At 36.1% G+C, this 144,179-nt stretch overlaps 11 protein-coding genes, 1 non-coding gene and 2 pseudogenes across 12 annotated transcripts; 8 read left to right on the plus strand and 6 right to left on the minus strand.

The window, feature by feature from the left end:
- The first annotated feature begins 11,744 nt into the window (after positions 1-11,744).
- On the plus strand, positions 11,745-14,230 carry LOC111900264 (pentatricopeptide repeat-containing protein At1g77360, mitochondrial). The gene is made up of 2 exons (XM_023896142.3): positions 11,745-13,396; positions 13,485-14,230. The coding sequence occupies exons 1-2, from the start codon at positions 11,837-11,839 to the stop codon at positions 14,061-14,063; spliced, it is 2,139 nt and encodes a 712-aa protein (XP_023751910.1). The 5' UTR covers positions 11,745-11,836; the 3' UTR covers positions 14,064-14,230.
- A 2,614-nt stretch (positions 14,231-16,844) lies between these two features.
- On the plus strand, positions 16,845-16,918 carry TRNAN-GUU (transfer RNA asparagine (anticodon GUU)). The gene has a single exon. It is a non-coding gene; the product is annotated as a tRNA-Asn (tRNA).
- A 1,518-nt stretch (positions 16,919-18,436) lies between these two features.
- On the minus strand, positions 18,437-19,057 carry LOC111900319 (polcalcin Syr v 3). The gene has a single exon (XM_023896201.3). It carries the CDS (start codon positions 18,815-18,817, stop codon positions 18,569-18,571), a length of 249 nt encoding a protein of 82 aa, XP_023751969.1. The 5' UTR covers positions 18,818-19,057; the 3' UTR covers positions 18,437-18,568.
- A 4,127-nt stretch (positions 19,058-23,184) lies between these two features.
- LOC111900263 (probable fructokinase-6, chloroplastic) lies at positions 23,185-25,412 on the minus strand. The gene is made up of 6 exons (XM_023896141.3): positions 24,930-25,412; positions 24,475-24,686; positions 24,175-24,387; positions 23,886-24,083; positions 23,665-23,802; positions 23,185-23,565 (listed from the first exon to the last, which is right to left on the minus strand). Exons 1-6 carry the CDS (start codon positions 25,120-25,122, stop codon positions 23,314-23,316), a joined length of 1,206 nt encoding a protein of 401 aa, XP_023751909.1. The 5' UTR covers positions 25,123-25,412; the 3' UTR covers positions 23,185-23,313.
- A 237-nt stretch (positions 25,413-25,649) lies between these two features.
- LOC111900262 (protein C2-DOMAIN ABA-RELATED 3) lies at positions 25,650-27,166 on the minus strand. The gene is made up of 3 exons (XM_023896140.3): positions 26,875-27,166; positions 26,228-26,320; positions 25,650-26,124 (listed from the first exon to the last, which is right to left on the minus strand). Exons 1-3 carry the CDS (start codon positions 26,983-26,985, stop codon positions 25,834-25,836), a joined length of 495 nt encoding a protein of 164 aa, XP_023751908.1. The 5' UTR covers positions 26,986-27,166; the 3' UTR covers positions 25,650-25,833.
- A 20,866-nt stretch (positions 27,167-48,032) lies between these two features.
- On the minus strand, positions 48,033-49,313 carry LOC111900261 (protein C2-DOMAIN ABA-RELATED 4). Its single transcript, XM_023896138.3, has 3 exons — positions 49,037-49,313; positions 48,581-48,673; positions 48,033-48,494 (listed from the first exon to the last, which is right to left on the minus strand). The coding sequence occupies exons 1-3, from the start codon at positions 49,151-49,153 to the stop codon at positions 48,195-48,197; spliced, it is 510 nt and encodes a 169-aa protein (XP_023751906.1). The 5' UTR covers positions 49,154-49,313; the 3' UTR covers positions 48,033-48,194.
- Positions 49,314-61,349: 12,036 nt separating this feature from the next.
- On the minus strand, positions 61,350-61,814 carry LOC111900297 (uncharacterized). Its single transcript, XM_023896181.1, has one exon. It carries the CDS (start codon positions 61,812-61,814, stop codon positions 61,350-61,352), a length of 465 nt encoding a protein of 154 aa, XP_023751949.1.
- A 4,404-nt stretch (positions 61,815-66,218) lies between these two features.
- LOC111900260 (uncharacterized) lies at positions 66,219-68,314 on the plus strand. Its single transcript, XM_023896137.3, has 2 exons — positions 66,219-67,053; positions 67,227-68,314. The coding sequence occupies exons 1-2, from the start codon at positions 66,221-66,223 to the stop codon at positions 68,239-68,241; spliced, it is 1,848 nt and encodes a 615-aa protein (XP_023751905.2). The 5' UTR covers positions 66,219-66,220; the 3' UTR covers positions 68,242-68,314.
- A 3,241-nt stretch (positions 68,315-71,555) lies between these two features.
- Positions 71,556-73,841, plus strand: LOC111900259 (L-type lectin-domain containing receptor kinase IX.1). Its single transcript, XM_023896136.3, has one exon. It carries the CDS (start codon positions 71,795-71,797, stop codon positions 73,781-73,783), a length of 1,989 nt encoding a protein of 662 aa, XP_023751904.1. The 5' UTR covers positions 71,556-71,794; the 3' UTR covers positions 73,784-73,841.
- An 11,954-nt stretch (positions 73,842-85,795) lies between these two features.
- On the plus strand, positions 85,796-86,381 carry LOC111900294 (L-type lectin-domain containing receptor kinase IX.1-like; annotated as a pseudogene).
- An 11,474-nt stretch (positions 86,382-97,855) lies between these two features.
- LOC128132428 (uncharacterized) lies at positions 97,856-100,925 on the plus strand. Its single transcript, XM_052768989.1, has 3 exons — positions 97,856-100,333; positions 100,413-100,647; positions 100,752-100,925. The coding sequence occupies exons 1-3, from the start codon at positions 99,498-99,500 to the stop codon at positions 100,923-100,925; spliced, it is 1,245 nt and encodes a 414-aa protein (XP_052624949.1). The 5' UTR covers positions 97,856-99,497.
- Positions 100,926-103,262: 2,337 nt separating this feature from the next.
- On the plus strand, positions 103,263-106,003 carry LOC111900254 (L-type lectin-domain containing receptor kinase IX.1). Its single transcript, XM_023896130.3, has one exon. The coding sequence runs from the start codon at positions 103,282-103,284 to the stop codon at positions 105,232-105,234; it is 1,953 nt and encodes a 650-aa protein (XP_023751898.1). The 5' UTR covers positions 103,263-103,281; the 3' UTR covers positions 105,235-106,003.
- A 2,979-nt stretch (positions 106,004-108,982) lies between these two features.
- LOC111900253 (L-type lectin-domain containing receptor kinase IX.1-like) lies at positions 108,983-111,204 on the minus strand (annotated as a pseudogene).
- Positions 111,205-136,381: 25,177 nt separating this feature from the next.
- Positions 136,382-140,938, plus strand: LOC111900252 (probable cytosolic oligopeptidase A). The gene is made up of 16 exons (XM_023896127.3): positions 136,382-136,819; positions 136,890-137,057; positions 137,248-137,371; positions 137,836-137,912; positions 138,040-138,183; positions 138,282-138,512; positions 138,606-138,696; positions 138,820-138,941; positions 139,023-139,130; positions 139,226-139,471; positions 139,623-139,768; positions 139,850-139,967; positions 140,052-140,243; positions 140,324-140,389; positions 140,476-140,547; positions 140,634-140,938. The coding sequence occupies exons 1-16, from the start codon at positions 136,403-136,405 to the stop codon at positions 140,709-140,711; spliced, it is 2,400 nt and encodes a 799-aa protein (XP_023751895.1). The 5' UTR covers positions 136,382-136,402; the 3' UTR covers positions 140,712-140,938.
- The last annotated feature ends 3,241 nt before the right edge of the window (positions 140,939-144,179 follow it).

The following is a 144,179-nucleotide window of genomic DNA, read 5'->3' on the forward strand; positions in this document are numbered from 1 at the left end:
TAAGGACACAAGGAAAAACATAAGATATTGATCATACTTATACAAAATAAAAAGTTATACCTTATGGAGGATCACCCCCTTACGTTGCCTCAACACCAATTATGGGAACTCCTAAGAAGAAGACGAAATTTGTGATAAACTACAACTAACCCATACAATCCTCAAAAGGACTAATGAATCTGTACATTCTGACCGATCACATAACTTGCACTAATTAATAGCATTTCCTTGGAAGAAGACCACTCTCTAACGTTGCTCCACCAACAACTTAGAAGAAGACAACCATAACACTCCAATGGTTGTTTAATCGCTAAATATTGATAATAATTCATTTCAGTCATCCGAAGAAAATAAAGGTCTTAGGAAACAAGTACCATACCTTAATGCAATTGGGGCTCTTATGTATCTCACCGATATATACTAGATATGTCACTTCTTTTCATATAAATTTGCTAGCAAGGGTTTGTGCATCTGCAACAATGATGTTTATTTGAATGGTTTAGTTCGATCCCATTCAACCAAGTCAATCCAATTTGATTTTCGATTGGAATAGTACAAACTAAATCAAAATCCAATTTGAACAAATTATAATCTAGTTGGATCAGTTTTCACAATTCGGATTTCAAGAGCCTACACATTTTAAAAAATAAATACTTTAATATTAACAAACTTTAGTTATCAAGATTAATGTCCACCTAGTTAACTTAGTCAACTATATGAAAATAAGTAAAAAGAACCATGCTAGTTGTGAACTAGAAATTTAAAAAAAGGTACAAAGTAAATAGCTTCAAAATGTAGTATTATACATATAAAAATTGCTACAATTAAGCTTAGTGTAGAAAGAGTTGTTGGTGATAATAATAATAATAATAATAACCCAACTTTAGAATCAATACAACTCATTTTGACTTCGTTTGGAGTATATAGTGATAAAGCTTGAACTTTAATATATGAAGATAACGCAACATGCAACATGACGATATGATGAAATGTATACCTCCAAAATTTTGTGTACTCTCGTATGCTTATAAAGGACAGACAAATTAAAGTAAAATATGTGCAATCTAGTTGTAATGCAACAAATCTTTTTACGAATACTCATCCTAGTATAATAGTTAGAAAACATGTCAACGGTATCAAAATGCGACATGTACACAACACATAATGAGTAATAGATATGCAAATGAGGGAGTCAACTATAGTACATTCTTTTTTCCTTCACTAAAGTTTTTCATGTTGAGTTTTTGTTAGCATGGTTTCTAATGTGATGGTATATCAAAGACTCAACGTTGAACTCAAATTTATTATTAAAAAAAGTGATTATATGCAGAGCGTTATTTAAATTTGATCTAGTTGATTAGGGATCGACCAACCAAATGGATTATCAATTTTAAACATTTTTAATTATGTACTTTCTATTTTGATGATACGATGAACAATATATAACTCTATTTTGTAATATAAATAGTAATTAATTAAAAAGATTTTTAATTTCAAACACTCTTTATTTTTTTAGAACGGGTCACACACTTTAATCTACTATTAAAACTACCTATTAAAATATAACACTTCACGATACTATTAGACCAAATGTCTTTTAATGAAAAATACTTTATTTGAATACAAAATTCTCTAAAAGTCTTATTTATGCCCATGAAGCTTTAGTTTAATTATGGTAATCTTATTTTAATTTAATGAACTTTTACTGTTGAGAAAATGATCATAATAGCTAATTTTCCAAAGTTTTCCATAAAATAGCCATAAATCAGAAAAATTCCCAAAATGACAACCATTTTTATGGGCCATCATCAACGAAAATCTAGGTGGCGTGTGAGTTTTCTTAAATTCCACGTTTTTAATTTTAGGGCATATACGAAAAATGACGTCATCTGTGAAAACCTGTAAAATATTATATATTCTGAAAAAACATGTATTGTCCTTGTCATGTTGAGTGCGATAATCAAAATCCATATTGCAAAAATCGGTACAATGTAGAGGACTGTTGTCTTATAAGAAATTGTTTTGATAAAAATATATATATATATATATTATCCACTTTCATTTGTCTGTTTGTCTGATTTTTTGAGCCAATTTTTTATATCTTTTTTTTATCTGATTTCATCATCAAATTTGTCCAGGTTACCATTTTTGATCTTGTTAATATAACATGGGTTTGTATCGGGGTTGTTTGTGGCAGTTATAAAATATGGAATTGATATACGTTAGAACAACTTCATTGTTGAAATTCCTTTACATACAAAATTTTGAGATTTATACAATTTGGTCAGACAGAGAGGACAGGTTTGGAAGAGACCTAATATCAATGTCTTTCCAACACACCGCCACCAAAAAATTAGAGAAACCAAGTGGAGGGTTAAATAAGTCAATATACATATCAATCTTCCATACTTTCTTGTTTTCACTTTTCCTGTTGTTGACAGTGATTGGAGCCGATATTGGAAGTGAAGAAGCAACAGTTACAAGTGGGGCTCTGAGTTTATTGGTTGAACAACATTTCTAGAAGCCTGAGTCGAGGAATAAAAGCTGCATCATCTGTTCCAGAAAATGGGGTTTCTTCCAAAACAATTGGAGTGGGTGTTTGTGTTTCACTGATTGTAGTGCCTTGCTGAACTACATTAGAAAAAGTAACTGGAGGAGTCTGTATAGGCACAGGAGTAGTTTGATTTATTGGAATAATTTCTTGTTGGAAATTGCAGTCAAAATGTAAGAATTTGTAGACCAAACTTCCAAAAAAAAAAAAAAAAACAGAAATCGAGGTTCATTGTATACAAAAAAAATTCTCCATATTTATACTTTAAAAAGTTGTATTGTATAATCATACAAAGTCTAAATTGCTGTATATGTTCCCATCAAATATAAGGAACTCATTTACTAGTTACATAATCGTTGTACATGTTGATTGTTCTTTGCATGATGACTGAAAATATAATCAAAGTAAATTAAAACTTATGTAACTAGTAAATGTTAAAATACTCTTAGATAGTCATGCCTTCAACTTGTTTTAGTGAAAAATCACTTCGCATCTCAAGAATAATGAAAAAGTATGAAGAGAAACGTGGTTATTGTACTTGCATTCTCTAAAAACTTCTCACAGATGAAGGAAAGAGAGAGAGGAAGACGAAGAAGAGATGATAAATCTACCGGTGGCTAAAGGCTGAGATGAAGAGTCGACTGTCTCTTGGCCCGGCATCTTTATTTGTCTGGTTTCTCGAGTACTCGACGGCGAGGAGTGGCGAAAGGCGAGACTTCTTCAATTTAGGAACTTTATATTTTCAGGTCGAATGTCAATCAATTCCAGAGGCTTCGCTGAAGATGAACTCTTATTTGAAACTATTCACAAACAGCCCTCCGTTATGTTAGTTTAACAAAAATACGCCCTTCATTGTTTGGATACTTGATCGAATGGGCCCCTATAACTGTTCTAAAGACAAAAGTGCGCTTCTATCGAAATCCATATTCAACGTACTCCAAACATGGAATTTGCATTTTTTTTTTTATTTTTCATATTAATAGTAAAGTTTGATTATTAATGGAAAAGAATATAATGATACCATAATTATTGACGAAAACAGAATAAAAAATTCTTTTTACCATGTACTAAATTTAGTTATAAAAAAACGAGTAAAAGACAAAGATATTATGTGATTAAATAACGATAGATCATTGTATTAAAGGGGTCGATTTGTGGTCATAAAAAACGGAAAAGCTAGAGGGACATTTCACATTTGTAAAACGGATGACAAAAGGGCTTTGGTATTTGATTGAAATAGAATCACAAATGAGTGAAAATAGTCAATGTATAATTAATTGTTATAATTTTATCGTAATGTTTATTAAACAGATTTAATAATTTGATGAACCATTAGTGTGAGATATAACAGATAAATAAAATGAATATAGCTAACAATGAAAAAAATACTTATATAAAACAAAAACATAAATTTTACAACATTATCATATAATAGATTATAGTGATTAAACAAATAACTATAAATAATTATTATATATAAAGATCAATATTTTTTATAATCACACACTTCAAATAATTCATTAAAAATATATCAAGTTGCTTTAGTTCTATTCTTGTCCACTCACTTCATTCATTTCTAGCTAGTAAAGATCGGAGTGTATAGTGAAACATAGCAACATCGTTCAGCTCGAATTAACATTAATTATTATTTATGTTCTTATCTTTAACTTAACTTTCATTTCCATCACAAACTATCTTAAAGTCAACTTTGCTACTTGTTAGTAATATCAACAACTAAATACTTATGTATCATATGACATTTTTTTAATGTATTTCTCTTTTTTGGATTCATTCCCTCTAATAGATAAAAAGATATCAAAAATTGATACGACATGTTAATCTAACACGAACTCGACATCAAATAAACATGTTTAGGTAAAAGGTTTCAATCTATTTAATGGTTGACATAACATGACACAAAAATTAAACATATAAGGTTATGGTTGATAATTTATACTCGAAAATGTCTTGTTTATTTATATGCATTTTTTTTTAATTTATAGATAAATTGAATAGACACAAAATGAAAACCATGTATAAAAGAAAATTTTTGGGTTTAGTTATTTTGTAAGTTTTTCTTTTTTCTTCCATACTCCAATGTCTCATTCAAACAATCCATCTTCCTCATGACCTCTCCCTTCCAACTCCCAACTCCAACTCCAACTCCTAAGCTTTTTATTTTTCATGTTTATTTCTCTTATTCGCAACTCCTACTCTTTCAACTTGTTTAGTGCGTCAACTTGACATGAAACAACATATTTACAAAGCCTAAACCCTAACATGCTAACCCAACACAAACAAGACAAAAAAAAAATAAACAAGTTGATATGACATAACGTGTTAATTAAACATATCAAATTACGGTCCAACTCTCTCAATTTAATGTTTAAGCTTGACATTAACCCGACAAGACTTGGCGTATGTTCCAGTCCTATCTGCAGGCTATGAAAAAACACATCCACTCATAATTTGAACCGAAAAGCAAAACATAGAACAACATCAAAATCTTGTAGCATTTTACCCATTAGTCTACATTATTGATTTGAATCCAGTAGTATTCTCTTTCTTTAACCGGTATATTGGAAGGCGTGGATAGATATGCTATACAATACTACTATTTACACATATGTTATATAGATAATACTATTTGTACATAAAACTTCTCTCATATATATATATATATATATATATATATATATATATATATATATATATATATATATATATGATCATCGTTGTCTATGTTGATGATAAAACATCATTTGGACGAATAAGGAAATCCATAAAATGGCTGAATTTTAAAGAAATAATTTCAAATTTAAAATATTGGAAAAACCAACTATTTGTCTTGTCTTAAAGATTGAGGTGTGTCTAATTGAGTACATTTGCATCAATTAAACTATACAAAAAATGTCTTGAAACGTATCAATATGAAGAATGTCTGATGAGTTAATAATAAACTCGATGATCGATTAGATCTTCGTAACAGGTAAGCGATGAACGTAAAAACAGTAAACAAAACACAAGTATGAATCAAAATGTGTCGAATGATTAGATTACTCGATCCTCAGCAGAGCTCGACTAAGAACTTCCACTATAGAGGATTCTAGGGTTACAAAATAAGAACAATGATATTGCTGAACAATACTTTTCTAATCGATACTAATCATCATCTTGTTCTAAGATGCATGCAAGCATCTATTTATACTAAACCCCACAAAACTCACGGATGGACAGGCCCATACCAGAGATATATATTGGACTAGCTAACGAGCCCAATAGATGCAACACAAAATACGACCCAACAATGTCAAACCTTTTTTAAGCATTCTAATAGTTATTTGTTTAATCATTAAATATTAACAATAAATCAATAGTCTATTTTGGTCATTCGGATAATTGAAGAACATCTTAGTAAAGAAGTAAACATTAACGGAACCGGGGCTCTTATGTATCTAGCCAATTATACTAAACCTACCTGCCACTTATTTTCATATGAATTTGCTAGAAAGGTTTTGCTCATATGTGGTTATGGTGTTTGTTTGAATGCATCGATTTAATCCAATCAAGTGAATCCAAATTGATTGTGATTTTCCAAATATGCATCAGAATAATACAAACTAAATCAAAATCCAATATAGATCAACAAAATTACAATTCGATTGTATATGTTTTCACAATCAGGGTTTCAAGAGCTCATACATTCCAAAAAATACATACTTTAACATTAAACAAACTTTAGTTATCAAGATTAAATTCCACATAGTTAACTTAGTCAACTCTAACAAAAAAATAAAATAAAAAAGAAACATATTACTGTGAACTACAAATTTGAAAAAAAAGGTATCCAGTAAATAACATCATAATCCAATATTATACATGTAAAAACCGCTACAATTAAGCTTGGCGAAACAATAGTTGTGAGTGATAATAATAAAGCTCCAACTTTAGTGTTAATGCAACTCAACTTGGCTTGAACTAGATAATGATAAAACTCCAACTTTAATATACGAAGATAACGCAACATGTGTCACTCAAATAAAAGAATGGTATATCAAAAGTGATAGGATGGAATGTATACCTTCAAGATTCTTTGTATACACTCAAAAGCTGATAAAGGACAAACAATTTGTACTAAAATATATACAAACTAGCAATAATGCATAAAATCTTCTCATGAAGGCACACCGTGCTTCAATATTCTAGAAAAAAGGTTTACGGTATCTAAATGTTACATGCGCACAACAAATAACGGGTAATAGATATCTAAATAAGGGAAGTCAACTATATTTGGCCTTTTTCCTTCACTAAAGTCTTTTCAAATTGAATTTCTCTTAGTGAGATGTATGTCAACGTTAATTTCAAATATCATCATTTAAGAAAATTGTTATGAGTGATAAAGTTGATTAGGGATGGACCAACCAAATGGATTATCAATTACTGCCAAATGGATTATCAATTTTCAGTTTTTTAAAATGTGTGTGTCTTTTTGCATGTGACTATGTATGTGTGCATGCATGACTTTGTTATGTGCATGTATGGATGTGTATGTGTGTGGCAAAACATAAATTACATTGCTATTTTTGTTTTTGTCGAACAAATTTTCCTTCATTATCTCCAACATAGTAAGTATTCACAAAAAATACTGTTTAAACTGGTAACATAGAAGGATCTTAAAACACTCATTTGAATACAAAGTTCTCTCCTAGTTTTATTTATGTTCCCCATAAAGTTTTAGTTTAATTATGGTAGTATTATTTTAACATATCTACATAAATGGTCCATGTGGTTTTTTATAATATCAAGTTTAGTCTTTATTTTTTCGGTCTCATGAAAGTTCTTTATGGTTCAATTTCTATCGTGGTTGACCCCCCACCATAAAAAGTGACCTTTATCCCCTTTTTAATTTATTTTATATATTCGTTAATTAAATTATTTTGAAAAAAAACAAAATAAATAACAACCCATATCCCCAATCCTAAAGGCAATCATATTCACCATAACCCCATCTACCCATACCCTCCTGCCACTCTCTCGTTAATCTCTCTTCTCGACGGTGGAAATCATCGCCACCGCCTATCTATGGAAGAATCAGAACCTTCTGGAGATGCCCTTTTATTGTTAAATGTCTCGACAAATGGTTGATCGATAAAGGAGTTTGTAGCACCACTAGCAATGTTGGAAATATGACAGGTGTCTAGTGACGGAGGTGGGTGTCACCAATGTGGAAGTGGTCCAACAAGGATGAGGTTTTGTAACAACGACCATGATTTTATCACCGCTTCCAAAAGCTTTCCCTTTTCCGGTAATGCTTTCACCAGAAATCCTAATTATTACTCCAGCGACAACGTTGACGGTATTAATCAAATTGGGGTTTTAGTCAGTGATGATGAAACAACACTTTTGTTACAATTTAAGGAAGAGAAGGCACCATTGATGATGGGTTCATATTCCATGGTTGAACGAAAGAGTATGATGGAGGTGTGGTGGTTTGATGGTGGGTCTAGTGGCGATCATTAGGGTGATGCTAAAAGAGTGACTAGTATCTATCGTAAGCTTCATTTCTTTCACTAATGGCGGTGTTTAGAAGTTGCTTGAGTTGCATCAACTGATATTTTTTAGCCGAAGTTCTTCTTAAGCTTTGAACCTTGTTGTTTCAAGCTCCATCGTTGGATAAGAAGAGACTATGCTAATTCCTTTGTACTCCGTTTCAATCAAAACCCACCCACAAAAAGATTCAAAATTCGATATTTTTTACTACAAGAACTAAAGAAAATTAACTTTCCAAGGTAGAAATATAACAATCAAGAAGATAAATTGTTTGATCCTCCATGGTTAGGTGTAACTGCAATGGATGAGAGATGAGTGAAGAAATGAGGAGTGGGTGGAGCTGTTACCGAAAATTGTATTGTTAAAAGTGATTGTAGGAAAAAGTTGTTTGCATAATAATGATAAAGGTTCTTACCGGAGAACACGAAGGGGATATTGATGGTTCGCCAAACGAAGGACCGTAAAAGAAACATAGCGAAATTTGCATATGCAATGTATTGTCACGCGATAAGAAGGTTTGATTTTGGGAAAATCCAAGTTATCGACGATGGAGGGAGAAACCCCTCTAACAATGGAAGTCACCGATGATGTTGGAGGTAGGAGGTAGGCAGCGAGATACCGCCGTTGGTTTAGAATTTAGGAAAATCTAGTATTAAAATTTTTTGTGGCTAGTATTGTATGGGATGATCCGATGAACGCCCAAATGTTTACCTGGGCCAACATATGTTATAGTGTATTTGTGGCTTCCCATTCTGAGTGAAAATTCATGAGATATGAAATATAATTTGGTAGTTTGTATGATGTAATAAGCTTTACAACTTGTAACTGAAGTCCATCGAAGAGAGCTTATGTAGTCATTGCACTTAGACTAATAATTCTAACCAATAAATGTTGAAGTTAAGCTCCTTGCTTAAGCATGTAGGATTTGAGTGATAAAAAATTGAGATGAAAAAAAAAGAAATCACAAAAAGTTGAAGGAATTTTGGAGCTGTCAAAGTATGAAAATCAAAAGATCAAAAATTTTGCAGAATCAAAAATCAAAGATACCAAAAATCAATCAAGAAGATGTTGAATTCAAAGAAATCGAAGAGCAAATATCAAAGAAGATATGAATTCAAAAGAGCTCCATCGCGGTATCAAAGTTGTAATTCTTTCTATAATTTATGTATGCTTGGTAGTTTAACTAAAAATACCTTGAGGTTAAGAAAGATTTTTGGGGATGGATTCGGAGGGTTGCAAAAATGAATTTCGTATAAGCTAAGGGTGAAGGTTCATAAGGATTGTGAGTATTTAGGAATGTGAAGTTTTTAGGAATTATAGACACAAATACATGCATTGTGGTCTTGGATAATGGCTGAGTTTAAAGTGGATTGTTTTATGCAATATTGGTAAGATAAAAATCAGTTTGCTTAGGGGAAAGCAAATATTAAGTGTGGGGTATTTTGATATGTGCATATCTATACATATATTTCACATCATATCTTAATATTACTAGTCATTTTTATGCCCATTATAGAAGAAAAGATACTTAATCTATTGTATGTTATGTTGTAGTGGTAAAAGACATGTTCAGAGCAAAAAGGAAGTTGGAACCTGGAAGCTAGGATCTTTGATCAAGGCTAAATGAAGAAAAAACCCATTCCCACGATGTGGTGACATTACCACGACGTGATGTTTTAAAGTTTCCTGTCAAACCCCAAAGACTTGCGAATTACGTGATAAACTTGAAGACCAAATCGTGGTGGACCGACTTCGAGAAAATTATAAATAGAAGACACATTCCTCCGAAAACAAAACTTCTACCGGAGATATTGTTGACTTCTGAAGGCCAAGAACATACTTTGAAGCTTGGAGTTGCAGAAGATTTATTAGAGCTTAGATTTGAGAGATTTGAGGGAAAACAACTTCCTATTACATTTTTCTTCTTGTGTTTAATCATGAATATTAAGTTGAACTTCGTTTTTATGTGTTTACCTGCTGAAATTAAGGGCTAAAAACCTATGATTTCATTTAGATTAGATTACTTGACTTTTTATGGTTTGATTTATGGTTTGGATTATGATTAGTTGGTTATTTGTTACTTTAGCTTATTAAAAAACCTCTCTATGCTCATGAGAACCACTTTTCTGTTTATTGTTGAGTTTAATTTAGTTTGCATGACCATCATTCCTCATTAAACTTGAATCTTATGATCTTTGTGAATTGCAAAATTATAGGACTAATGTTTTGACCAAAACCTAAGGTTAAATATAAAAGTGGGTAATTAATTGTAGAAACTAATATATGACGAACAATCATATATTGAAATGATTTAATGAACCAAATTGACCGATCCATTATAAGTATAATTTAACTCGAACCAAACACTACTAACTGTTAGTTTATCCGTCTGATCACCTTATGAATTAACTTATTTGCTAAAAGATTAGGTTAGTGAACATTAACCTGGTCATCTTAGGAATCAGTAACTAACGAAACATTAATCCATTGCACTTCCATTAAATCAACCATAATAACAAGTATATCGAAGCTAAACGAAAGTCTCTCAATTATCTTGGTTAAAATCGTCTTTTGTGTTTCTTGCTTTTAATTTTAGTTTTTGTTTCATTAGTTGATAGTTAGTTTAGCTTGTTAATTAAGTTTTTAGTATTGCAAAACTAAAGAAAACCCCATTTCCTTATTTAAATAGTAATTTAGGTAATTAGTAGATAAAATTAGCTAATCATTCGGTTCCCTGTATTCGATACCCGACTATTTGTGCTGTTCTATTTTCAATTAGGTACTGTCTTAGGAGTAATAATTAGTTACATTAGTAGGTTAAACTAGTGCATAACTATTTACGCATCAAATATATATATCTTAAGCTTCATTTCTTTCATTAATGGCGGTGTTCAGAAGATGCTTGAGTTGAATAAATTGATCTTCTTTTAGCTGAAGTTCTTGAGCTTTGAACCTCGCTGCTTCAAGCTCCATTGTTGTGACCAGAAGAGACTCTGTTAACTCCTTGGTATTATGTTTCAATCAAAACCCACCCACAAAAAGATTCAAAATTTGATATTTTTTACTACAAGAACTAAAGAAATTTAACCTTTCTAAGGTAGAAATATTGCAATCAAGAGATAAATGGTTTGATCCTCCATGCCTACATATAATTGCAATGGAAGAGAGATGAGTGAAGAAATGGGGAGTGTGGAGTTATTGCCGGAAATTTTAGTGTTAAAAGTGTTTGTAGGAAAAATAGTTCTTACCGGAGAACATGAAGGAGATATTGGTGATTTGCTTGATAACAAGGATCGTAAAAAAAAACATAGCGAAATTTATAGATGTGATGTATTGTCACGCGACAAGGAGGTTTGATTTTGGGGAAATCCAAATCATCGAGGATGGAGGGGGCAACCACTTTAACGACGAAAGTCACAAATGATGTTAGAGATAGGAAGTAGGCGGCGAGATACCACCGTTGGTTTAAAAATGGTTTAATTAATGTAAAATAAATTAAAAATGATATAAATGTCATTTTATATAAAAACACGATAGAATTTAAAACCACAAAACTATTTGATTTTGCCAAAAACTACAAAGACAAAACTATTTTTGCAGATTTGTCTATTCAATTAATTGAATGGAGTTTTATATTTTTCTTTTTTTACCCTATTATTATTTTTGTTCCATTACGGTCTCCACCTTTCTTCTTTGGTTAGGGTTTTCTGTAAACGACGATCAACCGGAAAGATTATGACGAGAACCAAAGAAACCAGAAGAAAGCGGAAACGTCATGATTCTCCACCACGCCCCTCGCGTTATCGGAGCAGCCAAAAGGCCGATCATTCACCATATTCAGCCTCACACCGTCCCCCGATAAGTTCGGAGCCGAAGCACCATCGGATCAACCAACAAGAACCAACGGGTAAGCGTCCCACTTTCGCTTCATATATCGACACCCCTAATTTACCCGTTAAAGTGAAGTTGCTATGTGAAATCATCGTACAGACGCCACCACTAGAAGTAGATAGGGTTTTAGAAGATGCTGGAATTAGGGTTTCTACAGACATTGTTGAAGATGTCCTCAAGTTATCATATGCACACCCATCCGCCGCCGGTAAGTTTTTCCGGTGGTCGGGATATCAATTGCACGATAGACATAGTCCTTACGCTTGGAATTTAATCGTCGATATGTTAGGAAAGAATGGGTCATTCGACGCCATGTGGAAAGCAATCGAGTCTATGCATAAAGAAGGGTTACTTTCTCTCGCCACATTCGCTTCTGTTTTTGGTAGTTATGTCATTGCTGATAAGGTGAAAGGAGCCTTCAAGACATTCTATGAAATGGAACGCTATGGCTGTGTACGCGATATTGTAGCTTTGAACTCGCTTCTCAGTGCCATTTGTAGAGATGGAAAAACCATAGACGCCAAGGAGTTTTTGCAGGTTGCCAAGTCTGACATTAGACCAGATGCTGATACATATGCGATCTTGTTAGAGGGATGGGAGAATGAACAAGATGCAGTTAACGCTAGACAAACTTTTGAAGAAATGGTTGATGAAATCGGGTGGGACCCCAACAATTTCCCTGCGTATGATTCTCTTTTAAACACTTTACTCAAGGGTTCTGATGGGTTAAAAGAGGCTATGAAGTTCTTTGAATCTTTAAAGGATAGAAGGTGTTATCCAGGTATGAGATTTTTCAAAACTGCATTAAATGAGTGTGTGAAAAAGGGCGATATGAAGTCTGCTATTGTGCTATGGGGTGTAGTGAAGTTGCAAGAAGGTTGCAAACCAGACACTGAAATGTACAATTTGATGATTTCTGTATATTTGAATCTTGAAGACGATGAGCTAGCTGGAAGAATGTTAGATGACATGGTTTTGAATGGGGTATTCCCTGATTCCCAAAGTTATAATCTTTTATTTCAGTTCTTGATTAACACAAATAAAGTTCAAGAATCTGAATTGGTGTTTACTGAGATGATTAAAAACGAATTTGTCCCAACTCATGACAATTGTTGTATGGCAGTTAGGGTTTTTGTAGAGGGTGGAGACCCTTATACTGCTATAAAAGTTTGGAAATGTACAGTTGAAAATTACAAAACTGACCTTGAGGAAACGGGGAATATTTTGATTAGTGGTTTACGTGATCATAATTGGCTTCCTGAAGCAGCAAAGTATGCAGAAGATATTATTGACCGAGGGATTAAGTTGACTTCTGATACATTGTCAAAGATAAGACAAGGTCTTGCAAAAGCTGGAAAAGGACCTGTTTATGATGCTCTTTGGAAGAAGTGGAGTCTTCATCAGGTTAGTTTTTAGACAAGTTTTATTGCTACAAATACAATTGCTAGTATCTGCTTTCTGCTTTATTGACATTTTGTTGAAACGTGTGCAGATTGAGAATCCAAGTACATCCCAAAAGGCGTGTAGTGAACAGGTGAATAATCACCAGGGTGAGGACGTAAATTTGGGGAATAGTGAGGGTGAGAAGATAAATTTGGAGAAGAGAAAGTTGGAAGAGGTGAAGAATGAGAAACCAAAAAGGAGCAAAAATGCATGTCAACAATGTAACAATTTCCACAAGGGAGAATGCAAATTAGGGCAAAAAACATGTTACAAGTGTGGGAAGCATGGTCATAAAAGTAGTGATTGCGTGGAAGAAGCGAGATTATGTTTTGTGTGCAATTCACCTAACCATGTGAAAGCCAATTGTCCGCAAGATAAAAAAAATGGGAAAAAGACTGAGACTGTGACTGTGACTGCGACTGCGACTGCGACTGAGTCAAAGTGGTGTGTGAAATGCAAGCGGGCCCACAAGGGAGAATGCTTGGTAGGACAGAGGATGTGTTTCAAGTGTGGGGAGAAGGATCATATTAGTAGGGATTGCAAAGCAAAATTATGTTTTGTTTGTAAATCCCCTGACCATGTAAAAGCGGATTGTCCCCAAGATGGTAACAAGAACATGGGTAAATAAATGAGTGTAACATGGTTGCAAATCCGACACAAAAAAAAAAAAAATGTATACATGTATGATTTCTTTGTAATTTTTATGTTAGCTATTAATTATAATGTTGATGTAGTGGTAAATATGTTACATACATGAAATGTTTTTTTTTTAAACCAGAAAGATGATGTTCAAGATGTTCACCCTTTTAACGTTAGAATACTTGTGTATGATGGCAGATGTATTTAACTTAAAATCCTACTTTGGGTGCTATTGCATGTTTATGTTATACGAAAATCTTAAATTTGGTGGTCAAAATATTCAAAATAACTGTGGGAAGTATGGTGATAGCGTTTTTTTTTTTTTTTTTTTATTTTTATTTTTATTTTTTTTTATTTTAAAAAAAAAACCCCAGGGATTGTATGCTCCTTTTGATCACTTTTAATTCATTTTGATCTTCGTCATTGGTAATTTCTTTTTCTTTTGTACATTCTAGGTTTTTAAACTGGTAAATGACCTACTAAATAGATGGGTATATATTCTTTATTTCATGGTTTCACTGGACAAATGCTTTTTATGTTGTTGGAGTGAGAAGATCCACATGGAGTGCTATTTTAGACATGACAAAATTGCAAAAAAGGTCCCTGTGGTTGTCAAAATTTTGTAGTTTTGGTCCAAAGCGAAATGTTGTTGCACCACTGGTCCAATTTTGGATACCTTGTGTGGTTTTGGTCCCTATGGTTGTATTTTCTTGTGTTTTCGTCTACATCCCACCTAAAATGACTAATATGCCCCTTAAATAATTATATTTTAATTTCTTCTATTTGTCTTCTTATTCTTATAATAAAATGAAAAACAAAAACAAAATAAACCCACCACTCACTCACTCACTTACTCCCTCTCTCTCTCTCTCTCTATCTATCTATCTATATATCTATCTATCTATCTATCTCTCTGTCTCTCTCTCTCTAAATCTACATATGCCATGAACCATGGGCTGTGGTGGTACGTTGGTGATCCACCAAGAAAACAACGTCATCTCTCGTACTTCTCTTCTCCACCCGTCAAGCAAACTCCATCGAAACCTCACCTGCTTGCCTTGTTCCACCGGACCATTCTTCTGTCCACCTTCCCTTCGAGTTTCATCGTTGGATGCCACCTCCGTTCTTTTTTCTTCGAGCGACCCAAGGTTAACGATTCTGCTGCCTTGTGTCTCTCAGATCGCTGCCGAAGGCGACGAAGAAAAACACATGAATGGTCACCGGAGTCAAAGAAATGCTTCATCCCTCTCAACATAAGGATCTCTGCCTTGTTTCCCTTTCTTCCTCACAATAAACACAACGAGCCCTCATCTTCTTTTCAAATCACCTCGTTCGACTGCGTTGTTTGTCCCCTCTTTATCCCGATTAAAACAAGAGACATGGACTTATGATCCCTAATTTCATTAAGCTCCAGGTGTTGACTTCACTCATATGATATGTTTTTGACCAGAAACCATCAATTTCTTCTCAATCAATTTTATGCGAGATTTCCAAAATTCAGTCTTACTTTCATTAAAGATCGATATTCTTTTCAGTGGAATTGATAATCTGAACTTCCTTGATTTAGGATAAACAGCTAATGATGGAGTCGATATCTTCATTTTTCAGATATCAACGCTGCCACCGCCACCGTGTAAATAACCTAAACCCATGAGCATGTCTGGAAAAATCCTCTGGTTTAAAACCCTATCACTAGGTAGCGTCCGATGATTTCTAGGTGGAAAAGGAGGTGCTTGCAGGTGGTGATGGCGGACAGTGGTGGCACTTGGAAAAACTAGGAAAACTCCTAATGCAGATATATAAGACTCCTCCTTAATGTGTTTTATTCTTTAGTATGTGTCTTCATTATTTCGTGTGTGTGTGTGTGTTTAAGAAGACGAAGTTAAAGAACTCAGATGAACATTAAGTTATATATATATATATATATATATATATATATATATATATATATATATATATATATATATATATATATATATATATATATATATATATATATATATATATATATAGAGAGAGAGAGAGAGAGAGAGATGCGTGTCTGTGTGTAAGAGAGAGTGAACGGATGGTGGTGGGTGTTTTTTATTTTGAATAAAAATAGATAATAAAAATTTGAAAAACAAATTATAAGGGAATATGGTCTTTTTAAATAGATAGGGACTGAAAACAATAGAAGTATTCAAATTTGGGCCAGTGGTGCACCAACATTTTATTTTGGACCAAAAGCACATAAAATTGTCAACCATAGGGATCATGTTTGCAATTTTGTCTTTAGACATTCCAAATACTTTGTCATTATAAATAATGTTTTTATATTATAGGATAACATTTTTTTCCCATTGGTTTAGTTATTTCATTTACTTATGGAAAAAGATTTGATATAGATGATGGTGTGTTAGCTTTTTATTTTATTATGGCAAAAGTCGTGAAAGCACTGACTTAATTTTCTTGAATAATAGTGATTGTCTATATCAACAAAATAATTTTGTAATATTTAGAGGTAGGAAATAGGAATAGAATATACATACTTGACATTTGACAACTATTTCACGTGTTAAGTTTCTAACCGACTTAACACATTTTTCCCATCATATTAAAACAATATCCTTATTAAAACCTTAAAACAAAGTTTAAAAATTTTAAGTATTTTTTGTTGTTGGTTGCTGAAAATAAATAAAACATAAATTTAGTTTTCTTTTTGTATGGTGTTCATGGAATTCTGCAAATTCATTAACATTCTTATCTATAAATGAGTGCGTGATAAACAAAAGCTGGAATAGCTCAGTTGGTTAGAGCGTGTGGCTGTTAACCACAAGGTCGGAGGTTCGACCCCTCCTTCTAGCGATATTTTTTGCCGGTTTTCGCTGATGATTTTTTTTTTTTTTTTTTTTTTTTTGTATAAAATTATATTTTTACCCAGTTTAAAACTTTAAATGTAGTAAACTCGTATCAGATAATCACCAAACGTCCCCTCATAAAATTAATAGTATATAATTAACATAAATAAATCTAATATTTATTTGAAGTTTCTTTCATAAATCATCATAGAAAGTTTTATCCTAATAACTGCCCGTTTTAGACATTTAGTAGTCAGAATAATACAATTTATATAAACTTAGAGTTAATCAATTAAAAAGGCAACACTATCTCATTATGTGTTTGTCTAAAAGAAATTTGAGAGTAAGATGATAAACTATTTTTATTTTAGAGGTAAAAAGTCAATTCAAGATAAATGTGTAAGAAGTTAAAACAACTCACTTTGCCTGTTTTGTTTGTACGATGAGGAAGAAGTTGATTGTCTCTTGTATAATTGGCAGTATGTTAAAACCATTTGGGGGTGGTTTTTGGCCTTGTCTTACTTTGTTCTGTAGATGATTTGAATTGAAATGATCTGATGTTAGTTTCAAAAACTTGAGGTGCAATCTTGTTAAGACGGTGGATGATATTAAATATATAACTTTTTCTAACGCCTCATTAGTTTTTTAATGATCATTTGTTCTAAAGAAAAGTAAATCAATCAAAAAAGAAAAATAGAACATATTTTTTATGTCATAATTTAATTTGAGAATTATAATAGCAAGATTTAAATTTGAAGATTTATTTATGAAAAATAATCTTTTTATATGATAAAAAAATAATCAACAATAAGATGATAAAACATAATTTGTGTAAATTTCTATAAGAATGACATATTTAAATTTATAAATGTATAAAGCCTTTAAGTTTAAAAAACACATTTTGGGTCTTAGCTTTTTGAAATCTAATATATTTTTGTTTAAAATAAAAATTAAAAGTTTATGCTGGAAACTGATAGCTTGTTAGTTTGCAGTTAGTAACCAAAAGCTGTAATTTTTATTTATGTAAAAACGTTTGACAAAAATAATTGTTACCTTTTGTATGTATAAAATTTGTTACAAACTAAAAGTAATTAAAAAGCTCTAAAAAACCTTAAGTTTTTTTTTCTTAAAAGCTAATAGCTAAAATCTTTTAAAAGCTGTGTCTCAAACACATTCTAAAACATTTGGTTGTAACTTGTAAGATATATATTAGTATGGAATAAAAGTGGCACTTTTAACAATTCAAATATTTTACATTCACTTTGTTTCAAAAAAATATGTAATTTTTAGAGCAAGTCTCATGAATAATTTGTATTAAACTATATTGGACAATGTATAAGAGAAACAACATATACACCTCTATACATTAAGTAAACAACTAATAATGATGGTCCATTGTTGAAAGTAAAATACATCAATCACATTGATCAAATCATTGAGAATACAAATTATACGACTCAAGTGTCAAAATTCTAAAATCACAATGACCAAGACACCTTTTCCTTCTTCATAAACGACACAACTTCACCTTCACATTTACGTTTTTGTTTCTTAAAATATGAATGAAATATTCAACATCTCTTTTGACGATCAATAGGAGTAAATTACATGCAAAAAAACATGAACTATATATATGGTGAAACCACATCAAAAAGACTCATAAGATTTTAGCAACGTCTCTCATTAATCCCTTGTTAGCATTACAAAAATCCATGTACTCTTGATACGAAATAAACCCATCTCCATCTGTATCAATTTCACCCATCATACGTAGTACTTCATCTCCTGACACAGAGCCGAGTGCCTTCAAAGCTTCTCCAAGCTCGGTTGAAGAGATCTGACCATCTCCATTTGTATCAAACCGCTTGAAGATTCGATCAAGGTGAGCCTGGTCATCCTCAGCCATTTTATCTGGTTAATTTATTTGTGGTTGTTTGGTTCTTTTTTCTTTGTTAAAAGATTAAGGAAAATATGGCTTTATAAATTGGTTGTATAGAACAAAGATTGTGGTTGGCCTTAGAGTTCGGAGTGTAAACAAAGAATGCATCATTAAACTGTCCGAGAGAAAAGGGTTAAAGATGGTTTCTTGGGTTCTCCACCTTTGATGCATGTTTTCAAGCATAATCTAAAATTGTTTTCTAATTTTTGTACTTCATTTCTTTTGAGGAAATACGAAATAGTTTATTCTTATACTCTGTCCTAAATAGAAAAAAAAAGGATTGTCTTAACACATGATATTATGATAACATTATCTTTGTCATTATTTTTCTATATAAATTTATAAATGCTTAGTCAACCTTATAATAACTGTAACTACAATATACTAACCGACTTTTAGTCCGCAAGGTTTTTATTTTTGCTTTTATTAAGGTTATATATATAGATATTTAAATAATACTCAAACTTCGATTTTTTGTCTCTACATTGTGATTTACCTCATTAACATGCTACATGAGAAAGAATAATATAAGACTAAACAAAACCAACATGACATGTCATGACAAGACAAAATGTCAAATGTATGTATAACGTTTGTCAATAATAAAACATACCATTCTTCATATATAGTTTGATGATCGTTAACAAGGTTGTTTCTTGGGCAAAGAAAAAAAGAGAGCAGTTGATGCTTTTTAAATTTGATTTCGAAAAGACACGTGGTATAGGTATTTGAAAATATCTAATTAATACTATGGAAGGTATAAGTTTTGGCACAAGATGGAAAAGATGTATCAATGGCTTCCATTTTAGTAAACGGACCACCTTCAAAACAATTCCCTCTTGAATGAGGCCTTGTCGAGGTGATCCACTTTCACCGTTTTTTTAGTTGTGATGGAAGGTCTTAACATGGCGATCAACCAAAGAGACGTACATTAAGATGTTTTATAAACTTTTCATGGCGCGTTCCAAGGGGGTGGAGTTCTCTAGTCTATTTTATGTCCATGATGCTCTTAATGATGGAGTTTGGTTGTTAAAATTCAGTATATCATTGTTCATATTTTGCACCTTTTTTATTTGGTTTCACGTCTATACATAAATCTAACAATAAGTAGGCAGTTTCACATTAGCATCTCTACGGAGGAAAGTAACGATTTTGTGAGTATTTTGGGTTGTAAGGTGGATATCCTTCCTTTTAAGTATTTGGGAATTCTACGACAAAAAATTTGACATAACTTCCAATTCTTCAAAAAATTAATCGTAAGCTTTTGAGGTGGAAAGTACAAATTTTTTCTATGGGGTAAGGTGGGTATCCTACCTCCTCACAAAGTAGTTTTGAGAAGTCTTGGGGGTTTACTTCTTTTTTGTTTTTATATACTATCGGCAATTTTGGAGGTTCTCAAAAGTGCTTATGGTAATTTTCGTTTGGGGGTGGGGGACTTGGACGAAATGAAATTGGCATGGATCATATGATGCGTGCGACATAAAAATAGTGACCAAATTGGGGTCATTAAGCATACAGAACAATATTGTGGTTTCGAAGTCGGAAATAGTGAAGGTGGTTTGAGTTCACAAGTTGGTAGTGAAACTCATTTCTCTTATAACTCAAGATAGGTCAAGCAGCCAAATAGTTTAGCTGGTTCAATATGGTTTCGAGGACATGATAACTTATGCATTACAAGAGGTAGATGAGATTTGTAACACCCGCAGTTTGGGGCCAGATGATTTAACCTTTAAGTGTAAATCTTAGCATGTAGATTTTTAAAATACTACAAATTAAACACTTGTAATTAGTTAAACATGTTTATTTGAAGGATTATAATTTAAGTTTTAATAAACTGAAGAAAAGGTTTGAGTCTGAGCATAGAAACTGAGTTTGTTGATAAAAATTCCACCAAGGGGTTAATTTGCAAAAAATGGGAAATAAGGGACTACTCTTGCAAAATGTTGAAATTGCATATCTCTTAAGCGCTAAATTCTCTTGTTTCCTTCATTTGAATGATTGACACTTAAATATGAGCAGGAGGGGATGAAACATTAAGGAGATTTCAAATTTATGGAGCATTTAGTGATCCAAATCAAGAGCTAGCAACAAATACTAATAGTGACGACTTTGAGGTAGCTTTTTTCTCCATTGTTGTTGCTTAGTTGTAGAATTGGAGCTTCCATCAATGACAACCCACAAATTTAGTTTACTAATCTCGAATTGATGTTGACACTCCATGATTCTATATGTTTAGGATTTAATTTTAATGTTATATTGTTAATCTGTTGGAGTTAATCCGTTTCTATGGTTGAATTGAATTATTGGGCCTTAGTGGATCCAATATCCATAACTTGATGAGTCATTCCTTGGGAGTTGTATAACCTTTTGTCTGGAAAGGAACATATTTAAATGTATGTATAACGTTTGTCAATAATAAAACATACCATTCTTCATATATAGTTTGATGATCGTTAACAAGGTTGTTTCTTGGGCAAAGAAAAAAAGAGAGCAGTTGATGCTTTTTAAATTTGATTTCGAAAAGACATGTCGTACAATTACTTGAAAGTATCTAATTAATACTATGGAAGATATTATTTTTGGCACAAGATGGAAAAGATGTATCAATGGCTTCCATTTTAGTAAACGGGCCACCTTCAAAACAATTCCCTCTTGAATGAGGCCTTGTCGAGGTGATCCACTTTCCCCGTTTTTTTTTTTAGTTGTGATGGAAGGTCTTAACATGGCGATCAACCAAAGAGACGTACATTAAGATGTTTTATAAACTTTTCATGGTGCGTTCGAAGGGGATGGAGTTGTCTAGTCTATTTTATGCCCATGATGCTCTTAATGATGGAGTTTGGTTGTTAAAATTCAGTATATCATTGTTCATATTTTGCACCTTTTTTATCTGGTTTCGCACCTATGCATAAATCTAGCAAAAAGTAGGTAGTTTCACATTAGCATCCCTACGGAGGAAAGTAACGATTTTGTGAGTATTTTGGGTTGTAAGGTGGATATCCTTCCTTTTAACTATTTGGGAATTCTACGACAAAAAATTTGACATAACTTCCAATTCTTCAAAAAATTAATCGTAAGCTCTCGAGGTGGAAAGTACAAAATTTTTCTATGGGGTAAGGTGGATATCCTACCTCCTCTCAAAGTAGTTTTGAGAAGTCTTGGGGGTTTACTTCTTTTTTTGTTTTTATATACTATTGGCAATTTTGGAGGTTCTCGAAAGTGCTTATGGTGATTTTCGTTGGGGAGGAAACTTGGACGAAATGAAATTGGCATGGATCATATGATGCGTGTGACATAAAAATAGTGACCAAATTGGGGTCATTAAGCATACCGAACAATATCGTGGTTTCGAAGTCTGAAATAGTGAAGGTGGTTTGAGTTCACAAGCTGGTAGTGAAACTCATTTTCTCTTATAACTCAAGATAGGTCAAGGAGTCAAATAATTTAGCTGGTTCAATATGGTTTCGAGGACATGATGACTTATGCATTACAAGTGGTAGATGAGATTTGTAACACTCGTAATTTGGGGCCAGAGGATTTAACCTTTAAGTGTAAATCTTAGCATGTAGATTTTTTAAAATATAAGTTAAACACTTGTAATTAGTTAAACATGTTAATTTGAAGGATTATAATTTAAGTTTTAATAAACTGAAGAAAAGGTTTGAGTCTGAGCATAGAAACTGAGATATGTAATTTGACTTAACCTTTTTGAATGAGATTGGGATTTCATCTGTAAAAATATTGGATTTTGGGAAAACTTGAAACAAAGGGACTTAGTTTGTTGATAAAAATCCCCCAAGGGGTTAAATTGCAAAAAATGGGAAATAAGGGACTACTCTTGCAAAATGTTGAAATTGCATATCTCTTAAGCGCTAAATTCTCTTCTTTCCCTCGTTTGAATGATTGACACTTAAATATGAGAAGGAGGGCATGAAACATTAAGGAGATTTCAAATTTATGGAGCATTTAGTGATCCAAATCAAGAGCTAGCAACAAATACTTATAGTGACGACTTTGAGGTAGCTTTTTTCTCCATTGTTGTTGCTTAGTTGTAGAATTGGAGCTTCCATCAATGACAACCCACAAATTTAGTTCACTAATCTCGAATTGATGTTGACACTCCATGATTCTATATGTTTATGATTTAATTTTAGTGTTATATTGTTAATCTGTTGGAGTTAATCCGTTTCTATGGTTGAATTGAATTATTGGGCCTTAGTGGATCCAATATCCATAACTTGATGAGTCATTCCTTGGGAGTTGTATAACCTTTTGTCTGGAAAGGAACATATTTATGGGTTAGAGGCTTAGAGCTCTGAGTGAAGAAATTGGGATAGTGGGTGCCAAGTATAAATTTTATTAATTTAGCCACGTCATACATTTTATTAAAAATTACTTAGTTTGAAAAAAATAGAAGGTGGTTTTAAAAGCAACTAATATACAACCTCAATTAGCAAGCAAAGTTACGCAACAGCCTTGAGCAAAGCATCCATAACAGCTTCTCTAGTGGGTAATGCCGGAATTGCCCCTCTCTCTGTCACAGTAATTGCACCACAAGCATTTGCAAAACTCAAAGCCTCTCTCAGCCTCTTCTCATCCTGCAACAGTGACAAATCTTCAGCAAGTTTTGATAAAACTCCAGCCACAAAAGCATCCCCTGCACCCGTTGTGTCCACAGGATCCACCTTCATACCCTTCACTCTCCCACTAAACTCCTATAAAAATTTTAATCAAAAAAATCACAATTAGTTAAATAACTTTAATCTTTATAACATGATTACACAAAAAAAAAAAAAAGAATGAAAAGTTATTACCTTGGTGTAATATCTGCATCCATCTGGTCCTTCTGTCACAAGTAGCAATTTGAGGTTTTTATGGTATAATTTTCGTACAACATTGTCATCATATGGATCTTCTCCATTTGTCAAAAAGCCAATCTCCTCTTCACTTATCTAATCATCAACAATATTATCAATAGTTCAATACCATAGGACAAAAGGGTAAAAGCGTCCAAGATAAAGAAAATAGTTTTTACCTTGATGATGTCGGCAGTATCCCAAATGCTCAAGATTCCTTCTCTTGCACTCTCTGCAGATGGCCATAAAGGAAGCCGAAGATTGGGATCATAAGACAAAAGAACACCAGCATCTTTTGCAACTTTTGTTGCAGCAATATGAGCCGATTTGCATGGTTCTGTAATCAAACTTATGGATCCATAATGAAATATTTTTGCCTGAAAGAGTCATGAAGTGTATGTTGAGCATTTGATGTTTGGTTTTAGTTGAGTGTATGTAAGGAGATTGATGTAATTTGAATTTGAATACCTTTTTTATTAAGTCAAGATCAAGTTCAGATTCTTGTAAAAGCATATCAGCACTAGGGTTTCTGTAAAACATGAATTCACGTTCACCATTTTTCTTTAGTGTCACAAAAGCCAAAGCAGTTCGAGCACCAGGATCAAACCGCATTCCTTCATTGTTTACATTGTTTTCTTTTAGAATATCAGCAAGCATGTAACCAAACTCATCTTCTCCAACCTGAAAACCAGATGATATATGAAATTAATCAAGATAAACACTTTCATTTATAACTTGATGAAGATTGAAATGAATATGGTGGATTACCTTTCCAATGAAAGCAGATGAACCACCAAGGCGAGCAATACCTACAGCAACATTTGCAGGTGCACCACCAGGTGCTTTTTTAAAGGCAGGGGCTTCAGCTAATGCCAGCCCATTTATTGTAGGGACGAAATCTATCAGCATTTCCCCAAAGCAGACCACAAGTGAGGATTCATCGGTTTCAGCTGATCCTTTAATACTTGCAAAAACTTTTCCTGAAAGGAATTAGGCAAAAAGTTACCAGTCAAAGCATGGAAATGAACTATGATTAGAAAGGATGATGTAAAGCGTAAAAAACTCTGCTGTCTCTTGTTTACTCCTTTCAACATAGAGATCAATGTTATGTTTAATTTACATCGGGTATCATACCAGATTCAATAATATGAAGAAAGCAATCGGCTTAGTAGTTTAATTAGCAAATAGCATGGGTAAAGGAAAAATCAAGTGATCAGCAGTACCTGGTTGTGAGCAAGATGAAGAAGAAAACCGGAAGGATGGAGGAGTCGATGGCGTTGAAGTTAAGCCGGAGGCTTTAACAGTACTACACGATCTCGAATCTAATGAACTCGACAACCGATTCGACCAAGAAGACGGTCGAAAATTTGAAGGAATAGCACTAAAGCAGAGAGCAGAGGACTGAACTAAAGCCATAAATCACAGAGTTGATCGATGATTGTGGATCAAACAAATTACCAGAGATCCCAATTCTCAGCAACTAATCAAGTTTCGTTACAAATTAAAAACAGCTTGGTAGTAAGGAATAAGGATATCGAATGGAATCTGGTTATTGGAGTTACATTCGCATTGAAATAACCGTATAAAATTCAAGAAAAAAACAGAAACCCTAGTTCTTATGAGGCCAAGAGATGCGGAGAATGCCAAGGTAGGGAGGAGGATAGTAGTAGTAGTGTCGAGTCAAGTGTGTCCAAACTCCAAACCAACGGCCTTCGGTCTTAACGGCAATTTAACGTCCCTTCATTATTTAAATTCTTTTCTTTTTTGTATCCATGAACCATTATTTATTTATTTTTAAAAGATTTTATAAAACATGATAAATGGAATAAAACTATTGTCATCCATAATTTTTTTTTTCTTATAAGTTATTAGAAATAATACACATAAATACAATGTCATAGCCAAATATTATGCAGATCATATGGCGAAATTAACAAAAAAAAAAGATAAAAATCATTTATTTCATTATTTAACTTGATTCCTAAACATATACTCGTTACAACCCGTTTATGAAATTATATCCGAACCAAAATATAAGATACATGTAACACACAAACTTAATGAATATACTAATACATGTTTTTATTAGACAAATAGGTATTTATAATACATGTTCAAATGAAATCATCAGAGACCTCTAGAACCAGGAACATTAGCCCATTCTAGTTGAATCTCAATTTCACCTGATACGACATTTTGTAATCGGAGAACCAATTTTTGGATAACTTTTCCGTTTGTCCATTTTATGTGACTCTCTTCAGCTATACAATTGTTCCTGGCTGGCTTTACAGTTGCAATGATTGTCTCATCTGGAAGATCATTGAAATGCATTTTTAATGCTTCGAGGAACGGGTTAATATCAAATTCTGCATCCCCCAACTCATCATCTTGTGAAAATGTATCTTTATCATAGACTTCCTTTAATATTAAATTCATCAAAACATATAATCAATATAGAAAAGCTATAAAAGAAATTGAAATCTGAGAAATAAATATAAAACTATAAAACTAAGAAAATTACCATTTTGATTGGAAGAGGTTCAAACATGGCAAGAGTTAAAACTTCATCCCACACAGGATTGTTATTATTCTTCACCACTTTAGTCTTCACTTTCTGCATCATATAAATATATGATAAATTTCAATTATCTAAAATCTAATAGATAAATATAAAATCACCTTTAAAAAAATTATTTTATTATTTAATATTAGATATAAAATATATATCTTCTTAGTTCTTTTATTTGCAATAATACTTTTATCGTATTATTTAACAATAGATTAAAAAAATTGTGATATGCTCTTTTCTTGTTAAAAAAGTCTCGCACTTATAATTAGAAAGACAAGTAAAATAGTAAAAGAAAAAGAGAATTAGATATTCTGTTTATAATGCCTGTATAGTGTATCCTGATATAAATATCTAAAAAGATAGAAACAAAATCATATTAAAATGAAAAGCACCCCTTTACTCGATCAACAGCCACCGGAGACAGAGTAATGAATAAACAGAAACTGCAACCACCACCATCGATGTATTCAAGAATTTCACATAGGTGGTGGTGGTGGTGGGAGGGCGTATCTTAGCAGTATAATATTTGATCGTATCAAAGATGAAGAAGAAGAAGAACACAAGTAGTTTGACAGAGTTAAGATGAACAAAAGCTTGACCTGATCACCCAATTTGAAAATGATGTAAGGGTCACTGCCTCCGATATCTCGAGATGCAAGGTTTACTCCTTTGTGTACATGAATGCTTAATAATCCCAATAAGGAATCCATTGAAGATCGATGTCTGTGTGAGTGTTTTCTGAAAGTTTTAACCTGCAAATTTGTGAGGATCAGAACAATTGGGAAGGGAGATATGGTGGAAGATGTCCTTTAGACCAAACAAAAAGAAGGATCCAATTATTTTGTTTTAGTGAAAGTAATAGATTCCGATAATCACTTGTAATAAAAGCGACTTTAATGAGAAATTATTTTAGATGTGTTTACATTGTTTGAAGTTATATTAATTAGTTGTTTGAATGTGGTGATTTTTTTTATTGAATTGAAGTTTAATAGACACGGCTTAAAAGATTAAATTGCAAAGTTGGCTAACACTAAAGTTATCATGATATTTGTAAAAATAACCCCACGATTATTGAATATTATTTGTAAAAAGTTCTCTTTAAACTGAAGGACTTCGTAGATTGTTTTGAAAAGATTTGGAATTTCTTAAAAAATTGAAGTTCAAAGGTTTTGAAATTCATAAGAATTCAATTTTAATCATACGTTTGGTTGGCAGAACTAAAATTGATTTGAATTCTATTATTTCTAATATTTCTCCTTGGGTTTTACTTTTGTGAATGGATTTAGAATTTAAATAGCAACAAATGATAAAACCGCATTTTGTTCAATTTCTTTTAGAAAACATTTTTAAATATTTATAAAACTATTTTATACTCTTTAATAAGTCTCCATTCACAAACATTTTTTTTTTAAATTATACCGATCCCAAATATTAAAAAAAATATACTATTATTTTTTTTTTTGAAAAAATCCTTTTTTCCATAGAGAAACCCTTAAGAACCAATTTTTTTTTAGTAATTATGATTATCTATGATAAAAAATAAAATTTTAAAAAGCTTTTTGTTTGTTTATACTCTTTTTCTACGAGATGCCAGGAATTCTTTGTACCACATTCCTAGCCACGGTATCTAGATTGTGAAGAAGACTATTTGACTTGACCCATTATTTCTTTGTTTTTGTTTTTGTTTTTTAATAAAATTTTGAGGTGATATTATTATGTTGCTATTGGCAGATTAAAATGTCATAAAATGCATACCATAGGTCTCTTAACAATATTTATAGAGCGAAAAAAAAACAAGATTATTTTTTCCTTAGTTTATTTGATCAAATAAAAAAGCAACTTTGGGATTGCTTAACCACAGACAAATCACACAAATCACAGACAAAAAAAAAATATAATGAAATAAATATATAACGCAACGGAGCCATCATAGTATTTTTGAATTCCTCCGAAAGGAAGGGTGGTAAGTTGATCATTTACCGATTGGGGTCTGATCGATCATATTTTTTTCTTTATTTGATGTAAGGTAAGGGTCTGTTTTATTGTAGAGCGATATGCAATGCATAATGCCCGCACGGTTGTTCGATTCTATCTTTTTTCTTGTTATTATTTCATCTTTGTTTTATCTTCCCTTTATCATGCGAAATAAAGAAACCTTTTATTTTCTTATATCATCAGGGTAATGATCCATCAACCTGCTGGTTCTTTGGGATTTTTTTAGAAATCGGATGCAGTTACTAATTCATGATCTGGCATGTACAGAATGAAAACTTCATTCTCGATTCTACAAGAATTTTTATGAAATCCTTTCATTTGCTTCTCTTTGATGGAAGTTTGATTTTCCCAGAATGTATCCTAATTTTTGGCCTAATTCTTCTTCTGATGATCGATTCAACCTCTGATCAAAAAGATATACCTTGGTTATATTTCATCTCTTCAACAAGTTTAGTAATGAGCATAACGTCCCTATTGTTCCGATGGAGAGAGGAACCTATTTTTTTTATTTAATCACACATTGTACAAGATTTCTTTGTCAAATTACGACTCCGAATAGTTCATATTCGGATTCGATGACCAATCTAAATTCAATATTCATTGAGGGGAAAGTATGATTATGATATAAATGCACCAAACGAGAATTTTAGGAAAAAGATCTTTGAGATCAATCTTTTAGGAAAAAAAAACTACAAAATGGTCAAATCAAAAATAAAAATAAAAATAAAAGGTTTTTTTTAGAAAATAAAATAAAATTGAGATTTAATAAGAAAAAACATTAATATATAAAACATTTTATAATATTAACCTTTATTAAAAGAATGAAAATGACAATACATTGATTTCTTTTCGATTGTACCTTGTAGAAAAAAAACATAACGTATAGTCTCTCCTCATGAAAATAATGTAACATCCGGTGATCCGGATCCCGAAGTACTTTACATTTTGCAAAATTTGGCATTTTATAGGGTCGCCACGACGTGGTGGAGAGGCACCACGACGTGGCATGTTAAGATTTGCCTGCGTGTTTCCTTTAAGTCGCCACAACGTGGCAGTTGGGAAGTGAGAAACCATATTTTTCGGGTTTTGCTCCCTATTTAAAGGAATGAGGGGGGCTAGGGTTTGCTCACCACCAGCCTCTATTAGACCTATGAAACACTAATGTAGCACCTGGTTCTTGGTACATATTCTTTTATTAATATTTTGCATTTTGGCCTTGGACTCAGCGAGTTGAAGGACCAACTCGCCGAGTAGAAGCGGGATGAGACGCGGGGTTTAAGCAGTGGACTCGACGACTCGGGTCCCGGACTCGGCGAGTAGGCCCTGTCTGGACAAAAACCCTAATCCGAGGGTTTGCACCCTATTTAAACACCTTAAATCGGCCTCCTTCGTCCCATTTGCTCCCAGAAGACCCCCATAGCAAACCCTAGCCGTTATTGAAGCAATGTAAGGCATTTGGAGTGATTTTGGTGCTTTTGTGACCCAAGGAAGGAAGGAAAGGCTTGAAGGATCAAGAGGAGGCTAGAGGGATCCGATTTTGAGCATCATTTGCAGTCCACAGAAGGTATAAAGTCTATACCTTGTTTGTTCTTTTGATAAATCCCATTTTGTGGAGTTTTAGGGCTTTTATAAGCCATTTTGGTCACCAACCATGATTGCAAGCATGGTTAGGGGTTGATGTTTCAGATCTAGGTCCTTGGAGGGGTTGCAAGTCAGAAAGGAGTGGCTTTTGCACTCAAAGAAGGCCCCATGCATTGTAAGAGCTTGTTTAAGGACCTTTTGAGCTCAAAGTCCCATGAAAGCACGTAAAGGTTGTAACTTTACATGCTAGATCGATTGTAGAAGCATAGATCTATCTTTTGATCAAGGTTTGTACTTCAGAAATCGAAGATTTAGTGAGAAGATGTGGCCGACTCGACGATTCCATCCTTGGACTCGGCGAGTCCAAGGTTTCTGTCCCATATCAGTTGAGGGTCAAAAGGACCCAGTTGAGTGTGGAAAGGTTTGAGGGAGTCCCGGGGAGTGACCCAACATTCTGGGTCAAGCCATTGTTCTGGAAATTCATGGGACTCGGCGAGTGCATGACTCGGCGAGTCCAAGGCAATCTTCTTAAGGATGAAGATGAACTCGACGAGTTGTTCATCAACTCGGCGAGTTGACGACCCAACTCAGCAAGTCGGGTCAACTTGAAGTTGACTTTGGCTTGGACTTAAATGGGGGGGGGGGGGGTAGAATAGTCATTTTACCCTGAGAGTAGATGTCAGTTTCTGACTAAGTGTTTGTGGGGGATTGTAGCCGAAGGATTTCCGGAGCAGCAACAGACAGAGACTTCCCGCACATATTATCAACAGCTACTTGTTCGAGGTGAGTTACCTTCCAGTAGCGGTGGGTCTACGGCCACAATGCCAGCCCACCAGTAGGAGTCGTATGTTAGATGATTGTCTTTGTGATATTTATCTAGGTTTGCTACTACCTGATATGTTATATGCTGGCATGATATGTTATATGTGATAATAGTAGAGTTCCCGTTGTTAGGACCGAAGGGTAGGTCAGACACCCCAGATATGTCTGACAGTACGTGATGATATGATTATATGCTGGCATGATATGTTATATATGATAGTGGTAGTAGGAGGGGAATAGTCCCCAAGTTCGGTTGTTAGGACCGAAGGGTAGTTTGGACACCCCAAATATGTCTGATAATATGTTTATGTTATGATATATGTGATAGTAGCAGTAAGGGGTGGAATAGTCCTCGAGGGTCGGTTGTTAGGACCGACGGGTAGGTCAACACCCCAGAATGGCTTGACACGGGTAGGACGGCACCCCAGAATGGCCGCATGGGTAGGACGACACCCCAGAATGGCCGCATGGGTAGGTCGGCACCCCATAATGGCTGTACGGGTAGGTCGGCGCCCCAGAATGGCCATACCGGGTAGGCCGGGCACCCCAGAATTGTCTGGCAATATGTATGCTATGTGATTGTATGGTATGTGGTACGATGGGGGAACTCACTAAGCTTCATGCTTACAATTTACAGTTTTGGTTTCAGGTACCTCTTCAGCGAAGGAGAAGGAGCTGGCGCGGTAGCAGCACATCATACACACGCTCTTTGTTTTCCGCACTATAAGATATTCTGGGATTTGTACTCTGACATTATTATGTTTTTATGATTCGGTTTTCAGATACGAGACATATTTTTATTAAATGATATGATCAGATGATATTTTATTACAAATGTTTTGCAAATCACTTAATCAAAAATGAAATTTTTGGACGTGAAAATTGGGTCGTTACAACTAAATCCCCCTTTATATATATTTATATATATATATATATATATATATATATATATATATATATATATATATATATCTTTTTATCTCTCTCTCTCTCTCTCTCTCCCTCTCTCTCTCCCTCTCTCTCTCTCCCTCTCTCACATTTTGAGCCTTTGTTGGTGTTCTTGAAGCCTTGGAAAGAAGAAATAAGAATAAGTGAGCTAAGACTCAGAAACTAGTCCTCATCCTTGGTGTTAGCAATCTTCTGGACATTTGTAAGTGTCTAACACTCAATTTTTATCATGTTATGTTGCTAGATCTTATTTGTTGTCCCTAAATCTTCATGTTCTTGTGGGTTAGAGTGTTCGGATCTGTAACGTCCCGAATTTTTATTTTTAAAACAATAATTTATATAACAAATTGGTCTCAAAACCATTCAAGATAAAAATAACATTTCAACATCAGAGTAAAAGTTATCAATGCAGAATAAACTCTGGGTGATGTTGTGCAGTCACGTCGGTCCCTTCCATTTCGAACCGGAAGTACCTGAAACCATAAACATAAGCACAAAACTTAGTGAGTTCCCCAAAATACCACATACCATACATATCCTTGAGCATAACCTTAACAATGGGCCTAACCTACAATAATGGGCTTAACGCTTCCTAACCAATAGGCCTAGCCCCAACTTACAATACAAGAGTTACAGAGACAGCTAGCATCCTACATAACATACATTGGGCCTAGCTCTTCCTAATCCATGAATTCAACCCATCATACAAATGGGCCTAGCCCGTCATACAATGCGCCTATCCTGTCATACAATGAGCCTCGCCCAACATATCATACAAGAGTCACAAAGACAGCTGGCATATAACATATCCTAGTAAGCCGACAGTGGTGCCTTCAACCCATGGGTACAGTGAGGAGACTCACCTCAATCCAAGATAATCGAAACTCACACGCAGCTGCTACCGGGCTCCTCACACTAAACACAACCAAATTATTCCTAATCAATAATTAAGGTAATTTCCCATAATCCAAAGTCCAATTCATGTCTCCTCATAACAATAGGTAAAAGACTATTTTACCCCTCTTATACTTGGCCCAACAAAGCAAGGCCCAAACCCAAAATGACTCAAGGCCCAAAATCCATTCAGGTACGTAAGTACAACGTACCAACCTGGTATGCCCAACTTATAATGATGATTCCTAAAAAAACCATTCCAGACCTCTTAATGCCTTAAGACAACATGCATAACTTCCAAATCTTATTCTTATGGGACGTCCTAAGTCATAAAGTTCCTGACTTTATGACTTTGCATGGCTTAATGGTGTCCAAACCAAAGCCCTAAATCTCTAACTTCAACAAAAGACCACCAAATCATGCATGGAAGGAATAGAAGGACTAAGATCACATTTTTATGGTTCCTAATAACTCCGTAATGGATAAAGTTTCCAACTTTATCCATTAGAATGGTCCAAACAACCAAGATTTGGTCTTTAAGTCTCAAGGGGACCAAAAATGCATCTTTACAAACTTAATCCATTAAATCCAAGTCTCCAACCTTTAGATCTGAATCAATATGATGTTTAGATGGATAAAGTTTCCAACTTTATTGTAACATCCCAAAAATACAACCCAAAAATTTCGTTTTTAAAACATCATTAAAACCATCATTTCATCACCAAAGTATAAAATCATAAACTATGTGTTTCAAAATCTCACAATATCTATCACATATCAAATGTCATATCAAAATATCAGAGTAAAACTCCCAGGCTGAAGATTGTGGTGTGTGCCATTCAATCATCCCGAGCCCTTCCCTTTGCTAGTGAAATTACCTGAAACCAAAACTGAAAATTGCAAGCACGAATCTCAGTGAGCTCCCCCAAACTACCACATACCATACAATAATATATAAAGAAAATATTGGGCCTTGCCCACTGCATCCGACCGAAGTTCGGACTAACTAGGGCCTCGCCCACTGCATCGGACCGAAGTCCGGACTAACTAGGGCCTCACCCGCTGCATCGGACCGAATTCCGGAATAACTAGGGCCTTGCCCGCTGCATTGAACCGAAGTCCGGGCTAACTAGGGCCTCGCCCCATGCATCAGACCGAAGTCCGGAATAACTAGGGCCTTGCCCGCTGCATCGGACTGAAGTCCAGACTAACTAGGGCCTCGCCCACTGCATCGGACCGAGGTCCGAACTAACTAGGGCCTCGCCCACTGCATCGGACCGAAGTCCAGAATAACTAGGGCCTCTCCCGCTACATCGGACCGAAGTCCGAAACTTGATCTAAAATACTTAGGATTTAAAAGTACCCAAACCATCACATGAAAGCTAAACTTGAATAAAACACTAGAAATATCACCATTAGTCATGGATTAACAAAAGGATTATGGATTTGAAAGAACATAAGCAATCTAGTCACAATCTAAGCTTATATCATTGCTTCAAATTAATAATTTGAATCAATGAACCCTAGAATTGAAAATACCCAAATTATTACCATTTGTACTAGAACTTGATTCAAACATCATGGAATCTTGCCATAAGTCAAGGGTTGACAAATGGATCATCGATTGAAGTGAAATGTAGCATCTAATGATAAGCTCAAGCTCATATCATTTCTTGGAGCATCAAATTTGAATTTTAAGAGCAAGGGTTTGAAAATCCATCAAACAACCTCTAATCTCACAAATATCACAACCATTTGTTGGTTAGAGCTTGGAGATGGATCAAGGAGTATAACCACATCAATTATTTCACAACAAAAACCCAATTTAATCATGAATTTGGATTTCACCATTGATGGTTAAGGAAACTCATCAAAACAACTCCAACCTCACAAATCTCTCAACCATTTATTGGTTGGAGCTTGGAGATGGATTAAGGAAAAGGAAATACATCATTAAAATCATGTAAACATCACAATTATAGTATGAAATTCATATTTACCATTTCATCCAAACCCTAATTCAAATTTGGGGAAAAAGAGGAAGAAGAATACCTTTGATGCAATATTTTGGAAGGATTTGAGTAGAGATTCATCAAACAATTCCAATCAACAAAAAAAACCATGGATTTAAGGTGGCAAATTGTTCAAATGGGAGGAAAATGGTTGAAAACGTGATTGAGGGGAAAATGTAGAAGAAGAAGACTTCAAATAGACCCATCTTTGGTTACTTAAGCAACTTTGGTCCTTCCTTGAAAAAACCTTTTCAAAATTACTCCAAACTAACTAAGGAACAACCAACAACTTTCCAAAATTGCCCCTTTCCATCCTAACCTCACATTTCCATTATTTAATTTATTTCACTCCGATTTATTTTATTTCAAATTAAAGAAAGATTATTATTTTACCAGAAAGCCTAAAACTTTTAGCCCCAAAAACAGGATCTTACAGGTGGCAAAGATGGGTATTGATCGGACCGAAGATTGACTATTTTGTTGAAGCGGGTGGCGATGGTGTGACAGAGTTGACGACTCCGACAACAATTCCGATGGTGGTTCAGGCGGCAACTCCAGTGGTAAAGAGGAAGAAGGGCTGACCGATGGAGGAGAGTAAGAAGGAAGTAGTTGATTAGGTTTGTGTTTGTGGTATGGGTGGGCCCACGACATTTAATAGTAATATAAAAAGCAACATTAATAATTAAAAGAGTTTAAGAAAATATAGAAATGGTAAAATAATCTTTTAGGAAATCTTCGATAAATTTCTAATATTTTGGGTCAGTTTACGGTTTAACCGAACATTTTAAAAAAAAAATCCTGATTATCTAAACTTATACGATAATATGTTATTTTCTGTTGAAAAAAAAAAGAATTGTTATGTTAATTTGGACAAAATATAAAATAATCGAGATTTTTTTGTTCAAAAAATAAAAGATGAGATTAAACCATAACTAACACAAAATATTGGGATTTTATTGGAGATTTTCCATAGTCTTTTTACGTAGTACATGGACGAGAAACGTAACAAAATCATATCATAGGAATGGTTCGAATGCAAAAAAAAAAAAAAAAAAAAAAAAAAAAAAAAAAAAAAAAACCGTTAGGGACTAGATACACGATTTACTCTTTTTCAATACCCTTAAATTCAATATGTAAAAATGTATCCTCTTTCAATATATATATATATATATATATATATATATATATATATATATATATATATATATATATATATATATATATATATATATATATATATATATATATATACTGAAAATAGTCCCTGTGGTTTGGCTAAAGTTGTGGGTTTGGTCTCTATCTTTTGTTTTACACTCGGACCATCCTCAGGTTTTCTTTTTTTTTACCCGCCTGGTCCCTGGGTACGTTAGTCGTCAATTCCAAACGTTAAGTCCCCCCACGTGCTTTGCACATGAGGGGTATTTTCGTAATTTTATATAAAAATCTATTAGAACACCCCTAAACCCTGATTCTCTCTATTTTCAAATGCACCATTTCTTCGTCTCTTTCATTTCCTCTTTTGTGAAGTGTCAATCGACCCTAATAGAAAAAACCTGCAAGTGTGGTCAAGTTGGTGTGATACGAAGATCAACTACTAAGAAAAACCCTGGAAGACTTTTCTATTGTTGTACTGGGAAGGTAAGGGCAATTTCTTCTTAAGTATATCTATATATCACATACCTTTAACATACAACAAATTACTCAAAATGCAAGAAGCAACATGTGGTTTCATAGATTGGGTTGATGAGGACAACTTTAATGATGAAAAAACTGAAAAAAGTATCTCCCCTGATTTGCAAAAGTCATTGGACGAGCTTCAACATGAGTATAGGGCCTTGAGGCTGTTATTAGTGTCCAGTTGGGTTTTTTGTGTCAATTTTAATTTACAAGCTTTAATTTATGCTATCAATGTATTTATCTTTTGTTTCATCAAGGCAGTAATGTAATAGAATGACAAGTAATGTAATAGAATGACAATGTATGAATGATATTGACTATTGGAATAGAATTGTCTGTTGGAATGTAATTTTCTTTTGGAATGTAATTGATTGTTTTATAATGGAATGGAATTTAGTGGTTTGTAATGGAATGGAATTGAGTGGTTTTTACTGGAACGCAGTTGACTGTTTTATAATCGAATGGAATTGACTTGACTGTTTTATAATGGAACGGAAGTGAGTGGTTTGTAATGGAATGCAATTGATTGGTTTTCTATTGGAATGAAATTGAATTGAATTGAATGATTGAATAGAACTGAATATTATTGAATTATAATGGAATTGAATTGAATGATTGGATAGAATTGAATTAGATGGAATGGAATTAAAACAAAAACATAGCAACATATTAATAGCACCAATTGTTCATACCATAATTGAAAATAGAGATACATTAAAAGTCATACCATACATAGACAGCAGGTCCCAAAAGTCATACCATAATTGTTCATAACACAGACACAAAACATAATGACAAATATAACAAACACAAAAGATCATAACACCATAATTGGTTCATAACACAGACAAAACATATGAAAACACAGTCATAACTTATGCAATACTCTTCCCTTTCTTCCCAACCTTCCTTATCCTGCTTGAAATTCCATCACATGCACTTTGAGTTCAACTTTGCCTACCACCACCTGTACTTTGAGCTTTCTTCCTAACATTTCCTTTCTTGCTTGAACTACCATGTGACAACCCGAAATTTCCATTTTGTACGAACACTAACTATTCAATAGAAGCTAGTCCAGTTTCAATGAACTTCAAACTTTTCCGAATAAGTTTGTGTACATTAGGGTTTACAATTAAGGAGATATCAGGAGAGTGGATGCTCATGGGTTTGTGAAACTTGAGCATTTCAACACTTCATCATGTTAGAGTCCAATTCCAGAATAAAATATTTTCTGCCAAAATATTTCAGGACTATAAATAGATTTTTGAACTAAATTATTCATTATTCACATTTCCAACTAGAGAAAAACCAATTTCTCTCTCACGGATCTTCGGGTTTTCATCCCAAATCGTGAGTCTACTTTCCTAGTTGTGTTTTAATGCATGTTATATGCTTAATAACATAGTTTACATGTCAAATTTGTAAGACCCGGGAGTTTACCGCCCAAGAACGTTCTTGGGGAGTAAACTCCAAAACGAAGCCTAAAAGCTACCTAGTCCCATTTCCTTGTTAGGTAACTAGTTAAGGACATTATGTATGATATTTTAAGGCTAGAACACAATCAAGAACACTTAGCTTTTGGATTTTACGGCCCAACAACTTCTTGGACCGTAAACACCATTTTTCAAGGGCTTAAAGTGCCCTAAACACCCCTTAAGGCTTTAGACAATAACCCTCTATTACTTGTAGCTTGAATGGGGAGTAAATCACATCAAAATCATCCCTAAAAGGGAGTTTACGACCAAGAAATACTCTTGGGCCGTAAACTCCAAGTGAAGGCACCAAAGTGTGCCTAAAGTCCCCTTTAGCCTTAAACAAAAGTCTAGAATTTATCCTTTGTGTGCAAGAGGCTTAAAAGAATTAAAACACCCACCCCATAGGAGTTTACGGCCGTAAACTCTAGGGGATATGGTCTTTAGGTCGTAAACTCCTCAAAGGAGCATTCTAAGGCCCTAAACTACCTAAAGGATTAAACCACAAATGCTAGGCTTATTCTAGAATTCATTTAACACTTTAAAACACCCAAAACCACCAAGTCAAGAGTTCACGGACGTAAACTCAAGGGTTTACGACCGTAAACTCCAAAGGTGGGGTTTGTTGGGTGGTAAACTCATATACAAGGTCATTTGGTACATTAAACCCCCTTTAGCCTTGTCCCATAGCAACTTAGATGCAACCATTAGGACCTATAACACTTATACAAAGTGTTTACATGTTCCTAAGTGTCCCAACTTATTTCATTAAGTTATTATTTGGCTAATTAGTTATATATATGCTTATTATATGATAACTAGGCTCGTGCGTGTGAACAAGTCTCCATTTGCCACCTAGCACGGTATCCGACACTACAATCCAAACCACTCACCGCATGTGAGTTCATACCCCTTTAAATTAACCTTTGAAATACTTTAAATGTTTTAAATACTTTATGGGGGGGGGGGATACAAGTTCAATTCTTATAGTTATTGAAACCAATCACATGTGATTGCATTAATCACATGTGATTAATAACTAGAAAACCAATGATTTTTATCACTGTTCAAACTGTTTATCAAACTGCTTTACTTTGAAATGTTTTACAAACTCTTTTACTTACCAAATACTTTTATTTAAACTTTGTTATACTTCTTATAAATTGCATGCCCATACATGTATAGATATATAAGCAATGTTTAAAGGGCTTAGGAAGGCCATTCGCCCTATTTCCTTTTTCTTGATTTGGATGTGGTCTGGTGGGATTTCGGGTGACCATCCGAAGGTCGTTTCAATATTAGTTATATATCAATTATACATATATAGACATAAAAGTACTTCCATATTCATGCGTACTATACACATTACTAGTAAGTTACCATCGGGGTAACACAGGATCATACTACTACAACTGTTAGATCAATGAGTCAGTTCATTCATGAGTCTATACATTACATTACTATGAGAACATATACAACTATACTAGGAGGAGAACATATACAACTATACTAGAAAGAGAACATATACAACTATACTAGGAGGAGAACATATACAACTATACTAGAACGAGAAACATTACATATACAAGAATACGATAACAATTGTGATCCACTGAATCGGAGCATGCCTTAAATGTCATGGCCCGAGTTGTAGCCAGAATTCTCTTGGAGGGAGAGCGTGAGTTTGCGTATAGATCTATACTGGATTGACTATCCTACACCTTGCTGCTAGCTACAGCCGGACCTGCAGGTCTGCGAGTGCCAAACGTCATTTCGTTATTACGACCATTCGTATGTCGTTGTTACCAGTCGATAGTATGGTGCAATTATCACATTATACCTTAATATAAATCCGGTTTAAGGTAGTTAGTACAGCAGTAGTTCCTATAATACAAAACTACAGTACTACAATGATTTACCCATTACATATTTTTAGTGATAACCTCACTTAAACATTAATGTACAAACTATATTTTGTTAAATGATAGTTACACTTGGGAAATTACACACTTTTACAACAAACGAACATACAAAACAGTTAAGCCTTGGTAGAAGGCTACTTTAATAGAAAATATAGGTTTTTCTGAGAGATTCAAACTTTTACAAACACTTACATACATTTTACAAACTTATACTTGAGACACGTTCAAACGTTTTGATAACAAACATCGACACTAAAATACTTATGAACTCACCAGCTTAATGCTGATAAACTCTTTCAAAATAACTTGTATTCTCAGGTCATCAGTAGACAGGTACCGATGCCAACTTTTGAGAAGATGGAGCGCCTTCAAGACTCATCATATTATTTTGATTTACATTATATTTTGGTGTCTAAAACTGTACAGAACACGCTTGTATTAAAATTATATATTTAATGCAATGGATGATGTTGTTTGCTTATTTACATTTACTGGGTTGTGATACTGTACATGACGTCCTCCGCCCCAGAACGTTTCCGCCGTTCTTGGTTTTGGGGTGTGACATACCATCACCTGCACTTTGATCTTTCTTCCCATCCTCCCCTTTCTTGATTGAACTACCATCACCTACACTTTTAGCTTTTTGCCCAGCCTTCCCTTTCTTGCTCGAACTATCATCACATGCACTTTGACCTTTGCAGCTTCTTTTATTATGACCAAGCTTTTTGCATTTTGAACATGTCACACTCTTGTCCTTCCTTGATGCCTTACCACCCTTCACCATATCTTTTAATTCAACAACTGACTTCCTTCTTTTCTTCCTTGGTCTTCCAATAGGGACATGATGATTGGGAGGAAGCAAAGTGGTTGGACGTGGAAAGTTTTCCCACATAGAATAATCTGATGGAGAAGATAAGGGGTTCCCGTAATATTTTTCAACGTCTATTTCTTCCATGTTTGCTCTAATCCTCCAACCCACCATTGTTGCTTCGATGATTCTTGCAGAATTTTGAGGAGTTAGATGTATAATTCGATACACATAATCACATGTGACTCGATACATACAATCACATGTGATTATATACAAGAGAAAACCTAATGAATCAAAAACACAATAACAAATCTTTGTAAGTGGGGGTGGGGGTGGTGGCGACGGGTGGTGGAGGCGGGGTGGTGGTGATTGGTGGTGGTGGTTGCAAGTTGTGGTGATAGTGACGGCCTGAAGGGTGATGGTTTTGCTGGGTGGTGGAGGTGGGTGGTGGTGGCAAGTGGTGCTCGTTAGGTGGTGATGATGGTAGTGGCGGTTGGTGGTGGTGGTGTTTGTGGTGGGTGGTGATGGTGGTGGGTGGTGATGGTGGTGGGTAGTAGTAGGTGATGGATAAGATGGGTGGCAGGTGGTGGTGGGTAGTGATGGGTGGTGGTGGTTGTGGTGGGGATGACGGGTGGTGGTAGGTGGTGATGGGTGGTGGTGGTTAGGTGGTGATGGTGGTGGTTAGTGATGGGTGGTGGTGGGTAGTGGGTGGTGGTTGTTGGTGGTGGTTAGTGATGGGTGGTGGTGGCGGGTGGTGGTTGGTGGTGGTGGTGATGGGTGGTAAGTAGTGGTTGTGGGTAGTAGTGGCAGGCGGTGGTGATGGGTAGTGGATGTGGGTGGTGGGTGATGGTGGTGGCGAGTGGTGGTTAGTGGTTATGGTGGGTGGTGATGAGTGGTGGGTGGTGGTGGGTGGTTGGTGGTGATGGTGGTGGGTTATGGGTAGTGATAGGTGGTGGTGGTTGGTGATGGTGGGTAGTGATGGGTGGTGGTGGCAGGTGGTGGTGATGGGTGGTAGGTAGGAGTTGTTGGTGGTGGTGGTGGGGGTGGTGGTGGGTGGTGGTGGTTGGGTGGTGGGTGGTGATGGTGGTGGTGGTGGTGGGTGGGTAGTGATGGGTGGTGAGTGGTGGTTGGTGGTGGTGGCTGGTGGTGGTGGGTAGTGATGGATGGTGGCGGCCGGTGGTGGTGATGGGTGGTAGGTAGGGGTTGTGGGTGGTAGTGGCATGCGGTGGAGGTGGGTAGTGGTGGTTGGGTGGTGATGGTGGTGGCGGGTGGTGGTTGGTGGTGGTGGGTGGTGTTGGTTGGGTGATGAGTGGTGTTACTTAGTGAGTTTTTTAATTGTTTGTAACTAATTTTTCGATTTATATGAATAGCATTTTATAATTTTAATTAAAAAATCGTGTTGTCCAATTTTGTTCTCAAATGTTCTTGCGATAAGAAATGTTTTCGATTGAACGTTCCCATATATATATATATATATATATATATATATATATATATATATATATAATGTTTTTTCACAAATTATTTACTTCAGTGTTTTTTAGTAGAGAAAATTCGGATAATAACAAAAAACAATAGATGGTTTGAAGAAAATAATCAAGGAAAAACACATTTCAAAAAATGACCAAAGGATCCGCAGAGCACCCTCTACGGATCTATTAAGCCCTCTGCATAATGGCTACACCTCTGAGGAATGTTGTTTTTTTAATTTTTTTTTTTAAATTTTTGTTTCATGTTTTTGCGTTAATTTTAGTTTATTAATATTAATTTTTTTTAAATACACTAATACATTGTGTGATTATTATGTAAAAAATTTGACAAAAAAAGTTTTTTTTTCATTTTTTTTTCCGTTAATTTTAGTTTATTAATATTAATTTCTTTTTAAAACACACTAATACAAACCAACTACATATAAATAACGTAATACAAATCGGTGCATATAAATAACCTAATTAAAATTATACAAATATTCCATGTTTTTTATAGGTTACAAAACATACCTTAAAAAACATAAACATACAACCCTCATAATAAACATACTTTGAAATAAATTTCATTCATTCAAATCGAACCACATAAACTTTGATCTGTTTTCGTATTCTGTCCATGGGTTATCTGTTGCTTGTGTCCCTAGGTTTACTATCTTTTGCGTCCATTGGTTATCTGGCTCTTGCTGCAATTGGTACTCGGTGCAACCCTGCCATTGGTTCTGTAGCTCTTCCTGTGGTTAGTATTCGGTCTCTTGCGCCCATTGGTTATGTAGCTCCTGCTGGCATTGATGTTCGGTCTTTTGTGTCCATTGGTTGTCTGGATGCTGCTGCCATTGATGTTCGGTTTGTTGTGTCCATTGGTTGTCTGGCTGCTGCTGCCATTGTTGTTCGGTAAGTTGTGTCCATTGGTTCTCTGGCTCATGTTGCCATTGGTTTTCGGTCGCTTGCGTTTGTTCCTCTTCTGTCGCTTTTGTCCCACTCCCTGAAGCCCCAATACGTTTTTTAGTTTTACTTTGGTTCTTTGGAACGATTTCCTTACACGTCCTTGCATTATGAGTTGTGCTATGGCATCTAGTACACCTTTTTATTTTTGGTTCCTCACCTTGATATGGAATACGATTGGTGTTTTTTGGCCTACCGACTTGATGTATTTCCATCACAGGAGGGTTAACAACCATAAGGTCATTCGGAACCTCCTAATCACTAAGTTCTGAAAGAGGGTATACGGCCTGCTTGTACGTTCTTCGATATGTTTCAATTTTATAAGCATCTATAGCTATATGGCCACAATGATCATTTTTCAAGTGCATTAAAACCATTATCACATGACCACATGGAAAACCAGTTAGTTGCTAATATCTGCAAGAACAAGTCTTTTCCCTTAAATTCACTATGCCACCGCTTTTGAAGTCATGCACTTGATATGTTGTATTGTCAACACTGGATACCAACCATCCTTGAATCCCCTCTTTATTTTTTTTAACCATATCTTCAGCCCACTTCATTAGTTTTGTTGTACCTTTTTCTGTTAAAACAAACATATATTATTATATATGACATTTATCATATAATTTAAAAGTAAACATAATCATACCTGCAACCATCCGCCGTTTGTAAAACCATTTCTGCATAAGTGCGCAAAAGAACTCAAGAAGTGGTAATATAGGCAACTTCCTTGCTTTGTTTGATACAACATTCATGGACTCCGCACTATTTGAGGTCATAGAATCATACCTCGTGGTAAGGTAATACGCTCCGGTCCATTTCTCACGTGGAATTTGACTGAGATATGTCGCTACGCCATCTCTTATATTACGAAGTCTCCCCCAATAGAATTCAAACTCAGTGGTTTTGTAAGCTATTACCAGCTTCCAAAACAAATTGCTATTTTTTTTGTTTTTTCCAAAGGTGTGGACTATGTTTCCTATTAGATGAAAACAACACAATCCATGTTGAGCATTTGGAAAAACATTTTGAATACTTACAGCACTTGGGGGTGCTCTATTTGTGACCATTGTCAGACCTTCCACATCATCAATGCATTCATGTCGTTTTTCAAGAAACCATGTCCAAGAATCTGTAGTCTCTTTTGGGAAAATTCCATACCCAATAAGCAAGATCTGATTGTTGCCATCCATGGCTACTGCATGCAAGATGGTGCCTTTGTACTTTCCCTTCAAATGAGCACCATCCATAAATCGTAATAATAACTTTTGTACAACACTCTCTGAAAGCACGTATCAACAACAACACTATAAAAACCATTAATATATCAACAATATAAATTGTATATAAACATTTAAGATAATAACAAATATATTTAAGAATATATTACCGCGCATCCAATAGCGAAAAGCAATACTCAAAACGATCATCTAAATCAGTTTTTATGTACGTCACAGTACCAAGATTATGTTTCTTCAGATTGTGAAAATAAATTGGATGTTTGGAGAAACTTTCTTCGGGGTCCCCATCATTAATCCTAAAGCAAGTTCTCTAGCATGCCACACTTGTGAATAACTCATATTTATTTGTAACAAAGCATTCATATCTCTAATTATATCATTAGGCTTCCAAACTCTCAAACTTCCTTGACCCATAATGTTATGTATTATGGTTCCCACAACTTCGCTATTTGCTTGCCTATGATTTGGGTGTATAAGCAATGAAGAACATGTATGCTCGTCATTAAACGTCTTAATTTCAAACATTTCTGTTCCTTTAATGACACATGCGTATAAACGCCAATGACATTTTTCTTGCATACAAACAACCTGGTACCGAGATTTTGAAGATTTTTCAACCTTTATCTAAAACTTTCCTCTAACGGCTTTGAATTTAACATCAAATGCAAGCACTTTTTTGGTGTTATAGATTTGATTGACAATTAATTTACCATGGATTAAAAACAGTTTTTCGTTGCGTGTACTCGTCATCCGACCACCCTTCATTTGATTTTTCCGCACATCTTCGATCATCAATTTCAGGAACTTCTCTAAATTCGAACAAATTTTCACGTTGTAATTCAGTCATGCCTACTTTTGGTTCTTTATCATTATCTGATACAAAAGTGTCATTTATTCTTCCCCTTGAACGGTTTCCATCACATTGGCTTTCTCTACGACCTCTATTAGTTTTTGTTGGATTAAACTGGTTGTTAACCACTGCTTGTTTTTCATCTTTTTCACCTACCACCGTTAAATACAAATGCACCGTCTTCTTTGATTCAGACATTACATGTCTCAGTTGAAATACATCAGTTTCATCTCCAAGTTCCATGACATACCCTAACTCCGGGTGTTTAAAAGACAAACATATATGACTATTTAACACACCCGCCTTACTTCTAACCATTTGTAATAACATTTCATGGTCAATGTTAGGAGGAAGATTTAAACCATAGTTTTTCACATTATTTCTAATGTAAACCTCAACTCCATTAACTATCTGCCACGAACCTCCCGTACACAAAATAATAAAACTCATTTTACAAATCACTCTCTACAAACATAACGAAAAAACAACTTCTACTAGTAATTGAAACTCACAAACTCACAAATAACTACTTAAATACGTCTATAACTTCTGTAACCGATCCTTAAAGGTGTGCACTGATCCGCAGAGGTGTACACTGATCCTTAGAGGTGTGCATTGATCCGCATAGGTGTACACTGGTCCTTAGAGGTATGCACTGATCCGCAGAGGTGTACACTGATCCTTAGAGATGTGTACAGATCCGCAGAGCTGTACACTGATCCTTAGAGGTGTGTACTGCTCCGCAGAGGTGTACACTGATTCTTATATATATATATATATATATATATATATGTATATATATGACATTTCATTATTAGGTTATTTACAAAACCAGTTGAGTTAACTTTTACTTTCTTCCATAAAACATAAAATACAAACAGTACAAATACATGAAAAACATATATCAGTAGCAAACATATTACATAAAACATTTCATTATTTTTAACCTTTTTTGTCAAATTTTTTACATAATAATCACATAAAGTATTAAGTATATTTAAAAAAAATAATATTAATAAACGAAAATGAACGCAAAAAAAAACGAAAAAAAATTAAAAAACCAACATTCTGCAGAGCTGTAGCTGGATCCGCTGAGGCTTTAATAGATCCGCAGAGGGTGGATTCCCAAAGAGTTCTGTGGACTGATATCAAACATAAGTTTATTATTTTTAACCTTTTTTAGTCAAATTATTTACATAATCACATATGGTATTAGTGTTTTTTTTAAAAAAATAGTATTAATAAATGAAAATGAACGCAAAAAAAAACGAAAAAAATGTAATTTAAAAAAAAAAATCAATAAACAGCAATTCCACAGAGCTGTAGAGGATCCGCAGAGCATTTAATGGTTCTGCAGAGGGTGCTCTGTGAATCATGTGGTCATCTTCCAAAATTTGATTTTCCTTGGTTATTTTCTTCAAACCAATCTCCTTTTTTGGTTATTATCCGAATTTTCTCTATTTAGTATCAATAAGTTTTTAGAAAGGTAGTTCACTTTAATGGCAATATATTGGGAAAATGACTCTTGAGGGTAATTAACTTTTGCGTTTGTACTCATTTGGTCCTTTTTTTTTTTGTATTCAATATACCATCGAACTTGTTGTTGGTGTTTACCACAGCCCTTTTGACCGGCTTTTGACCTGTGATAGCCGGTCAAAGGGTTATGGTGAACACAAACAACAAGTTCGATGGTATATTGAGTACAAAAAAAAGGAAAGGGACCAAATGAGAACAAACGCAACAGTTGGTTACCCTCCTGATTCATTTTCCCTTTACTCATTTACAACAAATCCCACATCATCTCCTACTGATATTAATGACTTTATGAGATTCATTCTTGCTTCTCTTCAAAACATAACTCACGAAAGGACGTTATTCATGCATGTACAACTTTGTAATGCACTTGAATATTTATTAGGGGAATCTTGACTAAGTAGGCGCATTTCATGACTACATTTACATTTGCAATCAAATGATTTATCGTATCATGGATTCTAGACAAGTCTACAAACGAGTGGAATCACAAGTGCTGTGATTTTTGAGTTTACTTAGCTTTAAGATCGAACTCATGGGATAAGATACAACATCAATATGTATAATATCATGCTACTTTTGTAGACACATCACCATAATATTGTACATATTGATGTTGTATCTTATCCCATGAGTTCGATCTTAAAGCTAAGTAAACTCAAAAATCACAACACTTGTGATTCCATTCGTTTGTAGACTTGTCTAGAATCCATGATACGATAAATCATTTGATTGCAAATGTAAATGTAATCATGAAATGCGCCTACTTAGTCAAGATTCCCCTAATAAATATTCAAGTGCATTACAAAGTTGTACATGCATGAATAACGTCCTTTCGTGAGTTATGCTTTGAAGAGAAGCAAGAATGAATCTCATAAAGTCATTAATATCAGTAGGAGATGATGTGAGATTTGTTGTAAATGAATAAAAGGAAAATGAATCAGGAGGGTAACCAACTGTTGCGTTTGTTCTCATTTGGTCCTTTTCCTTTTTTTTTGTACTCAATATACCATCGAACTTGTTGTTTGTGTTCACCATAACCCTTTGACCGGCTATCACAGGTCAAAAGCCGGTCAAAAGGGCTGTGGTAAACACCAACAACAAGTTCGATGGTATATTGAATACAAAAAAAAAGAAAAGGGACCAAATGAGTACAAACGCAAAAGTTAATTTACCTTCAAAAGTCATTTTCCCCAATATATTATGTGAAATTATTTTAAAAAGTACTGAAGAGGTTTTTTTAGTGTGAAGAAAGAACAAAATAGCCGGCCTACTAATATGTTCCTCCCACCCCACCTTTTTAACTAAAAACTCAGCAAAAAACAAACAAGAAACTTGCTTTGAATTTCCTCTTCAAATCATCATTTTTTCCAACCAAGCACATGAAACTACATCCACACATTAAAGACAATTAGTAAACAGACAACGAACATTTTGAGATGTAGTCCAAAACTGAAATATAAACAGACATACACAAAAATCACCAAATCCAGATGTTCTTGAATCTCATATTTTAGATTTAGCAAGTTTACAAAGAAATGGAACAAACGATCATCAATGCACATAAAAACAAGTGTTTTGACTTCGATCAAAACCCTAAAATACCATTCCATTGTTAACATAAAATCAGAGATATTGTTTGAATCTACTACTACAACATAGACCTCTGGAAACGAATGAAATAACTACACAAGCATATATCAATGGAGTAAGGGCTAATTAGTAATTACATACGTTTATTACCACCACCAGGAACATCGATCCAACTCAATTTAATTTCAATTTCACCACATTCAACATTTCGTAATCTAAGAACCATGTTTTGCACAACTCTTCCATCTGTCCATGTTATGTAGCTTTCTTCAGCCAAGCAATTCGTCCTCGTTGGTTTCACAGTTGTGATGATCGTGTTGTTTAAGATATCAGAATTCAAACGCATCCTTACAGCTTCCAGGAATGGAGTGAAGTCGAATTCAGCATCCCCCATTCTATCATCTGCTGAAAATAGATCCCTATCGTATACTTCCTGTATCAACATTAATGTTTCAAAATCTGAAATCAATTTGATGATAATTTAGGGGAAGAGAATCAAGAAATTGAAGAACAGCTTACGAGTTTAACGGGAAGAGGCTCTACAATCGAGAGAGTTAAATCTTCATCCCACACAGGATTTAGGTTTTTCTTCACCACTCGAGTCTTCAATTTCTGTACAAAAATTAGGAAAAAGTTATTTAATTATCAGAATTCTTTTTATTGTTTTTCGTCGGCGTCACACCGGGATTATTTTCCGGCCGTTGTTTCGTACTACATTGGGCGGAAATAACAAAGTATACGATCGTAATCAACTCTACACCAACACCGGCTTCCACCATCAGCCACCGCACAACCACCACCATTTTCTTAGTAGATTCAACAACTCGGCGGAAGAAGTCGATGTAAATTTCGACAACGCAACAAACTTCCGAAGTTTCCGGAAGTTTCATTGATCACCCAGCAATTAATACTAGAAAGTAGAATCTCTCCACGAGGAAAAGGAATGAAGAAAAAAATTAATAAAAGTTCACTCACCTGTTTTCCCATTCGGATGATAACGTAAGGATCGCTGCTACGTAGATCTCGAATTGCAAGGTTTACACCTTTGTGGATATGAACTCTGAGCAAACCCAACAAGGAATCCGACGACATATGATAATGATGTGCTTGAAATCAGTAAACCAGGTGCGAATGCAAGCTTGAACTTCTGTATTTGACAAAAGAGAGACAAAGGGGTTGAGTATTTCAACGCGGAGTTGAGGTTTATATATATTGGTTTCCTGGTCTGAAGTCTCGGCTACCAAACTTAAGCCTCTAGTTGGAACCCATATATAGAAGGAGACACGGTGCTAATTGATGGGTTCAAATTAATTATTGATTATTTAATTATAAAAAATAATAATAAATCGTATCATCTCAACCGTTCATTTTGAACCTGTCACACTGGTTTACCATCTCAGCCGTTCATTCTGAACATCTGAAATGAAGGACACTTGCATAACATTGAACATTTATTTTGAATGTATCAGCCTATTCTATAACACCTGTTCAGATTTTGAATGTCTTAGGATTTAAACTTTATATATTATTTTAATCACCGAACTCTTGTTAAGAAATTTTATTTAACTAACAAACGGGTAAATGCTTATTGTGTGGGCCACACAATAAACTCAGACCAGATGTTGTGGTACTATTTTCATCAAAATATTGTGAAATTCTTTCTTTTTCTTAATCTTATTTTATTTGAAATATTGTGAAATTCTCTCTTTTATATGAACCTTCTATCTCAAAAATAGAAAACAACCCATGATATCATGATACCACTAGTCTAGAAACCATTTTGTATTAAATAAACATATATATATATATATATATATATATATATATATATATATATATATATAAATTAAATTTATATCTGAAAAGTATTATTTTTACATTTAACTGTGGTACTTGTTAGCTACTTAGCGAGCAATAGAATAATGTAAAATTGGAAATTTATCATAAAATATTAATTTCTTCAACAACTTCAAAATAATTTATTTTAAGGATAAAGTGAATATCTTTTGTAAGAGGAAGATATGGTTTATGCAAAATGATTATTAATCGTATCTTATAGAATTTTTTTATTGTTGGTTGCTGCCCTCCCTCCCAACCTTTCAACAGGAAAAACATTAAAGAACATAAGAAAAGAGATTCCTATTACTTTATATATATACTTTTCAGTTCGAACCAAAGTATTATAGTTCTTCATTATGAGGGGATGGAATTATTTATTTATTTATAATTTTCTATTAAAATATTTAAGCACCTAATTAAAAAAATATACAATTCGAAGAAGAGATAATTGCATCAATTAACTTTTATATTAGCTCCATTATTGGTTTGAACACAATTCCTTCCTTCTCTCAAATATTCCATCAATTTGAATAAATACCATTTGTTTTATTTTTAATGTATAATGATTATTAAATGTCAAAACTAGCTTTTGATAATAAATTTAAAATAACTTATGTATGCTAGTTAATTTATAAAACGTTTTTATGAAAAAATAGAAATCCATAGGAGGATCTTTGTAACAAAAGAAAATATTACACTTTTTAACAACTCAAAAAAAGTAAGAATATTTTCTAGTTCAAGTTGACAATTACTATATAGCCACTATTACACTCGTTTAGAGAGGTACACAATATAATTGGGGGTACATATAGAATTTTCTTTTTTTTAGAACAATTTTCTAAATTTTAATATTTTTTGGTAACGATTATTATTAGATATCTTTTTGAGATTTGATTAATAAACAACTTTGTTTTTTTCTTTAACTTAATATTTTTTCCGAAGCACATCAACCGTATACCATCCAATACCCATCACCGATTCACGAGGGAAAGAGCACCTCCATCTTTCACGCTGTTGACTGTTGTCTCTGTTTGAAGGGCCCAACATTAGGCAAATTATGGGCCATAATATTATGGTTAGGCTCTTTTATCCAGACCCAAATACACCCATCTGGTGCAAGTGTAATTCAGTTAGCCATCAAACATTATTTATAGTCTCCTAAGTAACATCTGATAATATTTAATCCATGAAGTTTCGACTTTTTGTCATTGTTTTGGTTATTTTATTATTATTATTATTATTATTATTATTATTTAATAGAATCAGGCAAAAGTCAGTCGTTCCCTCTTATTCACGTGAATATAAATAGGTCACAATATTTACAATTGACAACCTCTAAAACACAAATAATACAATCTATCACAATATATATTATATAATCGGCTAGTCTAATATATCTCCTTTGTCTATGGAGGAGGTTGACGAATGCTTAGACTGGAACGAAAATCATCGAATAAGACACGAGGTAGGCCTTTTGTAAAAATGCCAGCAAACTGATATCTTATGGGTACATGTAACACTCGAGCCTACCCTCTTTGAACTTTCTCCCTAACGAAATGAATGTCGATCTCAATGTGCTTGGTACGTTGATGTTGAATGGATTTTGAGATAAATATATGGCACTTACATTATCACAATAGACCAAAGACGTGTGTCGAGGTGGTAAACCAAGCTCTAAAAGTAGATTCTGTATCTAACAAATTTCGGCGACTACATTAGCGACCCATTTGTATTCCGCCTCAGTGCTAGATCGAGAAATAGTTGTTTGACGTTTGGATGACCAGGAAATCAAGTTGTCCCCCAGGTAAACACAGTAGATTGAGGTAGAACGACGGGTGTCCGGGCAACCCACCCAGTCTGCATCAGTGTAGGACACAAGGTTGGTTGGTGAACTGAAATTCATGTATAATCCCATATACATTGTGCCCTTAACATATCGAATTATGCACTTTAGAGAGTTCCAGTGGGCAGATCGAGGTGCATGCAAACTTGTTGAACAACGTAAGATATGTCGGGTCTGCTGAATGTCAAGTACTGTAGAGCCCCAACAAGGCTTCGATAGGTAGTGGGATTGTCAATTAAGTATGGAGGTGATGGGATGTTCTGTTGAGTATTGGTCTGCCAGAGACAAGAATAAGTATGGATGAGAGGTGGTGTGTCGGCGGTAGTAGTGGAATTTATAGGTGGCGGAGTCTCTGGGGATGTGGGTGTGGGTCTACTTGACTCGATATTCTGAGAAGAGTTAGGAGATGTTGGATTGGAGACACGAGATTTTTGGTCAGTGGGATAGTTAACCGAATCCCAGACGGTTGGATGTGGTTCGGTTGTGACTGAATGTTGAAGGAAGTCATAAACGGGAGGGGATGCGTGAAGTTTAGCAAAGGGGAAAAGATGTTCATCGATTACAACATGTCGTGATATGATGATCTTGTGAGAGGAAAGTTCGTAGCATTTATTGATGGGTTTTGGTCATAAGACATCCTATGTGCTCATACAAACCCTAATGCTTGGATCTAGGTTTCTCTATTGTACATGCTTTGAATCCAAGACTATAAACCCTAATTCTAGCATTCAAGTAATCATATGAATATGTAATTAGGTTTAAGATCATACCTTGATTGTTATGTAGCAACAACAATCCCAATTCCTCCTTGTATTGACTTTGGAAGGCTTAGAGTCACAAGTGTCACTCCTCTAATGGTTCACAAACACCATAAGCAAGAGGATGAAGAGGAGAGAGGTTGGAGGCTGCCAAAAATGTGTAGAAACCCTAGAAAGATCATTAGCCACGTTTTTGAGCCTTAAGGGGTCTTTATATAGTTGGGCTATTAGGGTTATCTAACAAGGAAACCCTAATTTGGATGCTTAAGCCCTAAGAAACCCATAGACTCCTTTTATCAAGCCCATGGACGATTTCCTTATGGGTTTCCCATTAAAATTCGTCCATCCCTTAATATAAGGCAATCCATGGCCCAAATTATAATTATCTTATAACTACAATTCCAGTCCCTTACGTTTAATTAATCTCTTTTAGTCACAAAACTAATTACCAATTAATTATTGACTAATATTAATTAAACAATATGATTTCTCCTTTAATATATTATTTCCATAATATATTAATAAATCACATTTAATCCTTTCTCTCCATAATTCATCCTATCAAGTTGCTTTGGTGAAGGCAACCCAAAAGGACCATGCACCATCGGGTCAAGTACATACCAAAATAGTTATGGACTTAGACACTAATCCAACAGTCTCCCACTTGGATAAGTCTAACAACTATTATGCGTATGACTTCAGATCCCGATCTGCAATCGTAGCTTTCCAAAGCCGCTGTCAACTCTGATCATATCAGATACGCGTGTCCTTAGATAAGGGATCATATATTCCTCCATTCTGGATATCGTATGAGATATGATTTCTAATCATTCTCTTTGTACTACATCTCGATTTCTGATTTATGACGACAGACTAATTGAACAAATCAAATTAGCCCTAGCCCGGCTGAGCATTTACGTTTGTCATCACTAAACCATCGAGGGGCCCAAAGATATCGCTTTTATCCTACCTTGGATAAAAGGAACGGATAAACTTTGATACAATGCTTGCTTGCACTCACTAACCAAATCACACACAACAATATGTTTTATAACACCAAGTTACTAGTGCGTTTACATATTATCAATGTGCAACCGATTAGTAAGATACAATTCACACATCTCGGTTTCAAGAATATAAGATATTATCGTCTCACTAATCACTCGATATAGTGATTCAAGTGAGCGTGGGTTTAATCCAATGCTCAAATCATATTCATAAGCACTCATGAACGTTGCAGCAAACATTTGCTTAGGTCTAATACTTTTCTAGACAATCCACACACCAATTCATGACAATCTTCATTCATATCTACTTCCCACATATGAACGACTGTGGCCCGTTTGACTAATTCGATTATTCTTAATAAACTCAGTTATTCTGGAAGTCAAAACATGCAAGGTGAAACACAAGAATAATACTAATCCCATATGGCCTCAAACCTTTGAGTATAAACAAAACACGTTTTATTTATCACCATATCGATTACTCATTATTTGTCGTTTCGGGTAATCAACTTCTTACTTGAATTATTACACTTGTCCCATGCTCCTAGCATGCACACAATGTTTACCTATGGTTCTTACTTTTGTGAAATAGACAAATTGAACACATTTCCAATCATTCTCATTTTACAACTCCAAATCCATTTTCTTAAGTGTGAGAATATCAAATTCTTGTTACTTATAGAATATACTAGATTCTAACACTTTATGCAACGATCCTTTTGTAATGTCACTGCACCAAAGTCTTAAAGACTATTGCCAATGATATTACAAAGTCCTCTATCGGAGATTGTTACAAGACAATTCTTTAGATACGATGTCTCTCACTCAAAGTACATTCATTTGAACATCCTTTTGCATAAAGGTTTCTAATCTAGTCATAGATTTTCAATATTTACTTCCCAATATGGACACGCTTCCATATTTTCCATATGACAACTCATTTCTTAATAGAATCTTTTCTATTCATCATAATGTCAATATGGTCCATTAATACCATGCTTCCAACTACTCACAAGCGACCAATCCTCGTCGAACTTTGGATTGTCCTTTGATAGTTGTTTAATTATTTTAGTCAAAACCGATTCTAGTCCCTTTTCCCTCTAAATGCGCTAGACATTTGGAAAATTTTAGAATGGTCAAATATTAAAGCATTTGCAATCGATCCTATACCCGAAGCGTATGGGACACGATGCACAACGTTTTATTTGCTATGTTCTCAAAATCCGAATTGTGAAAAGGAATTCCGTAATCATAATCGAAATTTTAAGAACACATTATGTACCCTTGACTAAGTTTATTAACATTTCTCAACCTAATCCTTTAGATTTGAAATGAAGCATAATATTCTCTCCCTTAATTATAGCAAAACAACCATTCAACTCTTACAACTTTGCAAAGTATGACTCTTGTTTTCTATAATTAATATTGCCAACTATGCGATACGTGCCTTAATAATCATACAATCATAACATTTATGCTCCCACTATCATGATGATTATTATAAAACATAACACTTATGCTCCCACTAGCTTCGACATGTATTCATAAACATCTTAACTTTCAGAAAAACAATACTTATTGAATTTCTTAAGTTCATGTTTCTAATACTTAGTGCTTTGATAATCTTTTATCAAGGCTTCTTGAACTTATACACTTTTGCCTTTAGATAGTTCATAAGTGTGTCTTAACAATTAAGACTAATTGCCAAACCTCACAATTCAAATTATGGAAAGGGATGCCGTAACCATGATCGAATTCGAGAATGCAATTTTACAATCACTATCTTTTAAAATCTTTCTTAGTGAAAGCATTTTCTCACAATCATTTTCATGAAGGAGGAAATCTTATGACACTTAGATTTAAACGGTGTATGTGTTCCTATCCATGTGAATTTGTTAAAAACCAAAGTTTACGACAAATTCAAACTCATATGGATCGAACTTCCTTAATCTTGATTTCTTGCCTTATGGTAGCACAGCTGCCCACCACGTCTTCCAAGTAGTTAAGCAGCTCACCTTTTCCTATCAATGTACTTTCCATTGATCAAGGTCCTTGCCTTTTATGCATTCAAATGAGAACTCATAGGACTCATATGCATAATTAACTCGATTGAATTGGCACAGAAACAAAATAATGTCTTCACGATAGGTTGTAAACCTCAACTCGTGTGCTAGTGATGATCGATAAGGCTTATTTGATTTGTTCTTGAAACTTTTCAAGACTATTAAGACTCCCACTGACTCCTTGACATATACGATTCTCTTATCAAAACATTTCTTGACAAACAAATATTCAAGAGTTAGTGTAGCTTTTCTCAAAACAAAACACTTCATAATTTTGGTCTTAGTTGGTCTTTGTCTTATCCAAGACATCACAACTTTCCACAATTGATGAATGTTATAAACCTTCTTAATACTATTCACTCAATGTCACAATCTTAACTTTAAGACTTGTTATTGGAACGAAGTATGATAGGATTTCTTGATTTGACCATTTCTTCAATCTTTGATTCCTCTTCTTGGACATACAATTATACCAAGACTTACTTAGAGGATCAATTGAGATATGGTTCTTAATCATTAAGACCTATCATAAAGCATAAAAGCTACTCTCCCTTCTTCTTAGAATGGAGAAACTCTTATCTTTCTGCCTATTTGATTCTTCTTATTCGTTTTGCTATTGATCTAAACCCTTTAATCAATTCAAAATTACACTTAATCTTGTAAGTGTAATCATATTTACTAAGCCTTTAGTAAATCATGACGAATATCTTTGTTACTCTTATGGTGAACTTGATCAACACACAACTTTGTGTATTCGATCTCCTAGTCCTTCACTTGACACTTTGTCAATGAGTTAGTCTAATTTCCAAATACGTAATTTCTCATTCATCGTGCATCCACGTTGCATGATTCCAAGTTTCTGTCCAATTGAAACTTGGGCGATGATAAACTCTCCCTATTTGGTAAATTCTCGACATTTCCATAAATAACATAACTAAGAATCATATCCATTTGTTGTAGAAATATGCAAACATCAATTTTCACATAACGATTTCATTGCAAGAAAGTAAACAAATAAATAAATAAGTCAAACAATATTTATTTTATTTATAAAAGCAGCGGAAAAACATTTGTCCTTACAATGCAAAATCTATTGAAAACTATGTAAAAAGAAAATTTCTAACAACTCTATCATAACTATCTAAGCTCAAAATCCAATCTTCAAGTCCATGAGATCGAGATCCATCTCTTGTGATTAAATTCATCTTGCTCTCTTATCAAGCTTCCTTTCTTTTCACCGATCCTTCAAAACATTCAAATGCAATCTTATCACATCATGTATTAAGAATCAATGAATAGGAACTTAATGGAGTTAGATAGTGGATTCTTACCTAAAGCGTAGTCATACTTTTGACTCTCCCATCTCTTAGATCTCTTAGGTAAATAGGGCAACTTCGTCTCCAATGCCCCTTCTCTTGGCAATAAAAGCAAACTGACTCCTTTGGAACAACACATGGAACTACCTCAGACATCGCCTTTCTCTTATGATCAAACTTTTCGATCATTGCATGTCTTTCATTGCCATTGTCTATATCCATAGAGGTCTTGAAGGCAGATTCACCAATCAACTTTACTTTTCTATTGCGCCAAACCATTGCTGATTCAGCAGCAACAAGCATATAGGTGAGATCTATAAGGGTCACGTCGCGGTTCATCATATAGTACTCTCTTACGAACTCACTATATGAGTTAGGAAGTGATTGAAGAACCCAATCAACAACCATTTCCTCACAGACAACGGATCCCAACAGTGTGACTTCATCCCTAAGACGTGTGCACACATCGACTTTCCTTCTTTATGTTTACTTGCCAAAAGGGCTTGAGTGATATTGAACCTTTCAATTTTACAATCTGGTGGGTTAGGGAGAATAATTGGAGGAGGAGGAGGAAGTGAAGCATGATTTCTTGTTCCTCGATCGAATCGTGGAATATCATCTTCATGTGGAATACTTGTTCCACGGGATTTGAGAAGACCATAGTTGTCGAACTTTGACATCGGGAGAAAAACGAATTCAAGTTAGTTGATTGATTGAGTCCTTGGTAAATCACCCAAATGAAATTCCAAGGCTAGGACCCAACACAATATTCTACAACTCGGGAGAGGGATGCCGTAACCCAAATTGAAGAACATTTGAAGGTAAGTGAATGACGATTCACTAATTTCCACCATGAAAAACAAAAAAGAAATTTAAGTTTTAAAATCTATGAAAACTCCTAGACCCTTTGAGATTCATTGAACTTTCAATGGCATGTTTAAATCTCGATATGCCCCTCTTGTTTGTGACTGGGATGCCGAGGATCACAAAGCGGGTGTGAATAACCATGCAAACTACATGGTGCCCTCACATGTTACAATCACCTATTCTATGTGCCGGTAAACCACACACGCTCCACCGAACTATGAAAAACATTGAGTCACCCTTTGCTACCTTTTCTTAGAACCATTTAGTGTGCCGGTAAACCACACACGCTCCACTAACGTCTTCGCATGGGCACAAAGTGTAATTTCATGGAATTGCATCAATTCACTTTTGCCTAAGTAACTAAGATTGGGAATTTGAAAAACATTTAGTTACTTTGTATTTCATTATACTTATAATGGAAGGTTTCGTCCTATCCTACCCGTTCGGCTAACGACCCTCCACTAGTCAAGAGTGCGGTGGGTAAGAGTGGATACCCATTCAATCGCCATTTTATAGGCAATTTCCTTAAACACCCCTTATAGACCAGCTTCGTGAATGAGGCCTACTAACGGTAAGACTGACTTTTACTCATACATATATATAATATTAGACTTTTAATGTTATATATAGTATAGGGTGTATTTTATACTTTTAAAATACTATATGGTTAACTTTAACAATTACACTTTTAATTCAATTAAAAGGTTAACCTAAACCTTTATGGATTTATTAAATCTCTTTTAATTATACTCCTTAATTAATTAATAAAACCATAAGGGTGTGATTTGAACTTTTCAAAACTTTACTAGGGTTTTAGAATTTAACATTCTTAATTAAACTTTTAATCAACTTTTAAATTCCAAAACTTGATGGCAAATTTTGAAACCTTTTTCAAAACATTAGGGTTTTAACTATTTAAATTTCAAAACTTCAAAACTTTTGGGTTCAAATTTAAACTACAAAACCTAAAGGGGAAAATATGAAACTTTTCATAACTACAAGGATCAAATAACAAATAATCTAAACTAACATTTAGTTACATAATTATCCATATTTGATTTGTTTAATGATTTCTTGCAAAACAATTTATCAATTTACTCAAAATAATTAATCAATTATCTTATAAGGAAACAATTATCTTGTTAATTGATAATTATCTTTAATTAGATCAGGAATATAGTCATATATATCATAAAAATCGGATTTATATTGATCTAACATGATAAGGTAACTATCCATATGCAAAAACAGCAAGAAATCCCGAGATAAGCATTATCTGACGAGTTGACTCGTCGAGTCAGGCATGGACTCGTCGAGTCTGCATGGACTCGGCGAGTCCAGCCTCCACAATCCAAAAAATCGAATTTTCCAGTTATACAAAGCATCAATACAATTGAAACCAAGCTAGGCTCTGATACCACTGATGGGTTTTGGTCATAAGACATCCTATGTGCTCATACAAACCCTAATGCTTGGATCTAGGTTTCTCTATTGTACATGCTTTGAATCCAAGACTATAAACCCTAATTCTAGCATTCAAGTAATCATATGAATATGTAATTAGGTTTAAGATCATACCTTGATTGTTATGTAGCAACAACAATCCCAATTCCTCCTTGTATTGACTTTGGAAGGCTTAGAGTCACAAGTGTCACTCCTCTAATGGTTCACAAACACCATAAGCAAGAGGATGAAGAGGAGAGAGGTTGGAGGCTGCCAAAAACGTGTAGAAACCCTAGAAATATCATTAGCCACGTTTTTGAGCCTTAAGGGGTCTTTATATAGTTGGGCTATTAGGGTTATCTAACAAGGAAACCCTAATTTGGATGCTTAAGCCCTAAGCAACCCATAGACTCCTTTTATCAAGCCCATGGACGATTTCCTTATGGGTTTCCCATTAGAATTCGTCCATCCCTTAATATAAGGCAATCCATGGCCCAAATTATAATTATCTTATAACTACAATTCCAGTCCCTTAAGTTTAATTAATCTCTTTTAGTCACAAAACTAATTACCAATTAATTATTGACTACTACTAATTAAACAATATGATTTCTCATTTAATATATTATTCCCATAATATATTAATAAATCACATTTAATCCTTTCTCTCCATAATTCATCCTATCAATTTGCTTTGGTGAAGGCAACCCAAAAGGACCATGCACCATCGGGTCAAGTACATACCAAAATAGTTATGGACTTAGACACTAATCCAACATTTATACCCCCTGTAATTGGAGGGTATCCAAGAAAGACACAAGGAGAGGATCGGTTTGCAAGTTTATGACTGGAGGTGGAAGGTGTGAGAGGATAGCATAGGAAACTGAAAACTTTAAGGTGATCATAGGTGGGATATTTGTGAAAAAGAAGGAAAGTAGGAGTAGAATAGTGTTTTGTTTTGTGGGGAAGAATATTGAGAATGTAAGTTGCCATTTGAAGGGCATGGTGCCAAAAGGTGGTAGGGAGAGACCCGTGAGCAAGGAGAGTGCGAGCTATGTTATTGATGGTGCGGATGGTTCCCTCCACTTTCCCATTCTGAGGCAATGTGTGGGGACAAGAAAAACGAAATTGCATGCCATTAGTAGTGCAGAAGTTATGAAAAGATTTGTTGTTTTATTCGATTGCCATTGTCACATTGGAAACTTTTGATGGGATGTTCAAATTGAGTGGTTATGTGTTTATGGAAGTTGAGAAAAACATAGAAGACTATTGATTTGTTGGATAGTGGGTAGGTCCATAAATAATCAGTGTAATCATCAATAAACAACAAATAATAACGGTGACCTCCCGAGATAAGAACGGGTGGGGTCCATAGATCACTATGAACAATATCAAAAGGTAAAGATGTAAAGGACGTAGAAGCATAAAATGGTAACTTGATATGTTTGACGAATACACAAGACTGACTGATATGTTTATTGGAAAAAGAATGAACAGAAATAAACTTGTTTATATTTAAAACACGTAAAGAAGAAGATACGGGATGTCCCAACCGATGATGCCAAAGATCTTGTGACAAAGCAGCAAATGTGGAAGGACTTGTGACTTGTGTATTTGGCAGTGAAAGAGGGTAGAGATCTCTGGTGCTATCACATCGGAGGATAGGAATCCGCGTCTGGTAATCCTTCACAACACAACCAAAAGGGTCAAATTCAATAGTAACAGAATTATCAATGGTAAGGCGACGGACAGACAAAAGGTTTTTAATGAGGTTTGGAGCATGCAAAATATTGAGAGGTGGGAAGGGAGGATGAAGTGTAGTGTGTCCGAAACCATGAATCGGTATATGTGAACCATTACCAACGACAATACAGTTCAGTTTGCTATTATTGACATAAGTTGAGATGTTACATGTGGTATTTGTCATGTGATTGGTAGCGCATGTGTCAAGATACCAGTTGGGGTCCGGATTCAATGTCATGGTGTGCATGGCCTGTTCGATTTTAGTGGGAGTGTATGAAGCTTTAGCGGCAGCATAAGCATGTGCAGGAGAAGGACCCAGAATACCGGCTGTTGGTGGGCGAAACTGATAACGAGGAGCTGTAGGGTATGGAACCGGTGGAGAATTCCAAGTAGGGCCATTCCAGTTCATTCATGGCGGCTGCTGTTGTTGAGTGTATGATATGCGCGCATGACCGCGTCCCCGACCCCTTCCATGCATACCCCTGCCCTTGCCACGATAAAGACCTTCAGATGTGCCTCTAACTGAAGACCAAGGATGGTAAGATTGGGGCGTTTCTGAGATATCACCCTGACCGTGAGTGCCAGAAGTCACGACATTGGCTGATGGCGATGCGACTGTGGTGATGGATGAAGCTGTAAGGGCATTACCAGTGGGTGTTTGTAGAGATTTCCTAGTTTCTTCAAGACATAACTTTGATCGGGTAGTGTAGCAGTTGGGAAGCGGTGTGGATTGTTGGAGAAGGGTAGCAATGCTATCGCATTGATCTGTAAGGCCAATGATAAGTTGCAGTACCAAACGTTGATTATCAACATGAGCATCCACATCAATGAGTTGGTCTGAAAGGTTCTTGACTTCTTGACAGTAGGCAACCATATTGGCAAAGTTTTCAAGTTTGGTGTTGATGAATTTTTGTTGAAGGTATAGAGCTCTGGCAGGTTTACTATCAATGAAGATATGTTCTACTGCTTTCCAGACATCAGCTGTGGTGGCTCCTGGAGTGAGGATGGTGATAAGTAGATCTCTAGATATTGTCCCATATATCCATTGCAAAACAATGGCATCTAGGTGGGAGCATTGTTCATTGGTCTTGACAACAACATCTTTATCTTTTTCACTGGTAGAAGAGGGAGTGACTTTAGCAGGAGGCAAGTTGTGATCGAGTACCTGGAAAGCACGAGAATGGATTCTGAATAGTTCAGCCCAAGATGTATATTGCCCGTTTTCAATTTCAAGAGTAATAGGAATGTAATTTCGGATGTTTGATGCAGTAACAAGGAGTTGACATTGTATTAGATGAGATCAAATGAGTAGAAAAGGAAGAAGAGATGAGAGGGACGATGATCTGCAACTAGGGTTGAAGAATATCGGCTGCTAGGTTTCACAGAGAAGATGTCGCACTGATACATTAATAGAATCAGACAAAAGTCGTCCATTCCCTCATATTCACGTGAATATAAATAGGTCACAATATTTACACTTGACAACTTCTAAAACACAAATAATACAATATATCACAATATATATTATATAATCGGCTAGTCTAATCCCTATTCTAATAAAAGAATAGTTTTATTCTCCTTTTGATATGTGTCATCCTATTAGGTCTCCTAATTAATGCATATTTTATTCTCCTTTTGTCATGTGTCACCTTATTATGTCTCCTAATTAATGTATGCCACTTGTCAACTCCATTTCAAATTTTAAAATTTCCACTTTAATTACATTAAATTAATAATATTAGAATAAAAATTAAATAAAAATTAAATAAAAATAATAAAAATGATATAATTTCACATATTTATTTAAATCATTGATTAAAATTTATATAACTAAAAAACTCTTAATTAATAATTTATTTAAAATAATTAATTAATAATTTTGAATTTTTACTATAAAAATTTAATTAATTTTGTAACCGTAGTTCCCACGGATTATAAACTAATATTATTAATAAATTTGATGTCAAACCAAAATGAAATAGTTGATAGGTTGGGGAACAAAATGGAATGATGAACAAACAATTACAAATTTTTGGTGATTTTTGAGTTTTTTAGATATGAGAAAATTACAAATATACTACTTAATAATATGAAATTTAAGAAAATGATCCAACTTTTGAACATTAACAATTTGACCAACATTTTTAAGATGGGACAAAATTATTTCGGATTAACTTTATGTTACATCAAAACTAAATGTAGACAAAAAGTACATCTTAGCTTTAGATTTCGGATTTTGGACTAAACCTTAACAAAACCTGACTTCAAGTTTTGTTCCCACAAGCTTAAGCTCTTTGGTAGCACACATGCCTCCCTTTTTCTTGCACCAAGAAAGTTGCTTGCATTACTGCATGAGGTTTACACCCATTATCCAAAAAAACTAGCATTTTCTTTCTAGCTAATTGAAACTATCCAAGATTCATTTATCACTCACATTAAAAGTTATATTTCTCCACTTCAGACTTTCATTGTATACCTAGGGATGTCAACGGGGGTAAACGGGACAGGGAGTGCATCCCCCGCCCGCCCCCAAAATTTCCTTGTTCCCTCATCCCCGCCCCCACCCCCGAAATGTTCAGCCTTCCTACCACCGCTCCCGCCCCCGAATCCCCTTTATTACCCCCGTTCCCGATTGATTTTGGGCTGTCTTTTTTTTTTGGCTAAAAGAAGTGGTTATTTACGCTAAAAGAAACCATTTTTTAGGTATCAAATAATTATTTATAGTAGAATTTTACATGTTAAAATTAAAAAAGTTATGGCATTAAAAAACATAATACTAACAATTTAAAAACATGTTTTTTTTTTTTTTTTTTTTTTTATGAATTTTGGAAGTTTAAAATCATGTTATAGTTTATTATATTTCTATAATTAATATATGTAAATATATGTGTAATTTATTAGCAGGGTCCTCATGGGGGTTTCAGGACGGGATTGCCTACCCCCACCCCCGCCTCCGAAATTAAAACGCGGGTGAACCTTGCCCCCCCATCCACACCCTTGATTTTTTTTAAAAAAATTCTCCCAAACGGGACGGAGCTCCCACTGGAACGGGGTCCCACGGGACTTTTTGACATCCCTGTGTATACCATTGGTTGAAGACTTAAGCGATTCCATCAAAGATTATATATGGTTATTTTAGAGTAACTAAGCCATAGTGTTAAACAAAGCTATCTTATACTGCGGTTTGCATTCTATAGGAAAAGTATCGTTACACATTCTATGAGAATGACGAGAAATAATGTTGACTAATACAGTTGTTCTTTGAAAAATAAGATTGATTGAACAAATATTGGGACTTTCCAAAGATTCATGAGTTATAGAACTAATTTTTTATGCATAGTCATATTAGCTACTAAAAATGTTGTCAAACGCGATATACTTATCCAACTTTACAAAGAAAAATGTGAGATGATGTAACTAACACCAATAACTTTTGAGTCCGAAAGCAAAATGACGATAAAAATCATTATATTTTATAAAGAATAACACATTACATTAACCAATTATAGTAGCTCTTGTTTTGTTTCTTTATTAGGTCAATTATTGCATAATCGGAAAGCTGCGCATTGAAGTGTAATGCTTTGTTTTCAAGTTATTTAAAGAGACATGAGAGGAATAATACCATTGTAATCTCAAACCATTTTAGACAAGAGTAATGAAAGGTTTTTATCAAGTCTAATTAATAATTTTTCAGTTTGAAGATTTTCAACAAAGCTAGTGCAATGCTACATTTGTATACCCACGAAATGTTCAAGGATGACATATCCAGGTAAAAATACTTATAGGTTGTTTCTTTTTTATTTAAGAGTCAAGCAGTTTACCTAGATAGTTATACTGATACACAACTCAAGCACGCAGAGGGAAACCCTGTTTTATCACAAATCTTAGTTACTTATGATAACATAGGTTTTAACGATTCAGTTGAGAATTGATATATTCCTTAAAGAGAAATAATGAAGAAATTATTTGTAGATTGTGAAGTCAGCTATAAGAAAGGCTATTGTTTGTTATTTGAATTCATGAGAGGTTATGGAAAGCGTTACTTGGTTGTAATATTAGATTTTGCACCGAGTTGAGAGGCCATCCTTAAAATAAGGTATTCTTGATCCATTTACTAAATTTAAGAAAAAATGCTAAAATAAGTGAAGATACTGATTAGACTAATGGTAGATAAAAGGTATAATTTGCATATTTGGGTTTGATTTAAGCAACATATTGCTAATATTTTGTAATAGTTACACCAGGAAATAAGTATGATCATTGATTTAAAAGTTTTCTGCAAAAATATGGAATTATAATTCTTTTGGACATAAAAATATACATAAAACATTGATCAGTTAGATTTTTTTGGGGGAAAAGAAAGATTTTGGAGGGAGATCGATGTCAAAGAGGGCTTTTAGTTTTATATTCTCATCCATGACTATTTTCAAATTAAGATGTATGTTTTAAAGTCAGTTAATGTGAACGTTTACTATATAAGTTTAAAGTTCACTATATATGCATTTGGTGACTCATATATATATAGCACATGTCTATTTAATTTTCTTTTCCAGAATGTTGACTCAGACATATTTGAGCAATCACCTTATATGCCTACCGCTACCAAACCAGTTGACAATGCCTATTCCTAATTCTGATCACTTTTAATGTGACTAGTCAAGATGGGGACCCCAAGATCATATTTACAGAATAAGTTTTACTAATCTTAAACGACATCACCTATAAACCTTTAATTTCTATATAAAAAGAAAAAATGAGGGCATATTGCAAGAAATAGCAACGTACTTTAGAATTTCTTTTACCAATATAGGCAATATAATTCACTTCTTTCCATAAAAATTATATAGTTCAATTTTTTATCCATTATAGAAATGTATGTACACTTTAATTGGTTATATGGCTGAAATGTTATCGATCGACGATATAATCATATACAGAAACAACGGAAATGTAACCCTGGGAGCTAAGATGCATGTCAATTTTGAATGTACATCTATGGAACTAGGGAAGCATGATGTTAACTTGGTATATAAGAAATAAATTAGTTCTAATCGGAAGAAGAGAAGTATTCCAATTTTGAATGTGGGAAGTATCATGTTAATTTGGTATATAAGGAAAGAAAAGAATGTTCTTATTAAACAATATCTTAAAAAGACTACTACTTGGAAGCAAAGCAATTACTTGATTCCTGGAGTGTGCACAAGTTAATGTTGCATCTCTCTCATTTCCTTTAAAGTTAAGGGTAAAAAATCTTTCATTTGTCATTAATGTTCAACTTCTATGGATATCACAAAAGAGAGAGAAGATATAGCAGAAATTAATCATTTTAGTCATGAAAACCATCCATTAAAGCTTGTAAACTCAGAGATGATTGTAAATGCTGCTTTGGACAATCGTGGTGGTGGTGTAATAGGTTGCTATGCATGTCATAAACCTATATCATCACGTGGTTTTGCATATGGTTGCATCCAATGTGGTCACTTTATGCATAAGGCATGCGCACAACTTCCGCTCACCATCAATCTGCCTTCATTATATGAGCATCCTCTAACACTATTCAATTTCGGACCTACAACATTCAAATCTTGGTTTTGTGATGTTTGCTGTAGTCTAAACCAATTTAAGGGGTTTTGTTATAACTATGGAAAACCTGAGGACAACATTAACTTTAATGCTTGCATCGACTGTTGCGTTGTTGAGATTGCTCGCAAAGAGGAAGCTGATGCTATGAAGAAGGAGACAAGGATGAAGGTCAAACATGAAGGCCATCCACAACACACTTTAACCCTACAGTTAAAACCAGCTGCATTCCTTTGTGATGCTTGCAATTCTAAGGATGAAGGCTTGTTTTATATTTGCGACAATTGTGGGTTTTGGATCCACAAGACTTGTGCTTCCTTAGCCCCTACCATCCATCTACCCCATCACCCTGATCACCCACTCATACTGGTCTATTCTCTTCCAGAAAAATTCTATAAATTCGCTTACTATTGCGAATTTTGCAAGATTTACATCCGAAGATACGATTGGTTGTACCATTGTGAAAACTGTAGATATTTTTCCCACATCAAATGTGCCTTAAATGCAAATGCAGGGACACCTTCTACTCCAGGGTAAATATTCTTTTCCTTAATTTCCTTTTCTATGTTTGTGAAAATTGCTCCTTGAAATTAATTAAGAACTATATATATATATATATATATATATATATATATATATATATATATATATATATATATATATATATATATATATATATATATATATATATATGGTTTGGTTTCAGAGATGGTCCAAGTACTTCCATTGCGGATGAAGAGGTAGATAATCTGTTGCAATTTCCCATGTCAAATGCGTTTACAGATCCACTGAAACTGCTACATTCTGGAATGATAGCACCAGATGATGATGATGATCAGAAAACTATGGTTAACCATTGGAGTCATTGTCATCCATTAATCCTTCAAGCTAACATGTCTGGCTGTAGTAGTGATCGATTAGAGGTATGTCGCGGGTGTGTACGACCCCTCTCCCTTCCCTACTACAGTTGCAAATCAGATGGATGCTCATTCACTCTCCACAAATATTGTGCCGAGTTACCCCTCAAATTAGAACATCAGCTTCATCCAGCTCATTCACTTTACTTGGAGTTTCGACAAGGGTCGTACTATGCATGTCATGGTTGTCTTAGCTATGGAAACAATTTTTTTTACAACTGCCAAACTTGCAAGTTCTACCTCTGTGTCAACTGTGCATTTCTACCCAAAAGTATCAAACATAAATCCCACAAGCATCCTCTTATCCAAGTTATTGATCCCGAACCTCTTTGTAAAGCGTGCAACAAATGGTCTGATGGGATGAGTTATGATTGTAAGGCTTGTAACTTCATATTAGGAATGGAATGTGCAACGAGGTTACCGAATTCCATTTCTCATAGGTATTGCAAAGGACATAAAATCCCATTGATGTATCCTCCAATCATGGATCATCCTGAAGATTTCTTTTGCGATATATGTGAGACGGAAATGCATCCCAAGTTCCCCATGTATTATTGTCAAAAATGCAAAAATTCTTTTCACCCTGGATGCATTAGTGGGTTCGACTATTATGAAAACATGGTGTTCGAGGTCAGCAGAAATGTTTCCTATCACAAACATCCATTAACATATGTTCGAAGAAAAAGAACCCCCAAGTATGTGTGTTCTAATTGTAATTGTGATATTAACAGTTGTTTGGTTCTTGAATGTCGGGCAAAAGTTTGTAATTTCAATATATGTTATAAATGTCATCTTAATAAGTAGTGATACACTGTTAATCATGTAATATGATTTGGAAGTAACTAAGGGGTATGGTCATTGTTTCTATAAGTTATTTATATGTGTTGGCTTTTTCTCTTTCTTATCTTATCTTCAACGGATTCATGCTTAAAGTAAAAAAAAAAAAAAAAAAAAAAAAAAAAAAAAAAAAAATTGTCTTCTTTGAGTACACTTGATTTATAAAAAATGTTGTTTAAAAAAAATTCATATTTGAAGAGGATATAAAGCAAATGAATATTATCCCACCCTGCCCTTTTGTTTACTTGTTCCTATTTCACAACTTCATTCTTTACGTACAACTTTTCCCATGCTCTCTGTGGAAGGACTGCATTCATCAATTCTCAATTCAAATGACGACATTTCATTCCAAAATTCCATGTGTATTGTACAACTTGCATGCATGTACTTTCTCATTATGTTTATCTCCTCAATGCTGCTACCTTTCTCTACTTTCTCAAGTGTATAATGCACTGCTTCTTGTAGTTTATAGTAATCACAACTCTCTCTACCGCCATTAGTGAACACAAGTGCACGTGTGCAACAATAAAAACAAGGATAAGAAGATGGCACCTTTAAGATTCCAATCAGGGGGATTTTTTGAGTTTTCGACAGCAAGATCAAGATGACAATTGTAATGATTTTGTAATATGACGCTATTAATTAGAGGTTTATGAAAACTAGGTGGGTAAATGGAGCGATTTAGCTAGATGGAAGAAATTGATTTAGAAAAATGGTTCTTGTCTTGGTAGTGACGATGATTTACACCACCGAATCTGGAGAAGATGGTCTCCTTCAAAGTAAACAATAGATCACCTGCAAAAACGACAACGACTAAGGTTGGTTCTTGAACAGGTGTGGGGTGGAATATTGGATACCAAAGCAAGCACTTCTGAAGATCCATTCTTAACTTCTTCAAGTATCCATATTGTTTCAAGTTGAGGATTTTCGTTTCTATATATTTCATCTAAACTAGATATGTATTACTTCATCTTTCAGACTGAAAATTAAACACATAGGGAAAAAAAATTAATATATAAAACTTATTTGCATATTTTATCACAGTTTAAAGTAATGATTTATCTCGTCCAACTGTTACTTGTTTATCATGGGAGATGAATAAGAAGGGTGGAATAATGCCGCCTGTTTCAGGTCAATGAAGATCTAGAAGAAGGTACGCGCGAGGTCTAACATCATCATACATATATTTGATGGAGCTCTTGATAGGAGCAGAATTAGATTTATTAATTGCAGGTAACCTTAAACTCTTTTACATAACAGCATGGGTGAATTGGTCACAATCCCAGAAAAATCTAGGAAAAAGAGTCTTCGACTTTGAAAATTAATCAAGAAAAAGACATGATCGCATTATCCTAATCTTTTCTGTATAATCATCGACTTTATTCTTTAACATAAATTATCTCCTCTGTTGACTTTTAGCGCTTAGTTGTTGGTTGCTTAGTTAATTCACACTCTATCTTCACGAACCTATGAATCTTTATATAAAATTAAGGCATTAGATGAAACTTGTAGATCAAGGTTTGTAGGGATATACATTGGCATCCATATTACTCCGTATATAAGAAACTTGTAGATCAAGGTTTGTAGGGATATACATTGGCATCCATATTACTCCGTATATAATAAGCATCCTTCATCGTATTTATTAAAACACATTCAGGTGCCATTGACACATAGACTCTGTGCTAAGTTTTTTGCTTAACCATGGCTACCTCTTTCTTTAGTTCATCATCTCCAGGACTTCAATTAGTTTCTTATCTGTTTTTCTTATTTTTGTTACCTTTATCTGAATCAGTATATTTCGAGATCAATCGTTTTGATATTGATGCAACAAATATACTTAACTCGTTTGGGTCAAGCCAACCGTTTTGATACGGAGATACATGCTAATTTGGTGAAACACATTTAGGGGCTGTTTGATTTCTGTCTGACGCGGTCCGGTCAGACATTTTAACTGACCCGGTCCGGTCAGTGTGTTTGATACATACTCTCCATCTCCTTACTCAGTCCACAGTTAGTCCATAGGGCTCTTACTTAGTCCGCTGAAAAAAAGAGGCTGACTGAAAAATTGATGTCTTTTGCCCTTGCCCTGGATGCAACTCTCCATCTCCTTTAATCGATCCAAGCAACGTTTCCTTCCTTCAACCACCGGTCTTCTCCCAACTGGACCTTCTCCTACTCCTTGAACGGACATCACTCATCCTCTCTATCGCTTCTATCTATCATCTTCAGCCTCGTTGGAAACTTCCTTCGCCGCCGTCCTCTTCAGAAGTTAACTCATTCAGAATTTCTAACCCAGTCAGCTTCTAACACGGTGAGCTCTAACTCAGTCATCAACTATCAAACGACCCCTTACAAAACTCAACTAAGTATTGTCGACGTGGATTCGGAATGATAATTTCTTTTATTATATTATTATGTAATTTAATTTTTAGTTAAGATTAATAAAAAAACTTAATTTTTATTAATCTTGTGTTTATTAATTTTATTTTTAATATGTAAGTTAATCGTACATTTATTTTAAATTAATCTTGTATTTAGTTTCATTTTAAAAAAAATTAATAAATAAGTGAGATGTGGTAATTTCCAAGATAAAAGGGAGGTGAAGAGATGAATATGGGGAATGACATGAGATGAACTTAGGTGAAGAAGACCAAAAGTGAGATTGTGAGAGGTGTGATGAGCACCTCTCATCGGCTGAGTAAAATGGAAATATTAATATTTTATAAATACTCAAAACTATATATGTTGTGCATATACATAACTTTTACTCATTGATTTTCAGTTTATCAATCATAAACTTTTATAAAATATATATATATATATATATATATATATATATATATATATATATATATATATATATATATATATATATATATATATATATATATATATATATATATATATATATATATATATATATATATATATATATATTAATGTGTTCTTCCACATGACTGGCAACTAAGCACGTTTTGTGATTTATCACACCATTTATTTTAGTGTGTCAAACATCAGATTGTTTTTGTTTTGTCAAAATGTTACGTTTGGAACATTAATTACTACTCATTCTGGGTGAGGCATTGAATTTTCTACGTAGTGGACCCGGCCCTGCCTTGATGCATTTCATCCTAATATATATATTGCTTGTCAAAGTTGTCTTCATGAACTTTTCCGATGTATTTGCTGATGATTCGGTAGGATTACATGATAACCAGCATAATTTGTTACAGCTCAGCTAGATTATATTGTTTAAAAATCATCTTTATTTCTATTAGTCCACAACATGGCTTTTTTGACAATTTAAAAACTCACTGTGACATTTATATATCTTTATTCGTAGGACCCATAAAAGGAAAATATGCAAAGCAAGCGTAATACTCCGGCTGTCTTTGGTTAAAAAATTTCATGTAATCATGTTGGTTAGCTTCATATATAGATCTTATAAAATCAAAATTTAAATTTCAAGATTGCGTCTTAACATATGCTAATTTCATGTTGAGACTATCCGAGGCAGATGTGCATAATCATGGCTTCCTTTTGCTCATGTGGAACGATGTATGCTGATATTACATCTTGTATCTATTTTCTTATGTTGATTTTCCCCATATCTAACTCGGTTTATTTCCAAGTAGCTCGTTTTGATTCCGATGCAAAAGAAGTGGTCTATATAGGCGATGCAGTGCCTTCTTTTGGAGCTGTGGAATTCAACAGTGTTGTCTACTGTTGTCGTGTTGGCCAAGTCCTTTATAAACAGAGAGTTCCCTTATGGGATTCAAATTCAGGAAAGCTTTCAGATTTTGTTACTCATTTCTCTTTTGTAATCGACACCCAAAAGTTTGTCCCCTATGGCCATGGCCTTGCTTTCTTTCTTGCTCCAGTTGGTTTCACAACTCCTCTTAACTCAGCTGCTGGCTTTCTAGGCCTCTTTAACTCAACAACTAGTGATAATCCATCTCAAGGCCCAATTGTTTCTGTAGAGTTTGACTCCTACTCCAACCAGGAATGGGATCCTCCTATGGAACACGTAGGAATCAACAGGAATTCACTTTCTTCGGTTGCATACGCTCCTTGGAATGCTAGTTTGCACAATAAAGCTACTGCGAATGCTTGGGTTTCTTATAATTCCACTACTAAGAATCTAAGTGTGTTTTGGACCTATGAAAGGAACCCCAGTTTTCAAGGAAACTCAAATCTTTCTTATCAAATTGATCTCAAAGAGGTTCTTCCTTCATGGGTCACTATCGGCATCACAGCTTCCACTGGTCAGTATATGGAGAGACATACCCTTCAGTACTGGGAGTTCAACTCAAGCTTGGATATAAAAGATGACAATAAAACGACATCACAAAAGGTGAAGCTGGGTGTCGGGTTAGCAGTGCCATTAGGTGTTCTACTAGCAGGAGGCATAATAGCATATAGTATTATCTATTTGAGGAATCACATGAGTCCTTCAGATGAAACATTAGAGACAATCAACCTGTCTTCAATCAATGATGATCTTGAAAGAGGAGCAGGGCCCAAAAGATTTTCTTACAGAGATCTTGCTTTGGCTACTAATAACTTCGCTGATGACCTCAAGTTGGGTGAAGGAGGATTTGGTTGTGTTTACAGGGGATACCTCAGCCGTGAAAGAAAAGTAGTTGCAGTTAAAAAGATTTCAAGTGGATCTAAACAGGGAAAGAAGGAATATATAACAGAAGTGAAGGTCATAAGCAGTCTAAGGCATAGAAACTTGGTGCAACTCATAGGTTGGTGCCATGATGATAATCAGTTTCTACTAGTTTATGAGTTTATGCCAAATGGTAGTCTTGACACTCATCTTTTTGGGAAAATGGATCCCCTTTCTTGGAGTGTGAGGTACAAGATATCATTAGGTTTGGCTTCTGCCTTGTTTTATCTTCATGAGGAATGGGAACAATGCGTGATACATCGTGATATTAAATCAAGCAATGTGATGCTAGATTCGGGATTTAATGTGAAGCTTGGAGATTTTGGGTTAGCTCGACTTATGGACCATGAGTTAGGTCCACAGACAACTGGTAATTTAGCAGGAACATTAGGATACATGGCACCTGAGTATGTAAGAACCGGTAAAGCTAGCAAGGAATCGGATGTTTATAGTTTTGGGGTGGTTGCAATGGAAATCTGTTGTGGAAGGAAAGCTAGGGATTGTATTGATGGGGATTCTGAAATGGGATTGGTGGATTGGGTTTGGTGTTTGCATGGAAAAGGGGAGATTCTTTCGGGAGTTGATGAGAGGTTGAATGGAGATTTTGATGAAGAACAAGGTAAGTGCTTGATGATGGTTGGATTATGGTGTGTGCTCCCTGATCGAAGTCTGAGGCCATCTATAAGACAAGCGATTCAAGTTCTTAATTTTGAGGCCCCTATTCCCAATATTTCAGTGAATATGCGTGTTCTTGGATACCATGCATCAGCTACTCCTACAAGCACTTCTGGAGATCCTTTCTTAACTTCTTCAAGTATCAATATAGGTCGTTAAACTACATGTTGTTTCAAGTTGAGGATTTCCGTTTCTATATATTTCCTTTAAATAAGTATATCTTACTTCTTCTTTTAGATAAGATTCTTTAAGACTGAAAATCAGACACATAGGGAAAAGACTAATATATAAAACTTACTTGTGTATTCGATCCATCTCTGTATAAACTAATTTAATTGTTGTTTTATTATGGGAGATGAATAAGAAGGCTGGAATAATGCCGCGTGTTTCAGGTCAATGAAGATCTAGAAGGTACGAGATCTATCATCGTCATCAACATGCATTTGATAGAGCTCTTGATAGTTGATAGGAGTAGAATTACATTTATTAATTGCCGACAAACTTAGGCTATGTGGTATCCTCACGGGTGGATTGTGTGTGAAAAAAATGACACGTAGATTTTTGACTATTTCAAAACCAACCCACCAGGCTATGGAAATGGTGTTCACCGGTGGGTTGGTGGTGAAGAGGGAAAAAGAAGAGAGAGAAAGAGAATGACCGATGTGAGGGAAAAATGAATGCACCAATCAAAAGGCCCGTCTTCCCATCCACCAGACATCACTCCACACCCAAACCACCGATACACGGGGCGGTGTTCACCGGTGAGTTGGTGTGCCACATAGGAAACTCACGCGTGGATTTACATCCACTCCGGATAGTCTTATATTCTTCCACGTGACAACATGGTTGAATTGGTTACGATCGATTGGTCACAATCCCAGAAAGACAAAGGAAAAACAATCTTTAACTTTGAAAATTTACAAGACACGTAGGCATTATAACTTTTTTTTTGGTCTATTCATGCAGTTTATTCATTAGACAAAATTGCAAAAATGGTTCTTACGTTAGCAAATTTATGTGTTTTTGGTCCAAAACGAAATGTCGGTGCACCCGTGGTCCAAAATTGGATCTTTTTATTATTTTTGGTCCCTATACACTTAAAATGACTTTTATGCCCTTATGATTTATATTTTTTATTTTTTTTTAACTGTTGAAATACATAAACTAATTTAATTTATATCTTTTTAACTTAAAACAAAAAAAATACAAACAAATAACCCATTCCCCACTCTTATCTTAACGAACCCCTTCATCATCGACTTCACCCTCATCACGGATATTTGGAACCACCATCATCAGCCACTATTCTTGTCGGAGTTCACCTAGATCGCAACCACCATCACCTTTTCTAGAGACCTGGTTGCTAGACTCCCCACCCCACTATCACCACCATTCGCCAGCATCGATACCGCAGGAAACCTTCACACCCCACCGATCTATTCGTACATTGGGGAAGGAATGATGAACTGGGTCAACAGAGACAGCGGGGGAATTTAAACCCAAATCGAATCACCCACCAAACATGGAGTCTTCGGTTATGGGAGGTCAATTGTAGAAGATGATAAAAAAAAAATTAGGTCAAGACCTTTTCTTTAACCACCACCAGCCGATTGCCACAACCAAACAACCTCCACCAAGCTTCATTAGACCGCCATCACTGCCAAGCTTGGTTTCACCTTGTCCAACTTGCTCCACATTTGCTTCCTTCCGTCTACCACCACCATTAAATCGAAGACCATCACAGCTTCCCCACTTCCATCTCCAACGACAAGCGATCGATTCAAGTCTTACTCTCAGTCATTCTCTACCCCACTACGTACTAGAGGTGTCGAACGGGTAAAATTTTCGGGTTTCGAGTAGAGCGGGTCGGGTTGTAGCACCCGGTTCCTGGTACGTAAATGTTATTTGAGTATTTCCTTTCTTTTAGCCTTGGACTCGGCGAGTCATAGGTCCGATTCGCCGAGTGGATGCGGGACCCGGGACACGTTTAAGTTGCTGACTCGGCGAGTCCATATCCTGGACTCGGCGAGTCACAGCTGTTGGATGAAACCCTAAGTTTCAGGGGTTTGCACCCTATTTAAGCAGCTTATCTGCCCCAGGCCAGCCCCCATTCTCTCCCCAGAGCTCCCCAACCCTCGTTTGTGCTTGTTCTTTGAAGATTGAAGTTTTGTTGTGTACTTTTGAAGGCTTTGAAGGAAGGAAGGAAGTAGATCCAGAAGATAGGAAGCCATCCAAGCATTATTTGTGTCCTTCCAGCAGTTCCTTTGAGGTATAACCCGTTTTCCCCTTGATTCTATGCTTAAAACTTCATTTGGGTCCTTCTTGGTCATTTCCCCAAGTTTGTATGTGCATTATATGTCGTAATAAGGCGTTTGGCCTTTGGATCTATGCAAGATTGAGCTCCAGGAGCTCAGATCTGTTAGCTTTTTGGCCCCATGTGGCTTGTTAGCCCTAGATCTACCCTTTTGAGACATTTTGAGCCCTAAAATCCATATTGGTGAATATCCACACGTAAAGTTGGAAACTTTACGTGTGATTCGTGTCCTAGAAGTCCAGATCTATGAATGGCATGGACTGGAATCGAGCAAATCGGTATATTTAAGGAGTGCATGGCAACGACTCGGCGAGTCGTTCATGTGACTCGGCGAGTCTACTCGCGAGTCTTCGAGTTTGTCCCCTTTTTGTAGTGTCGAGTGAGCAGTGAGTCACAGGGTGTGACTCAGTGAGTCAGAAGCTTAACCCATCCATGGAGGTACTCGGCGAGTCAATGCCCTGACTCGGCGAGTTCAAGGCAATCTCCTTAGATCAAGATCAGACTCGACGAGTTGTTCATACAACTCGGCGAGTCTTAGCATGGGTGTTCTTCGGATGAAGATGAACTCGACGAGTTGTTCATACAACTCGGCGAGTAGGATGAAGGACTTGAGTATTGGTCATGAAGGCGAACCCGTCGAGTCGTCGCCTAACTCGACGGGTAGGATCGGGATTCAGGGCAGTCGTTTACGTAGGGACTCGGCGAGTCGGAAAGCCAACTCGGCGAGTCGAGGTCAACTGAAAGTTGACTCTGACTTTGACTTAGGGCAAGGTCAGGGGTAAAATGGTCATTTTACCCAAAGGTCAGTGAGCAGTGTTTGATTGAGTATATTGTGGGAATTGCAGCCGGAGGGTTTCCGGAGCAGCAGCAGCAGCAGTAGTAGGTGATCAGTTCCCACACAGACCAGCAGCTATTTCGAGGTGAGTTTCCTTCCCAGTAGGAACGGGTCTAAGGCACCAAGGCCGACCCGTGTAGACGATATGCTAGTGCTAGAGTGTGGGCCGAGCCCGTATCTCTGTTGTAGTTAAGTACGGTATATGTGTTAATATGATAGAATTGCTTATACTTGTTGTCTGCGTGATACTTGTATGTTATGGGTTAGTGGTTGAGTGTGGGCAGGGCCCGTATCTCGCCAAGGTCGGAGTGTGGGCTAGGCCCGTATCTCCCAGATAGCGAAGTGTGGGCAGGGCCCGTATCTTCACGAGTGTGGGCGAGGCCCGTATCTCCCGGCTAGCGAAGTGTGGGCAGGGCCCGTATCTTCCCGAGTGTGGGCAAGGCCCGTAACTCCTAGCTGAATAATGGTTGTTATTTGTTGCATGGTATGCGGTATTATGGGGGAACTCACTAAGCTTTGTGCTTACAGTTTTCAGTTTTGGTTTCAGGTATCTCCTCAGCTAGGGGAAAGGAGCCGGCGCGGTAGCGGCACGTCACGCACACACTCTCCGATTTCCGCATTTACGAGCTTCACTGGGATTTGTACTCTGATATTTTAATTAAATGTATGACTTGGTTTTTAGACACGGTTCTGGTGTGATATTTTGATCAGACAATGTTTTAGTCCTTTTATATCCTCTAAAAGTGATGTTTTTAAAACGAAATTTTTGGTCATGAAAATTGGGTTGTTACAAGTTGGTATCAGAGCCCTGGTTTGAGGGATTCGGACACACCTTCGGGGGTGTCTGAACTCAAATCGAGGGATTAAAAGATTTTCTAAAAGAAAATGTTTTTGAAAATTGAGAAAAGAATTTTGATAAAGAACGAAGTGTGTGATGTGCGCGACCGGCCGAGCTCGAGTAAGTATTCCCCAAAGTACCCATACAAGTTTATGTTATGTTTATCAGCTTTCGTAGAACAGCATGCTAGAATAGGACTAAGGATCTAGGAGTGATACCTTATGTGCCTGCTATTTGTGTTTTAGTTGTATGAAAAAAAAATTTGCATGCTAGTTATCGGGTAGACAGTAAGTAGGATAGCCTGATTGGGTTATGCCTGGTAGTATGAGCTTAGCACTTTATGCTAGCTCAGTTCCTGAAGGTGATAGAGTTAGTTGAGATTGTTACCCTTATCTGAATGCTGCTTGCTTCGTGCTTCGTGGGACTCTGAATAATGGGAGTTAGCCATTAGGCGAATGCGTCACGTCACGTGTGACTAGGGTTGAATAACCTTAGAGTGCCGGATTTGATCCTACTGCGCAGCTCTTGTTTGAGTCCAACCGTTGTAGGGACGAGTCGGATACTCGAAGGATTATTTGGGCCTCGTCACATGTGATGGTATTCGGGTAATGGCTAACTGGCATTACAAAGAGGCCTGTAGCAGCTGAGGACTGGTTAGAGTGGAACTAGAGATTTCCCTAGGGCAAGCCTAGGATGAGTATAGCAGTGATCAGCAATAGTGAAAGGGATCTGGTGGAGTCGAGGCAATCCTTGAAGAAGGTACGGATAGATGTGGAAGGTAGTATGGGCCCGTACTACTGAAAGCAGAGGATCTGTACCCGAACCAAGGATGGCCAAGATAAGACCAGGGAACTTGTAAGTAGATGTGATCCCTCAGGGAGTATCAGTATCACTAATGATTGTTGTGATGTATTGCAGAATGGTGGTACTCCGATCGAGGCCGGTAGATGGCGGCTCAGGAGAGGGGTCAGGTTCCGAGCCAATTGATGAGGGGCTACGCGAGTTCATCGCGTCAGAGATCACCAGGGGTATCCTTGAGTCGACTCCCATTATCTTTGGGTTGATCAAGGAAGGGATCATGGAGTTGATGGAGGATCGCCTTCGGGCATTCAGGAGAGATATGGCATCTAGCCAGGCAGGATCTCGCACGCTGTCCTTCAAGGACTTCAGGGGCAGCGGTGCGCCGGATTTCCATGGGGTGAAAGACCCCATTGTTGCCAGGCGATGGATTGCAGACATCGAGTCTGCCCAGTTGACTAGCTTCTGCCCCGAGGGGTCGAAGGTGAGGTATGCAGCGGGATGTCTACGGGACCGAGCCCGGGATTGGTGGGAGTCAGTGGGTGACTCGTTGGGAGCCTCAGCTATCGAGGCTATGACCTGGTCGGACTTTGTGACCAGGTTCAGGGCAGAGTTCGCGCCGGCGGTCGAGCTTCAGCAGCTGGCCAGGGAGTTTCTTGACATGAGGCAGACGACGGAGACTGTGGCGGAGATCATCGCCAAGTTCAGGGAGAGGGCTTTGTTGGTGCCCCAGTATGCCGGTGACGAGGACATGAGGAGGACTCGTTACCATGATATGCTACGAGCTGACATCGGGGAGCATGTTAGCTTTTCGGCTTGCCCTACCCTGGACTCCATGATTGCCAGGGCAAGGGAGAGGGAGATAGATTTGGAGCACATCCGGAAATGGAAACTAGAGGAGGGTCAGACAGGAGGGGCTTCGGGGAAGAAGCCCAAAGGATCAGATGGTAGGCCGAAAGGTCAGTCAGGACCGAGCCGCTGCGGGAAATGCGGCAGGTCGCATGTGGGGGCATGTAGGATGGGTTCAGTAGGCTGCTACAAGTGCGGCAAGGCAGGGCACTTTAGCAGGGATTGTACTGCTCCAGTTTCAGCTATTCAGACATCGGAGTTGCTGTGTTTTCACTACAATCAGAGGGGCCACAAGAAGGCCCATTGCCCCCAGTTGACAGTTTCAGCGCCAGTGAAGGCGCCAGCTCCAGCGACCCTGCGGATCACGGATGGTCGGCAGGGCAAGGCAGAGGCTCCAGTGGTGAGGAGCCGGGCATTTCAGCTGACTACCGAGGAGGCACGCGCCGCACCCGATGTGGTGACGGGTATGATTCTTTCCCTCTATCTTATTTTTATGATGATATTGATATTGATATGTGCTCTGTATGCTTTAGGATCGTTCCATGTGAACGGCATCCCAGTTCAGGTATTGTTTGATTCGGGTGCATCCCGATCGTTTGTTTCTCTTGTGCTTAGCAAGAGGTTTCATGAGACTTCAGGAGAGTTAGATTGTCCTTTAGAGGTAGAGATTGCTGATGATCGTTCGGTGCGAGCATCGATGGTGTTCCGAGATTGTGTTCTGCGGTTGTTCGAGGAGCGTGTAGTAGGTCAGGTTTCCTCCTTCGATTATGATAGCCGAGGGTTATTGACACTACTGTTGGATTAGTGTCTAAGTCCATAACTATTTTGGTATGAACTTGACCCGATGGTGCATGGTCCTTTTGGGTTGCCTTCACCAAAGCAACTTGATTGGAGAAATAAATAGAAAGAGAGGATAATATGATTTATTAATATGTTATAAGGATAATATATTAAAGGATAAATCATATTTGTTTAATTAATATTGGTCAATAATTAATTAAGAATTAATTTTGTGATCAAGTGTAATTAATTAAACTAGAGGGACTGATTTGTAATTATGTGATAGTTACAAAATAAGGTAAGGATTATCTTATAAGTGTGGTGAACGAATTTAAGGTTGGAAAGCCTTAGAATTCGAGTATGATAAGGATTCAAGGATTATCTTATTGGTTGCTTAATGGATAATCAACTAGATAAGGATAATGACTGAAACCCTATCTCTACACCTATATAAACACCCCTAGGGTTATGAATTCGTGTATCCCTTCCCAAGAGGTCCTAAATACGAATTCTAACCTCCCTCCTCTCTCCTTATACCTTCTCCACTTGCTTATGGTGTTTGTAAGCCATTAGAGGAGTGACACTTGTGACTCTCTGCTTTCCAAGGTCAATTCAAGGAGGAATTGGATTGTTATTGCTACATAACAATCAAGGTATGTTCTTAAACCTATTTACATGTGAATTCTGATTTCCATATGCTAGAATTAGGGTTCAAGTCTTGGATTCAAAGTATGTACAATAGAGAAACCTAGATCCGAGCTTTAGGGTTTGTATGAGCACATAGTATGTCTTATGACCAAAACCCATCAACTACACCATAGGGTGTGGGTGTCGTATCGCGGAGGCGTGCGCCAGATTTTGATGGAGGAGGCGCACAAGTCCCGATTCTCTATTCATCCTGGGGCGACGAAGATGTATAGGGATCTTCGTCTAGACTATTGGTGGCCCTGCATGAAGCGGGATGTGGCATGGTATGTCGAGCGATGTTTGACCTGCAGGAAGGTCAAGGCCGAACATCAGAGACCGCATGGCAAGATGCAGCCATTGGATATTCCACTGTGGAAATGGGAAGATATCATGATGGATTTTATCACGAAGCTTCCCAGGACCGCACGTGGAGTGGATTCGATTTGGGTCATCGTGGATAGATTGACCAAGAGTGCTCACTTTATTCCGATTCAGGAGAGCATATCAGCCGAGAAATTGGCCGACATCTATATCAGGGAGATTGTGGCACGGCATGGGGTGCCGGTATCGGTGATCTCGGACAGGGATGTGCGTTTTACTTCCAGGTTTTGGAAGAGATTCCATGACGAGTTAGGCACTCGTCTGCATTTTAGCACTGCCTTTCACTCGCAGACGGATGGGCAGAGCGAGCGGACCATCCAGACTCTAGAGGATATGCTGCGGGCGTGCGTGCTAGATTTCGGTGGTAGTTGGGATACCTATCTTCCCCTGGCCGAGTTCTCCTACAACAACAGCTATCACGCGAGTATCAACCGCCCTCCCTTCGAGATGTTGTACGGACGGAGGTGTAGGACCCCGATATGCTGGGGTGAGGTTGGCCAGAGAGTCATGGGGAGCACCGAGGTGGTGCTCAAGACGACTGAGAGGATCCAGCAGGTCCGGAGCAGGCTTCAGACTGCTCAGAGTCGGCAGAAAAGTTATGCCGACAAGCGTCGATCCGACTTAGAGTTTCAGGTCGGGGATATGGTTCTCCTGAAGGTGTCGCCGTGGAAAGGCGTCATCCGATTCAGGAAGCGGGGCAAGTTGGGCCCGCGATTCATCGGACCGTTCAGGGTCGTAGCCCGGGTGGGCAAGGTAGCATATAGGCTGGATCTGCCAGCCGAGCTCAGCCAGATCCACAGCACTTTCCATGTTTCGCAGTTGCGAAAGTGTCTAGTGGACGATTCTGTAGTAGTACCTTTGGAGGATATTCAGGTTGATGACAGCCTGAACTACATTGAGCGCCCAGTCGCAATCCTCGACAGGAAGTCGAAGGATTTGAGGAACAAGAGGGTGGAGCTAGTGAAGGTGCAATGGCAGCACCGCAAGGGTTCGGAGTGGACTTGGGAGCCGGTTGATGAGATGATGGAGCATTATCCCGAGCTGTTTCAAGATCGAGCAGCAGACTTCGAGGACGAAGTCTAAAATAAGTGGGGGAGATTTGTAGCACCCGGTTCCTGGTACGTAAATGTTATTTGAGTATTTCCTTTCTTTTAGCCTTGGACTCGGCGAGTCATAGGTCCGACTCGCCGAGTGGATGCGGGACCCGGGACACGTTTAAGTTGCTGACTCGGCGAGTCCATATCCTGGACTCGGCGAGTCACAGCTGTTGGATGAAACCCTAAGTTTCAGGGGTTTGCACCCTATTTAAGCAGCTTATCTGCCCCAGGCCAGCCCCCATTCTCTCCCCAGAGCTCCCCAACCCTCGTTTGTGCTTGTTCTTTGAAGATTGAAGTTTTGTTGTGTACTTTTGAAGGCTTTGAAGGAAGGAAGGAAGTAGATCCAGAAGATAGGAAGCCATCCAAGCATTATTTGTGTCCTTCCAGCAGTTCCTTTGAGGTATAACCCGTTTTCCCCTTGATTCTATGCTTAAAACTTCATTTGGGTCCTTCTTGGTCATTTCCCCAAGTTTGTATGTGCATTATATGTCGTAATAAGGCGTTTGGCCTTTGGATCTATGCAAGATTGAGCTCCAGGAGCTCAGATCTGTTAGCTTTTTGGCCCCATGTGGCTTGTTAGCCCTAGATCTACCCTTTTGAGACATTTTGAGCCCTAAAATCCATATTGGTGAATATCCACACGTAAAGTTGGAAACTTTACGTGTGATTCGTGTCCTAGAAGTCCAGATCTATGAATGGCATGGACTGGAATCGAGCAAATCGGTATATTTAAGGAGTGCATGGCAACGACTCGGCGAGTCGTTCATGTGACTCGGCGAGTCTGCTCGCGAGTCTTCGAGTTTGTCCCCTTTTTGTAGTGTCGAGTGAGCAGTGAGTCACAGGGTGTGACTCAGTGAGTCGGAAGCTTAACCCATCCATGGAGGTACTCGGCGAGTCAATGCCCTGACTCGGCGAGTTCAAGGCAATCTCCTTAGATCAAGATCAGACTCGACGAGTTGTTCATACAACTCGGCGAGTCTTAGCATGGGTGTTCTTCGGATGAAGATGAACTCGACGAGTTGTTCATACAACTCGGCGAGTAGGATGAAGGACTTGAGTATTGGTCATGAAGGCGAACCCGTCGAGTCGTCGCCTAACTCGACGGGTAGGATCGGGATTCAGGGCAGTCGTTTGTGTAAGGACTCGGCGAGTCGGAAAGCCAACTTGGCGAGTCGAGGTCAACTGAAAGTTGACTCTGACTTTGACTTAGGGAAAGGTCAGGGGTAAAATGGTCATTTTACCCAAAGGTCAGTGAGCAGTGTTTGATTGAGTATATTGTGGGAATTGCAGCCGGAGGGTTTCCGGAGCAGCAGCAGCAGCAGTAGTAGGTGATCAGTTCCCACACAGACTAGCAGCTATTTCGAGGTGAGTTTCCTTCTCAGTAGGAACGGGTCTAAGGCACCAAGGCCGACCCGTGTAGACGATATGCTAGTGCTAGAGTGTGGGCCGAGCCCGTATCTCTGTTGTAGTTAAGTACGGTATATGTGTTAATATGATAGAATTGCTTATACTTGTTGTCTGCGTGATACTTGTATGTTATGGGTTAGTGGTTGAGTGTGGGCAGGGCCCGTATCTCGCCAAGGTCGAAGTGTGGGCTAGGCTCGTATCTCCCAGATAGCGAAGTGTGGGCAGGGCCCGTATCTTCATGAGTGTGGGCGAGGCCCGTATCTCCCGGCTAGCAAAGTGTGGGCAGGGCCCGTATCTTCCCGAGTATGGGCAAGGCCCGTAACTCCTAGCTGAATAATGGTTGTTATTTGTTGCATGGTATGCGGTATTATGGGGGAACTCACTAAGCTTTGTGCTTACAGTTTTCAGTTTTGGTTTCAGGTATCTCCTCAGCTAGGGGAAAGGAGCCGGCGCGGTAGCGGCACGTCACGCACACACTCTCCGATTTCCGCATTTACGAGCTTCACTGGGATTTGTACTCTGATATTTTAATTAAATGTATGACTTGGTTTTTAGACACGGTTCTGGTGTGATATTTTGATCAGACAATGTTTTAGTCCTTTTATATCCTCTAAAAGTGATGTTTTTAAAACGAAATTTTTGGTCATGAAAATTGGGTTGTTACACGGGTAGAACGGGTATTTCCTTAAGAAAATAATACCCGATACCCGACCTATATTGTAATTCGGGTTTTCGGGTTTCAGGTATTCGGGTTTGAGGTCGGGTCGGGTAATTATCGGGTATACCCGAAACTTTCTTAAATGACACTTATTGATAATTTATTTATTTATTTTTTTTTATTTTTACAGGTTGGTTGGTTTAATAAAGAATCGGGTAGGAAAATACTTCATGCAATTAACAAGTACATATATAATAACAATACAAATCATTATAATATGTTATGTACTTTTTTAATTCCATTCCGTGCGATAGTGAGAAACTGAGAATTGTGATGACAGTCCAGGACTTCAGCTTTAGCGTCGTATTCCCTTTGCAAATTTGCATCAACTGTCGATTCGTCGTTCATAAGAAGGAAACGAATGGTTTTGTTTTATTTGAAGTGTGCGTACGTGACTGCATTGTATATTTGATATTATTTAAAAAACGAATTAGGGTATACCCGAAAATAAATATTCATACCTAAAACTCGACCTATATTATTATCGGGTTAACCTATTACCCGAATGTTCATACCCGTTACCCGTTCTACCTGACCCATTCTACCCAAATTCGGAACAGGTCGGGTGGGTAGAACGGGTTTCAGGTTTTTTTTGACAGGCCTACTACGTACCCTACCACTGCAAGCTCATTCTTCTAAAATCTATTGAACCCCCCCCCCCCCCCCCCCCCGCTCTCTACACCACTACCGACTTTTAATTTTGGTTCTTGAAACAAGATTGGAAACGATTTTCGGATTCGATTTTAGAGGAGAATTTGAAATGGGGACTTCCGTTTTTGGATTTGATTTAGGGATTTAAGTTCGTTTAGGGCAACACTATCTTGAAGGCATATGAGATGGAGGTCTCAGAGATGTAGGAACCGGAAAATGTCCTCCATCATAAAAGGGTGGTCCGATGAAGTCATGTCGATGAAGTTAGTGTTCCAGAAGGTATGGTGGTGGTGTTGTGGGTTATATTTGAGTTTGGTGGTGGAGGTTCCGGTTGGGAGGATGACATACAGAAAAAATAAAAGAGAGAGAGAGAGAGAGAGAGAGAGAGAGAGAGTACGTATGTGTGGTGGCTTTATTTTGTTTTTGTTTTTCATTTTTTATAAGAATAATAAAATAAACAAAAGAAGTTAAAATTTAATTATTTAAGGGGCATATTAGTCATTTTAGTTTGGATGTGGACCAAAACCACTCAAGGTAACTAAAATTGGACAAGTGGTGCACCAACATTTCGTTTTGGACCAAAAGCACATAAACTTGCCAACCACAGGGATCATTTTTGCAGTTTTGTCTATTCGTTATTATAAAGTTATCTCCTATGTTGGCTTTAAGCCCTTAGGTTTTCATTGATTAGTGAAACAGGGGAAGAAAAAGTATATATCCGAAGTAAATATTATTAGCAGTTTAAGGCATCAAAACCTGATGCAACTCATCGGTTGGTGCCATGATCAAACTCAATTCTTGCTGGTGTACGAGTTTATGCCAAACGGTAGCCTTGATTCAAATCTTTTTGGCAAAAAGAGTTGTCTCGCGTGGGATTTTAGATGCAAGATCGTTACTGGTTTAGCTTTTGTGTTGCTTTATCTCCATGAAGAATGGAACAATACGTGGTTCATCGAGATATCAAAACAAGCAACATCATGCTTGATTCGGGATTCCATGTGAAGCTCGGAGTCAGAGACTTCAGATTGGCTCGACTCATGGACCATGAGTTCGGTCGGTCCGCGGACAACTAGGTTAGTCGGAACTCTAGGGCACTTGGCTCCTGAGTATGTAACGACAGGGAAGACCAGCAAAGAGTCGGATGTGTATAGCTTCAGGGTGGTAGCATTAGAGATTGCTTGTGGGAGAAAGGCAATGGACAACATTGACCCAAATTCTGATCTAGGGTTAGTGCAGTGGGTTTGGGATTTTCTAGAAAAAAGGGAGCTACTTTCGGGTGTCATTGACCCAGAACCTGAACAAGGAATTCGATGGGAAACAAGTGGAGTGTTTGATGATGGTGGGGTTATGGTGCGCTCACTTTGACCGGAGTCGGATACCGTTGATCTGGCAAGTGATTTAGGTGCTTTAGGCCTTCCGGTATGGGTGGTATATCACGCAATGAGGAGCTGATGTGGCGGAGGTCCGCACGTAAACACCACGCCCAAGGGGTAGCTGTCTTGTGGGAGTGGAATTAGGGATGAGCATAGGCGGGTACCCGCCTCATTTGTCGAGAGCCGAAACTGGAACCGGAACCAACGGTTCCTAGAGAGCTAGAACCGGAACCGGAACCGCTTTAGGCAGTTCTTAAATGTTTGGAACCAGTCCCGGAACCAGCGGTTCCGGTTCCGGGAGCTGGTAACCCGGTTACATTAATTTTGTTAACTTTTTTCGATAAAACCGCAATTTAGTTCGATCCAAATCAAATCAATTCGGACCAAAGACGGTCAAAATCAGAACAATATATTCTAAACCGCTTAAGACGGTTCCGGTTCCAAAACCGGCAGTTCTGAGGCGGTTTCGGTTCCAAAAGCGGGTACCCAGTTCCGATGCTCATCCCTAAGTGGAATAGTGGACACGGAACGTTTAAAAATGCAACCTTTTGAAAAAAAAAACTTAACTCGTTTACCTATAAATATAAACACTTATACATATTTTATGATGATTTTTTTGTGCACACATTGTTGTCAATGATTTGCATTTGCTTGAAGTCTGTGTTATTTAACGATATTTTTCAAGGTAAAACACCAAACATGTCATATGTTGTGAATGGACATGAATATAATTATGGAGATTACCTTAGTGATGAGATATATCTGGAGCATGCTACATTTGTCAAGCCATACTCATATCTATACTCATATCTGACCGATGAAAACGAAAATTGTTCAAGTTAACACTAGAATCGAGAAGGAATGATGTGGAACAGGCGTTTGGAGTCCACAAACAAAAGTGACACATAATCAAACATCTGACACGAGCATGAGATATGACAAAATTGACGAAGATGTTGACTGCTTGTGTTATTTACATAACATGATAATAGAAGAAGATAGTATGGCTATTTGTACGTATAGTCTGAATCCACCTGCAGTAATACAAGTCGGCAGCCCAACATAACTCATAAAACTTTTGGAAATACAAAACATTGAAACACATCACACTTTACATCACGATTTGACTGAGCACACATGACAAAGGTAATTCGAATAACACAATAACAATGGCAAGGATGAGGAAGTAGACGTTGACAATAATAACAATACCGATGACAACAAGGATGATGACTATGAAGAAAAGTATATTTTTATTTGCTAGTTTAATTTCAATGTTTTCTATTAGTAATGTAACCTGTAATTTTTATGCATTTTTGATTTCTAATGTAGATTTCAATTTCTAAGATTTAATATTTCATGTATTTTTTTTATTAGTAAAGTGTTTATTGAAGTTTAAAATTATGTTTTTTTATTTAATTTAATGTACTTTTTTTTATTAGTAAAATATTTATTTATGTTTAATAATTGTGTTTTTTATTTAATGCCACAAAAAAAAAGATAAATAATATGGAGTGGTAACACTTTTCTAATGGAGATGTAATGGCCATACCCTTTAGCTAGGGTCCGACCCCAAATCTTTCATAGAAGATGTTGGTGGTCATGTACTACGCAACACCAGATGGGCCTGAGGTCAGAGGTCAATTTTGTTTCTGGAGGTGTTTCATTGACTTACACTAGCATTGATCTCGTGCGATGAATACTTGAATATGGACCGCCTCAAGTGACCTGTATCGTAGTATAATGTGTGTGGTTCAACAATTTGCTTGAAATGTATTTTTATTTTTCCCATATACAACTTTGCTACGTTTTTTTTAATAACAATATAACTTTAGTTTTACTATGTAATTTATTTTTTATCCATGACAATCATTTTAAAATTTTCAAGGATAAGGACACTAGGCTCTCATTTTTCTGTCATTTCTAGTTTATATAGTTTTGTGATAAAATGTTGCTTTCAATTGCAAGAAATAGAAATTCACATTCATTTTTTTTTTTTGTTAAATTGAGTAGCATCTCTTTGTACTCTATCAAAACTGGTGAATCAAACATGTACATCATATAGACACACACACAAACCAAACGTATATTTCTATTTTTCTCAATAAAGGGTTGTACTTTGAAAGTATAACATTATAATTAGGTATACCATAAAGACAACCACCTAGCTTTAGCAATGTACTTACAAAGTACAATTCTCTAATAATCCATGAAAGTAAGTTTCGAGTTACCATTAATGAATCTAACTGAAATTTCGTATTTTATAATTGGAAAATTATATCATTTTTGGTAATTTGACATGTTGAGGGAATGTCGTTGTAAACCAATGTCGAAGACGATGAAGGTGAATAATTATAGGAGGAAGTGAATGATGGTAGATGCAATGCGGATTCCAGATGAGTTGGAGCCTCCCGAAACAAACCATACATATATGTCACGGTATAACACTGTAGCTTAAGAATTTATTCTATAATTGAAAAAAATATGTCATTAGCTTTTTAAATCAAAAAAATGTGCATGTTATTCTATTAATATTAATTGTTATATCATTGGTCTTCTTTTACCATAAAACCATAAACAATTGTAATTTTTACATGTTTTCTATCAACATCAACTATTATGATATTGTTTATTTTAAGTTTTGAAGTTCACCTAAAACATAATTATGCAACTCCAAATTTTCACCAAAATTATCGTAAGGCTCTTGAAGTTTCTAAACAAAAATTTACATGTGAGAACTCACAAATGAAAACCCCGGAATTAGGGTTTGTGCTTTGGGCCACTATGCGATGTGTAGCTTGAGCTACGCAGAGCGTAATTCATTAAAGCCCCTGAATCCAATGTTCCTCCCACACGATACGTAGGATGCTACATTACGCCATGCGTAATGGCCAAAACCCAACTAATTACATTTTTCTTAAGAAAAGAAGTTTACCTGAAGGACCGGATGTTACAAATGTTTATTATGGTTAGCTAGATCCTATTGAAATCTTTAATACTTGTTTCTTGTTAAATAGTTTTTTTAATCTCAACAAACTAACATTGAAAAAAATAGAGATAATTAAGAAAGAAAGAAAGAACTAGGGTTGTGTTAGCTTTTTGCAGTCCTAAAAATGGAGAACTAAAAGACCAGAAAAAACGAAACTGCCCTTCTTACCCCTTCTCCACATTCATACCCTTTTGACGAGGCGTGTGTTGTTTGTGTTTGTACAATTTGTCCCCTCTTTTCAGTTCAAGATTTGGCGGCGAACCAAGAAGAAAGTTTTACAAGTCTTCTTACCCTCTCTCGTTCTCTCTCTTTTGAATATGTTTCCTCTAATCGTGATTGTATCAGGGTAAAGATGATGATAGTAAGAAAAATAATGGTGTTACGACGAAAATCACAATTAAAAGTTTTTGGGCTACGAAAATACACTAAAGTCATAATATTTTCAACGATTTAACAAGAAAGTCTAAACTTTATTTTTTGACAGTAAAATCCTAATTCACAATTTGACCAAAAAGTCCTAAATTTTTTTGTTTTTTTACGGTAAAGTCTTAGTTACCGGCTAACCGGAAAAAATGGTAAATGTGTTAAAAATTGATGGTAGTTAGGGCTTTACTTAGAGATGGCAACGAGACAGGTTTGGGACGGGTTTTGATAATCCCGTTCCCATCCCCGAATATGAAAATCGATCTCATCACCGACCCGATTCCAATGGGTACCCGTTTACCAAACATTATTGGGTCTGCGGGTATCCCAACGGGATAATGGGGATTCCCATTTAACATTCAAATTAAGAATAATTTTGATGCAATGAGAATACAAACCATTAGACTTAGTGATGCAAGCATAAATTCATATCCAAAATAATTTTGATAATTTACAAAACCATTAAGAGCAGACGTATTTGTTCTGGTACATAAGCCGTTACTAGTAGCAAAAAAAATAAATAAACACATTAGCATTCATAAATCATAATATCACTATTACTCTAAGTACTATGAATAAAAAAAATGTCAAAACACTAGCACTACAAATACAAATAAACAGGAAGTTATTTCAAGAAATTATCTTTAAATCTTTCACAACAAAGAAGATAACTCAAGGAAATACACCTATTTTATCTATGTTTTTTTTTATAAAATACGTTTATCTACGATTTTATAAACGTATTTTTTATAAAATAGTGTAATTTTTATAAAATACGATTTGTATACTATTTTATCTATGTTTTCTAAAACATAGATAAAATGTATAAAAAATGTATACAAAAACGTATTTTAGAAAACATAGATAAAATAGTGTATACAAAAACGTATTTTAGAAAACATAGATAAAATAAATTATCTACGTTTTTGTATACATTTTTTATAAAAACCGATTTGTATATATTTATATACTTAATAAATATTTATTTTATAACTAGATATTTCATATACAAAAAACTTTTTAAAAAAAGTTTTTATATAGAAAATATAACATTTTTAAGTGAAAATACGTTTTTTTTGTATAAATATGATTTCATAAAGAAAAAACATATTAGAAACAATTCTTTGAGAAAAAAAAGTTGTAAGGAAAACTAAAGTTATGATGAATTCATAATAAAATTCTAAAATTTGGGGAAAAATGGTAAATTTTGGATCAAAATTGTAACAAAATTTAAATATGGGCCAAAAGTGTAAATTTCGGACAAAATTTGTAATACATTTTGAAATCTGGGCAAAAAGTGTAATTTTTGAAAGTTGGATGACCTGTTGAACAGGTCAAATGGTTAAATTGAATACAATTACCAGTATTTGAGACTTAATTGAATAAATAAATATATATATATATATATATATATATATATATATATATATATATAGAGAGAGAGAGAGAGAGAGACTAAATTGATTATGAGGCCAATATATAGGGACTTTATTGTAGTTTTTCATATATATATATATATATATATATATATATATATATATATATATATATATATATATAGAGAGAGAGAGAGAGAGAGAGACTAAATCAATTATGAGGCCAATATGTAGGGACTTTATTGTAGTTTTTCATATATATATATATATATATATATATATATATATATATATATATATATATATATATATATATTGTTTACCATCCCCGTAACCAAACCTGTGAAAATTTTCTAAAAGCATACCAAACCTGATTCCGGCCCCGATTAACCGATCCCAAACCCGACCCTAAGATGTCGGTTTTCGGTTTTCACCATCGGGTTCGGTTTCTTTTGCCATCCCTAGCTTTACTGTAAAAAAAAATAATAATAATAAAAAATAAAGTTTAAGACTTTTTTATCAAATGACCAAAAGGGATAATGGCTTAAAAGAGTAATATATTTTTCGATTTGTACACATATGGTCACTGAGTTTTTTTTTCGTCCACATTTACCCCTTCAACTTGTTAAACTGTACACATTCAGTCCTTATGACCGGTTACTCTAGGTTAGCTGGGAAAAATGACTTAATAGGGTAATATATTTTTCATTTTGTACACATTTAGTCCTTCATATTTTTGTAGTCCTTAATATTTTTTTTGTTTCAAAATAAGTCATTTTTCTTTTTGTACTTATTCAGTACTTATGAATTTATGAATGTGGGACAATCATTGATGAAGTGTGTAGGGTTGTTGATATGTATGTGTAACGTCTCATTTTCACAACAAAAAAAAAATTATTTTTAAATAAGGCAAAAGTCTCTAATTATAAATCTATTATTAAGAAAAAACGTTTATTCCAAAATACATTTATTGAAAATCAGAGTAATAAGAAACACGGAATCTTGAACACTATTGATGAGTGTGTACAGTTATATCTTCGCCTTCCCACGATCAACGATAGAACCTGAAAACATAAACCACTGGGTAAGCATAGAGATTAGTGAGTTTCCCCCAAAATACTCGATACAACAAACGTATTATCATGCATAACGGACCCACACTCATCAGATTAAAATACATTGGCCTAATCAATCATCGGACTGGAATGTCAACATGCAACAAGTCCAATCAGGCATCGGACTGGAATCACTAGGGTTTGTCGGCATGCCACCTTAACCCAACTACTTCTCGAGCCTCTGTGGCTATGACTTACAACCGACCCACACCAGGTATCTTGTCCTACAGCATATAGCAGGACTACCTCAACCTATCCTACCACCATATGACTATCCCACGTAAGATGTCGCGAGAAAAACCTACATAAATCATTCATAAGTACTTAATGAGTACAAAAACAAAAATGACTTATTTTGTAACAAAAAAAATATTAAGGACTAAATGTGTACGAAAATATTAAGGACCAAATGTGTACAAAGTGAGAAATATATTACCCTATTAAGTCCTTTTTACCGGCTAACCTGGAGTAGCCGGTCATAATGACTAAATGTGTACAGTTTAACAAGTTGAATGGATAAATATAGACGAAAAAAAATTAATGACTAAATATGTATAAATCAAATAATATATTAGCTTTTAAGTCATTTCCTAACCAAAATGTTAGACTTTTGTATATATATATCTCATTTTCCTAAACTAAAATGTGATTAGATTACTCACTTTCCCGTTATTATTATCTAAATTATTTTAAATCACTGAAAGCCTCACAGCAACCGGTTATTTCTTCCTTGAGTAAATTACGCGAATGGTCCCTGTGGTTTAGTGTAAATTACACGCTTGGTCCCTAACTTATTTTTCTAACTCGGACTGTCCTCAACTTTTAATTATGTAACCCGCCTAGTCCCTATTCTCACATTCCGTCAATTGTTTCCGTTAGACACCCCACGTGCCTTGCACGTTGGGGGTATAAAAGTCTTTTCACATATCCAATGTTATAGCGCCAAGAAAAAAAAGGACGTATCGTTGATCAACGTGATCGGACACAAGCTTCACAGACAAAACCTTTGAAAACCCTTTGAAAACCCTTGAAAACCCTTGATCGAAAGAACCCTACATTTGAAAACGACGATGGCGCCTTGGAGGATACGTGCTACCATGGACGAGATTGACGTTGCTCGTAGATATGGTAAGTGTTTACTCCCTCAATCAGTTAGTAACTTAAAAAGAAAAATGTGACTAACCAATCTTTCCGTGAATATACAGCCGGACATCCGACGATATTCTCTGTCCGATTACACCATGGTGGACAGTTTACAAAGTTCCCTGGAAGAAAGTACATCAAAGGCAAGCAAAATTATGTTGATTTACTAGACATTGACACCTTTTCCATTCACGACATTGACGAGATTATGGAGGAACTTGGGCATATTGATTCAGACGAAACACTACTCTATTATCATTTCCTGAGACCATTTGGCGATTTGGATTTTGGGTTATTTGCTTTGGGTTCAGATCAGGATGTTCATCATCTGGGTACGTATGTTGCTAACCATAAGCTAATAGATGTATATATTGAGCATGGGAAAACAAATTTACATACTTATTCTATGTCCCCCAACCCTAGTAAGGTTAAAATTGTTGAAATTAAAGAGCCACCAGCTTGCTCCAAACAGTTGTTTTTGGAGTGGAATGACTCTCCAATTGAGCATGAGAGTGTTCCAGACCTAACAGAAGTTGAGAATGATAGTCATTTGGACAAAGAACCATCTTTGGTCGACCATATTGAATTTGAAATGAATGTAGAGAATGAGGATGATTATGATGGTAGTGGACACAACAATGGCAGTGGAAATGATGAGTTTGATGATGATAGTGAGAGTGAAGATAGTGATTTTTTTATTGATGAGGACAATCTCATACATGATGTTGATGTGGATATGAAAGATTTCCATATGAACATTGACAAGGATGTAGAATGGGTTGGAGGTTCTTCTGAAAGTAATGTACCTGAAGATACACAACAAGGTGACTTAGAAGTGATCAACACAGAGGTTTTGTTGTCTGGGTCTTCATCAGATGAGGCAAATGATGGTAAGCGAAGGAAAACTATTAGGGCCATACAGAGGGCTTATGAAAATGATGCAGCTTTGGTTAGTGAGCCCTTCTACATTTTTCAAACTTTCAGTTCATCTAAGGACTTTAAGACACAAGTGAAACTACATTCCATAAGGACAAGAAGGGAAATACAATTAGAGAAAAATGATAAGAATAGGGTTAGGTTTGTGTGTAAGGGCACTATACCAAATCTTGCTACTAATGAAGAAGAGAAATGCCCATGGGTTATATATTGTAGTAAGTGGAAGCGTGACATAGATTGGATGGTTAAGACATACACGAAGGAGCATCGATGTCTACAAACAAGGAAAGTCAAAGCGTGTGACTATAAGTTCCTTTCAGAGCATATAGTACAAGTTATTGAGACAAACCCAAAGATTCCTATTAGGGCTTTACGAGAGCAACTCCAACGTGAGTACCAGATGGACATTTCGCATATGAAAACTTTTAGGGCAAAGCAGCAAGCTTTAAAGCATGTTCAAGGAGATTATGCCAGCCAATACAGGCTGTTAAGGGACTATGTTTTAGAGGTACAAGCACGTAACCCAGATACTACGGTTAAAATTGATGTTGAAAGTGAAGCGAATCCAACTGTTGAGACAAGAACATTCAGGCGTATCTATGTTTGCATTGGAGCTTTGAAGCGAGGTTTTGCAGCGGGAAGAAGGGACTTTCTTGGACTTGATGGAGCCTTCGTGAAAGGTCCATATCCAGGCCAAGTTTTGTCTGCTGTGGTAAGATCTTCTTATTTCTTCTTGTATTGTATGTTCTTTATTTTAAGTAGTGTTAATTGACCAATGTTTTCTGGTAATTTATGTTTCTTATCAAAGGCATTGGATGGTAATAATGGGATATATCCTTTAGCCTATGCTGTGGTTGAATCAGAAACATTGAATTCTTGGACTTGGTTTTTAAGTAATTTGGGTGATGACTTAGGTTTGGGAACAAATTCCAATTTCACGTTTATGAGTGACAGACAAAAGGTATTGGAACCTATCCAAACTAGGTTTTATAGTTTTATACTATTGATGCAGTTATACTAACATACAAACATGTTACTATTGCTAGGGTTTGTTGCCTGCGATTGCAACACTATTTCCATGTGCAGAGCATCGCTATTGTCTTCGTCACATACACGACAACATGAAAAAGAACTGGAGGGGAAAGGTGTTCAAGGATCTTCTTTGGGAATGTGCCACGACCTCTAATGTACAACACTTTCATCAAGCAATGGAAAAACTAAAGAAGCTTAACAATGATGCTTATGAGTGGCTGAAACAAATACCTCCTCAAAGTTGGGCTCGCTCCCACTTTACTGGTATAATGACTTTCGATCTCTACTTAATAATTTTAAAAGAAGGTAAATTGAATACTGACATAGAAGTTGTTTATGTTCAGGGAGAGCACATTGTGATGCTCTAACTAATAACCTGTGTGAAGCATTCAACAGCAAGATAGAAGATGGTCGTGATGCACCAATTATTAACTGCATTGAGTTCATCAGAGAGTACATTATGAAGAAGATAGTCAAAGTTGACAAGGAAATTCAGAAAGTTGTAGGTCCTTTGACTCCTACAGCTACAACAATATTGGATAAGATAAAGAGTAAGGCAGAACAGTATGTTGCAACATTTTGTGGTGCTGGAAAATATCAAGTTGCTGGACCATGGCAAGATCAGTGTATTGTGGATGTAGGTCAACAAAGTTGCACGTGCAAAAGGTGGGAATTAACAGGAATTCCGTGCAAACATGGTGTGGCTGCTATTTGGGACATGGGGAGGAATGACAAAGATGTGGGAATCCCAGAATCATTTGTGCATCCATGTTACTGGTTATCAACCTGGAAAGAGATGTATTCTTTTAAGGTTAGTCCAATCAATGGAAGGTCCATGTGGGAGAAGTCAGCTATACCAACAACTCTGTTGCCTCCAAAACATCGTGTTCCCATAGGAAGACCAAAGAAGAAGAGAACAATATCAATTGTGGAAAAGGAGGACTTTGTTAGAGGAAACACAGCATCGAGGGCCCATAGATCAGTAACATGTACGAAGTGTAACAATGTTGGTCACAATGCAAGAACCTGCAAAGGGCAAAGACCAATTGTTGGTGGGGGTGGTGGACAATCACAAGTCAAAGGAAAAGGGAAAGGGAAGGCAACCACTTGATGGTTTGTAATAGGGCTAGTCTTTTGTTACTTTAAATATGAATGGATTGTGTTATGTTACTGCTTGTAATAGGGCTAATATTTTGGTACATTATTTATGAATAGTTTGTAATAGGGGCAGTATTTTGATACTTGTTTTAGCCAATATGTTGGCACTTTTGGATGAACTAGTTTGTCACCCTCATTGCCCTGTAATAGTTTGGTACTAATTAATGGAATGTTTTCTTCTTATGATACACCATTGGGTAGATAATAATTTGGTTTATATTGATTTTTACATTTATATTTTCCATAATAGTTTGGTACTAAATTAGATTGTTATATTCTTCTTATGATGTCACCCTCATTGCCCTGTTATAGTTTGGTACTAATTAATGGTCAATATGCTGCTTATACATCACTTTAAAACATAATCAATACAACACTGCTACAACCATTACAGTACATTTGCATTACAATACATAGATAACCTAACCAATACATAAACACCATTTTCATTGATCTTAAAAATCTTAACCATCTGCATTACAATACATACACAACTTAACCATTACAGAAAAGGATACCTTCACATTCACTGCTACAACCTAACCATTACAGATAATGATACCATCACATACATTGCTACAACCTAACCATTACAGAAGACTTTACCATTACAATAACAAATCATCCCCACCTTACAACTTGTAAACAAGTATCACCAAGAACAATACCCAACTAATAAATAAACATATTTTCAAGAAAAGATTTTCATTTTTCAGCTTCTTGTTCAACCTCACAAGCCAGGAGATTGTCAATCTGTCACCATGATCCTTTTCATCATCATCTACCCAAGCAATAAATCCTTTACGTGGTTCCTGTCAATTTCAAAAGCCACGGTTACAATACCTATAATCGCATACAGTGATATCCCCATCTAGGGTTACGATTACAAAATTCTCAACTACAACATACCTTAATTGGACATGCGTAAAAGGGTCTTCCTGGATTATTGTTAGTAGTTGAAGTCCGAATTACAGCAGCACGCCCACAATCGCATTGAACCATCCTTGATTTGAACATCCGTAGGTGTAACCGCTTCAAACGATGGAGGATTGAAAGAAACTCTAAATTAGGTTCGATCCTGATGAAAAATTAGTATTTGAAGATCGTTGGAAATGTGAAAAGACTTTTATACCCCCAACGTGCAAGGCACGTGGGGTGTCTAACGGAAACAATTGACGGAATGTGAGAATAGGGACTAGGCGGGTTACATAATTAAAAGTTGAGGACAGTCCGAGTTAGAAAAATAAGTTAGGGACCAAGCGTGTAATTTACACTAAACCACAGGGACCATTCGCGTAATTTACTCTTCTTCCTTTCATCAACAAGTGAACTCTCGTTTCCCCCAACTCGCTCCCACTGCCGTCGGCGTGCCAGACTCCTTCTGCACCTCCGATGAAAGAGAACAAAAGCAAACGACGTTGCAACCATCATTTTTGTGTCCTCTATTTCTCATTCCCACTGGTTTCGCAGGAATCAATCGATCCCACAAATGGATTGGGGGCTTTCTGGGATCAATCGATCCCCACTGACCTCCTTGGAAGAAATGAAAGTCAGAGATGATTTCCTCTCCCCCACTGATTAGCTGCCTTTCTTTTCTTCCCCTAATTTTCTTTTGCTCTTTATCTTTTTCGAAACTGGTATAATAGATGGATTTGGGTGGGTTGGAGGTTAAAGACGGTGAATTTGTCTTTCAATTCTCTTTTTTTCGAATCGGATTTAGGTTTTTTATTTGTATATATATGCTATTAACCATTTTATGTTGTTCATACTTCTTTGAGTTTGATTTACGATTTGCAAAAATCAATAAGCAGACTAACAAAACCATTGACGCTCTTGCCGCCTCCGAATCCATAAATTGTCTGTCTTCAACCCAACAATCGATATGTCTGTGATTTAGTGCTTTTAGGCCTTTTTGCGATTTGTCTTTCTCACTTGTAGATGTGATTCTCTGTTGAGTGACATATTAAAAAGAAGGTAACAGCAATTTACTTTCATTTATCCATGTTTAATTAATTAATGGAAAAAATAGAAAACAGAAACAATGTAAATATAATTCGAAGTAAAATGTTATTAATTGAGAAAAAAAAATTAAAAAGAAGGTAATAGCAATGTACTTTCATGTCTTCGTATGTCTTAGTATTCTACTTCCAGTTTTATAGCAGTGTTATCCAAAAAACAATTTTCATTGATATAAATGGATAGACTTTTTGAAGGATATTCCATCTATTTTCAAAAATGACCATTCTGCCCCTACAGGAATAAAGTATATTACATAAATGGTCACTGCATATACAATTGCAGGAAAATGGTCCCAAGTTGTACAATTTTTTCAAAGTATAATCGTTTAATAGGAAAAACTTATATTTAGGTTTAATTAATTAATGAAAAAAAATAGAAAACAGAAACAATGTAAATGTGATTGAAAGTAAAAAGTTATTAATGGAGAATAAATTAAAAAGAAAATAATAGCAATGTAGTTTCATGTATTCGGTTGTTTTAGCATTCTACTTCAATGTATTTACCTTAAAGCTGTGAAGGAGAGAGTGATACAAACAAAAAACGTGGTCCTGAGTTGTTGATCCATTTGCTAAATCTAAGAAAAAGTGCTGAAATGTTATTTGATATAATCATATTAATAAACAAAGAAAATGAAACCCCGAGGCGTATGTCAATTTTGAATGTGCAGGGAAAGCATAATGCATGTTAACCTGGTATGCAAGAAAGAAATTAATTCCAATCGGAAGAAGAGATGTATGACAGTTTTGAAGGAGATGCATCATATGCTAACTTGGTATATAAGAAAAGCAAAGAATGTTGTTATTAATCAGCATCTTAATTAAAAAGACTACTTGGAAGCAAAGCAATTTAATTAGAAGAAGTAATTAAGTTGATTCCTCGAGTGATGCATCTGCCACATTTTAATTTAAAGTTCAGGGTAACAAATCTTTCAATTGCCATTGATGTTCAGCTCGTATGGATATCACAAAAGAGAGAGAAGATATGGAAGAGATTAATCATTTTAGTCATAAAAATCATCCATTAAAGCTTGTCAACTCAGAGACGATTGATAATGCTGGTTTGGAGAATCGTGGTGGTGGTGGTGTAATAGGTTGCTATGCATGTCAAAAACCTATATCATCAAGTGGCTTTGCATATGCTTGCATGCCATGTCGTCACTTTATGCATAAAGCATGCGCACAGCTTCCGCTCACTATCAATCTGCCTTCCTTGTATGAGCATCCTCTAACGCTACGGGATCGCGGACCTGTAAAAGATTTCAGATCTTGGACTTGTGATGTTTGTTGTAATGTAAACCTAGGTAGGGGGTTTTATTATAATTTTAGAAAACCAGAGGACAACTTTAAGTTTAATGCTTGCATAGATTGTTGTGTTGTTGAGATTGGTCGCAAGGTGGAAGCTGATGTTATCAAGGAGGGGACAAGGATCAAGATTGAACATGAAGGTCATCCACAACACACTTTATCCCTTCAGTTAAGACCCGCTGCATTCCTGTGTGATGCTTGTAACACTGAGGATAAAGGTTTGTTCTATCTTTGCGACAGTTGTGGCTTTTGGATCCACAAGACTTGTGCTTCCTTAGCCCCTACCATCCATCGACCGCATCATCACCCTAATCACCCACTCACTCTGGTCTATTCTCTTCCAGAAAAATTCTATAAATTCTCTTTTTATTGCGAATTTTGCAACATTTACATCCGACGGAATGATTGGTTGTACCATTGTGAAAACTGTAGATATTTTTGCCATATCAAATGCGCCTTAAATGCAGAGCTACCTTCTACTCCAAGGTAAATCTTCTTTAATTTCCTTTTCTATGTTTAAGAAAATTGCTCCTTGAAATTAACTAAGAATTATATGTGGTTTCAGAGATGGTCCAAGTACTTCCATTGCTGATGAAGAGGTAGATAATTTGCTGCAATTTCCCATGTCAAATGCATTTACAAATCCATTGAAACTACTACACTCTGGAATGATAGCACCAGATGATGACGATGATGCTGATCGAAAAACTATGATTAACCATTGGAGTCATCGTCATCCATTATTTCTTAATGTCAAACATCAAGCTGACATGTCTGGTTGTAGTAGTGATCGATTAGAGGTATGTCATGGATGTGTACGACACATATCACTTCCGTACTATAGTTGCAAATTAGATGGATGCTCATTCACTCTCCACAAATATTGTGCCGATTTACCCCTCAGATTAGAACATCTACTTCATCCACCTCATTTGCTTCACTTGACGTTGCAACATGCGTCTATCTATCAATGCAATGGTTGTTTCAGCGGTGGCAACAATTTTTTTTACCAGTGTCAAACTTGCAAGTTCTACCTCTGTGTCAACTGTGCATTTCTACCCAAAAGCATCAAACATAAATCCCACAAGCATCATCTTATCCAGGTTATTGATCGCGAACCTCTTTGTAGCATGTGCAACTCATGGTCCGAAAGGATGAGCTATGCTTGTAAGGCTTGTAACTTCATATTGGGCAAGCGTTGTGCAATGAGGATGCCGAATTCCATTGCTCATAGGTATTGCAAAGGACATGAAATCCCATTGATGTATCCCCCAATCATGGATCATCCCGAAGATTTCTTTTGCGATGTATGTGAGACGGAAATGCATCCCAAGTTCCCCATGTATTATTGTCAAAAATGCAAAAATTCTTTTCACCCTTGGTGCATTAGTGGGGATGATTATTATGAAAACATGGTGCACGAGGGTAGTAGAAACGTTTCCTATCACAAACATGTATTAACATATGTTCGAAGAAAGAGAACACCCAAATATGTGTGTTCTAATTGTAATTGTGATATTAATGGTCGTTTGGTTCTTGAATGTCGGGCAAAAGTTTGTAATTTCAATATATGTTATCTATGTCATCTTTTAATGAGGTAATATGATTCGAAAGTAACTAAGGAGTATGTCATTGTTTCTATAAGTTATTTCTATGGGTTGGCTTTCTCTTTTTCTTATCTTATATTCAAGAGATTCATGCTTAAAAAAATAAATAAATAAAATTGTCTTCTTCAAGTATATTTTTTAAATGTGATTTTATAAAAATGCCATTTAAAAAAAAAATTATACTTGAAGACCACATAAAGCAAATGAATGTTATCACAACTTCATTCTTTACAACTTTTCCCGTGCTCTCTTTCGAAGAATTGCATTCATCAATTCTCAATTCATACAACGACATTTCATTCATAAATTCTATCCTCTTTCTTGAACTGATATTCTTTATTTCATTTGCTTACTTTATTCACCCAAGTGTTAACATACAAAGAGAATTAAATCTTGAATTCCATGTTGTATTGTACAACTTGCATGCATGTACTTTCTCATTAAGTTTATCTCCTCAATGCTGCCTTTCTCTACTTTCTCAAGTGTATAATGCACTGCTTCTTTTGGTTTATAGTAATCCTAGCTCTCTCAACCGCCATTAGTGAACACAAGTGCAACAATAAAATCAGGGATAAGAAGATTGTACCTTTAAGATTCCAATCATGGGGATTTTTTGAGTTTTCAACAGCAAGATCAGGATGACAATTGTGATGATTTTGTAATTTGACGATCTTATATATTAGAGGTTTTTGAAAACCAGGTGGGGTTTGGAATTGGGGGATGAACTATCATCTAGTTGGACCAACATTGAATCAATCCCTCATTCACACACTCATTAATTTTGTTGTCAAAAGATCGGAGAGCATAACAAATGAAGGGTGTAGGGAATGAGGTTCACCAAATCTGGAGAAGAAGGTCTCCTTCAAAGTAAACAATAGATAACCTGCAAAAATGATTGGGGTTGGTTCTTGAACAGGTGTGGGATGGAGTATTGGATACCAAGCAAGCACTTCTGAAGATCCATTCTTAACTTCTTCAAGTATATATATATATATATATATATATATATATATATATATATATATATATATATATATATATATATATATATATATATATATATATATAGGTCGTTAAACTACATATTGTTTCAAGTTGAGGATATCCGTTTCAACATATTTCATCTAAACTAATTATGTATTACTTCATCTTTCAGACTGAAAATTAAACACATAGGGAAAAAAAACTAATATATAAAACTTATTTGCATATTTTATCTCTGTTTAAAGTAATTATTTATCTCCTCCAACTCATGTTACTTGTTTATCATGGGAGATGAATAAGAAGGCTGGAATAATGCCGCCTGTTTCAGGTCAATGAAGATCTAGAAGAAGGTACGCGCGAGGTCTAACATCATCATACATATATTTGATGGAGCTCTTGATAGGAGCAGAATTAGATTTATTAATTGCAGGCAACCTTATATTCTTTTACATGACAGCATGGTTGAATTGGTCACAATCCCAGAAAAACCTTGGAAAAAGAGTCTTTAACATTGAAAATTAATCAAGAAAGAGACATGATCGCATTATCATAATCTTTTTTGTATAATCATTGACTTTATTCTTTAACATAAATTATCTACTATATATGTTGACTTTAAGCGCTTAGTTGTTGATTGCTTAGTTAATTCCCACTCTATCTTCACGAACTTATGAATATTTATATAAAATCAAGGCATTAGGTGAAACTTGTAGATCAAGGTTTGTAGGGATATGCATTGGCATCCATATTAGTATATAATAAGCATCGATCCTTCATGGTATTTATCAAAACATATTCAGGTGCCATTGACACATACACTATGTGTTAAGTTCTTGCTTAACCATGGCAACCTCTTTCTTTAGTTCATCATCTCCAGGACTTCAATTAGTTTCTTATATTATTTTCTTATTCTTGTTACCTTTATCTGAATCAGTATATTTCGAGATCAACCGTTTTGATGTTGATGCAACAAATATACTCTATTCAGGCGATGCCATGCCTTCTGTTGGAACCATAGAGTTCAACAAAGTCAACTACTTAACTCGTGTGGGTCAAGCCATATATGCAGATACGATCCCAATATGGGACGAAAAATCCGGTAAAGTTTCCGATTTCACCACTCACTTCACCTTCATCATTGACACACAATCTCAATCCACCTATGGCCATGGCCTCACTTTCTTTCTAGCCCCAGTTGGCTTCCAAATCCCACCCAACTCAGCTGGTGGCTTTTTAGGTTTATTCAACACAACTTACACCGATTCATCCCAAAACCAAATGATTGTCATCGAGTTTGACTCTTTCGTGAATTCAGAATGGGATCCTCCATATGAACATGTGGGTATCAATAAGAACTCGATTCATTCGGTTAATCACACTTCTTGGAATGCTAGTTTACACAGTGGAGACCCTGCGGATGTTTGGGTTTCTTACAATGCTACCACTCAGATTCTAAACCTGTCATGGAGCTACGGGGCTAGAAATGTTTCTAGAGAGAATACCAGTCTTTCCTATCAAGTTGACCTCCGGGAAGTTCTTCCTGAGTGGGTAACAGTTGGGTTTTCGGCTGCCACTGGTGCCAATGTGGAGAGACATATCCTTCAATACTGGGAGTTCATTTCAAGCTTGAATATTGTAAAAAAAAGTGAAGACAAGTCAAAGGAATGGAAACTAGCAGTTGGATTAATAGTCCCTCTTGGTGTTCTAGTTTTAGGAGGCATGGTTGCATTTGGTGTATTTTTTAGGAGAAAAAGAAAACCTAAACAGAAATCATCGGAAACAGTCACCTTAACATCGATGAACGATGATTTGGAAAGAGGAGCAGGACCAAAAAGATTTTCTTATGGGGATCTTGTTTCAGCTACCAACAATTTCTCCGGTGACCGGAAGTTGGGTGAGGGAGGATTCGGGTGTGTCTACAAGGGCTACTTAGCACGCGAAGGCATAGCGGTTGCTGTTAAGAAAATTTCACAGGGTTCTAAACAGGGGAAGAAAGAGTATATAACCGAAGTAAAGATTATTAGCAGTTTAAGGCATCGAAACCTGGTGCAACTCATCGGTTGGTGCCATGATCAAACTCAATTCTTGCTGGTGTACGAGTTTATGCCAAATGGCAGCCTTGATTCCCACCTTTTTGGCAAAAAGAGCTGTCTCGAGTGGGGTTTGAGGTACAAGATCGTTACTGGTTTAGCTTCTGCGTTGCTTTATCTCCATGAAGAATGGGAACAATGCGTGGTTCACCGAGATATCAAAACAAGCAACATCATGCTTGATTCGGGATTCAACGTGAAGCTCGGAGACTTTGGATTGGCTCGACTCATGGACCATGAATTGGGTCCACAGACAACTGGATTAGCCGGAACTTTGGGGTACTTGGCTCCTGAGTATGTAACGACAGGGAAGGCCAGCAGAGAGTCGGATGTTTACAGCTTCGGGGTGGTAGCATTAGAGATTGCTTGTGGGAGAAAGGCGATGGATAGTGTTGACCCAAATTCTGATCTAGGGTTAGTGCAGTGGGTTTGGGACTTGCTAGAAAAAGGGGAGCTGCTTTCGGGGGTGGACCAGAAGCTGAACAAGGAATTCGATGGGAAACAAGTGGAGCGTTTGATGACGGTGGGGTTATGGTGCGCTCACCCCGACCGGAGTCTGAGACCGTCGATCCTGCAAGCCATTCAGGTGCTTAAGTTCGAGGGTGCGGCCCCAAATCTTCCAAAGAAGATGCCGGTGGCGATGTACTACGCAGCACCAGATGGGCGTGAGCTCAGTTCTGGTTCTGGAGGTGCTTCGTTGACTTAGGTGTTGTTTGTTTTTTCGAAGTGAAAATTCATAAAGTCTGCGGACCACCTCTGCAATCCTCTGTAGCAGAAGAGGTGGAACAAACGGCTGCAGCCTATAATAAGAAGCATGTTTGTTTTTTAACATCTGCAGACTGCTGCAGTAAACTGAAATTTAAATAAACTAATTTTATAAATTGAAAATAGTTATCAACATCGAAATTTAATAATTCTAGTTTTAACACATTGAAATAATAATAAAAAGAACATATAAAAAACAAAAATATAAAACTTTTTTTTAAAAAAAAAACTTAAAAAAATGTAAAAGAAGCTAATAGTTTTATTCTAGAAAAAAAAACTAATTTTAAAAAAAAATTAAAAAAGAAAATAATAAAAAAATTAAGAAAATATTGCAAACGATGTCTACAAAGTTCGTAAAAAATTACACACCTTAAAAAGATGCAACTGAAATTGAAAATATTATTAACAAAACGGTAAAAAAAAATTAAAAAAATCAAGTTAAAAAAAAATCATTGAAATTATAAAAATAAATTGTATCACATCCGTAAATAAAAATTTAAGAAAATCAAAGTTTAAAAAAAAAAGTTATACAAAAATTCTTAAAAAAACACTTAAAAAAATGAAAGTTGAAGAGGTTAGAAGAGGCAAGTCAAGTGCTGCGCCACACAGCACACGCGCAGAGGTTTTGTAGTCTGAAGTCTTCCAAAAAACAAACTGCTGCGAGAGTTAAAGTGCTGCGCGTGTGCTGCGCCGCGCAGCAATAAGTGGTTTGAAGAGGTTTTTATAGAAAAACAAACAGCACCTTACACTAGCATCGATCTCGTGCGTTGAATGTGGATCGCTTCAGTTTAGCTATTCGTTAAAAGTTAAAACCAAAAGCATCCTTCGTAGTTTGTACTATATATCGTTAAACAATTTCCTTGTAATGTATTTTTATTTTTCACATATACAACTTTACTATGTTTTTCTTTATTTATAATAGCAATATAACTTTAGTTTTAGACAAAATTGCAAGTTTGGTCCCTGTGGTATGTCAAAAATTGGATGTTTGGTCCAAAAAGTTTTGGGGTTGCGCCGGTGGTCCAAAAGGTTTGATTTGTTGTGAAATTGGTCCAAAGGCTTAACAGCCGTTTGTGCCCTCCGTTTGTGTGAGGGTATTTATGTCTAACTTCCAATTCTCCACTCAAACTTCAAGACTCAACAACACCTATGGCTAGTAAAATCAGCACAGTCTCACCACCGGAAACCACCTAATCTCAGTCCCTCCAACAACAGGACCGGGTTGCAATAGTCACCGGTGGCTCTTGCGGTATCAGCAAAGCCATCTCCCTCCACCTAGCATCCCTTGGAATAAAACTCGTCGTCAATTACACTTCCAATTCCTCTAAAGCGGATCTAGTCGTTTCAGAAATTAATTCCAAATCTCAATCTGAATCCCCACAAGTTGTTTCTTTCAAAGCCGACGAATCAGATCTGATTCAAGTAAAAGCCTTATTTGATGCAGCTAAATCGATTGGGAGGAAAAGGATATTGGAACGGGAATGAACCGAAGGCAGTCAAGAAGAAAGAAAACGAAGTCAGCGAAGGTTCGATCGTTCTTCTAGCTGAAGGAAGGGGGTTCGATGGCTTCTGATTTTTCATCGATTGATTCGCAATCAGTGATGGCCTTTGGGATTTGATTTAGGTCGAAGAAGAGGAAGGGAAAGGAGGAGGTAGCGAGGGATGTTAGGAGGTGGTAGTCGACGACTCATTCTTCTTCTACTCCAGTCATGAGGTGCGATGGGGAAAAACGAAGGGCACGGTAGTAGCGACTGGAGCCAGTGAAGGTTGTGTTTGGTGGTCAGGCAGCCACGAGGAGGGGAGGTGGAGGCGATCGGTCGTTGGCTGGGAGAAGCACCTCCGGTGCTTCACTATTTTGCAGAGGAGAATACGAAAGCAGCAATGGCGGCTTAAGGGCGCCTCTTCTGTCTCGACTGGAAGGTACAACGATGACGGATCAAAAGGGGGCTTATCGCCTCCCGTGTTTGCTCTGGGGAACTGCACAAATGATTTATCGGTAGGTATCAATTAATTAGGGTTTAATTTGATAAGATATTAAAAGAAGGGGTGTGAATTGACAAAAATACCCTCACACAAACAGAGGGCACAAACGGCTGTTAAGCCTTTGGACCAATTCCACAACAAATCAAACCTTTTGGACCACCGGTGCAACCCCTAAACTTTTTGGACCAAACATCCAATTTTTGACATACCATAGGGACCAAACTTGCAATTTTGTCTTAGTTTTACTAAGTAATATTTTTATTTATAATGGCATTTAGAGGGTGTTGTACGAAAGGTGGTCTTGTCCTTTCCTTTACAACTAGTAGCTAGTAGCTCCGTCGTTGATCCCTCCTCTTCCCGGCCGGTTGTGACTCGGATGTCCAGCCAACGACTATCGATTCCTAACGAATCCATAGATTCTTCTACCATTCGACCAGATCTTCTAGATTGTATAAGCCCTTTGTGTCTGTATTAATTTCTGACCGCACGGAATCTCCATAGCCAATTTTCCATTTTTTTATTGAAATTTCATTTTTGAACATGAAATGACTTTAAGACAAAAAGACTTATTGACTTATGATGATTAAAAAAAAAAAAAAAAAAAAAAAAAAAAAAAATTCTTTTTACAAAATGTTTTTTTTTTACTTATTGACATTTCAAAAAATCAATAAGTTATTTTGAGATGAAATTTCAAACACTGTCATTTAAAATTTTCACTGATGAGGATAGTAGACACGGTTTTGGGAAATGCTCAAGAAGGGAGGTGGGTGAGCTGTGTAGCGCATCCGTATCTGCAGGAATACCACCACACGCACTCAGCATCGCATAAAAAGAAGCTACAACATAATTGTTGTCTTGTTTTGTAGTGGACCAAAGAAGGAAAAGGGGAAAAGCAATATAGATGGAAGGCGGGAGATGCCGGAACACCGCCCTACCCACTTGGTACTAGAGGTAACATGGTGGGGAAGTGGGACAAAATTGTCAATCCTACTAGCAATTTACTTTTCTTTTTACTCATAATAGTAATGTACTTAAAGCTGTTATATGTAAGAACGGTGTATATAACTAAATATATATAATGTGTAAGGAATTCTAAATATATTAAAGGAATGTAAGCCCCATCCCTCTTTATTGCCCTCTCTTTGGCCTTCCCCTCCTAGGCTTCCCTCCACCATTTCGAGGGACCCCAAATTTTGATCTTGCTCTTTTTCTTCTCTTGCTTATTATTCTCTTATAGATATAGATGGCTCACTCTAGGCTACAAGAAGTCATATTCATTGTTTCACCCAATCTAATTTGATAGTCGGAGGTTGCTTTTCCTAGGACAATTCTAACAATCTTTTTCTTTATGGTTGTGATTAGGTTTTTGTTGATCTTGAATGAGCAAAAGAAAACCCTTATTTTGTTAAATGATGATGTGCGTGATTATATTTCATTCGATTTTATCTTATTATAATTAGGTTTGATTTTAAAAGATTTTGGTAACATTTGTTTTGTAATTATGTTGGATTTAAATAATCTTGAGAATGTACACTAAAAAATGAAGATACTAAAAATGCATATGATAAAGACAAAATGGTCATTCTTGATTTTTATGATAAGAACAAAATGGTCATGTATGATTTTAAAGTTTTATCTGTTAAGTCAAATAGCTCCAGGACCAAAGTCAAGTGACATAAAATGTCTCCATGGATGATTAAGAATTAAAAATTAAAAAACTGAAATTAATTCAGAAACCCACAAAAGCATGTAGACAAAAGAATGTAATTTTGTCTAAAATAAGTAAATATTCTAGCACCAAACTTTGAATTACTAACTTGACTTATTCTTCAATAATACAAAGTCCGTTTAGATAATTTACCATATTACGTCCATCGACCACATCAACAAAGACTAGTTGAACTCTGTTCAACGTGGGAGATGAATGCTAGTGTAAGTCATCGTAGCGCCTCCAGAATTGACTTCAAGAGCATCTGGTGCTGTGTAGTACATGGGCACCGGCATCTTCATTGGAAGATTTGGGGCCGCAGCCTCCAACTTAAGCACCTGAATTGCTTGTCGGATCGACGGCCTCAAACTCTGGTCAGGGTGAGCACACCATAACCCCACCATCATCAAACACTCAACCTGTTTGGTGTCAAACTCCTTGTTCAGCTTCTGATCCACTCCTGAAAGCAGCTCGCCTTTTCCTCGCAAACCCCAACCCACTGCACCAACCCTAGATCAAATGTTTCATCAATGCGATCCGTCGCCTTTCTCCCACACGCAATCTCTAATGCAACTATCCCAAAGCTATACACGTCTGACTCTTTACTGGCCCTTCCTGTGGTTACGTATTCCGGAGCCAAGTATCCCAGAGTTCCCGCTAAACCAGTGGTTTGTGGACCCAACTCATGGTCCCTGAGTCGAGCCAATCCAAAGTCTCCGAGCTTCGCGTTGAATCCTGAATCAATCATGATGTTGCTTGTTTTGATATCTCGGTGCACCACACATTGTTCCCATTCTTCGTGCAGATAGAGCAGCGCAGAAGCTAAACCCATAGCAATCTTGTACCTCACACCCCACTCAAGGGGACTCTTTTTGCCAAAGAGGTGGGAATCAAGGCTTCCGTTTGGCATAAACTCGTAAACTAGCAAGAATTGAGTCTGATCGTGGCACCAACCAATGAGTTGTACTAAGTTTCGGTGCCTTAAACGACTAAAGATATTTACTTCGGTTATGTACTCGTTTTTTCCCTGTTTAGAACCCTGTGAATTTTTCTTGACAGCAACCGCCATGGCTTCACTGGATAAATAGCCTTTGTAGACACACCCGAATCCTCCCACGCCCAATTTCTTGTCATCAGAAAAGTTGTTGGTAGCTGAAGCGAGATCTCTGTAAGAAAATCTTTTCGGTCCTGCTCCTCTTTCAAAATGATTCATCATTGATGTCAAGGTGACTGTCTCTAATGAATTCTGTGTAGCTTTTCTTTGTCTCCTCCTTAATATATTGCATGCTACTATGCCTCCTAAAACCAGAACGCCAATAGGGATTGTTAATCCCTCTGCTAGTTTCCTCTCAATGGAATCATCTTCGGTTTTTATATTCAAGCTTGAATTGAACTCCCAGTATTGAAGGATATGTCTCTCCACATTGGTACCAGTGGAAGCCGAAAATCCAACTGTTGCCTGCTCAGGAAGAACTTCCCGGAGGTCAACTTGATACGAAAGACTGGTATTCTCTCTAGAATCATTTCTAGCCCCATAGCTCCATGACAAGTTTAGAATCTGAGTGGTAGCATTATAAGAAACCCAAACATCCGCAGGGTCTCCACTGTGTAAACTAGCATTCCAAGAAGTGTAATTAGCCGAACTAATTGAGTTCTTATTGATACCCACATGTTCGTATGAAGGATCCCATTCTTCGTTGCTGAAAGAGTCAAACTCAATGACAATCATTTGGTTTCGGGGTGAATCCGTGTAAGTTGTGTTAAACAGGCCTAGAAACCCACCAGCTGAGTTGCGTGGGGTTTGAAAGCCAACTGGGGCAAGAAAGAAAGCGAACCCATGGCCATAGGAGTATTGAGCCTGTGTATCGATGATGAAGGTGAAGCGAGTGGTGAAATCTGAAACCTTACCAGATTTTCTATCCCAAATCGGGATTGTATCTGCGTATACAGCCTGGCCAACACGATTGAGGTAATTCACTCTGTTAAACTCTATGTCTCCAAGAGATGGCACCGCATCGCCTGAATAGAGTATGTTTGTTGCATCAGCCTCAAACTGAGTGATATTGAAATATACCGATTCAGACAAAGGTAACACGATTAAAAATGAATTGACAAAGAAAAAGATACAAGAAATTTGAAATACTGGAGATGATGAACGACTGAAAGAGGTAGCCATGACTAATTAATTAAGCAAAAACACACACCTGAATACATCGATAAATAAAAACCATGTACCTATAGTTAATGTGGATGATAATGCCGTAATTTTATATAAATATTCAAAGTTTCGTGAAAATTACAGTAGGAATTAACTAATGAATAAGACGACCAAGCGATTTAACATCAACCTAGAAGATAATTTTATACCTAGGAACAAACAAAAAAATATTATGATAATGCAATCCTGTCTCTGTCTGTTTGGTTTTCAAAGTTTTGATTGTTATGTCCAGATGGGGTTTGTAGTTTCAAGATGTGCTTCAACTACTAATGTGGAAATTCATTTTGCAACAAGCACCTGAATATGTTGATAAATTAATACCATAGAAGAAATGTAAAAACAAATAATTCATATATATAGGACTAAATCTGATCTTCAAGATTATTAAACTACTCTCATATTTTTATATGAATATAAGAAGGTTCTTGGACATTATGTAGAATAAAATTAATATACAATGGGCAATAAATCATCAAGACACACGAGTCAACTTAGCAGAAAGATAATTGCCATTTTGGAGCTTCAAACCCGCCAAGCTACAAGCAACCAAAAAAAAAAAATTCATTGACTTCTTCGTTTGTGTCATTATCTGGCTCATATTTCCTTGATCACCGCCAAAGACAGGTAAGAATATTTCAAAACAATGGCAATAGAAAACATATAATTACTCATGTTCAAATCAAATGATAACGGAAAGGTTGAATTGTTGTGATACAAGTAAACAATCAACAAGGAGTAAAGAATCAAGAATTATTATATATAAAAAATTAGAGTAACCTGTGTAGGAATAGTGAAGTTTTTGGTTTTATACTTTGGCCATCAAATATTTTTATATTAAATTTGGTACATGTATATAAAATAAATTATAAAAATTGTCCTTATAATACAGACAGGTCTATGTACAGTTTTGTTTTTACAAAAAGGTCCATGTGCCACAAGAATTTCGTGTCTTGACAAATTTGATCCAAAACTATCCTTATAATTTACGGAAAACATTGTTTACATAATATATTCAAAAAATTACGAAAATGATTTTTATTTAATAGAAAATGTGTACTTCCTTTTTGTGTGATACAACATAGTAAGCAAAATCTTTATCAACAATGATCGAACATGTTTGAGTCCCCCACAAAGCAAGAAGAGAGCAATTTCTAGTTCTTAAATAAAATAAAAAAGCAAATGAAAGTGATATCACTAAATTAAATTGAACAATATCTTATACAAAACAAAACAACATTTATTGACGATTACAAACTCAAATTATTATTATTATTATTATTATTATTATTATTATTATTATTGTAACACCCAAAAATACAAAGTAAAAATTTTTTGTTTCTAAGTCCTTCAAAACCACCCATCATTCATTTCAAACCTTATCAAAGTGTAAAAATGTATAAAATAATTATCATAGTACAAATCATATCATAAATGCGGAATAATGGCAAATATGATGCAATCTAGTCAAGCTCTTCCCCTTGGATTCAAAAGTACCTGAAACAATAAACATAAAACCGTAAGTACAAAGTTTAATGAGCTCCCCAAAATATTGCATACCATACATAATTTAGGCCATGCCCGACATTCATCAGACGCCGCTTGGTATTCATCAAGTCACACCTGAAGTACCATCAAGTCTTGCCCTTGCCCTTAGGCTCCAAAGTACCTAAAACAAATCAACAAACTGTAAGTTAATGCTTACTGAGTTCCCCATAGCATACTCCATACACAATCCACATAATCACATATCATATTAGCTACAAAGTTACATATATCACATAAGCCATGCATATAACATATAGGGATATTGTGGGCTCGTCCCCAAGGTCTTACTCCATGATGCCATGGGCTCCCCATATGGTCTTACACCTAGGTGTCATGGGCTCTCCCATGGTCTTTAATAGGAAAGCTATGGGCTCTCCACATGGTCTTACATCCTGTTGTCATGGGCTCTCCACATGGTCTTTAGTAGGAAAGTCATGGGATCTCCACATGGTCTTACATCCAGGTGTCATGGGCTCTCCTATGGTCTTCCATACAAGCATACAACTAACATACAATCCTAGCACATAACCAACTATCATGTTTCATAATATAACTTCAGCTAGAGTATCCCATATCATAATTGGGTCGGCTTTGGTGCCTTCGACCCATTGGTATGGTGAGGAGACTCACCTCTCAAATGCTAAATTGATAAGCTAAGATTAGATATTTCCCACGCACTGCTCCTCCTCAACTGCCTATAATCAACGTGTGATTAACTTGTCATAATCCCAATAAATACCCACAAAGTCAATCATGGTCAAAGTCAAGGTCAACAGTTCATGTTTACCTCAACTCGCCGAGTGTATCCAACAACTCGTCGAGTTCCTCCCGAGATCATTCCACTGAATCTCGAGCCAACTCGTGGAGTCACCTTAGTGACTCGTCGAGTTCATCAAATGTCCAGAAAACATAAAGTCCACTCAGACCAAAACCCTAATCCTTCACCACAGTCAATCAGAAACTCAAAAATAGGCAAACCCCACCCCGACTCGTCGAGTCAACTAAGGGACTCGATGAGTTCCTTCGGTCCCTTTTATGTTCAGCCCTTTTCAGTGGGATCTAAGGTCCTAAACTTCATATCCAACCTCCCCTAGTGCAGATACCACGTAAAGTTGCAAACTTTATGTAATGACGTAAATTTTCAAAACAATTTTTCACAGTTAAAACACACTTTCATTCATAATAGTTGTAAAATATCATTTGTATCACATATCAATCCATAACATTACATCCCAAGATCAAAACATATCCAAATCCATCGGTGTGTGTACGAGTCAAGTCGGAGCCTGATGTGTGTGAAATAAACTAGTTTTAATCCTACTAACTTAAACACAAAGACAAACACACGAAAGGCAGTGTACCTATCGATTAGCAGTTTAGTTCAGGTAAGTAGGGTATCGAACACAGGGAATGATAAACAATTAAAATAAATGCTAATATTATCTAAATAAAACAAGTAAAAAAAAAGTTTTCTCTAGAGTTGCAAGACTATAAACTTAAATACTTTACTAACACACAAACTAAGCAACTAATAGCTAAGAAAACAAAGATCAACTAAATTCAATGATTAAAAAGGCCTTCTGTTTAGGTTCGAATCATTTGTTCCCATGGATGATTTTATGGTAAGTATATCGGATTAATTCTTCATTGGTTACCGACTAAAGTGATTAGATTCACATTCGTTATAGCTAATCCTTAGAAAACAGATTAATTCAAGCAATGGACAGTTGTCTAAATTAATGAATTTCCTAGTTTCTTGATTCGGGTTTAGAAAGACTTGTAACTAGCTAATCAAATTGGTGATTTAATTAACCTCTTGTTGATGGTGTATCACACAAGCTCACACATTAACTTAGCTATCTTCAAGTTAATTCTAGTTTCACATTCGTTATTCCTAGACATACAACTATGTGGTCACGTAAATCATATGAAATTAGCAACTAAGAGATGTTCATACAACTTAATTACTGATTTATTAACAGAAGAATAGTTATTGTTAACACATAAGGTTCTTTAACAAGCTTAATAAAACATAATCACCAATTAAATTAATCCTAATCAAATAATTAATCCATGTTCACAAATTCATCTACCTAAACAGAAGTTATGAGTTTTTAGCTCATGATTACAGTAGAAACAAGCACAAAAACAAAATCAATTGGTGAAAACATAGTTCAAACAAGAGATTAGGTAAGAGTAAACTTGATTTTGACTTGATTCTCCTTAAAATTGAATGTAGGGTTGATTCCCTTGCTTCCCACGCTCTAGCAGCACCTTTAGTCGACAATTGGCCTCCAAGGGTTCATCTATATGCTAGGGTATCGATCTAAAAGTCCCTTTATATAGATTTTCACAAAAAATAGGCTACTCGGCGAGTCCAGTGACCTACTCGGTGAGTCCGTCACTTAAAACCCGTGTGCGGCAAGTCAGCGCGTCCAGAATTGCGAAACTTCTGACCAACTCGGCGAGTTGATGGCCTACTCGCCGAGTACGTTTGGAATCAGCATTTTCTCAAAACACGAAAGTCTCTTGAAATTGTGTCTAGTTTTCAGAACAATTTGAATCTCATCAATCGGAGTTACGGTTCATGAGATATGGCCAAAACACTAACGAGGGGTCAAGCTGTCCAGCAACGTCCTTCTTTCTTCAAAATCCAAGATCCATGCATCCAATCGCTAGTTCTGCTTCCTTTTCCATTCGAGCATGTCTTTGTTGCTGAAAATGAAATATTTAGTCTAATTAAGCACCTTTTTTTCATTAAATGTGTGACATCCCCAAAATCTCGGCCAGAAAAGACCGATTTTCATTTATGCTTTTAAAATAAATTCAGAGTAAATCCTTTTGATTTCAAAGAGTTGCGGAATTTGTTCCCAAAAACAAAACATGATAAAACAATGTTTACCAAAGCATTTCATAAAAGAAATGTATTTTTCATTATATAATCAAAACTCGGGGTGTCATGTTCCGATATAGACCAATAAGCATAAACGATAACGTTACAAGTCATTCAACAAATATATACATATACAGACTTGTAAACAAAACAACTTGATGGTTCATCCATCTTACGCCCTTGCGCCACTTCCTGTAATACAAATAAAACTGAGTGGGTCAGGCTTGGGAGCCTGGTGAGCATATAAGGTTTTCAACCCACAATAAATAATTAAATTAATTATTATCAACCAACAATAACCCAGTTACCCATTCCCATTATTCTCACTTTATGTCCCTAAAATAACGAACACAAGGGACCTAATCTAAGAATATTTTCATCGGGGTGACAACACATGCTGCGGGGGTTCCTCAGCAATATAAGTCAAATAAGGCAACCATGATGGGGATGGAATACAGCGAATGAACACCCAAGTTCATTAACACCTACAGGTTATGAGCCTGCTAGCGTTCCACTGGACTGTCTAGAAAAGTCTGTGGTCGTCATCTAAATTCCGCTAGATGACTGGATCAAAACAACAACGAGGCCTCTCATCTGTTTATTACACACCAACTATCTACCCATGTTCTACCCAACATATTAGTAGATAAAAACATACATTTTTATACATATTTTCAAAACCTGTATAGCATGCTTGATCAATACATTTTCCATATAACAGATGAGGCACAAACACATAACACGTATTTCATATAGAAATAATCAGATTTGTAAGATAGAAGAAAGTGAATATACATTCACACACATAACAATAAAATATACACATAACACGTATCCCGTATAAAATACTTCATAATTATACGTTAGGAGAAAGTAACAACGCATTCACACGTATAAACAACAATACACTTAATACACTCAAACCATACTTGTATTATTATTGCGTTTATGAAAGGTAGTATACACTCACTTGATCAGAAGATGATCGGACAGCACTACGACTTGCAAAAGTAGTAATCCTCAGCAGATCTGGAAGATCTCTCCCAAAAATCGATTTTCTCGCGGGCAGAGCTTCGGCTCGGAAACCGCACTTCTCGGGATCTTCGGGATCTCGGGACTTGCTTCGGGACTCGGGAATATTACCGGGGCTTCGGGGTATTTCTGGCACACAAAACGATGCAAAACAGGAGAGAGAATGGAGAAAAATAGCAAAGAAGTCAGTTGCCCTCGCATCCTATTTATAGGAGGCTGGAGCCTCGGAGTACGCGGGGCGTACTGGTCCAAAATCGTCACTGCGTTCGTCATCCGAAGTCCTCGAGTGCGAGTGTCGACATCTTCGCTGTACGCGGGGCGTACTCCGGATGAGTCCGGTGACTTGCCTTCGGATAAGGCCGGATTTAATAATTAAATTTAATTATTAATTCTTTAATAAACTTTGGAAATTCATATCTTCTTCATACGAACTCCGTTTTCGACTTTCTTTATATTCACGCGAAGGTGAGACTACGCTCTACAACTTTCGTTTAGACACCGTCGGCTAATTTTGACTTTATTTTTATTATTTATTTTTAATAGGTCGGGACATAAATTTTCGTTATAAATTCATAACTTCTTCGTTTGACGTCCGTTCTTGCCTAACTTTTTATCGCTTTGATACTAACAACGAGATCTTCGATTCTCGTTTAGATCACTAAGGCTAAATATCGCTCTAACGTAAATTTCACTTTTTACGTTAATCAGCGTTGCCGGTTCTGTCGCGAAACTTCGACAGTTCATAACTTCCTCGTTATAACTCGGATTTTTGCATTCTTTATATCTTCGGAAACCTTGTTTCAACTACTACAACATTATCTAAAGATATCAAGTTTATTTTACACTTAAATTTTGACGCTTATTTTTATTCTTAATTAATCAAACCACATAATTAAGCAATTAAGCACAAAACACATAACACTCAAATAATACACTTCTATTATTCCAAAACGGGTTACAAAGGTTAACCTAGACTATCACATTGCTAAAAATGGTAAGCCCAAAAACACAGGCATTACAAAATGAGACAAAATCAACATAAAGTATTAAGATCATGCATGAATTTTATAACTAAATATGCCCACATCAGCGCCTTCCCGCGATCGTCACTAGTACCTGAAACACATAACACAACACTGTAAGCATAAATGCTTAGTGAGTTCCCCAAAATACCACATACCGCACATACACCTTTCCAGTCCATACTCTATGGGATCTTCTGATCCAGATGTCTCAGGGGACTTCCGTCCCGAACTCCGGTAGACCTTCCGGTCCTACACGTATCGACCTTCCGGGCCGTACCCTCTTGACCTTCCGGTCCTTAGCATACATAACATACATAGCACATAAATATCACATAACCACATATAGCACATACATCATATCATACAATACCTTCCGGTCACACATAGGTACCCTTCCGGGTACAGTATCGTGAGAAGACTCACCTCGGTATCTCGGATAATCTCGAACTCTGTGAATCGGGTCTAGCCTCCGCCTAATCATAACAAACACTTCACATTAATACATTTCCCCAAGGCTAGACTCCTTCCTTTCCTATCATTCTCAGGAGGGTAAAAGACCATTTTACCCCTCTCATGGCTTAAATACCCGAAAGTTGACCAAACCCTAAAAGTCAACAAAATTCAACCCTCCTGGTTACGCTGTGCGTACCAAACACCCGGTGCCTTCACAGAATCGGGGTGCGCGACCCCTTACACTGCGCGTACTGGGATTACACCCAGCGTAAGTCCCAGTTCAGCTATTGTATGGATTTTGGTCTTAAACGGTTAAGCCACTTCTCCAACTTCCAGATCTGACTCCCTCAAAACCTCTTATTCCATAAAGTCGAAACCTTTAAGCCTTTGCATGGTTGTAAAGGCCCTTACACCCCCAAAACACCTTTCCTCTTTCCATATTAAGTCCATATCTCATGCATGAGTCAATATTAAGTCCATATCTCATGCATGACTCAATATCCACGACAAAGATTGGATTTTTATGAACTTTCATCACATAATACACTAGGAAAGGCCAAATCTAAGCTTATGGAGACCCTTTGCACAAAAAGTCTCCACCTTTGAACCAAAAACCATAAAAACGTGTCCATAAAACAAAACTCATGAAATGCAAGGAAAGCTTTGAGCTTTTTACCTCAAAAAGGAGCTCTAACCTCTACAAAACTCGGATCTACTCTTGCTCTCCAACTTCTAGCTCCAACAATGGCTTCCTCTTCTCCTTCTTCACCTTAAGAAGGCACCTTCAAGCTTAAGAACACACACACAAGCTCAAAATGGGTTTTCTGCTCTCTTAGGGCTCACTCAATGAAGTATGGTGGCTGGGGGTCATGGACTTAACGTTCCTTTTATAGCGCACAAGCCATAATTAGGGTTTGCATATGGGCACATTACGCCCAGCGTACCCAAGCGAGTCTGCATCCAAAATAAGCGCGTGAGTACGCGCGGCGTACACCTCATTACGCCCAGCGTACTCATATGTCCAATGTTCAACTTAAGGGACTTATCTTGACAACTTGCAAAAGTAGAAGGGTTATAAAGCTTACCTGAGTTTCGGGATGTTACACTTTACGTGCATGCAAGGTCCTCCAAGGTCATAACATCAAAACTAAGCTTCCTACAAGTTTTTTGTGCATGGGAAAGGCCTAAACTGGATAAAGTAAGCAAATTTATGTCATTGGGGACCTAAAGAGGTCCAAATCTGGAACCATATCCTTGTGATAGGTCTAGATCCGAGTATGACTCCATTTTGCACCAAAAATGGCCATTTACTTCTAAGGAAAGGGATCTAAGAAACTAGAGCTCAAGGTAACGACTTTATACATCAAGATGGTAATCAATACAATGTAGATGTCAGATCTACTGCTTCTCTCCTTTCTCCTTCTTCTTCAAGCTCTAATATACTTCACAAACACACCAAAATTGCTCACAGAAACTCTTTCTCTCACTCAAGAAGGTGCAAGGTCCAACTAGGGTTCTCTCTGGCTAACAAGGTGGTAAGGGAGGCCATAAGAGGCATATTAAGTTCTTTAAATAGGATGCAAACCCTAAAAATTACGGTTTTCCTTAACAACGCCTACTTGGCGAGTCGTGGTCTTCCGACTCGTGGAGTAGGATTAAAAACCCATGTCCTCATAATAACTTCTACTCGTCGAGTTGGAGCTCCCCAACTCGTCGATTCCATGCACAAAACCCTAAAATTTTGATAATTTAAATAATACCTGGAACAGGTGTTACAATATTTTTCACGAATCTCTTACTACCGTTTTATACACATTGTTAAATTGCAAGGTTTCAATTCATTACAAAGCATACATTTAAACTATAAATTGTATAGTTTGTGAACCACTACGCTATTTTGATAAGTTCAATAAACGAAACAAGAACGTACATTTAAACTATAATAGGTATAGGTTGGGGAAAACACTATACTATTTTACAAGCTCAAGAATACTATACAGAAACATGTATATAAACTATAATAGGTATAGTTTATGGAACACTACTTTATTTCACTAATTCAAGGATACATGACTAAATAGTTATTTAAGTATAATTATTTTGCATTACAAGGTACACTACAATAAGGTAATACATATAATTTCAAGTACAAAAGAACACTATAACACTACACGTAAACTAGATAATACAGGGTTGTGAGGCACTATTTCATTGTACCCATCAGGGTACAGGTTAAAGTCCTATAAATTATAGTTAGAGTCTCCTGGAGGTAGAGCATGAATCTGTGTATAGATCTATATGGGACTGACAATCCCTCAGTTGAGCTACTTGCAACAGCTAGGCCAGCAAGTCTGGGGTGACAAATGTCATAACATTCCGACGCCTAAAGAACATCGTAGAGGCCATTAGTCATTTTAGCATGGTTATATGAAACTCACAATAGTATTAACTAAAACATTGTTTACAGGATTTACACTACTTCAATGGTTTTATTTTTAAAATAGAACTACATTACAATACACTAGTTTATAGTACATCTGGTGGATTCTAGGCACTCCCTTAAGGGTTTTCATGCACATACAATACAGAACCTTATTTTTGTAATACAGTACAAAATACAATTCAGAGAAACATTCATGATATAGTTTTATTTATCAATAAGACTACAATATACTATTTCAGAGTACAATAACAAACATACATTTTGGTCTTAAGGCCTAAGGCTACATTTTATTTACTAAAGAAAACTAGATGTGAGACTCATGTATTACATGAGTTTATTTAAAAGAAAAACTAAATACATTGAGAAGTACGGATTTATAAGAAAAGTAAGAAAATATTGAATTATAAAAATTAAAATGTTTTTTTTTCTCTTGTAATTTAAACAAATAATTTAGATAAATAAATAAAGAAAATTAATGAATCTTTAATTTAGTAATTTTGAAATTAGAAAGAAATTTCATTAATGACATTGATATGTATTTATTATTGCATTTAAATATTATCTAGAATTTAATAAAATGAAAAACCCATAAAATGACATGTGGAATAAAAATTAATTTAAAATAACCACAAAATTACATGTGGTAAAATAAATGGAAATGTGACATGTGTCAAAAAGATCTTTATTTATTAGGAAGGATATTGGATTTTCTGGAGGAACATACTAACACTTTTCAAGGAACAATGACAAGTTTTCCATCATAAAAACATACTTATGAACTCACCAACTTAAAGGTTGATACACTTTCAAAATCACTTGTATTCTTAGGGAACCAGTAGACAGGTACACTATAGGTTTTTGAGAAGGCGAAGCATTCATGGTGTCTCGTCTATAGTTTTTCCTATACATTTTGGTGTTATACAAACAATGTTACAAACTCAACGTAAACACTATATTATCAATGCAATGGTTGTTGTTACTTTGATTTACTATTATTCAATTGTTGTGATACTATACATGACGTCCTCCGCCCCCAAACGTTTCCGCCGTCTCGGTTTGGGGGTGTGACAAAACCTTAAAAACTAGCGCTAAACCTGAGAAGGAAACTCTTGTTGAACCAATTGACGAGTCCTTGCCTCTGAGGCGTTCCAGTAGAGTTAGAACGACACCTGAGTTTTATGGTTTCCATATTACTACTGAAGGTGATACGTTTATCAGTGACAGTACACCGGTAAATTTGGATGAACCTAACAACTACAAGGAAGCCATGGCAGGCCCTGAGCCTACGAAATGGAAAGAGACGATGGACATCGAGATTCAATCCATGTATGACAATCAAGTTTGGAATTTGGTTGACAATGTACCTGGTCGTAAGATAGTCGGTTACAAATGGATCTTCAAGAAGAAGACCGACATGGATGGGAAATTACACACTTATAAGGCGCGATTGGTTGTGAAGGGCTTTACTCAAACTCCTGGAGTTGACTATGACAAGACCTTCTCACCAGTGGCCAAAATCAAGTCTATAAGAGTTATGCTAGCCATAGCTGCATTTCATGATTATGAAATATGGAAAGTGGATGTCAAAATCGCTTTCCTTAATGGGACTTAGTCAAAGTACCTACTTGGATAAGGTGTTGAAACGTTTCAACATGGAGAATTCCATGAAAAGTGAATTACCCATCCAAAGCAATACCAAACTGAGCAAGGCTCAGAGTCTGAGAACTGATGAAAAAATAGCGAATATGATTCAAGTTCCATATGCCTCTGTCGTTGGCTCAATCATGTATGCTATGACGTGTGCTTGCCCTGATGTGGCTTTTGCTTTGAGCATGGTTAGTCGATATCAAGGTAACCCTAGTAGAGCTCACTGGATTGCAGTAAAGAAAATTCTTAAGTACCCGCGGAGGACTAAGGATTGGGTCCTTACCCTCGATGGGAGTGATGACTTGAGAGTAACAGGGTATAGTGACACTAGTTTTCAGACCGACAAAGATAATTTCCGCTCTCAGTCAGCCTGGGTATTTACCCTAAATGGAGGAGCAGTAACTTGGAAAAGTTCCAAGCAGGAGACTATAGCTTATTCAACATGCGAATCAGAGTACATAGCAGCGAGCGAAGCATCAAAGGAGGCGATATGGTTGAAAAACTTCATCAGAGACCTTGGAGTTGTACCATCCATAAAAGGAGCCTATGGAGATTTTCTTTGATAACGAAGGAGCGATCGCCTTAACCAAGGAACCGAGGGATCCTGGAAGATCTAGGCATATCGACAAAAAATACCACTTCATAAGACATCGAGTAGAATAAGGACTCCTCGTAGTAAAGAGGGTATCATTAGAGGATAACCCAGCAGATCCCCTTACGAAGGGACTGAGTAGGGTTAAACACTTGCAGCATGCTAGGAGTATCGGGCTGAAGGACGATATTAGTTTTAGTGATTAGATAACTATTTAGAAATTTGTAATAGATAAAAATGTAATTGACATTTGATGATTGAATAAACAGAGTTTTATTTATAAGTAAAGTTACTATCCTGTGTCAATTGTTTACTATTGTTTCATTTTTGCATGTTTTGACTTCCAGAATTATAAGATGATTCAAACTATCCACAGTCGATCATACTTTGAAAGTAGGTTATGAGTCTAGACTGTCATGAATTAGCTTGTAGATTGTCTATGGTGTCTAGACATAGAAGAAGTTTGCTACAACATTCATGAGTGCTCTTGAAATAAGATTTGAGCATTGGATTAAACCCACGGTCACATGAATCACTTCATGAAATTTATCACAAGTGATTGTGAGATGATAATATCATATAATCTTCAAACCAAGATATATGAGTTGTTGACTACGAGTTGGTTGTGCATTGATAGTATGAAACCGCATCAGTAATTTGATGTTATAAAATGTATTGTTGTGTATGATTTAACAAGTAGTTAGTACAAGCATATAAGTCAAAATTTATATGTTCCTTTTATCCTAAGAGGATTAAAAGCGATATGTTAGGCCCCTCGATGTTTTTGTTTTGACTTATCTGCCAAACCCGGTTAAGACTCAATTGATGTGTTTAATTAAGTTCTATGTCAAACGAATCTGAAATCGGGAAACAAACAGCTGGACAATGAGTATAAACTTATTCCATGTCTTTTTCCACATGATATCTTGTAGAACATAGGATTATATGATCCCTTATCTAAAGGACGCGTCACTGACTATGTCAGAGTTCGACAGTGGCTTTTGAGAACTACGATTGCTAATCGGTTTTGAAGTTACATTGAAAGTTATAGTTATTAGACTTATCCAAATGAGAGACTGTTGGATTAGGTGTCTAAGCCCATAACTATAATTGGTATGTACTTGACCCGATAGTAGCATGATCCTTTTGGGTTGCCTTCACCGAAGCAATTTGATAGGATGGACTTTTGAGAAAGAGGTTGTTTGTGATTTATTAATATATTATATGAATAATATATTAATTAAGAAATCATATTATTTAATTAGTATTGATCAAGAGTTAATTTGGAATTAATTTAGTGATCAAAAGAGACTGATTAAATTTATGGGGACTGATTAAGTAAATTAGTAATACTTATAGTTTGGGCTAATGATAAATGTTGGTTAGGGATGGGCTAAACCTATATGATAGTCCATGAAGGTTTAACCCAAAGGGTCTAAGAAATATGAAGGGTCATGGTGAATTAGGGTTTGCAAAGAAGAAACTCTAGGATTTCCACACTATAAAAGTAACCCCTTAACCCCCCCCCCCCCAAATCGGCTAGTGCATTCTAAAGGTGAACCATAACTGATTTAGTGCTTTTTAGCCTCTCTCTCATAAGCCTCCTATTTCATTTGGTGTTTGTAACACATTAGATGCATCACATTTGAGGCGCTAAAGCTTTTAAAGGCCAAGAACTACAAGCTACACTAAGAGGTATTCATCTAACCTATTTTTATGTTGTATATCTCCAATTGCATGTCAGCTAGGGTGTATGCTTTGAAAAAATGAAATTGCATGTATAATTAGAGAAAACTTAGATCTAAAGCATCTAGGGTAGTATGTGCACCATAGGAGTGTTATAGTACTATGATGAGACCTTCTCACCAGTTGCGAAGATAAAGTCTATTAGGGTAATGCTCGCAATAGCTACGTTTCATGATTATGAACTATGGCAGATGGACGTGAAAACCGCTTTCCTCAATGGAAAGTTGGCTGAGGATGTTTTCATGAATTAGCCAAAGGGTTTTGTCTATGCGAAGCATCCGAATAGAGTGTGCAAGCTTGAGAAATCCATTTATGGATTGAAACAAGCGTCTCGCAGATGGAATCTTTGTTTTGACGAGAAAGTTAAAGAGTTTGGCTTTCTGCGAAGCGAAGATGAATCTTGTGTATATGTCAAAGCCAGTGGGAGTATAGTGAGCTTCCTCGTATTGTATGTCGATGACATACTGCCTATATGAAACAACGTCCCAACCTTGCAAGAGGTCAAGTCCTGGCTTGGGAAATATTTCGCTATGAAGGACCTCGGAGAGGCTGCTTATATTCTGGGAATAAGGATAGTAAGAAATAGGGAAAAGAGACTGATAGGACTCAGTCATGATACATACTTGGATAAGGTACTAAAGTGTTTTAGTATGGAAAATTCCAAGAAAAGGGAGTTGCCAATCCAAAGCAATATCAAGCTGAGTAAGACTCAGAGTCGAGTACAGAAGCAGAGATAGCTGATATGAGTCGAGAACCTTACGCTTCCGTAGTAGGATCTATCATGTACGCTATGACTTGTACTTGCCCTGATGTGGCCTTTGCTTTGAGCATGGCCAGCAGATATCAAGGGAACCCTGGTAGAGCTCATTGGATTGCAGTTAAGAATATTCTTAAGTACCTACGAAGGAACAAGGAATGGTTTCTAGTCCTCGGTGGGAGTGATGACTTAAGGGTACGAGGGTATAGTCACGCTAGTTTTCAGATGGATCAGGATAATTGCCGATCGCAGTCGGGTTGGGTCTTTACCCTAAATGGAGGAGCAGTGACTTGGAAAAGTTCCAAGCAGGAGATCGTAGCTGATTCAACGTGCGAATCAAAGTACATTGCGGTGAGTGAAGCGTCAAAGGAGGCTATATGGTTGAAGAACTTCATTGGAGACCTTGGAGTTATGCCATCCATAAAGGAGCCAATGAAATTTTTTTGTGATAATGAAGGAGCGGTTTCCTTAACCAAGGAACCAAGAATTCATGGTAGATCTCGACACATTGATAGAAAATACCATTTTATCAGACATTGGGTAGAAAAGGGACTCCTCATTGTGAAGAGGGTATCATCAGAAGAAAACTCAACAGATCCCCTTACGAAGGGACTGAGTAGGGTCAAACACTTGCAGCACGCTAGGAGCATTGGGCTGAAGGATGATATAAGTTTGGATTAAATAGGAAACATGTAATAGATAGTTTGTACTTGACATCTGATGAATAAATAAAGTTGTGTTATTTATGAGTAAAGCTACTATCTTGTGTTGGTTATTTATTGTAACGCCCGCAAATCTGGGCTAGTCAAATTAGAGGCAATAGGGGTCGAAAACGACTTTTTGACAAAAGATTATTTAGAATAAATAATCTTAACCAAGTTTTAGAGTATGTTACAAGGTTTTCGTACATATAAAGAACACCGAAAACCGAGTTATAACGAAGAAGTTATGACCCGTTGAAGTTTCGCGACGGAACCGGCACGATACCGGGAAGCGTAAATAGTGAATTTACGATAGAGCGAGATTTAGCCTTAGAGATCTAAACGAAAGTCGTAGAATATGTTAAACTAAGAACATCGATAAAAAGAACGCCCAAATCTGACTTCGTATGAGGAAGTTATGATTTTTCTAAGATTTAGCATAGCAGTGCACAGCCCGAAATCTGAATTTTAGATCGGTCGATTTTTAGCCGACGGGATCTAAATGAAAGTTGTAGTACTCGTAAATACCAACGCGTGAATATAAAGAACGTCGATAATAGAGCTCGTATGCAAAAGTTATGGACGAAGCTTAGTCCCTACTTTTCGAGCGCGGCGAATTCGATACAGTTTTGTAAATCCGAGATAGAATGAGAATTAGCCAACGAGGTCTAAATGAAAGTTGAAGATCTCATTAATAGGAACTCAACGGTAAAAAGACAGACAAAAACGGAGCTCGTATGCAAAAGTTACGAACGAAGCTTAGAAACTACTTTACTATAAAACTCCTATAAATACAAGGGTGAACTCCTCATATTTTCTTCACACCATAAGCCTCTCTTTCTCTCTCTAACTTCTCTCTAGCCTCCCTAAACCCCTCCCAAGTCTAGGGAACCTCCCTATCACGAGAAGAAAGCCCCGAAGCACCCGACGGCTCCGAGAAGAAAAGCTTCCGGCTTGGAAACGCTGCTCCAGCGAAGCCCGGTTTTTAATAAAAACTCGTTGTAAGTGAGCTACGCCTATACTATATTTAATATAGATTTTATTTAATTATAGTAACATTATTAGGACCTTAAAATAATTATTTGGGCTATTATTATGAGTTATATTGAGTGTTATTTAACGCTTATATAATAGTAATAATAGCTAGACTATTAATTAGTCGTGGTTAACGTTAAAAACTAAACCCTAGTGGTATTGATACTAGGTTTTGTCAAGGAAAATTGTTTTGAGATAACGAAGTGCTGTCTGAGTTCGGAATCACCACCTAATCAGGTGAGTGCATGGTCTCTTTCATCTTACACATAGATATGAAGTATTTTAATATAAATTACGTGTTATGTGTGCATATTGTCTGAATACTTGTTGTCTATGCTGGTGAAAGATTTTTATACATGTTTTAAATGATGTAAACTGTATAAAGTATTTTATATCTACAAAATATGTTGGGTAAAACATGGGTAGATGAATGATGATGGATAAAAGCTGAAATAGAGGAACATTAGTAGTACGGACCTAGTGCCCTATAGGTATACATTGGCAGCAGTGGACCTAGTACCCTATAGATGAGCACTGGCAGCTGCGCCACAACCCGTAGATGATTTAGATCTACGGTAAACGTCCTAGCAGCTGCGCTCTAAGGATAGTATCGGCAACAGCGCCTAATAGGGAGCCTTATGAACATGACAGTAGTGTTTAAAGGTCAATACCGGCAGAAGCGCCTCATAGAAAATGTCCTAATTCTGGCAGCTGAGCCTAAGTGACAATATTAGCAGCTGCGCTTGACCAATGTGTCATTGGCAACAATGGACTTCATGTTGTTTCCTTAGGATGATCCTTAGGAATGAATGAATGAGAAATAGCTGATTCTTAGGGTAGATCCTTAAGAATAAAGAAGATAATGGGGATGAGTAATTGGGTTGATTGTTTGATTGTTTAAACATAATAATTATATTATTGTGGGTTGAAAACCCTATGTACTCACCAGGTTTCCCAACCTGACCCACTCAGTTTATTTATATCACAGGCGTTGATATGAAGTGACATTACACTGAGAGATTTAAAGAGATGTAGATCACTAGTGTAAATAATTGTAAGTTCTGTTTATGCTTATGTTTCTGTATTAACGATGACATCCCAAACGTTTTAAAATGAAATAAATACGTTTCTTCGAAAATGTTTTAATAACGTATTTACCATGTTTTTCTGGGAACAAATTCCGCAACATTTTTATAAAATGAAGTACTCTGATTTTTATAAAGCATAAACAACATCGGTCTTTTCTGGCCGTGAAAACGGGGATGTCACAGTTGGTATCAGAGCATTAGTTTAAGCGAACTAGGAATATGGATTTATTTCTAGACTTAAACTTAGAATGCTAAGCGATGATTGTGAGGTGTGAGCACTAGCTTATTTTAGGAATTATGCCTAAAATGCTTTTATGTGCTAAATGCTTTATGCCTTATATGCTGTTATTTATTCGGATCTATGGTCTGTTGCCGACCGGATCTGGAAACCTTATATGTTTAGGATTCTAAATGTACGACTACGATATTAGAACTAGCATGTAAACGTTTCAGAGTGATAAGGATGATTTAAACGTCAATCCTAAGTAAAGGTCTAGATTCACCTTATTCGGTGTATAGATCAAGATGGCAAGGACCCGTAGCGGAAACGTGAATGCAAATGAGAATAGGAACCAACCCCTAGTGGTTCAGCAAATACCTGTTGTGGAAGAAGTTGCACCTGAGCCAGTCACGATGGCTAGAGTTCAAGCCATGATTCGGGCTATGCTAACTGAATAAAGGGAAGAAATGAGGAGGATGTCGAATAGGGACGAACCTACTATGCACACTGAGCAACCCGAGCTGATTCCCGAGCAATCGGAGGAAGGGAACTACAGTCGCCAAGTGAGTCAAGTGGGGACTCAAGATGGCCTGGAGAGGAGAAACGACAAGGATGGGCGAATGTACAAGAATTTCTTGGGTGCGAAACCACCAAGTCTCTCAGGAAGCCCAAAGCCTGTTGAGATTATGGATTGGATCTCCGAGATGGAAATGGTGTTTGAGAGCTGCGACTGTAGCGAGAAACAGAAGAATGTCTTCGCCGTAAGACAACTGAAAACTGGAGTCTTGAGCTGGTGGAAGCTATTGGCAGATACGATGCCACGAGGAGAAGCCTTAAGGATGTCATGGGAAGAGTTCTTGGAACAGTTGAAAATGCAGTACTGCTCGGAGATAGATCTGATAGACCTAAGCAACGAGTTTCAGAACCTGAAGAAAGGGAAGATGAGTGTTGATGAGTATGCCACCGCATTCACCAAGAGGATGAAGCTATTCCCCTACTTGGTGCCTTCTAAACTCTCCAAGATTGATAGGTTTGCTAACGGACTGCCCACTGACTTTGGCCCAATGGTCAAAATGGCAACTACCTTGAAAACAATTGTTAGGGCAGCTAAGAACGTAGAGGCCCAGGTAAGAGAAAAGGGTCTAGAAAAAGATAAGTCAGGAGAGAAGCGGAAGTTTGAAGGATCTTCAAGGTCCAAAAAGGAAAGCAAGACTACCCAAAGAGAGAGGGGGCTACAAAGCCATATGTGCCGCCAAAGCAAAAGGCGAGAACATTTCAAATGATTCTTGACGAAGCAGATGACAATGCGAAGATTCAGGAGTTAACGCTTGACATCCAAGGATCGAGTTATGGAGTAATCGTGTAGATAGTACCTCGCGATGTAGCCTGTTAGGGGCATAGTTTAGGGTGAACTTGAACACCTATGTAAACATTTTAAGGAATAATATAAAACCTTCGTTTTGATATTTGATGTGTTAAACTGTTATGTGATTTTCTTGTATGGTGACTTGGAAAACTGCGAGACAATACTTGGGACGGGTATGAGTAGGTGTGGATGGTAGTAGAGGCCTATACTACCGGAAGCACAGGACTCACACTTGGATCAGGGAAAGTCACAAGGTTACCAAGAAGCTAGTAATTGATTTCGTTTTATTCAAGTGTGTTGTTACCATCGTTTCGGTAATGACTAAGAAGATTGTTGATATTCCGACCCTAGTGGTCATATCGAATCAAGTCCGACTACGATGAGTATGTTGTGTGGTTCAGAGAACCAAGTTTGATGTAGCGTCCGACTTAAACCAAACGGTTGAAATCAAAGCGATCAATAGAAGTATCGCACTCGTTGTTAAAGAAGTTGGTGGCTAGAAATGCCTAATGTTAAAGTGTGATTATATCACATTAGAACATGAAGGAAGGCATAGTCTGTTTTAGAATTTAACTCTAAGAGACCTAAGTCTAAGTGTTGCAACATACGATGATAGGTCATTAGAATATGACACATCGATCTATAGTAGTAATAAAAGAACTTATCTCAAGGCCGTATCCAGCAAGGATCGAGATTGTGACTTGAAGGTCATAATTTGGAGTCTAACCTGAGGTAGAGAGCAGGTGCACGATCGAGTACTCTTACAGTCAATGAGTTTAAGAGATAGAATTGAAGGAATGTAGAAGTTATAATTATTACCTAGGATGAAGAGATGAAGTATGGAGTCATTATACGAACCTGTTTCGTTGATGATTCCGGGACGTAATCATCCTAAGGGGGAGATAATTGTAACGCCCGCAAATCTGGGCTAGTCAAATTAGAGGCAATAGGGGTCGAAAATGACTTTTTGACAAAAGATTATTTAGAATAAATAATCTTAACCAAGTTTTAGAGTATGTTACAAGGTTTTCGTACATATAAAGAACACCGAAAACCGAGTTATAACGAAGAAGTTATGACCTGTTGAAGTTTCGCGACGGAACCGGCACGATACCGGGAAGCGTAAATAGTGAATTTACGATAGAGCGAGATTTAGCCTTAGCGATCTAAACGAAAGTCGTAGAATATGTTAAACTAAGAACATCGATAAAAAGAACGCCCAAATCTGACTTCGTATGAGGAAGTTATGATTTTTCTAAGATTTAGCATAGCAGTGCACAGCCCGAAATCTGAATTTTAGATCGGTCGATTTTTAGCCGATGGGATCTAAATGAAAGTTGTATTACTCGTAAATACCAACGCGTGGATATAAAGAACGTCGATAATAGAGCTCGTATGCAAAAGTTATGGACGAAGCTTAGTCCCTACTTTTCGAGCGCGGCGAATTCGATACAGTTTTGTAAATCCGAGATAGAATGAGAATTAGCCAACGAGGTCTAAATGAAAGTTGAAGATCTCATTAATAGGAACTCAACGGTAAAAAGACAGACAAAAACGGAGCTCGTATGCAAAAGTTACGGACGAAGCTTAGAGACTACTTTACTATAAAACTCCTATAAATACAAGGGTGAACTCCTCATATTTTCTTCACACCATAAGCCTCTCTTTCTCTCTCTAACTTCTCTCTAGCCTCCCTAAACCCCTCCCAAGTCTAGGGAACCTCCCTATCACGAGAAGAAAGCCCCGGAGCGCCCGACGGCTCCGAGAAGAAAAGCTTTCGGCTTGGAAACGCTGCTCCAGCGAAGCCCGGTTTTTAATAAAAACTCGTTGTAAGTGAGCTACGCCTATACGTATTTACCATGTTTTTCTGGGAACAAATTCCGCAACATTTTTATAAAATGAAGTACTCTGATTTTTATAAAGCATAAACAACATCGGTCTTTTCTGGCCGTGAAAACGGGGATGTCACATTTATCTATTGTTTCTATTTTGCATGTTTTGACTTCCTGAATGATAGGATTATTCGAACAATCCACAATCGTTCATATTTTGGAAGTAGATGTGAATGAAGACTATCATGAATTGTTTGTAGATTGTCTAAAAGGTTTTGGGCATAGCAAAGGTTTGCTGCAAAGTTCATGAGTGCTTATGAATATGATTTTAGCATTGGAATAAACCCGTGTTTGCTGGTATCACTTCGTGGTGTTTTACATTAAGTGATCGCAAAGCGATAATATCATATAGTCTTTAAAACTTAGAGATATGATTATTGTTTGCTGGTTGGTTATGCATTGATGATGTGTAAACGCATTAGTAACTTGATGTTATAAAACACATTGTTGTGCATGATTCAATTAGTAAATAATAGATGCATATGAGTCGAAGTTGATCTGTTCCTTTTATTCCATGAGAATAAAAGTGATATCTTGGCCACTTGATGATTTGGTTTGACTTATGTGTCGGGCTCGGTCAGAATGAAGTTGATGTGTTCAACTAAATTCTATGTCGAACAAATCAGAAATCGAGGAACAAATGTTGGACAATAAGCATTGTCAGCATGATATCTAGAACAGAGGATTATATGATCCCTTATCTGAAGGACAAGTTGTTGATCAGAGTTGACAACGAAGTATAAGAGCTATGATTGCTAATCGGATTTTGAAGTCATATGTGAGATATAGTTACTAGACGTATCCAAGTGGGAGACTGTTGGATTAGTGTCTAAGCTCGTAACTATATTTGATATGTACTTGACTCGGTTGTGCATGGTCCTTTTGGGTTGCCTTCACCAAAGCAACTTGACAAGGTAATTTAAGGAGAGAGAGAGAGAGAGAGAGAGAGAGAGAATATTATGGTTTATTAATATATTATAATAACAATATATTAAAGGAGAAATCATATTTATTTAATTAGTATTGGTCATAAATTAATTAGGAATTAATTTGGTGACTAAAAGAGATTAATTAAATAAAGGGGTATAAACTGTCAAGTGTATGATAGTTGAGTTTTGGGTTGGGAAACCTAATGGACTATAGGGGAACGAAATTATGATGGGGATCCATCATTTTTTCGTCCAATGCCTTATTATAGAAGGTTCCTTGGGCTGCTTGGTGGCTAAGCTATCCATTAGGGTTTAGACTGAAACCCTAGCAGCCTGCAGTATAAATAAGACCCCTAGACTATGAAAATCGGCTACACTTGATTCCAATAGAACCCTAGGGCCAATTTTAGCATCTCTCACCCTCTATTATATTGCCTTCTTGCTTGTGGGGTTTGTGAACCATTAGAGGAGTTACAATTGTGACTTTAAGCTCAAGATCAAGAAGACTACAAGGATTTCAAGCTATTTGATAGAGGTAAACACTTAGATATGTTCTTATGATGTTAATTTCGAATTATATATGATAGATCTAGGGTTGTAAGTCTTGGATTTAAAGCAGGTTCAATAGAAAAACCTAGATCCAGGCATTAGGGTTTGTATGAGCACATAGGATTGTTCTTATGCATAAAACCCATCAGCCCTATGATACCCGATCTTTGAGTTACTGCCCTACATTAAGAAACGATTCAGAATAAGGTGTTACATACTGATAGAGAATTTGTAATTAAATTAGAGTGGTTTATGAGATCACACTATAAGATCACACTATAAGAAATGACACCTACAACAACGAGACCTATAGTGAAGATGTTTGTTGTTGATATAACCAACCCTATAGTAATGACATGTTGGCGCTATAGAATTAACCAAGTTGAATATAATAGAAACTTTTTCTTCACATTCTTAACTAAAGGGATGAATGCTTCTTTTTCAGTGGAGCGGGTTTTGACCCTGATCCGATCTAAACCCTTAAAATTTTTATGAGTTTGAGGCGTAGTTTTTCATCCGTTTACCTGTTAATGGCCCGTACCCGCTAACCTTTTTATTAAAAGTGCCAGGTATGGATCATCACCGATCCGCTCCGTTTATAACCTGAACCATATAAATTTTAGAATTATACATTTGCATTTTATATTGCCTAAAGTTTACTTTTAATTCCAATCAAAAATCTAAAGGGAAAAGGCCAAAGATCAAACTATTTTTACATAGGACTCGATTTTTGGACTTTCAGTCTTCTACCAAGAATTATGATGTCATTTCATATATTTTTCATCAAAAAATTCACCAATTTCATTTATAAAACAATAAAGTCATTTATCAACCAAAAGAAAGTTTGCAATTGCTATTATTTAACAATGCAATTGACAGTCAAAAATCAATCAGAAGTTACTACAATAATGATTTTAATTCCAATTGAAAGTCCTCGGGTACGTAATGTGCTTTCTACATCAAGATTTGTTTTATTAATAAATTCTATTTTAAGAATTAAGTAAAATGTGTTTGATTATTCAAAACACTCATGGGTTACGGGGTGAGTTTAGGTATCTGTTGATTTGATGGACAAGGGTATGAGTTTGATTATTCAAAATCATGTGGGTTACGAAACAAGTTTGGATCATACTTTAATATTTATTAAAAGGGTTTGGATCAAGGTTGATTTGCTCCAAACCCGCCCCGTTGTCAGGTCTAGACACGTGTCATATTTTGATAAAATTAATGATATTTTAAGATACTTACCATCATTTTACATGAGTATAAGTATAAGTATGACGAAAAGTATGAGCATATTTAATTTCTCTTTTAAAAATGATGAAAACTTCCTTATTGACATGGGAATGATTTTTTTGGTATAAATATTGCATTTAAAACTTTGTACACCAACAATAAATATCAAAAAGAAACTCCCACGAGACCAAGAACCTACCAATGAAATGACTAATTTGCGTTTCACAAATTTTGTGTATACTAGTCTGTTATATTTAATGTACTCCTAAATTTTTTTTATGTTATTATATTTGATTGAAATTTTTTTGGGTGCACCTACTTTACACATTCCTACGTCCGTCTCTGTTCACAGAAACCATTCGAATGAACAAAAAAAAAAAAAGAATACACACAGATCACCTCAAACAACATGAACACTTAGTTTAATTTAATTATGTTCACATAGGTCCTATCTAACAACCTAGTTTGGTCTTTCTTTAAATCGCCTCATGCCTATCATTCTAAAGCAAGCTAGAATTTATATCAGGGCCGACCTGATGTATTGAAAATATAAGTTAGGGCTTAGGGCCCCATTTTTTAGGGGGGCCACTTAAACCAAATCCTCTAATGTCGATTCCATATTTCTCTTCTCGGTTTCTGCATTCGTTGATACACATACGACGCCTCAAATCAAAAGCGACGATCACACTTCTTCATTCCTTCTCCATTCTCGCGGAATTAATCTCTGATTGACTGATTCCCCTTTCTCGATTCTAGTAGGCTTCTTCAATCTCGATTCTTGAACTGACACTAAAAGAAATGTTGAACCGCTGAAATAACTTCTTTTCTTCTTCCTCCTCCATTCTCGGCTACTATGAAGACCGATGAAGTTCTCTAATGACTAAGGTATGTGCTTTGTTTTTTCACTTGATTTTTCCATTATTTGATTATCTATTAGGGTTAACAGTTGATTTTTTCATTATCTGTTTTCACTTGATACCTCTCGATTTCTTTGTTGCTGTTTGATTTTTGATCTTCTGAGTTAGTATTTTCATTCATTTTTTGTGTTGATGGTAAACTGAATCTTAATTTATTTACTTCTTGTCAAGGTATTACAAGATTTATATGATTTGATAAACTAAACTGGTAAACCTTAATTTGTTTATATCTTGTGAGTTGTATTTTTGTGAATTTGTGTTTAAAAAGAGAAAAAAACACTATAAGTTTAAAGAGAGAAAAAAAAGACAATCTTAACTTATCTATTGATTAATTTCTATGTATGTGGCTACCGGTTTGTTCATTGATATTTTTGTTGAGTTGAGTATTTTTGAGTTGAAATAATCCTGCAAGTTTGAATTCTTATTTTAACTAAAACACTGCAAGTTTAAACAAAGAAAAAAAAAAGACAATCTTCATTTTTATATTTATTTTTATTACAGAACAAGGTTGGAACGAAAGAACCTCATGTTTTTAGTTCACTTAGAGCCTCGAATATGGTTGAGCCGCCCCTAATTTATATCATTTTAGTTGCGATGATAGTTTTAATTTCTAGCTATCTATAATAAGCTTATTTGAGAAACGGTGAATATTACACATATAAATATAAATATAATGTTAAAATGAAATATAATGACTCTGCTAATTCCTTCGAGTATCCTTTAGCAAGAATAAGAGGAATCCCTTCTATAATATTGTAAGGAAAGAATAATTTTAAGCATTGTTTAACACGTATACACGAAAGTCTTCGATTCTTTGCTTAATCGTTAGATGAAATATCTTTTTCTAATTAGTGGATTTTTATTATATGTTTAAGTTGTTTCTTTTAACATAAGAAAACAAAATGCTTCTTAGAAAGACTTAATTTTATTTGTGTAATATTGCATAAATATAAATATTAAATGCTTCTTAGAAAGACTTAATTTTATTTATGTAATATTACATAAATATAAATATTTATCTAATATGATAATAGTTCTACAAGAAGTTATTCATTTGTCTTCCAACGGCGTGTTCAAATTTACATCATGAATTAACAGAAAACAAAACAAAAAATAGAAAAAAGAAAAAGGAAAATGAGGAGAAAGATCACGTTCGTCGGGAGTCTCGGAACTACTACCCGTGTTATCGTGGTAGTTGCGATGGCTATCGTCATTTCCCTTGTTCGCTCTTTCCATCGTCCCCTATGCTCTTCTTCATCTTCCACACCTAAACATCTTCTTAAATCTCGCATCTGCCCCCTCTGGTCTCCTTCCTTCTTATTCTGCCTACCTCTTCCTCCTCGCAGCACTCTCCTCCGCCACTCCTACTCACCTTCGCTTTCCCCCGCCGCCGCTCATCGCCGTGGTTCATTCTGCTCCGCCACACTACCATCCTTAATGTCGACGGTTTCTGATGATAATCCTCTATTGAAGGACTTTGTGTTCCCTCCGTTTGATGCAATCGATGCCTCTCATGTGCGCCCTGGGATGCGTGCCTTGTTGAAGAAGCTTGTAAGTCTGTGTGATTGATTATAAATTTGTGTTTATTCGATTGCTGATTTGGGGAAAAAAAACATTGCAGGACAGCGATTTGGTTGAATTGGAGAAAACTGTGGAGCCGTCGTGGCCGAAGCTGGTGGAACCGTTAGAGAAGATGCTGGATCGGTTGAGTGTTGTTTGGGGAGCTGTTAATCATCTTAAGTCTGTTAAAGATACTCCTGAACTACGTTCTGCTATCGAAGAAATCCAGGTTTATTTCTATTACTTTTGGCTGATATGATTTACCTTTTGAAAAGGCAATATCTATACATATAATGACGTCTGCTTATGTGCGTTTATACGTGTTTTCATTTCGAAGGTAAAACTTTAGTTGATACAGTATATTATATAGAGGAAATGGATGTTGTCATCTTCTGACTTTGCTTAAATTCTTGTTGCAGCCTGAGAAAGTCGAATTTGACTTGAAATTGGGTCAAAGTAAACCTATATACAACGCTTTTAAGGCTATAAGGGAGTCACCGGACTGGGCAGGACTAAGTGATGCTCAGAAGCGAATTGTTGAATGTAAGTATGTTCAAGTTCTTCTGATTGTCAGAGAACAGTGGTTATTTTATTGTGCTTATCAGTTATCACTTCAAGTTTATTGTGTCCAACTTATAAATGTTTGTATGATTATGATGTAAACCAACTATCTCCAAGTTCTCGGTTCAATCGTGTGTTGATATCAACTGAAGCATGGTGCTAGCAAATCTTTTACATCAACCACATAGAAACTGCATAACTTCTTTAGAGTCCAAGAACGAATATTCTTTGCAATTATCAACCATATCCCTAAAGCCTTTCCTTGGTTTTGCACCATATTAATCAGACCTTTAATAAGCATTTGCACCTTTTTAAATTTTTTATTATGACCTAAAGTTTTTGTTATCGCAAATAAGTCTCAATTCGATGTATGCCATATCATGTGATATCAAGCATCTGTACATGTACATTTGGTCTGACATATCTCAATTTGTTTACACATGCAGCATCACTAAAGGAGGCTGTTCTTAGTGGTGTCTCCCTCGAAGATTCTAAGAGAGAAGAATTTAACAAAATTCAACAGGTTTGATCCGTTATTATTCAGGAACTTAGAATTGTTTTGTTGTTGCTTGTTCAAGTTTAATTCAAATTATGTTTCCTGTTATCAAGTTCCCTAACTATTTTGTCATTCTTTGTGAACTGATCTTCAGGAACTGACAAAGCTTTCTCGAAAATTTGAGGAGAATGTTTTGGATGCCACTAAGATTTATGCAAGACTAGTAACTGACAAAAAGGAAATCGAAGGATTGCCAGCTACAGCTCTTGGCTTAGCTGCACAAACAGCCATATCTAAGGTTCTTGTCATCTTGTGAGCTTAATGTTATTGGGTGCTTCTATTATGTAACCAGTGTCCCAATTGTCCTTATTTCATTATATGCATATTTGAATCCAGGGTCATGAAAATGCCACTGCTGAAAATGGGCCATGGGTGTTTACATTGGATGCTCCAAGTTTCATGTCTGTCATGCAACATGCCAAGAACCGAGCTTTACGGAGGGAAGTTTATGATGTTTATATAACCCGTTCATCTGTTGGAAAACTAGATAATACTCCAGTTATCGAACAAATTCTGAAACTTAGATTGGAAAAGGCTAAACTTCTTGGCTACAATAACTATGCAGAGGTCTGAATTTCTGTTCATTGGTTATACTTCCCATCTAGCTTATAGCTTCTTAGTTACTTTATATGATTGGGTTATTGGGAATTTTATTATCAGGTAAGTATGGCAACCAAGATGGCTACTGTTAGTAAAGCAGAAGAGCTTCTTGAAAAGCTCAGAAGTGCTTCCTGGAATGCTGCAGTTCAGGGTAATATCATTATCTTTTAAACATTCAGTGTTATATTTGATTCCATTTTATATTGTTGATGTTCTTTTCACTAACATTCTATTGAAAAATGGTTCATGATACCTATTCCTGTGTATCTTGTAGATATGAAAGATCTGAAGCAGTTTGCCAAAAGTAAAGGTGCCCCTGAAGCTGATGACTTGAACCACTGGGATATCGCCTTTTGGAGTGAGAGGCTACGCGAATCAAAATATGATATAAATGAGGTTCTGAAACTAACATCATTAATAAATAATACCCCCTTTTCATTCACAAATAATAGACATATGTATTTATATATACTGCAGGAAGAACTTCGGCCATATTTTTCATTGCCTAAAGTGATGGATGGCCTTTTCAACCTAGTGAAGATGCTATTTGGCATTGATGTTGAAGCAGCTGATGGTTTAGCACCAGTAAGATATAATCTAGATTCTAAATTATCTATTTCTTTTATCATCTGGGATTTCTTTTCATTCTTATGTATTTTTTTTTTCTTCTAAATGTGTAGGTTTGGAATGCTGATGTCAGATTTTATCGTATCAAGGATTTATCAGGGAAACCCATTTCCTATTTTTACTTTGACCCATACTCCCGCCCAGCTGAGAAAAGAGGTGGTGCATGGATGGATGAAGTTGTTGCAAGAAGTCGTGTATTATCAGATGATAAAAGCTCTGTTAGGTTACCAATTGCCCATATGGTCTGCAATCAAATGCCACCTGTTGGAGACAAGCCAAGCCTTATGACATTTCGTGAGGTACATACATGCATAGCAAAATGAGATGATGAAAATATGATGTAATGTAACGTGTGTAAACTTGTGTTGTTTATATTTTGGTTGAAAGCTCTTAATTAATCCAAGGAATCCATTTGAGTTTGGGCATATATATTTTTGGTTATTAATTTAGGTGGAGACTGTGTTCCATGAGTTTGGTCATGCACTTCAGCACATGCTAACAAGACAAGATGAAGGTCTTGTTGCTGGTATTCGTGGCATAGAGTGGGATGCTGTTGAATTACCCTCCCAGTTCATGGAAAATTGGTGCTACCATAGGTAGGTACCTATATAATATAGAATCAAATCATTTTTTGAACCCAGAAAATAAAAAAATAATTAATATATGAGACACTACAGGGATACGTTGATGAGTATTGCAAAACATTATGAAACCGGAGAGACTCTCCCTGAAGAGATATATCAAAAGCTTCTTGCTGCTAGAACTTTCCGTGCTGGCACCCTTAGCCTACGTCAGGTGAGATTCACATTAATTCATTTATCAAATAAAATAATAATAGTAAATGGTAAATAGATAAATAAATTAATGACATGTTGTTAGCTAAAATTTGCAACGGTTGACCTGGAGCTACATAGCAAGTATGTACCTGGTGGGTCGGAGTCGATCTATGATGTTGACAGAAGAGTGAGTGAAAAAACTCAAGTACTTGCCCCGCTTGAGGAAGACAGGTTCCTTTGTGGTTTTAGCCATATTTTTGCAGGTGGTTATGCTGCTGGATACTACAGTTATAAGGTATCTATCCATCTTATATACTTTTATTCTTTATGCTAAATTAAATTGCTAATGGTTTTTGATTATGATTATTTTTGAAGTGGGCGGAGGTGTTGTCTGCTGATGCTTTTTCGGCATTTGAGGATGCTGGATTAAATGATGACAAGGTATGATGATATTTGTACATATAATAATAATAATAATAATATTTTCATCAACAGATTAATAATTAATAATAATAACAATTAAACAGGCGGTGAGAGAGACAGGGAAGAGGTTCCGTGAAACTATTCTTGCACTGGGAGGTGGAAAAGCTCCACTAGAGGTTAGTTACTTACTTAGACAATGTCCCCTTTTCAACAATACAATTTTGTAAATTTGATTATTATGTTATGATGACGTACATGACAGGTTTTTGTTGAATTTCGTGGGAGGGAACCATCTCCTGAGCCACTTCTGAGGCACAATGGGCTGTTACAAACTGCATGAACATGAACAGGGAAAAAGAAGTTGTTGGTCCTTTTATTCATCACCATCAGCAGCAGCATATGATTTGGTTTTTTCTTGAATTAAAAGTATGATGCATGCATGCACGCACATGAGATGACGTTTCTAAATGAACCTTTAAATAGCAAAAGCCAAAATGATGGATGATACATTTGCTTTGGTTTGCTTTGCTTGCACAATCAACAAAAACTAAAATCTCACTTTTAGAATGGTTTGGTTTGGTTTGGTGTTTTTTTTTCAATCTATTTAGTGGTGCAAATATTCCAATGTGCTTATTTGGTGGTGGTGGAAATGGAATGGAGTAATGGACTACTACTTACTGCACCTCCACCCATTGTTGCTCAAATGAGATGCCATCAACCCTAACTATAAAAAAATACATTGTTTTTTATTTATAATACTGTCATGCACTTAAAAATGGAATACTCGAGTGAGATAGATATTATTATAAAGTTTTCATACAACGGATCAAACACTAGAAAAGTTTAAACTTTACGTGTTCGGGTTTGGACATGTTTGGCTACTAGACGTTTTTAATATAAAAATGCTTGTTTTTTAAGACAACACTTTTGACCATTTTTCCCTTGCGTATAAACATGGATGATGTCATTTGGAATCAGACACATTATAACGTCAAACATTTTTTTTGTCGGGATGAGGCCCTCACAAACTGACTACATTATCGAAATAGAGCCATGCATCTGAGTGAAAGATGTTTTGAGATCATTACGACGTTAAAATTAAGGGTAAGCATAATGCAGTTTCTAACCAAAACCAAACCGAAAACCGCAATAATCGGTTTTTTGATTTTCAAAACTGAAACCGCACCAAACCAATCAGTTGTGGTATTCCAGTTTTCGGTTTTAAACAATGCGGTTCCGTTTTTTTTTACCCCAAACCGCAATATATGTTGTAAAATTCAGTCCAACTTAGACCACATCAAACAACCTCAAATGAGTTAGAGAAAACCAAACTGATTAGACATTAAACTTGTCAAAAGAAAATTTTAAAGTTTTAAACAATAGAGGCTATTTCAAGCCCAAACTTTTCACACGGCTTAAACATGTAAAGCATGTGCTTCTCAAAGCTACTCCACCCTTGCTTTTTGTAGTGTCTTTTTTGTTTGATGCTTGTAGCCTTGTGGGACTAAGGAAACAAAGGAAATTTCTTATACATATTGTTTTCAGCTTTAAATCTATTAGCATATTTTTAACTTTGAAAATGTACTTATAACAATGTGCTATCTTTTTCAAACAATAAATAATAAAAGTTGATAAATTAATCCCATTAATTATGAGCGTAAGTTAATGTTAATTTATATATTCATCAATTGTATAACCTTTTTTCTTTCTCGATTCAATAGTTGTTCTTGTGTATTTAATGTGATAGTTGTTCTTGTGTATTTAATCACATTAAATACATGAGATAACTATTGAATCAAGAGCTTGAAAACGAATTTGTTCCATGTAAATCATATGTGATTGGATACATCTGTGATTACATGTATCCAATCACATATGATTTATATGGAACAAATTCGTTTTCGCATTTTCAATTCAATAAATTTTCTCATGTATTTAATCACATGTATTATATGTATTCAATCTCATGTGATTTATGTTGACAAGATTCGTTTTCGCATTCTCAATTTAATAATTGTTTTTTTTTCATATTAATCATATGTGATTAAATACATATAATCACATGTGATTATATATATATGAGAATAATTGTTGAATCAAACACTTGAAAAGAAATCTTTTTCACACATATCATATGTGAGTAGATATATATAATCACATGTGATTAAATATAAGAGAACAATTAATGAATCGACAATGCGAAAATGCATTTTGTTTACATAAATCATATATGATTAAAACATAGAATCACATGTGATTATATATGTCTAATCACATGTGATTTATGTGGATAAAATACATTTTTGTTATTCTTGTGTATCTAATCATATATGATTATAGGTAGCTAATCACATATAATTTATTTAGACAAAAATCAATCTTATCCATATAAATCATATGTATACATAAAATTATAGACAAAAATCAATCTTATCCATATAAATCATATGTATACATAAATCACATGTGCTGATGGTGGGGGTGTTGGACAAAGTTCACGAAAATAAATACTTTCCACATAAATCATATCTGATTAAATACATTAATTACATGTGATTATATGTATCTAATCATATATATTTATATGGACAATATTCATTTTCACGTTCTTGATTCAATAGTTTTTTTTAGTAACTCTAATCACATTTGATTAAATACACGAGAACAACTATTGAATCGAGAACACGAAAATGATTATTGCCCATATAAATAATATGTGATTAGATACATATAATAACATGTGATTATGTGTATCTAATCACATATGATTTATGTCGCTAAGATTCATTTCCACGTTCTCGATTCAATAATTGTTTTTTTTCCACTTTAATCATATGTGATTAAATACATTTAATTGGATGTGATTATATATTTCTAATCATATATCATTTTATTTGGAAAAACGAATATTGTCTGTAAAAAATCATATGTGATTATATACATACAATTACATGTGATTATATACACGATAACAAATATTGAACCAAGAACACGAAAACAAATCTTTATTCAAATTAATCATATGTGACTAAATATATCTAATCACGTGTGATTATATGAATCTAATCACATATGATTTATGTGGACACAATTCATTTTTGCTTTGTCGATTCAATAGTTGTTCTCATTTATTTTATCACATGTGATTATATGTATAATCGTATGTGATTAAGTACATGAGCATAACTATTGAATCGAGAAGGAAAAAATGAATCTTGTCCACCTTAAATCATATGTGATTATATACATATAATCACATGTGATTATATGTATCCAATCACATATGAGTTATGTGGACAAAATTCATTATCATGTTGTCGATTCAATTATTGTTTTTTCTCAAATTTAATCATATGTGATTAAATATATCTAATCACATGTGATTATTTGTATCTAATCACATATGATTTATATGGACAAAAAAGATTATTGTCCATATAAATCATATGTGATTAGATACATATAATCACATGTGATTTTATACACGAGAACAAATATTGAATCATATGTGATTAAATACATAATCATATATTAATAAATGCATTAGAAAATTTATTGAATAAAAAATACAAAAACAAATATCGTTCATATGAATCATTTGTGATTAGATACATATAATCACATATAAATCATTTGTGATTAGATACATATAAAAGTAATTATTCAGTCAAAACCGCAAAAATAAATATTGTCTACATAAATCATATCTGATTAAATACATATAATCACATGTGATTATATGTATCCAATCATATATAATTTATATGGTTTAGATTCATTGTCACATTCTCGATTCAATAATTGTTCT

This window comes from Lactuca sativa, chromosome 2 (genome assembly GCF_002870075.4).
Source record: "Lactuca sativa cultivar Salinas chromosome 2, Lsat_Salinas_v11, whole genome shotgun sequence".
Taxonomy (NCBI): domain Eukaryota; kingdom Viridiplantae; phylum Streptophyta; class Magnoliopsida; order Asterales; family Asteraceae; genus Lactuca; species Lactuca sativa.

Bases quoted from the DNA above. Each gene is read 5' to 3' on its own strand.
- LOC111900264 (XM_023896142.3), top strand. From the start codon at position 11,837: ATGACGAGAACCAAAGAAACCAGAAGAAAGCGGAAACGTCATGATTCT. The intron at 13,397-13,484 runs GTTAGTTTTTAG...AAACGTGTGCAG, and splicing joins AGAAGTGGAGTCTTCATCAG to ATTGAGAATCCAAGTACATC.
- LOC111900319 (XM_023896201.3), bottom strand. From the start codon at position 18,817: ATGGCTGAGGATGACCAGGCTCACCTTGATCGAATCTTCAAGCGGTTT.
- LOC111900263 (XM_023896141.3), bottom strand. From the start codon at position 25,122: ATGGCTTTAGTTCAGTCCTCTGCTCTCTGCTTTAGTGCTATTCCTTCA. The intron at 24,388-24,474 runs GTAATCCACCAT...TCTGGTTTTCAG, and splicing joins CATCTGCTTTCATTGGAAAG to GTTGGAGAAGATGAGTTTGG. The intron at 23,566-23,664 runs GTAATAACTTTT...AAATTTTTATAG, and splicing joins GATGCAGATATTACACCAAG to GAGTTTAGTGGGAGAGTGAA.
- LOC111900262 (XM_023896140.3), bottom strand. From the start codon at position 26,985: ATGGATTCCTTATTGGGATTATTAAGCATTCATGTACACAAAGGAGTA. The intron at 26,321-26,874 runs GTCAAGCTTTTG...TATATGATGCAG, and splicing joins TTTTCAAATTGGGTGATCAG to AAAGTGAAGACTAAAGTGGT. The intron at 26,125-26,227 runs GTAATTTTCTTA...TTAATATTAAAG, and splicing joins AACCTCTTCCAATCAAAATG to GAAGTCTATGATAAAGATAC.
- LOC111900261 (XM_023896138.3), bottom strand. From the start codon at position 49,153: ATGTCGTCGGATTCCTTGTTGGGTTTGCTCAGAGTTCATATCCACAAA. The intron at 48,674-49,036 runs GTGAGTGAACTT...ATTTTTGTACAG, and splicing joins TCATCCGAATGGGAAAACAG to AAATTGAAGACTCGAGTGGT. The intron at 48,495-48,580 runs GTAAGCTGTTCT...ATGTTGATACAG, and splicing joins AGCCTCTTCCCGTTAAACTC to GAAGTATACGATAGGGATCT.
- LOC111900297 (XM_023896181.1), bottom strand. From the start codon at position 61,814: ATGGTTGCCTACTGTCAAGAAGTCAAGAACCTTTCAGACCAACTCATT.
- LOC111900260 (XM_023896137.3), top strand. From the start codon at position 66,221: ATGGATATCACAAAAGAGAGAGAAGATATAGCAGAAATTAATCATTTT. The intron at 67,054-67,226 runs GTAAATATTCTT...GTTTGGTTTCAG, and splicing joins GGGACACCTTCTACTCCAGG to AGATGGTCCAAGTACTTCCA.
- LOC111900259 (XM_023896136.3), top strand. From the start codon at position 71,795: ATGTGCATAATCATGGCTTCCTTTTGCTCATGTGGAACGATGTATGCT.
- LOC128132428 (XM_052768989.1), top strand. From the start codon at position 99,498: ATGGATATCACAAAAGAGAGAGAAGATATGGAAGAGATTAATCATTTT. The intron at 100,334-100,412 runs GTAAATCTTCTT...ATGTGGTTTCAG, and splicing joins GAGCTACCTTCTACTCCAAG to AGATGGTCCAAGTACTTCCA. The intron at 100,648-100,751 runs GTATGTCATGGA...TTTACCCCTCAG, and splicing joins GTAGTAGTGATCGATTAGAG to ATTAGAACATCTACTTCATC.
- LOC111900254 (XM_023896130.3), top strand. From the start codon at position 103,282: ATGGCAACCTCTTTCTTTAGTTCATCATCTCCAGGACTTCAATTAGTT.
- LOC111900252 (XM_023896127.3), top strand. From the start codon at position 136,403: ATGAGGAGAAAGATCACGTTCGTCGGGAGTCTCGGAACTACTACCCGT. The intron at 138,697-138,819 runs GTAATATCATTA...TGTATCTTGTAG, and splicing joins CTGGAATGCTGCAGTTCAGG to ATATGAAAGATCTGAAGCAG. The intron at 139,472-139,622 runs GTACATACATGC...TTATTAATTTAG, and splicing joins GCCTTATGACATTTCGTGAG to GTGGAGACTGTGTTCCATGA.